At 35.8% G+C, this 144,179-nt stretch overlaps 2 protein-coding genes across 5 annotated transcripts; one reads left to right on the top strand and one right to left on the bottom strand.

Moving 5' to 3' along the window:
• The first annotated feature begins 31,561 nt into the window (after positions 1 to 31,561).
• Positions 31,562 to 101,519, top strand: Mct1 (Monocarboxylate transporter 1). 3 transcript variants are annotated; one of them, XM_073977543.1, is made up of 12 exons: positions 31,562 to 31,676; positions 32,096 to 32,330; positions 84,117 to 84,579; positions 95,403 to 95,471; positions 95,534 to 95,584; positions 95,700 to 95,803; positions 95,869 to 96,321; positions 96,387 to 96,566; positions 96,641 to 96,757; positions 100,243 to 100,278; positions 100,370 to 100,862; positions 100,938 to 101,519. In XM_073977543.1, the coding sequence occupies exons 3-12, from the start codon at positions 84,423 to 84,425 to the stop codon at positions 101,096 to 101,098; spliced, it is 1,821 nt and encodes a 606-aa protein (XP_073833644.1). In that variant the 5' UTR covers positions 31,562 to 31,676; positions 32,096 to 32,330; positions 84,117 to 84,422; the 3' UTR covers positions 101,099 to 101,519. The 3 variants fall into 3 exon arrangements, with proteins under 3 accessions (XP_073833644.1, XP_073833642.1, XP_073833643.1); XM_073977542.1 differs by having other exon boundaries at positions 31,575 to 31,805; XM_073977541.1 differs by having other exon boundaries at positions 31,562 to 32,330.
• A 12,626-nt stretch (positions 101,520 to 114,145) lies between these two features.
• FarO (Fatty acyl-CoA reductase in oenocytes) lies at positions 114,146 to 132,972 on the bottom strand. 2 transcript variants are annotated; one of them, XM_073977538.1, is made up of 9 exons: positions 132,738 to 132,970; positions 128,639 to 128,777; positions 120,810 to 120,937; positions 120,343 to 120,743; positions 120,172 to 120,281; positions 119,577 to 119,962; positions 114,740 to 114,930; positions 114,462 to 114,608; positions 114,146 to 114,387 (listed from the first exon to the last, which is right to left on the bottom strand). In XM_073977538.1, the coding sequence occupies exons 2-9, from the start codon at positions 128,697 to 128,699 to the stop codon at positions 114,252 to 114,254; spliced, it is 1,560 nt and encodes a 519-aa protein (XP_073833639.1). In that variant the 5' UTR covers positions 128,700 to 128,777; positions 132,738 to 132,970; the 3' UTR covers positions 114,146 to 114,251. The 2 variants fall into 2 exon arrangements, with proteins under 2 accessions (XP_073833639.1, XP_073833641.1); XM_073977540.1 differs by lacking the exon at positions 128,639 to 128,777 and having other exon boundaries at positions 114,154 to 114,387; positions 132,738 to 132,972.
• Positions 132,973 to 144,179: the final 11,207 nt, after the last annotated feature.

The raw sequence follows: 144,179 nt of genomic DNA, 5'->3' as shown, positions 1-144,179 counted from the left end.
ATGAGTTTTACATTGAAATTTACGCTCCCTTGCTCTCAGTAAGCGCCCACTGCTGCATGTGTTTTTTTTTTTGGCTTTTGGGTTTGTATTTGTTTACACCAAACAAATATTTGTTTGCACCAAACATATAATTTGTTTGCACCCAAACATATATTTGTTTGCAGGACCCAAACATATGTTTGTTTGCAGGACCCAAACATATCTTATGTTTGCGACTGATTTCTAACAAATATATGTTTGCTGCAAAATATTTTTGGGACATATGTTAGATATGCCTTTTTTCCTCCGTGTAGAATAACTAGTTATTCTATGGTCACTGGAAGTTGAAAAATAAGCTATAAGCTAAAAAAATATTTTCTATTTTTAGAACAGTTGAGGTGGAATGTGTTTCCAATTTTAACACACTTCATATTTTTATTTTATTTCGCTCCTTGCTGGATTTGAACACACGAACTTCTGCTTTGTAGCCGAACACACTACACACTATGCCAGCCGTACGAACGTTAAGGGTTATTTAAACGCTTACATGTGCACCACCAACTGTTCTTTGTGATGCTAAAAAAATACCTGGCCGACGGTGAGCCTTGAACATACAACCCTAGGATTTGTAGGATTTGTTTACATTACATAATGACTAACGGATCCGAATTTTTGCACGGCACTGACCCCTCTAAAATTGACGACCTCCGCAAACGCTTTAAGGACCATGATCTGCGAATCTGCACCTGGAATGTTCGCACTCTTAATAGGGAAGATTCAGTTTACACAATGGCAGATGTATTTGAAAAGTAGTACAAGGTCGATATAACTCACATACAGAAAACACGTTGGATTGGAAAAGGCGTCACTAAAACACCTAAAGGTGACGCACTGTATTATAGCTGCCATGACACAAAGCATGAGTTTGGTTGCGGATTTGTAGTTGGTCGGAAGCTAAACAACTGTTCTCCAAGTTCACTCCATTGAATAAAAGACTTGCAATGCAATACAGATAAAAGTTAAATTCTTCAACATTAGCTTTGTTTGCGCTCATACTCTAACATAAGACAAGGACGAACAGAACAGAGATATACTCGTATTTTACGTTCGCTTAGAAGAAACATATGACCGTTGTTCTGCCAATGATATTAAAATTATTTTAGGCGGTTTTAATTCCAAAATTGGAAAGGAAAATATCTTTAGTTCAACAGTCAGGAAATTCAGTTTCCACAGTGAGACATCTAACAATGGAACAAGGCTAATAGATATTTGTCTGACAATCCTTGAAAAATAATTTTTAAAAAATCCACGATTATTGGTCTGACAATCCTTGAAAAATAATTTTTAAAAAATCCACGATTATTGGTCTGACAATCCTTGAAAAATAATTTTTAAAAAATCCACGATTATTGGTCTGACAATCCTTGAAAAATAATTTTTAAAAAATCCACGATTATTGGTCTGACAATCCTTGAAAAATAATTTTTAAAAAATCCACGATTATTGGTCTGACAATCCTTGAAAAATAATTTTTAAAAAATCCACGATTATTGGTCTGACAATCCTTGAAAAATAATTTTTAAAAAATCCACGATTATTGGTCTGACAATCCTTGAAAAATAATTTTTAAAAAATCCACGATTATTGGTCTGACAATCCTTGAAAAATAATTTTTAAAAAATCCACGATTATTGGTCTGACAATCCTTGAAAAATAATTTTAAAAAAATCCACGATTATTGGTCTGACAATCCTTGAAAAATAATTTTTAAAAAATCCACGATTATTGGTCTGACAATCCTTGAAAAATAATTTTTAAAAAATCCACGATTATTGGTCTGACAATCCTTGAAAAATAATTTTTAAAAAATCCACGATTATAGGTCTGACAATCCTTGAAAAATAATTTTTAAAAAATCCACGATTATTGGTCTGACAATCCTTGAAAAATAATTTTTAAAAAATCCACGATTATAGGTCTGACAATCCTTGAAAAATAATTTTTAAAAAATCCACGATTATTGGTCTGACAATCCTTGAAAAATAATTTTTAAAAAATCCACGATTATTGGTCTGACAATCCTTGAAAAATAATTTTTAAAAAATCCACGATTATTGGTCTGACAATCCTTGAAAAATAATTTTAAAAAAATCCACGATTATTGGTCTGACAATCCTTGAAAAATAATTTTAAAAAAATCCACGATTATTGGTCTGACAATCCTTGAAAAATAATTTTTAAAAAATCCACGATTATTGGTCTGACAATCCTTGAAAAATAATTTTTAAAAAATCCACGATTATTGGTCTGACAATCCTTGAAAAATAATTTTTAAAAAATCCACGATTATTGGTCTGACAATCCTTGAAAAATAATTTTTAAAAAATCCACGATTATTGGTCTGACAATCCTTGAAAAATAATTTTTAAAAAATCCACGATTATTGGTCTGACAATCCTTGAAAAATAATTTTTAAAAATCCACGATTATTGGTCTGACAATCCTTGAAAAATAATTTTTAAAAAATCCACGATTATTGGTCTGACAATCCTTGAAAAATAATTTTTAAAAAATCCACGATTATAGGTCTGACAATCCTTGAAAAATAATTTTAAAAAAATCCACGATTATTGGTCTGACAATCCTTGAAAAATAATTTTTAAAAAATCCACGATTATTGGTCTGACAATCCTTGAAAAATAATTTTTAAAAAATCCACGATTATTGGTCTGACAATCCTTGAAAAATAATTTTTAAAAAATCCACGATTATTGGTCTGACAATCCTTGAAAAATAATTTTTAAAAAATCCACGATTATTGGTCTGACAATCCTTGAAAAATAATTTTTAAAAAATCCACGATTATTGGTCTGACAATCCTTGAAAAATAATTTTTAAAAAATCCACGATTATTGGTCTGACAATCCTTGAAAAATAATTTTTAAAAAATCCACGATTATTGGTCTGACAATCCTTGAAAAATAATTTTTAAAAAATCCACGATTATTGGTCTGACAATCCTTGAAAAATAATTTTTAAAAAATCCACGATTATAGGTCTGACAATCCTTGAAAAATAATTTTTAAAAAATCCACGATTATTGGTCTGACAATCCTTGAAAAATAATTTTTAAAAAATCCACGATTATTGGTCTGACAATCCTTGAAAAATAATTTTTAAAAAATCCACGATTATTGGTCTGACAATCCTTGAAAAATAATTTTTAAAAAATCCACGATTATTGGTCTGACAATCCTTGAAAAATAATTTTTAAAAAATCCACGATTATTGGTCTGACAATCCTTGAAAAATAATTTTTAAAAAATCCACGATTATTGGTCTGACAATCCTTGAAAAATAATTTTTAAAAAATCCACGATTATAGGTCTGACAATCCTTGAAAAATAATTTTTAAAAAATCCACGATTATTGGTCTGACAATCCTTGAAAAATAATTTTTAAAAAATCCACGATTATTGGTCTGACAATCCTTGAAAAATAATTTTTAAAAAATCCACGATTATTGGTCTGACAATCCTTGAAAAATAATTTTTAAAAAATCCACGATTATTGGTCTGACAATCCTTGAAAAATAATTTTTAAAAAATCCACGATTATTGGTCTGACAATCCTTGAAAAATAATTTTTAAAAAATCCACGATTATTGGTCTGACAATCCTTGAAAAATAATTTTTAAAAAATCCACGATTATTGGTCTGACAATCCTTGAAAAATAATTTTTAAAAAATCCACGATTATTGGTCTGACAATCCTTGAAAAATAATTTTTAAAAAATCCACGATTATTGGTCTGACAATCCTTGAAAAATAATTTTTAAAAAATCCACGATTATAGGTCTGACAATCCTTGAAAAATAATTTTTAAAAAATCCACGATTATTGGTCTGACAATCCTTGAAAAATAATTTTTAAAAAATCCACGATTATAGGTCTGACAATCCTTGAAAAATAATTTTTAAAAAATCCACGATTATTGGTCTGACAATCCTTGAAAAATAATTTTTAAAAAATCCACGATTATTGGTCTGACAATCCTTGAAAAATAATTTTTAAAAAATCCACGATTATTGGTCTGACAATCCTTGAAAAATAATTTTTAAAAAATCCACGATTATTGGTCTGACAATCCTTGAAAAATAATTTTTAAAAAATCCACGATTATTGGTCTGACAATCCTTGAAAAAATATTTTCAAAAAATCCTATTAGTCTGACAGTCCTTGAAAAATAATCTTTAAAAATCCACGATTATTGGTCTGACAATTCTTGAAAAAAAAACTTAAAATTCACGATAAGTGGTCCGCCAATCTTTGAAAAATAATTTTTAAAAATTCTACGATTATTAGCCGTACAATTCTTGAAAAATTATTTTTAAAAAATCTACGATTATTGGTCTGACAATCCTTGAAAAATAATTATTAAAAATCCACGATTATTTGTCTGGCAATCCTTAAAAAATATTTTCAAAAAATCCACGATTATTAGTCTGATAGTCCTTAAAAAATAATCTTTAAAAATCCACGATTATTCATTCGTCTGACAAATCTTGAAAAAAAAAAAAATTAAAATTCAATTAAAAATTATTTTTCAAGGATTGTCAGACCAATAATCGCAGATTTTTTAAAAATTATTTAAAAAAAAATATATATTTTTAAAATTGTGGGCATTGGTACATTCGTAACAGAAAGATAATAATGATTGACATAAGTTCAGAATATTTCATGGAGAGTATCAAAACATTCGGCCCGGCCGAAATTAACGCTTTTTATACCCTCATCATTTATGCTAACGGGGGTTTATATAACCTTTCATACGGGCAAAATGTGCCTCATCGAAATAATGGTTTTAGACGCCAAGTATGTCTGGACGAAATCCGTTTCAGACAATTTGGATTTAACGATTTTTAACTCTTGAAGGGAGTAACCGATTTTACCCATACTTTGCAATTTGTGAAATTTTTACTATACTTAGGTAAGGTTCCAATATGGACTCAATCGGTCCACACCTTCGGGTACCTCCCACACAAAATTTCGGAAGAGTTGAGTTTAGGACCAGTTCTCGAATCGCTTTGCTTTTTGTTGTAACAACTTGTATTCACCGCCCCCATACGACGGTACAAGTTTCATTTGGGGGCAAGTTCGTACTTCCTGAGAAAATAGCCTGAAAGGTGCAAAAAAAAAACCCCTACGACACTGTCTTTAGTGATTGGAGCGCAAGGATTTGCCGATTTGGTCCAAAATTTGCCCTTCGTAGTATTTTGTCCAAGCTTAGTTTAAGTTCGAAGATGGGTTATATCGGTCCACTCCCTCCGGTACCTTCCCCACAAAAGTTCGGAAATTTTGTGTGCCCTATAACTCTTGAAGGGAGTGACCGATTTGGTCCATACTTTGCACATCGTGAAATTTCTACAAGAATTAGGTGAGGTTCCAATATGGACTCAATCGGTCCACCCACATAAAATTTCGGAACAGTTCGGTTTAGGACCTGTTCTCGAATCGCTTTGATTTTTGTTGTAGCAACTTGTATTCACCGCCCCCCATACGACGGTACAAGTTTCATCTGGGGCAATTCCACACTTCCTGAGAAAATAGTCCAAAAGGCACCATGTGTAGTGGCTGGAGTGCACAATAACTCTTGAACGGATCAACCGAATCGGTCCAAAAGTAGGACTTCCCTTTGGTTTTTGTTGTAACAACTTGTATACGACGGTATATGTTTTTTCAGGGGTAAGTCCTTAATTCTTGAGATAATGGCTCCAAAAAAGCCTGCCGGCACCAACTAAACTGGGTAGTACGTGGCATTTAGTCTTCGTTGGGGTTATACTACTTTCCACTTGAAATCTATTGGTATAGGTCCACGTCTTTGTGGCCTCAATATTCCGCTTTCATAAACGAAACGAAACTCATTGTTCCTAATTCCTTCAATACATTTCGTGGTGGAGGATATAAAAAATTCGGCCTGGCCGTACTTAACTTCTTTCTTACTTGCTTTCCTTTAATATCAATAAATACATAACCATAACTACTGCACAATAACAACCAACTACTACAAACATAGCTGTAACGGACAAATCAAATTATGCAAAATAACATTTGTAAAAAATATTGAAAATGACAGTTGATATGCAAAATATGTCACATTTGATATTAATTGTGTGCGCATTGAATTTATAGCCATGGATTGATTGAGAGAATCGAATAATGCAGGAGACGAGGAAGTTGTATTGCTTGTGCATAACACGTGCAGTGGTGGGTGGTAGAAGAGATAGCTGTATGCTCTTGCAATGTTAAATGTTGTTCAAGTTGAAGAAGAATTGTGTTGCCTCATTTTATTCCACTCAATGGAAAATTTATGTAAATTGTTATGACATTGGTTATGTTCTGTTAGCCAAGTTTTACTAAGAAATCGTTTATATTGACGTTTGTTTAAGGAATCAGTTGTTATTACAGTGCATTGAGATGATGGCTGAATCAATTTTAATTCTCTATTTCGTTTATGGTTGAAAAGATTTTTACGGAAGTATTATAACAGACTAAAGACAAATGCTTTTAGCGAACAAAGTATACACTTAGGCTATAATACCTAATATAAAGGGTGAAACCGCATGGAAACCCAATGTTCCTCGACTAGATTCGCTAATCACATTCCTCCATTTGACTAATCCCATTAAAATTATTTTTATTGTCTCCAGTTGACAAATGTAAATATGTTATGATTAAAACTGCATTCTATTTGTTTACTTAGTTTCATAAAAAAACTACACGATTCTAAAAATATTAAAAACAAAATATGAAGAAGGAAAAGTGATAAGAAAAATATCATTATGACTTATTTAGAAATATAATATTCCCGTCATTGTAAATGCAAGTGAACAAAGTACAAATTTATGGAAGCGACAGAGGAGGAGATAAATTTATTAGCATACACTTTACAAACAAAGAAAGAAAGTTAGTCCGGGCAATGGGAACGTGATAGTCTCCACCACTCACAGTGTTTATGCATGCCATGCACTACACAGTGATGATAAACGTCTTCATAAATCTAAAGGAAATGCATTTTATTTGTTCTACACCAACACCATCCACCCTCTTGCCTCAATGCCGACAATGAAGATGCTGCTGCTGAGGATGATGAAGATGTCAATGTGGCCGTAACTTTATGGTAAACTATATGTATTTTATCCACCTTTTAATGTTTCTTTTCAATAGCTTTGGCCACAATAATGACATTGGGGTTATGAGGTTTCTTTGTTCTTAAAGTTTTCAAGGTATTGTATATGAACTTGAAGAAAAGAAAGAAAGAAACATGTATTTAATTTGCAAACAAATAAACGTGGCTTGTCTAAATTCATTGTTGTTTTTTGAGGGATATAAAAAAGTATATTGTAGGATTTATGAAGCTTCTTCACATTCACTTAAATAAGGAAGAAAATGCTGTATGTAGTATGGCCAAGACGGATCCACCGTCATTCAAAAGATTGAAACCAGGAACGCAACAGACAGGTACCGTTCAATCCCACGACTTCCGGTTCAATGCACCGGTTTGACTCGGGGGAATCTTCGACCTGGGGCCGTCACCTCAACAATTATGTGTTTGTGTTCGTTATTGTTGTTGTAGCAGTGTTTATTATTGTATGTTTGTGTGTTCGTTCTTCTGCTCAATCTGGGTCTATCTCCAGTTCCATGAAAGTGGTTGTTTCGATGGGATTAAGCCACAGATCCACTGGAGTTAGATGAGTAGGTTTCGCAGGGCAGTTGAATAGGTGCAATCTATCAACAAGGTTTCTTTTCTGCAGCCAAGTGCTAGCGATTTGAGGACCTTGTTCTTACTTCTCAGTTTGTCGCAGATAGATGTGGCATGCACGCACGACTTGAACGTAGTGTCAAATGTGGCCCCTAGAATTTTGGGGCAGTTTGTGGTCGGAATTCTGCTACCATCGACCACGACATTCAACTCTCTTCCAAACTGAGCAGTCCATGTGATGAACAGAGTGGCCGTAGATTTAGTGGCCTCGCGTGGGAAAAGGTGGTAAGATCGATTAAATAGGAGTTCAGTCTCTCAAGGATGTTACCAAGGAAGGTACCTGACGCCAGTATCGTTCAATCATCTGCATACGTTACAATCTCGATGCCGTCTGGAGGTGGCGGAATACAGGAGAGCTAGAGGTTAAACAGTTCCGGTGATATCACCCCACCTTGGGGAACTCACTGTTTCACTCTACGGGATTTGGAGTCGTTGTTCCTGAATTCCATGTATGACTGACGTCCACACATATAATTGACTATCCAACGTTTCAACCTTGGCCGGAGGGTTGTCTGCTCAATGTCCTCAAAGCGTGTCGAGTGCCTGACAGTATAAAAGGTTTTTGAAAAGTCAAGTGCCACCATCACTGTTCTGTCACACGGCGGTCTCTGGCTGAGTCTTGGACTGATATGTAGAGATGGCGTGCAGCGCTGTTGTGGTGCTGTGCTGCTCACGGAAACCATGTTGCTGATCGGCAACTGGATAGCTATTTCTGACGCTGGGGAGGGCCAATACCTGAAGGGTATGACGACAAGAGCGAAATCGGCTTGTACGATTCACTTTTGCTGGCATCCTTGCCTGGCTTCAGTAGAGTGACCACCCTGTCCATTTTCCAGACTTCGGGAACAATAATGGTGGCTAGCGACATGTTGAGAACTTTAGTGAGATACTCCACACCCGGCTCATTCAGCTGTTTCAACATTACCATGGAAATTCCGTCAGGGCCCAACGTTTTGGATGATTTAGCGTTCCTGATGGCATTCGCAACATCACCCATTGTAATCTGTGGTGGTTCATCCTCGGCAGGAAGAGATTTAATGCGACGTAACACTCTTCTCTTCGCCCTGTCACTCTCGGGGTGCTCGACAAACTATCGATTGAAGTAACTTGCACACCTCTTCGGGTCAGTCAACGTAACGTCGCCAAACGTGACTGACGTCCTGTCATCCCTCCTTCCGGGGTTCGAGAGTGACTTAACCGTTGTCCACAATTTACTTATACCGGCTCCAATGTTGCAGCTCTTCAGATGATTCAACCGCCTGTTCTCCTTTTGTTCGCCGACCAGCATGTTAGCTTCCAGTGTCAGCTCCCTGACTCTGGGGTCGTCGGGGTTGGTTCGACGAAGCTCATCACGCTAATTTGCTAATCCCGTCGCCTCTGCTGGGAAATTTGGTCTGGGTATTCGACCAGCAGGTATATGGCGAGCGGCTGCAGTATTGATGATGTCTCGGAACGTCCTTCCCGCTACCCGAACATCAGAAGGATTAGGCTATTCTCTGAAGGGGTGATTGATAAACTCTCTGAAACTCGGCCAATCAGCTTTCCCATGATTGAAGAATGTGCGGCGTTCAGAGGTGATGAAATCGGGTCGTCTGCTGATGAAGACAATTATGGGGAGATGGTCTTATCCAAGGGAAATGACGCGTTGCCAGGTGACGAACTGTGACACGCTCCTCTAATTCTGGTAGGGGAGGACTGACTGAGCAAAACGTACATCTATCAATCTGCTCATCCAGCGCTGTACCCCTCTGGTCGTTTCCGAGGACCGAATGCCACAACTCATGATGCCCATTAAAGTCCCCCAAGATCAGACGGATATGATTTTCCAAGAGCGAGCTAATGTTAGGCTCGTAACCTGAGATACAGCTATTTATCGGCGGGATATATACGTTCAGAAACTTTACCTCGGCAGTTCCACACCCGACTGCTACCCCAATACATTACATGTACGGGTCATTACAGCCAGAGTATAGCGAGATAGGTCTGTATTGAACAGACTAGTGCAATAGAAAAGCTAATACGCAACCTCCACTTCTGATGCGATCTTTCCTTATCACGTTGTAACCATCACAACGCTGTAAGCTGCAGTTGTTGTTGAGCTTGGTATCTTGACCTTGATATTTTTCCAACTCATGATGTCCACTATTTCTTCGGTCTTACCTCGGAGTCCCTTGCAATTAAATTACACAAAGGATGCATTTTCTGGGATTGGAACAACAACGGCTGGTGTTCAATGCTGCCTGTGCGGTTGATGTTGAGGGACTACGTAATCAGACGACGACTTACTGGGGGCAGTGTTCACGCAACATGCAACAGCATAGTCCCTGTCGTAGTCCCTCACGTGGACAAGTCCAGAGCAACCCCTTACATGCACCCACTTCTGGCATCTATTGCATCTCACCGAAGGTTGGATGAGCACAAATATATTGGTCCTGGGTCCCGGCACGGACCAAAAGAATCCGGAGCAGGCATTCTAGAATATGCTCCTCCCAACACAGAAAAACGAAAGAAATACAAACATATGTACACTGAAGTGGCAGCCGCTAACCGGAACACTGATGTTGTATGGTTCCGGGTCAATCTGGTACGAGAGAACTCGCTGCCATGATATTGGTTTGTATTCAGTAGCTGTGCGCCATTAGTTCGTTTTTAGAGGGCCATAACCGTCTGGTGCTAGGGGACTTCAATGACCATAAAGAACATTACTATTCCATCCTAGGTAATGACCTGAGGGATACAGCGTTGGCAGGGCAAATTCATAGCTCCACGTATTGCATGGCGAATGAAGACGCTCCTACGATGTTAATATAAGATTGCCACAGCTCGCCAGATAATACCATTGTGGCACCAGGTCTGGTAAATAACGTATCCTAGCAACTCGTCATTTCCTCTCCGCTGAGACCATCTTCCACAACCATCGTCTCCGTAAATAGACCACACGACTTCATAACCTCTGAATGCCGTACTTTTCTAAACCATGGAAAAATCGATTATCAAGGGTTCAGAGAGTTTACCAAACCCGCTTCAGAAAGCTGTCCATCCTCTAGATCCTCGGTTAGCTGAGATAACTTTCCGGGACATCATCACTGCAGCAGCCGATTTGTCGCATAACAAATATCTGGTCAATGGTGAATTTGCCAGGAATAAAGTTGCAGTGATATGGATCAATCATTTCATTGACCATATGTATTAGTCTTTCTTTATAGATAATATACTGTGCTCTTGAACCAACTTTAAATGAAAGGATCTTACACCTGGGAAGTGTTTTGCTGATTCTGAAACTACTATGTTCATAGATGAGAAAAATCAGAAAACAATAAAATCGCCGTAGCGCTTTTTAAATAAATCGCGACAAAGTTCTCATTATTAGGTTTTGAACATTTTGCTTGCAAACCGCAAGCCCTATCAAAATGGAACTAGAGAAAGTGTTGTAGCAGTGAAAATTCTCTACAAGATTGTCCATTGTGATATTCTTCTTAAAAAACATGTCATGACTGCAATTTCACAAATTAAACTTACATTTCTCAAAAATGGTACAACCTAGGAAAAATTGCGAAAGTCAATCTTGTACAGAATTTCCACAGTTATAAGATTTTTTCTATTTCCATTTCGATAGGACTTACCGTTTTCAAGCAAATCGTGTAACCCTAAAAAAACACTAAAAATGTGACCTGAACTTCTATATCTCAAAAATGGTAAAACCTAGGATCAAATTATAGCGGTCACTCCTCTAGAGATTTTCCACAGCTACAATATTTTCTTTAGCCCCATTACGAGAGGACTTGCGACTTCCAAGCAAAATCGCGAAAACCAAAATAAACGTAAAAATTAGACTTTTGACCTATTTTCCAGGTGTAGGCGGTTTTTATTTAAGGTTAATTAAGGCGCACCGTATACGACATTGTTTTATAATGATATGATACAGTCATTTCATTGTCCAATTTTAACTTCTATATGTCAGAAATGGTAAAACCTATTAATTATGTTGTTCTTTTTTCCTCAGTCTTTTAAATGCAATCGTTGAGTAAAGACGGTAAAGTGAGTGAATAAATCATACATATCTATATTTGAAATATGGATGTGGGTACCTATTTATTACATTATATAATCATTTGATTCCAGATGCCGATTTCCCGCTGATGATTTCAACTTTGAGGAAAATGTGATTTATTTCACAACTAAGGAGAAGCGTTCAACGATGTTTCTATATATTTTTTTCCTTTTAAAAGCGTGACTTTTTATAAGTTATTACATTCAGTTTGTTTTCTTAAAGTCTGTTTTGTATTTCTTTGGAATTTTTTATGTACCTATGTGTATGTTGTGCTTTTGCTTTTTTTTCTATGCCTTTTAATAAATTTATAAATGTGTGTATATTTTAGAGATAACCAGTGAGCGCTTGCTGAGAATTGACATTTACGCTCCCTTGTTCCCAGAAATCGCCCACTGGTGCATGTGTTTGTTCTTTTTTTTTTGCTTTTGGGTGTGTATTTGTTTGCCACCAAACATATATTTGTCTGCAGGACCCAAACATATGTTATGTTTGGGGCTAATTGAAAACAAATATATGTTTGCTGCAAAATATGTTTGGGACATATGTAAGAGAGGCGTTTTTTCTGCGTGTAGTGGTTGAAAAATGTATCCCTAAAAATAGTATACAAAGGTCCACATTTTGGTATAACCCCCAAATATGGATCCGTCTCATTTGCTGGAAAATTTGGTCTAATTTTGAGTATGTCCCGGAAAGTTCTCTTAGCAAAAGAGGGTCTGAGAGAAAAGGCTGCTCTCCCAAGACGTGATTGGTAAATTCTCTGAAACCTTGTCAATCAGCTTTCCAAGGTTTCAGTATGTCCCGGAAAGTTCTCTTATCAAAAGAGGGTCTGAGAGAAAAGGCAGCTCTCCCAAGACGTGATTGGTAAATTCTCTGAAACGTTGTCAATCAGCTTTTACATTTTAATTTTACCGATTTTTGTCGATAACTCAAAAAAAAATAGATAGAGAATCACACTACTGATGCCACGATGTTGATTTCTGTCGAGCTGTGGCAATCTCCTCTTATCCTCGTAAGATCGTCTTTATTCACCGTGCAAAACGTGGATCTATAAATTTGCTTGGCCAGCGCTGTATCTTAGGACGTAATGCCAAAGCTCATGATGGGTATTATATATATTATAGTAAAATTTTATGACAAATAATTTTGTGGAATATTTTGATCTGATACAATCACATTTTAAAGGAGTTTTTAAACTTTTTGGAAAAAAGGGGCCAAAAAGACCCCTTTAGTGACTCACATGAGGTTTCATTTTTTTTTTTCATTAAACCATAAAGAAAAAGACACTTTATACCTAAAATGCAAACATTCTAAGGAATCTGATGTCGAATATTTCAAAACCTGCCCCGCCTATTTAGGTTACTTCCCGACGTAAACTTTCAAAACGCCGATACACGTGTCTTATTTTTAAACGGTTTTATTTAACTCAGCCTGTTTGTTTTATTCTTGGGTCAAATTTAGTACATCAAATTTCACCCTCTTCCTGTCAACCGATTAACCTGAAATTTTGTATACACTTTGGACTTTGGGGGCAATACAATTATGTTTATTCATTATCACTATAAATTCAATATGGCGGCCGCTACAAAATGGCGGATAACGTAGGTTTTATCAATTCCATCAATATGGGTATCAAATGAAAGTGCTCGACCAGTAGAATACAATGTACTATATAAAATTAAAATCCAAGATGGCGGCCCCTACAAAATGGCGAATAACTTACAGCGAATCACATTAAAAGTATCCACATCAATTTCTTTTATTAAAACTGCTATTGCGAAGAGATAATTAATAATGCCGACTTCATTCTTTTTTCTTTGCATTATTTTTATATGTCTTGACCTAAATCTTATAAAATAAAATTAACGAAATTCTGATGAATTTAGATAATAAATTAAAAATTGTTAATATCATCGATTTTTATCTCACAGTGAAAATATCCACTCCAAAAGTAAAAATTGTAAACATCACCGATTTTATCTCACAGTGAAAAGTATCCACTCTAAAAGTTTTATGAAACCATAAGGATTTCTTAGCGATTTAGCATTCGGTATGACATCCTTTGTTATCCTATACAGCTTTTAGACATTTTGTCAAATATTATATAAATATAAGTTAAACGGTTTTATGTTAAACATGCATTGCAATGTTTAAGATAAATGTACTAAAAACCAAAAAATAAAAATAGGTAAAAAACTTTTTAAGTTAAACGGTTTTATGTTAAACAAAAATTGCAATATTTAACATGAATGTACTAAAAACCAAACAATAATAAAATAGATACAGTCGTGGGAATTATAAACATATGCACAGACTAGACTAAAATAAAACCGTGGGGCACATAAATTGTCTACAAATTATCGACCCACGTGCCCCACGGTTTTATTTTAGTCTAGTCTGTGCATATTTTTATAATTCCCACGACTGTATCTATTTTATTATTGTTTGGTTTTTAGTACATTCATGTTAAATATTGCAATTTTTGTTTAACATAAAACCGTTTAACTTAAAAAGTTTTTTACCTATTTTTTTCGGTCCTCTTTCATAATCTGGCCGAATTATCTTGTAATTATTTTTTGTGTTGTACAGTGTTATTGTCCTCTAAAAGCGAATACAACGATGGGCGCAGCTATTCATAGGCGGTATGTACACATTAAGCATCACTACCTCTCTTTACTGCTACCCCATACATTCTATGTATGGGTCACTACAGTCAAGCTGAAGCGAGATAGGTCAGTCCGAGACAGACTGGAAGGGAAGTCCTTCTCCTTCGCGATGCGATACTTCCGAAAAGCACTGCAACCATCTCAAAGTTGCAAGCTTCAGGTGGCTGTGATCTTTGTTTCCTGGGTCGCGGCGACTGTGATGTTTTTTCGATTGATAATGTCCACAATTTCGCTAAGCTTATTGCGGAGACCAGTGCAATTGAATTGCAGATATTATTCATTTCCGGGCCGCTGAACAACAACATGTGGTGTTAGAAGCTGCGTTTATTGTTGTTGAAGAGACAGCGTGTGCGTCTCGCATTCGGACGACGACGACGAAGAGTCAGACGACCATGTTGGAGACACATTGGGATATGTTCTGGCGGATATACCTATTGCAGTAATCATGGATGCGGTTAAGGTCAATACATCCTCGGAAGTGCACCCATTCTACAGTTGATGCGCCCAGCGACAAAAATCAGAAAATTCATGTCACCATTTTACAATATAAAAATGCAAATCGCTTCCAAACTTGTACCGTTTTTCGAAATTCGACTTATTTTTGCCATTTTCGCTGTCCTTAAGGAGAAAAAGGCTTGCAAACATGACTACGTTTGGAGAAAAAAAATAATTTTAAAATGAGAACAAATGGTTTCATTATAAGCTAGTTTCTGAAACAAAGGGCTATTATTCACGCCTTAACTTAAATTGAATGATTTAGTAAATCTCCTAAGCTTCGTTTTCCTACTTATAACAATTCCTCTAATTTGCAAGGGTTACCAAATATTTTAGTTATAATATTGGTCAAAATGAAAATATTTAATATAGATTTATGGATTTCATTGCAGTTTTAGTTACTTTCCAAGCATATGCAATAATCGTCACTAGTACCAAAATAAAGCCAAGGGTCTGTCGATTTCAAAACTGTTTCGAATTTTTCAAAACTGTTTTCGACATTTGCGGTTTTAGCAGTTATGGCCAAAATTTAGCCCGGTTTTTATGTGCTGAATATATATTTTTTGGAATATTTTTAAGTAATTTTATTATCCTTTTTTACATTTATGTTTGTTTGTGCTATTAGTGATTTATTTTATTATGGTAACTTGAAGCCGAACTGAAAACTCATGAAAGAACAAGTAAAAAAGTATCAGTAGGCTTGACCGACAGAGATATACCCTCAGCCTGTGTATACTGAAACAATTTTTTCCCAAAAAACGTATGTATTTAGAGGTTTGTAAAAATGTTGGGCGTATGAATCGACAAAAATGTTGATTAGGATTAAAGGTCAAAAGTTTTGCGGAGGAAATACTTGAAGGAATGGATCGACATTGACCATTATGGAAATGGATCTCCAGTCACTACATATGGTGCCATAGGGGGTTTTTACACCCTTCGGGCTGTCTGCTCAAGAAGTGTGGATTTGCCCCTGAAAAAACTGTTTACCATCGTAATTGAGGCAGCGAATGCAAGTTGCTTCATCAAAAATCAAAGTGATTCCATAGCAGGTCTTAAGGTGAACTTATCCGAAATGTTGTTTGGGAGGTACTGGATGAAGTGGACAAATATAGTCCATATTGGAACCTGATCTATATCTGGTAGATATATTAGGACCAATTCGACCATTCCCTTCAAAAGTTACCGTACGAACACTTTTGAAATTTTGTGGGGGAGGTACCTGAAGGAGTGGACCGATTGGCTTATCTTCGAACTTAAACTATGTTTGACCAAATATTACTAAGGCCAAATGTTGGACCGAATTGGCAGATCCGTTCGAGAGTTATCTTGCGCTCCAACCACTTCAGACGGTGTCATAGGGGTTTTGTGCCACTTTCAGGCTATTTTCTCAGGAAGTACAGGAAGTATAGAAGTATAGACTTGATGAAACTTGTACTGTCGTATGGGGGGCAGTGAATACAAGTTGCTAAAACAAAGATCAAAGCGATTCGAGAGCAGGTCCTAAACTGAACTTATCCGAAATTTTGTGTGGGAGGTACCCGAAGGAGTGGACCGATTGAGTCCATATTGGAACCTCATCTAAGTCTGGTAGACATTTCACTAGTTGTAAACTATGGACCAAATCGGTTACTTCCTTCAAGAGTTATCGTACGTACAAATTTTTCGAACATTTTCGAACTTTTGTGGGGGAGGTACCGAAGGAGTGGACCAATATAACCCATCTTCGAACTTAAACTAAGTTTGGGCAAAAATTTTGGATCGAATCGATTGATCCGTTCGAGAGTTATCGTGCGCTCCAGCCAGACAGACGGACGGACATTGCTCAATCGACTCCAAATTGTCTGAAACACATTTCGTCCAAACATACTTGGGGTCTAAAACCATTATTTCGACGAGGCACATTTTACCCGTATGAAAGTGTATATGAGGAAAAGTCAAAATTTTTTAGTTTCCATGAAGCCAAGGTTTGCACTATTATAATACGCGAAATATTGTAGTTTACCAGTAACTATGACTATTGCTGGATTAATTTAGATGTTTCTGTACAAAGCTTAAAAATTTAGCAAAAAAATTTAATTTACGTGGTAGTTACGACCGCGTAAGGGAAAAAACATATGTAAAAACACGTTGAAGCTAAACAGGTTTTTTACATTGCTATTCGATTTCTGATTAAACCATTCAAATGACGGACATCTGTCCAAAGTAAAAGTAGGAGAATACAAAATGAAGATTACACTTCTAATGTATCACTTTCCAAAATTTCCACTGCATTCACCTTTTATGGATGCTGACATTTTGAAGCCGGATTTCAGGTGTTTTTTGTATTTTTTATGTAACTGAAACGCGCATTCGGATATTTCGAAAAACCAATTATAGGATTAAAGAACACGCGATAATCTGATATGTATGTATATTGAGTATGTAGCCCACACAGCAGCAGAGTAATCTACTGCCAAAGGCCAAAATTTAGTGCGATATTTTTTCTAAAAAAAACTATTTTTTGGATACAGTATTTACAATATAGTTTTGAGTGTGCTGGTACCCTGCGATATTTTAGTTTTTCGACGATCCGTATCATATGAATCACAGATCGGAAAAATCCATCTACTAGAACGGCGGAAATGGCTACTGCAAAAATTGAAAAAAATTTGCGAAAAATGTTTTCCAAAATATCGCTGACTAATTCGCGTTTTATGTGGATCGTTTCCATTTCAATGAAGAAAGTGAATCATCACTCGCGTTTGTGCGAAAAATCCAAAAAATACTGTTAGCGTGTTTTCGAGAAGTGATTAGAATAAAAAATGTGATTTATTGCGTGAAATTTAACTAAAATAGAAGAAAAACTCCGACCTTTTTTTCTTACATTTGTTCAACTAACTCACAAAATAAATTTTAATAAATATTTTCTCTTACAAAAATTTTATAAATTTCCTCAATATATTTTTTGTTTCTTGCTATAATATGCAAACCGCTAAACGGATTTGTATAGTTTTGGTTTCATTTGAATCTTCGCGATGTTTAGATTACGTACGTATTTATACCCTCAGCCTTTAGGCTAAAGAGGGTATTTACACTTTGATACGACCAAAAATGTGCCTCATCGAAATAATGGTTTTAGACCCCAAGCATGTTTGTACGATATCCGTTTCAGACAATTTTGAGTAGATCTAGCAATGTCCGTCCGTCTGTCCGTCTGTCTGGCTGGCTGGTGCGCACGATAACTCTCGAACGGATCAATCGATAACTCTTGTAGGGAATAACCGATTTGGTCCATACTTTGCACATCGTGTAATTTCTACCAAACTTAGACGAGGTTCCAATATGGACTCAATCGGTCCACTCCTTCGGGTACCTCCCACACAAAATTTCGGAAAAGTTCGGTTTAGGACCTGGTCTCGAATCTCTTTGATTTTTGTTTACGCAAGTTGTATTCGCTGTCCTTTATACGACGCTGTAAGTTTCATTAAAGGCAAGTCCATACTTCCTGAGAAAATAGCCTGAAAGTTACAAAAAACCCTATGACACCGTGTGTAGTGGTTGGAGCGCAAGATAACTCTCGAACGGATCTGCCGATTCGGTCCAAAATTTGGCTTTCGTAATATTTTGTCCAAACTTAGTTCAAGTTCAAAGATGGATTATATCGGTCCACTCCTTCCGGTACCTCCCCCACAAAAGTTCGAAAATGTTCGGAAAATTTGTGCGCACCATTACTCTTGAAGGAAGTAGCCGATTTTATCCATAATTTGCACATCGTAAAATTTCTACCAGACTTAGATGAGGTTCCAATATGGACTCAATCGGAAAACTCCTTCGAGTACCTCCCACACAAAATTTCGGAAAAGTTCAATTTAGGACCTGCTCTCGAATCGCCTTGGTTTTTGTTGTAGCATCTTGTATTCACTGTCCCCTATACGAAGGTACAAGTTTCCTCAGGGGCAAGTCCATACTTCCTGAAAAAATAGCCTGAAAGTTGAAAAACAAGCCCTATGACACAATGTTCATGGGTGGAAGCGCAAGATAATTCTCGAACGGAAATTCCGATTCCGGCCAAAATTTGACCTTCGTAATATTGTTTCCAAACTTAGTTTAAGTTCGTAGATAAGCCATATCGGTCCACTTCTTCAGGTACCTACCCCACAAAAGTTCAAAAATATTCGGAAAAATTGTGCGCACGATAACTCTTGATGGGAGTGACCGATTTGTTCCATACTTTACACATTCTCATAATATCTACCAGATATAGATAAGATTCCAATATGGACTATATTTGTCCACTCGATCCCGTACCTCCCACACAAAATTTTGGATAAGTTCCCTTTAAGACCTGCTCTCGAATCACTTTGATTTTTGTTGAAGCAACTTACATTCACTGCCACAATTACGATGGTAAAAGTTGTTTCAGGGGCATGTCCATACTTCGTGAGAAAACAGCCCGAAGGGTGTAAAAACCCCCTATGGCACCACCATGGTCCATTCCTTTAAGTACCTTTTCCGCAATATTTTTGAACTTAATCCTAATCAACATTTTTGTCTGTTCATACGACCAAAATTTTGAAACCCCCTAAATACATAAGTTTTTTGTGAAAAAAGTGTTTTAATTTGCACAGGCTGAGGGTATATCTCTGTCGGCAAAGTCGACTGATACTTTTTAACTTGTTTTTATATATTTTTCAGATGCATAAACATTTTGAATTTTATTAGAACAAGTTGTAAACTACCAATTGTTTTCAATGCTTTCCTAATTTCCGCGAAAATTTACAACTTTTTCACTAAAGTTATGGGACCTCAGTAAACATATAGTATGTAGGGAGCCCCTAATTAAGAGAGTTTCTCAATATAATGATTAGACTCTTTTAAAGATTTTTTTCTTTTTATTAGAATTGAAACCGCCATAACTTTTGCGCGCAACACCCAAAATTAGTATCTCGAACAGATTTAAGAATGGGATTTTTTCCCAATCTATGTACCAAAAATCTCTCATGTAGCTTAAAAAAAATAAATTTTTTTTTATGGAAAACTAAAAAATTTTGCCTTTTCTTCATATACCCTCGTTAGCATAAATGTTGAGGGTATAAAAATGTCAAACTTTGCAATGGACAACACGCAGTGTTGCCTAGGACAGAAAGTTATCGAGCAACCCTCGTCTTCTCCTTTCCAATTTTGATATTAAAATCGCCTAGAATAATTGATCGGACTTAAATTGCATAAAAAACTAATTCGTGTCAAATATTCACGCACATTTATTTATGTTCAATAAAATCGGAGTAATAAATTCGGTGCATAAGTTTCTCTTGCGTCGTAATCAATTATCGTGATGGTAGATTTATAATTCATTAACAAAACTGAGTTTAAGTGTCAAGAGTAATTAAATAATTTAGATTAAATTATTGCACATATTTATTTATATTCAATAATACCGGAATAATAAATTTGGTTAATATGTCTCGCTTGCGTGGTAATCATTGACCGCTTTCATAATCAAAAGTGATTTATTATCGATTACAGTTTGTAAATAAGATTTTATTTTGTAGTTGGCAGTGGTCCTAACCATTTTAAATGAATGAATGAATTGAAAAAGACGAGATTTCAAATTAAGTCTAAACTACGACAAAATATTATACGCTAATTTTAATCACCCTGTATTGCAGATAGAGACACTATCAGTAAACTTGACATTTCACCAAAAAAACGAAAATCGACCACCAGCAGAGTATTTTGAAAATATTCCGCCAATTCAAGTCTATCAAATCAATGATAACAATATACATATTGTATGTATATGTAGAACAAGAACATACATACATATACATAAATATGTATGTATGAATACCCTGTATGCTCATATCTACGGACGTACGTCAGTTGATGAACTATGATGAACCTATATTTGAGTACAATCATTGATACTAAATATAAACAATAAACCATACCAAAGTCATGAAATATGACAGATATGTAAGAGAGGAATATTATGTGGTATGTATGTATGTAGTTCATCGCTGATACCATTCATAAATAAAAGATACATTGAACTATAGACATGTTTAACCCATTAAAACACCCGAACTGAAACAATATTGTTTAAAAATCCACGCTTAATTGTCGTCTGTTGGTGGAGGGAAAAATATTGTTTAAAAATCCACGCTTAATTGTCGTCTGTTGGTGGAGGGAAAAATATTGTTTAAAAATCCACGCTTAATTGTCGTCTGTTGGTGGAGGGAAAAATATTGTTTAAAAATCCACGCTTAACGATCGCCTGCTGGTGGAGGAAAAAAATTGTTTAAAAATCCACGCTTAATGATCGCCTGCTGGTGGAGGAAAAAAAAATGTTTAAAAATCCACGCTTAATTGTAGCCTGTTGATGGAGGGAAAAATATTGTTTAAAAATCCACGCTTAATGATCGCCTGCTGGTGGAGGAAAAAAAAATGTTTAAAAATCCACGCTTAATTGTAGCCTGTTGATGGAGGGAAAAATATTGTTTAAAAATCCACGCTTAATGATCGCCTGCTGGTGGAGGGAAAAATATTGTTTAAAAATCCACGCTTAATTGTCGTCTGTTGGTGGAGGGAAAAATATTGTTTAAAAATCCACGCTTAATTGTCGTCTGTTGGTGGAGGGAAAAATATTGTTTAAAAATCCACGCTTAACGATCGCCTGCTGGTGGAGGAAAAAAATTGTTTAAAAATCCACGCTTAATGATCGCCTGCTGGTGGAGGAAAAAATTGTTTAAAAATCCACGCTTAATTGTCGTCTGTTGGTGGAGGGAAAAATATTGTTTAAAAATCCACGCTTAATTGTCGTCTGTTGGTGGAGGGAAAAATATTGTTTAAAAATCCACGCTTAATTGTCGTCTGTTGGTGGAGGGAAAAATATTGTTTAAAAATCCATGCTTAATTGTCGTCTGTTGGTGGAGGGAAAAATATTGTTTAAAAATCCACGCTTAATTGTCGTCTGTTGGTGGAGGGAAAAATATTGTTTAAAAATCCACGCTTAATTGTCGTCTGTTGGTGGAGGGAAAAATATTGTTTAAAAATCCACGCTTAATTGTCGTCTGTTGGTGGAGGGAAAAATATTGTTTAAAAATCCACGCTTAATTGTCGTCTGTTGGTGGAGGGAAAAATATTGTTTAAAAATCCACGCTTAATTGTCGTCTGTTGGTGGAGGGAAAAATATTGTTTAAAAATCCACGCTTAATTGTCGTCTGTTGGTGGAGGGAAAAATATTGTTTAAAAATCCACGCTTAATTGTCGTCTGTTGGTGGAGGGAAAAATATTGTTTAAAAATCCACGCTTAATTGTCGTCTGTTGGTGGAGGGAAAAATATTGTTTAAAAATCCACGCTTAATTGTCGTCTGTTGGTGGAGGGAAAAATATTGTTTAAAAATCCACGCTTAATTGTCGTCTGTTGGTGGAGGGAAAAATATTGTTTAAAAATCCACGCTTAATTGTCGTCTGTTGGTGGAGGGAAAAATATTGTTTAAAAATCCACGCTTAATTGTCGTCTGTTGGTGGAGGGAAAAATATTGTTTAAAAATCCACGCTTAATTGTCGTCTGTTGGTGGAGGGAAAAATATTGTTTAAAAATCCACGCTTAATTGTCGTCTGTTGGTGGAGGGAAAAATATTGTTTAAAAATCCACGCTTAATTGTCGTCTGTTGGTGGAGGGAAAAATATTGTTTAAAAATCCACGCTTAATTGTCGTCTGTTGGTGGAGGGAAAAATATTGTTTAAAAATCCACGCTTAATTGTCGTCTGTTGGTGGAGGGAAAAATATTGTTTAAAAATCCACGCTTAATTGTCGTCTGTTGGTGGAGGGAAAAATATTGTTTAAAAATCCACGCTTAATTGTCGTCTGTTGGTGGAGGGAAAAATATTGTTTAAAAATCCACGCTTAATTGTCGTCTGTTGGTGGAGGGAAAAATATTGTTTAAAAATCCACGCTTAATTGTCGTCTGTTGGTGGAGGGAAAAATATTGTTTAAAAATCCACGCTTAATTGTCGTCTGTTGGTGGAGGGAAAAATATTGTTTAAAAATCCACGCTTAATTGTCGTCTGTTGGTGAAGGGAAAAATATTGTTTAAAAATCCACGCTTAATTGTCGTCTGTTGGTGGAGGGAAAAATATTGTTTAAAAATCCACGCTTAATTGTCGTCTGTTGGTGGAGGGAAAAATATTGTTTAAAAATCCACGCTTAATTGTCGTCTGTTGGTGGAGGGAAAAATATTGTTTAAAAATCCACGCTTAATTGTCGTCTGTTGGTGGAGGGAAAAATATTGTTTAAAAATCCACGCTTAATTGTCGTCTGTTGGTGGAGGGAAAAATATTGTTTAAAAATCCACGCTTAATTGTCGTCTGTTGGTGGAGGGAAAAATATTGTTTAAAAATCCACGCTTAATTGTCGTCTGTTGGTGGAGGGAAAAATATTGTTTAAAAATCCACGCTTAATTGTCGTCTGTTGGTGGAGGGAAAAATATTGTTTAAAAATCCACGCTTAATTGTCGTCTGTTGTTGGAGGGAAAAATATTGTTTAAAAATCCACGCTTAATTGTCGTCTGTTGGTGGAGGGAAAAATATTGTTTAAAAATCCACGCTTAATGTTCGCCTGTTGGTGGAGGAAAAAAAAATATTGTTTAAAAATCCACGCTTAATGGTCGTCTGTTGGTGGAGGGGAAAATACTGTTTAAAAATCCAAGTTTAATTGTCTGTTGGTAGATGGAAAAATATTGTTTAAAAATCTATGCTCAATGGTCTGTTGGGGGATGGGGAAAGTATTCTTTAACAGCTACAATTTATTTCCAGAAATATCTTAAGCAAATAACAAAGAACGTTCCTACACCGCTGCTCAAAATTTACCTGAGGGTTAATACGAAGTTAGTAAATATCCCCACATTATCGATTTAACACCTCAAAGCGCCTCCAACAGCAACAACAACAAACGTCAGCAACATTTATTTGTTTTCATGCGATAAACCATTTATTTATCATTTTTTCTTACTTTGGCCCCGATAATAACAAAGTAAACCCAGGCAGTTGTTGTATAGAGTGCAAACAATGGATGCATCTTACAGCTGATCCGATACAACCAAATCAACAACAACAAAGGGGAATAAACAAAACTAAATGTCAAAAACAACAACAATAAAAGTGTTGTTAATAACTATTGACTGCATTGAGGAAAAAAACTAAAAATTATATTTCATTTACATGCATTTCTGTCAACAACAAAAATAATGAAAAAAAAACATTAACTAAACAACAAAATATCGAGAGCACCGCGCCGTAAAGTATCTGAGAAATATCCAAAGAAATTAAATTCAAAATACAAAGTAAGAAGTCGTAGTGAGTGAATGTTGAATGAAGAGCTAATGTTTCCAAGCAAGTGCATACCGTGTGTGTGCCGGTGCTCTGTATTCCGAACTGATAAGAAAATTTTGCTTTTGTTTAATTCGACGGAGAATTTTCAAGAGGAGTCGAATACGATTTGTTTGGAAGAGCTCTTATCATATTAGATGGGTCGAATAGAGAATGCGAGAGGGAGAGTTTGCAGTGGTCTGGTCATAGTCGTGAACATATGACTTAACAGTTGCGTTCATATATATAGTAACTGATTCATATTAAGGTAAGTCATGAATGAGTCGATGACAAAAATGACAAGCAAATGGTATATTTTGCGTGCTCATACAGGGATGTTTTGCCATCATTAGATTCTCCAATATCAGTCTTATTTGTATGTATCCATATATGATACGAACACCTAAAAGATCATATGACCAATGCTCTGAACTGACATTAGTAATATTCTAGACGATGATAATGCCGAGCTAAATATTTTATTTCTACAGTGATCATAACGTCGTCCGATTTCCTGTATTTAATGCACAAATACGCTATGTCTGTAAAATTTCGATGAAATTTGGATGTGTGGTGGAATATGATCTAAAAATAAGTTTGCTAATTGGAAAAGATTTGGTTTTGTTTGCAAGTGAAGTTGTTTGAGTTTAGGTAGTGCCAAAGAAATTCTTAATCAGAGTGTTTCTTTGGACAAGTAATAAATTCCCCATCGATCCCATGTGTGCAAAAAAGTTATTCGGGCCAAAGGTTTTTTTACCTTATTCAGTTTTTCGGATTTTGTTCAAAAACGGTAAGACTGCAGACAAAAATTAAAAAAAAAACAAGTAAAAAAGTATCAGTCAGCTTTGCCGACAGAGATATACCCTCAGCCTATGTGAATTGAAAGTTTCATCTACGGACAGATCGAATGTATTTAGGCTCTTTCAGAATTTTGAACATTTGAACTTACAGATAAAAATGTGGATTAGGATTAAAGTTGTACATGAAGGAATGGACCGACATAGTCCATTATGAAAGTTGATCCTATTTTGGGAGTCATATCTTTTCGACAGATATCGCAAGGAAGGATGAACTTGTCCACGCAAAGCATAATATCGCTGTAAAAAGAACCACAACCAAAAGCGTCGGTATATATTTCCAAAGGATCTTCGAACCTAACCTGCACTTAAACAAAAATGTTGAAGTTTTGCGGGGAGGTACCTTAAGGAGAGGACCAATATGGACCATTTTAGAAGTTAAACTAAGTATGGACAAAACATTAGAAAATGCAATGTTTGGACCAATTTGGTTACCCTGTTCAAGAAAGTGTATGGTGCATACCATTTTAGTGACTTTTCTAAATTTTGGGGAAGTTTGACCGGTATTGCCCATCTTCGAACTGAAAATAAGTTTGGACAAAATATGACGACGGCCAAATTTCGGACCAAATCCGGTGACCAGATCGAGTGCTATAGCGCGCTCCAGCAACTACACATGGTACCATAGGGATTTTTACAACTTTTGGGCTATTTTCTCAGAAAGTATTTACTTGCCTGAAAAAACTTGTAAAAGGGGGCCAGTGAATGTAAGTTGCTTCAACAAAAATCAAAGTGATTCGGGAACAGGTTTTAAAGTGAACTTATCCGAAATGTTGTGTGGGAAGTACCCGAAGGAGTGGACCGATTGAGTCCATCTTGAAACCCCATCTAAATATGGTAGAAAATTCACGATGTACAAAGTATGGACTAAATCGGTTATCATGCGCACAAATTTTCCCAAAATTTTTTTAAATTTTGAGGGGAGGTACCCGAAGTTTTTGACAAAATATTACTAAGTTTTGACAAAGTATTACGAAAGCCAAATTTTGGACTAACGCGGGTCATCCGTTCGAGAGTTTTCGTGCGCACCAGCCAGACAGACGGCCAGACGGACGGGCATTGCTAAATCGACTCCAAATTGTCTGAAACGGATTTCCTCCGAACATACTTGGGGTCTAAAACCATTATTTCTATGAGGCACATTTTGCCCGTATGAAAGTGTATAGACCCTCGTTAGCATAAATGCTGAGGATATAATTAATCTAGCATAGAATAACTATACTACAGACTCTCCGATTTTGATGGATTTTTTTTTTTAATTGTTCTCTTCAAGGGAACATATACTTTCTTGGGAAGGCAGAGCCGAATAATTAGTTTCGATTCCTGTCCACAATTTCAGCTGCAAACATTTTTTCGACCACGGATTTTCCAAATCTAATATAAACAAGTAAAAAAGCGGTAAGATCGGCCGGGCCGAACTTTTTATACCCTCCACCATGAAATACTCTGATCGGTCGGTACCCTTATATGAGGGCTACAATAAAACGTGAACATATGTCCATAATTTTTGCTGGAGAAGTTTCTTGATCACTGGGAACCCTTAAAGATAAATTATAGCTAATTCAGTCGGCAAATGTAGCTAAAATTGTAGCTTGAAATTGGTCGGTACCGTTATATGGGGGCTATACCAAAACGTGGACCTATATTGGCAATTTTTAGTGAAGAAGTTTTCTGATCATTGGGAACCTCAAATGTCAAATTTCAGCTAATTCGGTCAGAAAATTTAGCTAAAAGCATCAACATACTTTAAATCGGGATGTAATATTGTACGTAGGTTATACCAAAACGTGGACCTATCTTGGCAATTTTTAGTAAAGAAGCTTTGTGGTCATTGGGAACCTCAAATGTTAAATTTCAGCTAATTCGGTAAAAGTGGATCTATATGGCAACTATACCAAAATGTGGACCTATATCACAATTTTTGGTGCAAAAAAAATTGGAGCCAATTTGGGAGAAAAATCCTCAAAATACCTTAAATAGGATGGTATCGTTATATGGGAACTATACCAAAACCTGGACCTATATAGCACATCTTCGAACATAACCTGCCTATGGAACAAAAACACTCGGGTGCAAAAGTTTAGCGTTCTATGTCAATTATTGCGTACGCTAGGGTGATTACAACAGACGGGCATGACTAGATCGTCTTAGAATTTAATCCTGATCAAGAATATATATCCTTTACAGGATCGCAAATAATTAGTTCGATGTATAAAAAACAGAAAAACAAGCTTAATATGCCCTTCCTACTAAATACTCAAAATACCGAAAATCTGGAGATACCGTTATATGGAAACTATACCTATGTTTACAATTTTCGGTTTAGAAGTTTCGTGACTGCAGAGAACCTTAAATGTCAAAAATGTTTCCAAACCCCTTAAAGTACCGAAATCGCGGGGTACCGTTATACGGGACCTATACCAAAACATGGACCTATGTAAATTGACAACTTTTGGTGGAGAAGTGTTGTGACGAATAGGAGCTTCAAATTTCAAATTACAACAAGTTCGGTCAAGAATAAATTCTAAAATTCTCAAAATACCGAAAATCGGGAGTTACGCTTAGATGGGGCTAATACCAAAAAGTGGAACTATATTGAAAAATTTTAGTGAGGTTTTTGCGGACGGTTTCGTTAAACAATGTAGCTAAATCCCTCAAAATACCGAAAATTGTGAGGTACCCGGCATTGTCGACAGAGATGTACCCTCAGCCGGTGTCATAACAAAAAGAAGAAAACCCAGTATGGGTTGTTTCTAAGAATTATTGCTGTTGCAGTGAGTATTATCCCACATAAAGTCTAAAAATTATCCGCCATCAGGTCTGAACCTGATCATATACATATGTTGAACTTTTGTGGAGGGAGGACCGACATAGTCCATCTTCCAATTTAACTTAATTTGGGAAGAACTATTAAATTGAAAACTCCCTTTGAGAGCCATTGTTGGTGTCCGTAGGGCTTTTACAGCTTTAGGTTAGTTATCTTAGTCAGTATGGACCTACTCCCATAAAAATTATACTGACATAATATGATGTAAAATATGCTGTAAAATTTTCGTAAAATTTAGAAATTTATTGTTAGAGGTACCCGAAGGAGTCGACAGGTATAGCCTATATTCCAACATGATTTAAGTGTGAAAGAAATATTACAATGCGCTAAGGTTGGACCAATGTCAATCTCGATTTTCGATAGTTATCGTACGCATCAGCCACTTTACTTAATTATTGTGTTAATCATCTGGAATCATGGACTTGCCCACACAGAACATAGTTTTGTTATGAATTGGACCATCGATCGATATTGATTTTTAAAAAAAAAAAATCTATATTATCGATAGTGCCATCGATTTTTTTCCAGCTCTACCATAGAGTCTCTGCTGGAACATAAATGAGCTGCTACATTGCATCGATTGCACAGACGACATCTGTTTGTTGGCACATTGTTTTGAGTAATATCGAGAAAAAACTACACGCCCTCTCAAATAATGCAAACAATGTGGAACTAAAAATTCTTCTTCTTCTTAATTTGCAGATTCGGTATTCGGATCATACAACAACTTATAAATATATTGTAGTATTGTATGATTTTCATGGGATATTTCTTCAGTGGTTTCTCGTTCTTTTTATAGGGTTTAGAGTTTTCTGACTCCGTATTCAGCCGCTCCACTGGAGTAAGGAAAAACTAAAATAATGAGAAACTTACAACAAAGAGGGTGGATCCCATGAAGATATAACGGACCGTATTAATAAAGCCCACAATGCCTTTCAATTTGGCGCTCAAACAACATCTCAACCAGTACGAAGCTCATAATCTTCAACTCCTTCCAAACTTCCACAAATTCTGCACTTATTCTGGCCAAATCTAGCTACTTATACTACCTATGGCTATGGATTGACCATATATTGAGAAGACCATCCAGCGATATAGCCAGACAAGCTCCCAGAAAGCCTGGTAAGCCTATAAACCCATGGATTCGTATGGTTAAAAGCGAATGAATCTCGTAACATCACATGGAACCAAATAAAGGTCTTTGCAGATGACCAACCAAGACATTGAGAGTTTGTTGTTTGAAAATTGTCGGACGGAGTTATAAAACATAAAAAGAAATAATTTGAAATATATATCAGCACTAGCTTGATTTATTAGATATTGCATGCATATTAAAGAAATTAAAAAAATTGTATATGCGAACTATATGTGATTGATTATTTTACGACAACAAACGAAATCTATCAGGTTGTTGTCTTTGTTGATGCAGAGTCAATGTGCGAGACGATACGACGGAGGGGAGAAAAAACAAAAACAATAGAAGCAAAACGAACCACAACATCTTGATAGGCAAAGCACAAAAACTTGAAAAGAGAATCTCGAGAGAGTCTAAAAACCATAGAGCAAATAATAGGGAAAGTAGGGGAAACTAGAAAATTTAGAAAATCATTCATACTTTTGAAAAAATACAAATTTGAGCATGAAAGCAAAAATTTGTCCATTCGCTTTAAAAGAGGTGAGTTCAATTTATGGACAAAAAAATATGAACGGATTTAATAAAAAATTCATAATTTTGTTTTTTTTTGTGTATTGGTCACAACACTTCACCACTAAAATTGTCAGTACAGGGCACCCAATCCATTGAAGACGGCTGGACGACAGCCCTTTGCGATCATCGACGACATTTTCACACAAATGTCGCAAAACTCGTGCACGATAAGTTGAGCGACAAGGTAAGTGAAGTTGTCTTCATGGACGATAGAATGAACATTAACTTGTACCAAGGCACATTGCAAGATATTTTCGTTCAGAATGTCACACATCGCACATGGAAGAGTGACAAATTTTGTGACACTGCCTTGTTTAAGACAATTTTGAAGTTTTTCGTTGATGAAGTGGTCATCGCAGATTCAATTTCCTACTGTGCAGGTATCGGCACCAATACAAATGAAGTCTGTGCGGTCACACGCATACGACATCGAGAGCGTAAATTTCGCTCTCTCCACAAACATCGTGGGGGTAATGCATTGCTAAAATTAAAAATAATTGAAAAAAGCGACGGCACAACCTTCTTCATTGACTTCTGAGTGAAGACTAAATGGTGGTTGTTTTGTTGTTACTCTCATCAAGGGCACGTGTGCCCCTTTTTCCGCATGCTGGTATAGTGCCTTGTTTTAGTATATATTTGTTCAACAAACATTCCAGAAGGGATAAGGGAGACTTCTCTCATATCAATGAGTGCACCCCGATTCATATTAGCTCAATGATATGTGACCTACAGTTTATCGCCTAAAACATCACTTGTAGAGAAGTTTTACATGGCTAAATACTCAGGAAATGTCGACAACAGAACCGCCCAGTTTTGGTATAGGCTCCATACCTACCTCCGGATTTTCGGTATTTTGGGGGTTTTGACAATATTTTTTGACGCAACTACCCGAAATTTCGCCATTTAGGTTCTCTGCAGTCACGAACCTTCCCAACCAAAAATTGTAAACATAGGTCCATGATTCGGGATAGGCCCCATATAACGATACCTCCCGAATTGCGGTATTTTTAGGGTTTCAGCTACATTGTTAGACGAAACTACCCGTAATTTGGCATTAGAGGTTCTCTGTTAAGAATATTTTATGGTGGACGGAATAAAAAGTTCGGCTCGGCCGACTATTTTCTCGTTTCTTATTATTTTCCATTATAATTTTAATTTTATCTTAAATTTATAATACACATTGTATATCCATATGGGTATTTAAAACATGCACGATGTGCTATTGTCTTGAGCACACATGTGGTTGGCTGTCTGAATTCAACATACAATGTTATCAAAATTATGAGTACTGTAATTCGACATGAGCATTTATGTGTAAATAATAATTATTATTATCAGCAAAAATTGTCTTCGATGGAAAAGTGGTTTTGAGGTATGCATTGCCTGGCGAGGAGGGTAAGGAGGTAAATATTTTGATTTCACTAGCAATGCGATTGTTGTTGGTTGTGAGTTTTCAGATAGGCAACATTGTCGTTGTTACATTTCGATAAATCGTTGTAGCTAGAAGATCGTGATAATTTAAAGAGAAGGATTTATCGATCGATAGCCATAAAAGTCATGAGACAATGAAGTAAATCTTTATATCATCAAATAACAACAACAAGTGTGTGAGAGAGAGTGGGTTTTTGATTCACGTGAATATTTGTAAAAGTGTTGGTGTGCTGGTAATGCGTGAGTGATTGGTCTCCTGGTCTCATCATCATCATCACCTCGCTCTCACTGAAACAAATCAGAAAATTCACACTCACACAACGAAAAGAGTACACAAAGAAAAAATACAATTAAAAATAAAGAATAATTCCTTTTTTCATCGATACAAAATATTGCCCAGTGTTCAGTTCTTAATCGGCGTCTAATCGCGCTGCACATGACAAATTATAAAATATTTTATAATTTTATTTTTTTTATTTTTAAAAATAACAAAGTAAATGAGAAAAAGTCGTGCTTAAAGTGCTTTAGTTTTTTTTTCTCAAAGCGCGAAAAACAAATCAAATAGTAAATAAAGTGTACAATAATATTACATTATCAATACAAATAACCTACTTAAAGTGTGGTGGGTCATTGATTTGAAATCATTGTTGTCTTCAACATTGTCTAAAGTGTTAATTTGTTAAATCGTTTCAAGTGTTAAATATTAAGAAATATTTCAAAGAAACCCAAAATTCGATTTATAACATGTACCCGTGTTTATACGAAATTTCTATAGTGGGAAATTAAAACAACAAATCGTGTGCAAGTGAATGTATAAAACAACATTTTGTGCCAACAACTTAGTTGCTAATTAGCATTCATTAAAAAAAAGTAATTGATGAAAAATTTAATGTGTTTTTTTATAATACTTAGATTTGAAGTGTTATTCTGTCAATAACGAATAGCAAATAAAATATAAATTTTTATAACAATAATCAATAAAATTAATAAAACAAAAACTTCTAATTAACACAATAACAACAACTAGAAGAAAATAATCAAAACAAAAACCAAGGGCATTTCATCAAGTAACACAACAAAAACAACAACTTTAGGAATATATTTGATTTCCTATCTATTACCACTGTTGTTCTGTTTTTTATTAAAGGTACGTTGGGTTACAAAAAAGTGCAAGATTATTTTTATTATTGTAATTTGTAAGTGTATGGTAATATGTTTAAGTCTAAAAAAATTGTATTAAATTTCATTTTATGCACTTAGCTTGCATATATCTATGTGTTTTTGCTGTTTTCATTTAAAACCGAAATTTATGAGGGTAATAAATATATTATTTTTTATGTATGTATATGGGAACATCTACCTTCAACTCAATCGGATTCCATATAATTGTTTTTCATTTATTAACTTTTTTGTATATTGAGACTTCCAATGATAATGAACGACCCACCCTCAACTACAAATTAGTTTTTTTATAAATTTTAAATATGTACATATATTATCAAGTTCTGTAACATGAAATATATATTATCGATATAGTTAATAATTACTGCGATATTTTATTTTTTTATTGCTGAGGTCTGTAAAATAATATACATAATTTGAAACACGTAACTAGGCGTTGGGTTATACTAATAATAATAAACAAAATAATAAATTTATTAGTGGAGAAAGTTTGGCATTGTTCGGCAAGGGGTAATGCAAACTAGTCTTGGCGAACAATGCCAAACATTTTCCACTAATAAATCAGAATCAAAGTATCTATCGGGTTTGTTCACAGAGATACACCCTCAGCCTATGTGAATTGCAACTTTCATATACGGACAGATAGAATGGATTTATGGTCTTTTCAGAATTTTGTGCCGCCTTTTGGACATTTGAACTTGCCGACAAAAATGTGGATTAGGATTAAAGTTAAAAAGTGTTGCGGAGGAGTTACTTGAAGGAATGAACTGACATAGTCCATTAAGAAGTGGATCTTATTTTGGGAGTCTAATATTTTTTCGATAGATATCGCGCCCACTAGTCACTTCAGTGCCTCATCGTATAACTTTTGGACCAGTATGCCAGGAAGCATGGATTTGTCCACAGAAAACATAATATTGCTGTAAACAGGACCATAACGAACAGCATCGGTATACATTTCCAAAGGATCTTCGAACAAGCCCTAAACTGCACTCAGACACAAATGTTCAATTGGTGGGAAGTACCGAAAGTTGGGGACCGGCACTGCCCATTTATTAACTGAAACTAAGTTTGGACCAAATCGATTGAACAGTTCGAGAGTTATCGTGCTCTCCAGACAGTACATATGGCGTCTTATGGTTTTTTACACCTTTTGTCTGTTTTCTCAAGAAGTGTGGACTTGCTCCTGAAAAATCTTTTACCGTCGTAATTGAGACAGCGAATGCAAGTTGCTTCAACAAAAATGTGTGGGACTTCGGTGGATTCCTAATTTTTCAATGTACCTATTAGGTCTAAATAGCTCAACTCGAAAGAGAATTAATTCAAATATCACTCTAAAAAAAATGACCTTCGCCTTAATAAGGCAAAACAAAAAAATGATTTCAGCATGAGCCAGGCTGGGATTCGAACCTGGGACCCCAACAACCAAGTGACACGGTTGCAGGCGTCTTAGCGTTATAAGCCACCATCAACTTGTCATTCCGATGACAAATATTGATGATCAAAATCTTCTGATACAGAAGAACAAATAAAATAAAGGTGGAAAAAAGCTGCCTTAGTATTTGTAATAAAGCATTGAAAAATAGGGTTACCAGCCAAGTCGGACTATAGGAAAGGTTTGGAATTAAATGACTAACATTAAAATAAATAAATAATTCGAATATACAAATTTCGAATGATTTGTGATATAAATGCTAGTCTCCAAGCTTAGCCTTCGTCCACCCACTAAAAAACACCATTCAATATGCCTGATGATCGGTCTAACCACCCGTGAAACGTAGCATAGTGGTTGAATGTGTGGGACTTCGGTGGATTCCTAATTTTTCAATGTACCTATTAGGTCTAAATAGCTCAACTCGAAAGAGAATTAATTCAAATATCACTCTAAAAAAAAATGACCTTCGCCTTAATAAGGCAAAACAAAAAAAAAAAAAAAAAAAAAAAAAAAATTCAAAGTGATTCGAGAGCATGCCTTAAGGTAAATTTATTCGAAATTTTGTGTGGGAGGTATGCGAAGGAGTAGACAAATATAGTCAATATTCGAATATGATATATATCTAGTAGATATATTAGGATATATTAGGATATGGTCTATCTGCGAACGGCTGAGCCGTTCGAGAGTTATCGTGCGATACAGCCACTACACATGGTGCTATAGAGGGTTTTTAAAACTTTAGGGCTATTTTCTCAAGAAGAATGGACTGAAAAACTTCTACCTTCTTAATGAAGGCAGCGAATACAAGGTGCTAAACAAAAATCAAAGCGATTCGAGTGCAAGTGTTAAACTTAATAATTCCGAAAGGAATTGGGAAGTATCCGAAGCAGTAGACCCACCAAGCCCATATTCGAACCTGATCTGTGTCTTCAAGAGTTATCGTGGGCACAATTTTTCCGAACATTTTTTTAACTTTTGTGTGGGAGGTACCCTATGGAATGGTCTGATATAATCCATCTTTGAACTTAAACTAAGTTTGGACAAAATATTAAGAACGCCAATCGGTTGATCCGTTCGAGGGTTATCGTTCCATCCAGCAAGTCAGACAGACGGACGGACATTACTATGTTGACTTCAAATTGTCTGAAAGGGATATAGTCCACCCTAAACAAAAGACCTATCTTTCCAAAATTTCAGCGTCCTATTTCAATTTTTGTGGGTGCTACAATGATAACCACAGGCGGACCAAAAAGTTTAAACACAGAAAATTGCATAACTCATCTATTTTTCAACATATTTCATTAATTTCTCCGTTATTTTGGTCAAAATAAATAATAATACTGTTTGGTATCTTCTGAGCAGCATAGAGCACGAGGAACTTATTCGTTCAAACTCGTTATAAAACAACAAAAAAACGAAGTGTTCCAAAGGAACCGACCGTTTTTTTTCTCGTCCATGTACCCAACCACCACAGAATTTTTGCATTAGAACGCTTGAATATTTTTCTGTTCAACTTTTGTAGCAGACATTTTCCGAAAAATATACTGTCTCAAGGCCAAAACTGCCTGAAGGAGCGTTCCAATGCTTTTTCGATGTTCTATAGAGCTCTTCATTATTTTCTTAGCTACAATTTTTGTCTTAGTGTTGGAACGAAAAAACTATTGGCATAAGCTATTAATTTTTAAGTTATTTATTCTGATAGAACACAATATGTGGGTTAGGCCGGGGCGATTTGTATGGAAGGAAAAAAGTGATAGTGGGCGCCTGGAGTTTCTGATTCTTGGAATTGTACTGTGCAAAAAAGTCCATTAGACCATATATATGGCTACGGTGAAAATCGAGCTCCCGGAATTTGACTTGAAATTTTTTTCAAGAATATTTTGGCCAAACCATATCTCAGAAACTTGACCTATCCTGAAAATTTCCTTTTGCCTTCTTAGTACACTCACCAAGGGCTTTCATCTCCAAAAAAAAAATTTCCACCCACTGACTTTGAGTCAAATTTTGTAGCACCGTGTAATTTATCGATATTTTCCGAAAAATGTGCACATTATCGGGGCCATAACTGCTTGCAGGAGCGTTCCAATGCTTTTGCTATGTACTAGAGATTTCTTAATTTTTGTCTTGGCTACAATTTTTGTCTTTGTGTTGGATCGAAAATCTCAGTGGTTTGGCTGTTACATATATGCCAAAATATCCAAAAACCCTTGAAAAAAAACTTGAAGTCAAAATCCGGGGGCTCGATTTTCACCGTAGACATATGGTTTTTTGCTCAGTACAATCCCAATAATCAGAAAATCCAGGCGGCCGTGGTGGTGTTCAAATCGCCCCACCCTAATGTGGGTAGTCGTTGATATTAAATATGCAATTTACCCCCAAAAATTGAATTCGAAAAATGCAATTGAGTGAAACGACTGTTCATACATGCATATGTGTTGTGACCACTAAGAACATAAAATGTCAAATTTCAGGTAGTTCCGATAAAATATGTAGCTAAAATCCTCGAAATCTGGATGCACCGTTATATGGGGGCTATACCAAAACATGGGCTTATGTTGACAATTTTTAGTAGAGAGGTGTTGTGGGCACTGGGAACCTAAAATGTCAAATGTAGCAAAAATCCCGAAAATCGGGATGGATCGTTATATAAGGGTCTATACCAAGAAAATGTAGCTAAACCCCTCAAAATAACGAAAATCGGGAGGTATCGTTATATATGGACTATACCTAAACATGTATCTATATTAAAATTTTTTAGTAAAGTGGTGTTGTGACTATTGTAGACCTATACCGTTATATGGAGGCTATACCAAAACATACACCGATATAGTCTATCTTCGAACTTTACTTGCGTATGGAACAAATACACTCGGGTGGAAAAATATAGCGCATTAGCTCAATTATTGTGTACGCTAGAGTGATTACAACAGAAGGACAGACGGACATGGCTAGATCCACACAGATACCCTCCATGATATGGTAGAAGGTATAAAAATAAACACAAATTTTAAACAAAATATTAAATTTTAAAAATATTGTAAATATTGTCATCACCGATTTAAAACTTATATACATATATTGAATTTGATAGGAAAGAAATTGACCTTCTTGCGACGAAATATGTTTCCCAATGTGTCTTCAAGCATTTGAAAGCTCTTGGATAGTCATTCAAAACAGCAAATGACCAGTCCATGAGAAAAAAATAGTGAACAGACATCAGAATTAACGCAAGAAGAGTGTACCTGCGTGCATTGCAGATGTTTGGGATTGGCTTAAACTTTTAAAAAGGGATCTGACAAGAGAAACTTCATGTCATCTCTGCAGCCTCCTGTTTCCTTAATCACAGTTTTACCATTTCTGAAGGCATCTTTCGATTAAGCATAGTTGCTCATCACGTTCTGCACAAAGAAGTACTCTATGTTTGGTGATTTAGTCGACCCTGGAACTCCTCTTCCAGCACATGGATGCTGAACTTGTGGTGTAAGCTATTAAGGTATTAATGTGTGTTGTATCGACAACAACATGTTGAACACATCTTACACATTCTCGCGGTTATAGGCTAACAAAGGTTTAAGGCTTTGATGTCAAAAGGGGGTCCCTTTGTCAGAACTATATCTTCCAAACCGTTAGGAAATTTGAATTAATTTCAGAGGCAAAGTTATAGCATATCTCAAAAGAAACAAACATTGTGAATACAAAAATTCTATCTAGCTTCATCTTTTAGGTCATAATCGTCAAGATGTAATTTGTTTTTACATATTTTATCGGATTTTGATCTACAGATATCAAAACGATCAAATATGAAGCAAACAACCAACTACAAAAATGTACCTTAGATCTCAATAGAACATACCAACTCTGTATAAACTCCGATCCACAGATGGTTTAGTATCATTAGTATTCATTATTCAAGACAACAACCAACAACAATAATGTAGCAAAGATATCAACATCTGTGAATGGATCTTAATCCATTTCGTTTCAAGAACATTTTTTTATTTATTTTTTTAAGAAAAAATACTTTTTTATGGTAATTAGAAAAAATTTCCAATTTTTCGTTTTCTCGGAAAATGGAGTTCGAAATTGCTAACACTGGTGTTTACACTATATGTGTAGAAGTAAAAAAAATAATTTATTTGCTGTTTTATTGATTTATTTTAGCATTTTTTAATGAAGCAATTGAGCAAAAGCTATATACCCTACATCACAACACCTGTCCCAAAGTTTTCACGTTTGGAGCGGCTTCGATGTCCTCGAACTTTTCTTCTTTCAAATGCATTTTTGTTTTGTATTTTACAACAACAATGAGGATTTTCCCATTTAGTTGTGCTTTCATGACAAACGCTTAGCGCTGCCTTTGAAAGTTATGAGTTTGGCTCTGAACGCTAACACGCCGTGGCAACAATTTTTTCCTGTGTTTTTCAAGGAAGTGGGTTCAAACCCCAGCCTGGCTCAGCTGACTTTTTGTCATGAAAGCACAACTAAATGGGAAAATCCTCATTGTTGTTGTAAAATACAAAACAAAAATGCATTTGAAAGAAGAAAAGTTCGAGGACATCGAAGCCGCTCCACATCCGATATGTCTGAAGAGTCTTTACCGAAGACGAAACATGCATGTCACATAGTGGTGGGTGTGTGGGTTCGAATCGTCGGCTTTCCTTTTTCACTTGCATAATAGATCATAAAGCTCGATTAAAAAATTAAAAAATTAATCTTAAAAAAATGATATTCGCCTAAAAAGGCAAAAATTTTCAAAAAATTTTGGTTTTTTTTATCCGCTGAATTGGTTGGATTTTATGTTATTTTGGAGATTGTTTTGTTTCCCCAAGCCTATTATAACATCATAAGATAATCGCGACCTTTGTTCATGTCATTTTGTGTTAACAGCATAAAGCAATTCTTACCGTATACCCCCTCCAGAGGGGAAAGGGGGGAGAATGTTACGCTCGTGGTTTCTTAAAACACTCTTCGCAGCAGCACATAGCTGTAACCGGCGAATTGGCTTGATTTTTACACTCTAAATATTTTTTGCCATTTTCTCCATACAAGTGGATCCACTGTGCATTGTCGACAATCTACTGATTGAAAGGTTTGCAGAAGAGAAGAAGAAAAGCTGAGGTATTTGTCATTAAAATAAATATTTAAAAATATTAAAATTGGGGTATTGTAAAGCGCTATTACTCTGATTAACTCTGATATTTTACCATCAATGACAACACATTTGGAAACAATTTAAAACTCATATGGTCCAATTTCACTATCGGGCTGTCCCCTTGTGTTCAGCAGAAACAGAGATATCCGCATTGGAAATAAAATCCCACAAATTGGAAATTGGTATATCTGAGCGTCTTTTTCTATATCTCTAATATTTGACCACTTTTGCTATTGACCACTCTAGTATTTGACCAACCTACTTTGCCTCAATGTAAAGGTGATATTTTAATCTTCCATTGACAGTGAGGAAAGGGTTTACTTTTGGAATACCCAAATACTAGAAGCGAATACATTCACATAAGAATAAAACATTATATTTTTTCCCACAAGTTTTTTGTGCATTCCGACACCTGAATATTATCCGACCACCTTCAAATTACCACACATTATCGCTCAAAATTTAGGGACGATCAGATCAAAATTGCAACCTGTAGCCTGATAACAAAAAAAAAAAAAAAAAAAAAAAAAAAAGCATGGAAAAATGGAATGCGTTACCGACTATTGCGATGTTTCCATTGTTTGACCACCAACGTCAACATAATTTGAATGTGTCAGTACTGGTCCACGTTTTGGATTTCCCCCCTCAGAACAGTACAGCCCCATTTTCGGAAGATATGATCCTGACAAAATTATGCATTTTGACATCAAAGGATCAAACATTTGGATGTCAATAACAGCGAAAGTTGATGAGATGGGGAAAAACCGCTAGACACGTGTCTTCTCTTTTTTGGTCTTCTATCACACTGCGGTGTCAGAATATGATTAATAAAACATGACTCAAAAAATTACACACAGTGATACAAAAATAAACAAAATAATGTCCAACCAAAAACAAAGAAAACATTTAGCCAATGCATTCACATCGATTGATGGGAAAGGTCAAGGCCAAATTTTGTAATTTCAACAACCACATATCATCATAGTTCAACAAATTGTTTGTTTATGTAAATAGTTTGTTTAACAAATTTGGTTTTCTTTCCATTTATTACTTCATAATTTAAAATTCTTCCATTGTTTAATTCTTGCACTGACAAACATAATCTTGTTTTTAATATAATCTCTCTTGGGACCAATGAACCCATATGGAAATTTTATACATTATTGTTAACTTTAGCCCACCATATGCTCTAATTAATGAGAACTGATGTAAGAATAGCGAATCTTTCAATAATGTGGTGGAAATTTATTGAATTATTTAAAATGTGTTTTGTAAATGAATTTTGATCTTATACATGGCGAAATTGATTAGTTGATAATAATTAATCTCAAAACATGTGGATGTTCTGCTTATGCAGATTATTCAGGAAATTACTGTAAGATGTTAAATAAAAATTAATTGTTAGCTCATCTTAAATGTACACAGGGTAAAAAGGGGAAGCTTTAAAAAATCACCACCATTTGTTACATAATCGCTTGTTGACTTATGTGCCCAAGTGGCACAGTGCAGTGTATATAGCATAAGTATATTACTTTGAATAATTCCTCCCAAACAAAGATGCATTGAAAGGATTACCTTGAAAACTTGGTTTGATTGAAAATCAACCATTGTTCATTGTTTAATATCGATTTTGGAAATGTTGTATGTCGACAAACATTGTCTTTGTGTGTGTGTGTTTTTTTTTTTAATTATAATAAATGTAATACGTTAACACACTATTCTCTTTGTGTCTTGTATAAATTATAAAGAAATCAAAGACAAAGAATTGGGAATATAAATTGTTAAACGGATGATTCAATTTGAATTAAAAAAATAAATCGTAAAAAAACCAAAATATGTCATTTGTCTGAGGCCAATGAATAGGTGTTTCCTGACCATGGCAAAATGCATGCCGAATGTACGAACATTCATATATGTATATGTACATGTACAATGTACATGTGGAAATGGAATGGAAAATTTCATAATAATGTACATATGTATATACTTTGTACCAAAATACAAATACATTATGGACTATTTTATGCGTTTTATTGTGCAACCTCTGTAAATCTTTTAAGTAATTAAAAATTTACCTATATATCAAAAGATTCCAATTAAACACGATTTTCTGATCAGTTTATTAGTCTGTTAATAATTTTAAGTTTCATTAATAAAGAAAATCCACTATAATCCTCTAGAAAATGACTAATGTATTGTTATTTGTTTTCAATGTCTCCATAATGTCACGATTGTGGTTACATATCACTGACGACATAATGCTGTAGCTTTCTAACTTCTTTGTTGCATTTTGTTCTTTGTTGTTGGTTTTTGTTTTCGCTGTTATGAATCGTATAGAAGGAAGATATTATGACTCAAATTATTATTATTTACATACATATAAATAAAATATTGAATTACAAACCTTTGGCTATCAATTTTTGTTTTGATTTGAAACGAGGCCATTGACCCATAACATTGTTGTGTGACGATATTAAATTTTCAAAACAATACTTAAAAGCGGAACAACAAATTGTCGGTAGACAAATTAATTTATTTAACACTTTGAATGAATCGTAACATCTGTAAAATGTTGCTAATTTTTGCTGATTAATATGTATACATACTGACATTACAAGTTTTTTTTTTATTTTCAACTTGAATGTTATGGTGTTTAGAAGTTTGTTTTTCATTAAAAAACGGGAAATAATTATTATGTTGGTGGTACGTCCGGTATATATTGGTATGTTTCTTCTAATACTGTTTGATGAAATCGTCTATGGCAAGTAAACAATCTGTATAAAAACGCCGAAATAACCTTTTAAGACCCAATCATGTGTCTATATTTTCGATCAGCTTCTTCTTCTTCTTTATTTGCATATCCGTTGTCCGGATGTTAAGCGATCATACATTTTGTTACATTCTTATTGGAAATATTTATTTTATGTGGAAAGCGATAGTTGTCTGTTTTTAGCTGCTGTAAGAAGACTGAGTTCATCACGGTATCCGGTCCAGTCTTGAATATTTTTTTAGCCAGGACAGTTCTCTTCGACCTCTACAACGTCTTCCTTCAACTTGGGATTTGAGAATTATCTGCAGTATCTTATATTTATTGTTCCTCATCAAGTGTCCCAAATAAGACATTTTTCGGGTTTTGATGGTTTTCATTAACTGTCGTTGTTCATTCATTCTTCTTAAGACTTCGGTATTTGACACTCGATCGGTCCATGGAATTTTGAGCATACGTCGGTATGTCCACATTTCAAAAGCTTCCAGTTTCTTCTCGTCTGCTGACTTTACAGTCCATGTTTCAGCACCGTATAATAGAACTGACCATACATAGCATTTGATAGACCGTTTTTTAAGTTCAATATTGATGTCGTGGCTGTTTAGTACTTTTCTATACTTGAGAAACGCTTCTCTCGCCATTTCTATCCGACATCTTATTTCTTTAGAAGACTCTCATTGCTCATTTAGTTGCACTCCCAAGTATTTATATGATTTTACTCTCTCTATTTCTGATTCACTGATTTTTAGTGAGGAGTCGTAAACATTGTTACTTTTACTAATGATCATAAATTTTGTCTTATTGAGATTAATATATAATCCGTACGAATTACTTGTTTCGTTGAGAGAATTAAGGAGATTTTAGAGGCCACCTAAAGAGCTCGCTACTATCATGGTGTCATCAGCGTAGCGTATATTGTTAATGAATTGCCCATGTATTTTTATTCCAATCCTCTTTCCTTCTACACACTCTCGAAAAATCTGTTCCGCATATACATATATTAAATAATAATGGTGAGAGTATACACCCCTGTCGAACACCTTTGGATACTGTTATTTCATCTGATGTTTCACCGGATACTTACTTCTACTGATGCTGTCTGGTTCCAGTAAAGATTTTTTATGCATCTTAGTTCTTTGGGTTCAATACCTATTGATGTTAGAATTTCAACCAGTTTGTCGTGTCGAACTGTGTTAAATGCCTTTTCGTAGTCTACGAAACACATAAATATGTATTTTTGGACATCGCGACACTTCTGGATGAGCACTTGAACACCAAGCAGTGCTTCCCGGGTTCCCATTCCCTCCTTAAATCCAAATTGGGGTTCTCCCAATGCTGCTTCGCATTTAGTGTATATTCTTTTGTGAATTATACGTAGAAAAATTTTTAAGGCGTGACTCATTAGACTAATTATTCTATAATCGTTGCAATTTCTGGCGTTCGTTGAGCAATTCAGTGGGAATTTCGTCTGGTCCAACAGCTTTTCTGTCCTTCATGGTTTTTTTTTTGCATAGACGACTTCTTCTTTGGTAATAGGATTTTCGCTTTCAATGGGATTTTCATTGCGATTATAGTCTGATCTGTTCTGATCTGTAAATAATTTTGATATGTATTCCTTCTTCGACTTCTTCTTTGGTAATAGGATTTTCGCTTTCAATGGCATTTTCATTGCGATTATAGTCTGATCTGTTCTGATCTGTAAATAATTTTGATATGTATTCCTTCCATACTTGCTTTTGTTTTGAGATTTCAAAATCGGGTTGGTTGTTGTCGTCAAAGAGTATATTTGGCTGTTTCCTTCTGTATATTCCGTCTGTTTCTTTCAGCTTTTTGTGCAAATAAAAGTCGTCGTGGAGTGTTTGCAGGGCTTCAATTTCTTTACATTTATGTTTGATTTGTTCATTTTTAGCGATACGCGTTGCGATTCTTATTTCTTTATTGACTTCCCAATATCTTTCAAAGTTTACGTTTTTGAATTTTTTCCTTTCTAATCGAAGTTCTCTGATCTCAGTCATCCACTCTTCATATTTTGGTGCTGGATCCTTTTTTAAAGTATTTCTCATAGTATTTTTGATAATATCCTTAACATCATTCCATACAGTTTCTATACCATCTTGCTGGATTATTTTGAGGTCGGAGTTAATAGAATCCGCAAGTGCTCGTCTAATTATGGGATTGCTTAATTTATTGATATCGGGTTTCGGTACATTCTTTTTACGTTTAATTGTTGCCAGTTTTGTCCGAACATTTGCCATAAGAAGGTTGTGATCTGATGGTATATCCGCTCCAGGATATGTAGAGCATTTTGTTATCCAGGAGCTAAAACGTCTGTTAATCAGAATATTATCTATTTGATTACGAACCACATTATTTATATGGTCCCGTGGGGATTTCCATGTATATAATCTTCTTGGATGGAGTTGAAATAGTGTATTTGATATTATAAAGTTGTGTTCTTGGCAGAACTGTACAAGTCGATCTCCCCTTTCATTTCTCTCCCCCAATCCATGCTTTCCTGTGACGCCAGTTACATGTTCATTGCCAACTTTGGCATTGAAATCACTCTGTATGATGGTTAATTCGTGGGCTTTTGTCATTTTCAAAAGTTTTCCTATTTCGTCGTAAAATTTTTCAACTTCATCTGAACTTCCATCACATGTGAGCGCATAGACTTGAATTATATTCATGTTTATTGGTGTTCCTTTTATTTTTACCAACATTGTTCTTTCAGACATTGGGACATATCCAGCTTCGCAATTAGCTATATGACTCTTCATTATAATATCCACGCCTTTTCTATGTACACCGTTTAGGTTTCCGGAGTGGTATACTCTTGTGTTTTCAAATCTAAAATCACCAGAGTCTGTCCACCAAGTTTCGCTGACTCCAAGTATGTCCATGTTTAATCTATTCATTTCACATACGGCATTGTTGAGTTTTCCAGTTTCATATAGGCTTCTTACATTCCATCTTCCAATATTTAGTTTTTGTTTTGTTTTACCTCCGGAGATTCTTAGCACCCTCATTTCGCCGGAGACTGAGGGCCATTCATTCTGCGATGTGTTATTCATTTGTATGATTTTCAAGGAAAATTACTTCAGTGGTTTCCCGTTTCCTTTTGAAGGGTTTAAAGTTTAATTCAGCCGCTCCAATGGAGTACAGACGCCGCACAGTGTTGCCGCTTCCATACAAAGGTGGACAAAAATAGAAGGAGTTGACCTAGGTTGACGAATTTTTGCACAAGTACTTATAAGGACATAGGAATGAAAAATTTCAACTTTGGTCCATATCGGTACAGATTTGGATATAGCCCCCATATATATCTTTTCCCGATTTTGCTATAACTCGGTCAATTTTGATCGAATAGCCTTCAAATTTTATATGTGATATTTTCTTATGCCCCCGGGTAGTTTCACCGAACAGGGGCCTGAGGAACACCCCATGTTAAATTTGAAGGCTACTCATGAAAAATTGAGCGAATTATAGCAAAATCGGGAAAGATATATATGGGAGCTATATTCAAATCTGAACCGATTTTTACGAAAATCGGTGAGTCTATTCAGGGGCCTAAGGAAATATCACACATAAAATTTGAAGGCTATTCGATTAAAACTGACCGAGTTATAGCAAAATCGGGGAATGATATACATATATGGGGGCTATATCCAAATCTGAACCGATTTTTGTGTACCTCCCCGACAAATGTTCAAAAATTGTCGCAAAACTTGTGCGCACCATAACTCTCGAAGGGAGTAACCGAATTGAACCAAACTTTGCATATGGTAATACTACCTCTAGGCATACATCAGGTTCGAATATAGATTATATCGGTCAACTCCTTCAGGTAAGTGCAGTTTAGTGACTCCTCACGAATCGTTATGAATATGTTATGTAACAGGATGTTCATGCGGCCCCCGTTACGTCATTGTAATTTTTTTCCAGGGCAAGTCCATAGTTCCCGAGATAATGGCGCATAACCTCAAAAAAAAAAAACCCAGCACTATGTCGCGAGTTCAAGTAAACTGTGGGCAAATATAAGAGGAGTTGGCGTTGTCAGATGAATTTTGGTATAAATACTTATAGTTCACTGACAATGTCGAGAGCAAAAAATTGGGAAGGTCGGTCCACGTTTTGGGATAGTCCCCATGCAACGGTACTTCTTAATGTTTCGGTATTTTGAATATTTTTTTAGCTAAACTTATCAACCTTATCACTTTACGAAGCACTTTTCTGATAAAAATTATGTACATAGGTCCACGTTTTGATATAGACCCCATATAACGGTACCTCCCGATTTTCGGAATTTTGAAGATTTTACATATGTTTCACGCCCAATGAACCAAAAAACTTTTCTGATAAAAATTATGTACATAGGTCCACGTTTTGATATAGCTCCAATAGAACGGTATCGCCGGATTTTCGGTATTTTCAAGGTTTTAGCCACATTAAACAACCAATGTAGCTGATATGTGGTATTTGGCTGGCTGGTGCTCACCATAACTCTCGAACGGATGAACCGATTCGGTCCAAAATTTGGCTTTCGTAATATTTTGTCCAAACTTAGTTTAAGTTTGAAGATGGGTTTTATCGGCCCCCTCCTTCCGGTACCTCCTCCACAAAAGTTCGAAAATGTTCAGAACATGTGTGCGCACGATAACTCCTGAGGGGAGTAACCGATTTCGTCCATACTTTGCACATCGTGAAATTTCTACCAGATTTAGATGAGGTTCTAATATGGACTCAATCTGTCCACTCCTTCGGGTACCTCCTACACAAAATTTGGGAAAAGTTCCTTTTAGGACCTGCTCTCGAATCGCTTTGCTTTTTGTTGTAACAACTTGTATTCACCGCCTCCCATACGACGGTACAAGTTTCGTCAGGGGCAAGTCCATACTTCCTGAAAAAAGCCTGAAAGTTGAAAAACAAACCCTATGGCACCATGTTTATGAATGGAAGCGCAAGATAATTCTCGAACGGAAATGCCGGTTCCGGCCAAAATTTGGCCTTCGTAATATTTTGTCCAAACTTAGTTTAAGTTCGAACATAAGCCATATCGGTCCAATCCTTCAGGTACCTCCCCCACAAAAGTTAAAAAATGTTCGCAAAAATTGTGCGCACGATAACTCTTGAAGGGAAGGACCGATTTGGTTCATACTTTACGCATCCTAATATATCTACCAGATATAGATCAGGTTTGAATATGGACTATATTTGTCCATTCCTTCGGGTACCTCCCACACAAAATTTCGGATAAGTTCACATTAAGACCTGCTCTTGACTAACTTTGATTTCTGTTGAAGCAACTTGCAGTCGCTATCTCAATTACAACGGTATTTTTTTTTAGTGGTAAGTCCATACTTCTTGGGAAAACAGCCCGAAAGTTGTAAAAAACCCCAATAGCACCAAATGTAATAGCTGGAGAGCACAATAACTCTCGAACTGATAAACCGATTTGGTCCAAAATTTGTCCTTCGTCATATTTTGTCCAAACTAAAATGACCCATATCGGTCCTCTCCTACCTACCTACAAAAGTTCAACATCTGTGTCTAAGTGCAGTTTAGGGTCTTTTCGGAGATCCTTTGGAAATTTATACCGATGATGTTTTTGGGGTCCTGTTTTCAGCCATATTATGTTTTCCGTGGACATGTCCATGCTTCTAGCTTACTGGTCCAACAGGTGTACGATAACCCACTAAAATGACTATTGGACGTGATATCTATCGAAAATTTATGATTTTCGGTATTTTGAGATTTCCAGCGGTCAAAAAACTATATATAACCGTATCTCCCGATTTTAGATATATTGATGATCTTAGATATAATTGATTTAATTCTCCAATTTGGCTTATCTTCATATTACCCTCTTTTACAGATAGTAATGTATAAAAAAGAAGTGACAAGCATTGCAAAATTTGCTGATGATTTCATCCCGGCGAAGTGAATTTTAAATTGGCATTTTCAGCTTTTTGATTTGATGATTTTTGGTGGAAAATCGAGCTCCTTCGACTCGGCCATATAGTGTGCGTTCACTAAACCCTGTTATGATTAAAATGTTTTCTTACTCCTTATGAAATTAAATTTCTTTAACACATGTCCATCCCCTTTGTACACAGGGAATGTCAAACAGTTGTCATTTGTGAATTGGGAGCTGTCTAACCATGAACTTATCGCCTTTATAACATTGTTTTCTGTGTTCTAATTTCTTTCAATTTGGTAGGAATAATTATTATTTTATTTTTTTTTTTTTTTTTTGATTTTAATACGCATCGGTAAACAGTTTGTATCTAAAAATATTCTTTGTATGCAAAAGAATAGACTATTATTATGTCGCCTTACGACATTTGTATTTGTTTATATTATTCTTTGGTGTTGTTTTTTTTTTGTTATTTTGTATTATTGTTATTGTTTTGATATAAACAACAAAATTAAACCAACACCAAATCGTGTGACGGAGGCTTCCGTATGTGTGACAACAAAATGTAAATGCAAATATAAACAAATTTGCAAATATAAACAAATAGTATATAGTTTAACACGCGTAGAACAAAAACAAGTAATGTGTAAATTTTGCCAAAACGTCATCATGATTTTTAATTAATTTTATTTTTGATGGTGGAAATATTGAACTATATTTTTTCCAAAATTATGTGAAAACCATGGGGGTTTGATTAAAAATAAAAATAAATGATTGAAATAATGTTTTCTTTAGTGCTAGTACCTCCTACTAGTTCGTCAGAGACTGAATAGTTCTCATAGTGTGCTGCTGTTATCTATCATCACTGTATCCGAATGCAAATAGTATCCAAATTGGCGGCTATCAACAGGTATTTGTGTATATATGTGCTTCTCAATAAACGTGTGCGTTTATTTTTGTTTTGCCGGCTGGCCAAAATAAAACAATTCAAGAAGAATGAAATGAAATAAAAAAGAATCGAAACGAAAAAAGAGTTCATTGGCAGCATTGCGCTGTGATACGTTTTCTAGAGCAAGTTCAATGTCGTTGATATGTGATAACAAATACAAATTAAGGTGAATCAGCTGTTATTTTCACTTATAATAGGAATGTTTTTTTACCTATTATGAAAGAATTTTTATAAGTTATTGATTAAGTATTTAAAGCGGGATATTGCTGATAAAGTGTTGAACGTTTAATAACCACACCAATATCTTGAGTGCAATTAAATTCTTAGTGGCAAGGGTAAGGTCTGCGGGGATTGTTAGTTGCATTTGCAACCTTGACAAAATTAATTATGCGAAAAACAATTTTAATCATAATGATATGATAGGGTTTGGAAATGGAATAGTGCAAATGGACTTTGTCTTACTCAACTTAAATCGAACTGCATTTTTATATGCTCCACCATAATATTTATTTATTTTTTTTCCTGCACCACAAGATCAAGATCTTATAAATCAAGGATTAAAACTATTAAGAAATACATCCAATGGAGAATATAACTAACTTTGTCATTCCGTTTGTAATAAACCGAAATATTGGTCGGAGGCCCTACAAAATTTAAATATTCTTGATCAGCATAAAATTCTAAGTCGATATAACCATGGCCATTTGTCCGCCCATCCGTCGGTCGGTTGAAATCAAGATACAGCTCGCAATTTTAAAATAGAGCTTATAATTTGGCATAGAAGTTTGTATTACTCCTGGGATGTTTGCTATTATTATATATCAATCCACTTTTTTGATATAGTTCCATAGAACGTTAGCTCCCGATTTTCAATATTTTGAATGTTGTGGTTTAATATCCAAAGGAAATAATTGAAATTTGTCATTTAGTATTCGTTGGTGGTATAAAACTTTCGACCTGAAAATGGCCCCATAGAAGGGTATCTCCCGATTTTCGATATTTTGAAGGTCGTGCCATCAGTATCTGAATGCAATGGCTGAATTTTGGTAGTTAGTCCCTGCTGGGGGTATGGAAATTTGTGCCAGATCTTTGTCTGTATATGTCCATGTTTTCATATAGCCCCCATAGAACGGTACCTCTGGATTTTCGGTATTTTGAATGTTTTAGCCGACCGAAATAGCTGACATTTGGTATTTAGTCTTCGTTGGGGTATACAACTATTGACCTGAAATTTGGCGGAATAGGTCCACGTCTTTATATAACCCCCACAGAACGGGGCATACCGCTTACAGAAATTTGTCGGCGTAGGTTCATGTTTTTATATAGCCCCCATAAAGGTTAAAGGTTGTGAAGGTTATGGCATCAATATCCAACCGAAATAGCTGACATTTGGTATTTAGTCTTCCTTGGGGTATAAAACTCTTGACCCGAAATTTGTCGCTATATGTCCACGTCTTTATATAACCCCAATAGAGCGGGGCATACCACTTAGCGAAATTTGTCCGTGTATGTTTATTTTTTATATAGCCCCCATAAAGGTTAAAGGCTGTGAAGGTTATGGCATCAATATTCAACCGAAATGGCTGACATTTGGTATTTAGTTTTTGTTGGGGTTATGAAACCTTGCGCCAGAAATTTGTCGGTATCAGTGATGTCAGATAAGTTTGGTCGAAAATCGGGAGCCAAAATCGGCAAATAGTATTTCAAATCGTCAAAATTATTACTATATAAGTTAAAAAATAAAATGTTAAGTAAAGAAAACAATTACCAATTCGTAAAACAAAATGGTTTTGTGACAAATGACCACCTACGAACCACTGTTTTTTTTAACGGTTTTCACTATAGGTCGAGAAAGACTGTACCGATCATCATATATCACATCAACGCTCACTTGCCGCTTCTGGGATGTTTGTGGAACAATTATTCTATTTTATTAAGTACATATTATTTACCCAATTTTTAAATAAAGACTGACTTTGACAGTCCACCAATTTTTAAAAATTAACATTTTTAAATTCCGTTGTGGCGTCAATTCTGGCCCAATACGAATTGAGGCGGCTGCAACGTCCGTATCTTAACTGAGCTAAAACCACTCGTGTTTGCCAAGTACGGCACTCACACTGTATCTTCGTACTTCTTGCGCAACCATGTTGGTGTGAATGCGATTTAAGCCTGCCTGATAGGCTCGTTGATCGGGCGGTTCTCTTTTATACTTTGGACCTCTCTCTCTAAATCATGAAGATCTCTCCTGACGTGCCTCGGTAGAAGAAGCCTGTCCTTTAAATCGTGACAGGGATGCTCACTACGATATCACCCAAGCAGTTACTGCATCGACAACATCTTATTGTGTTGACGCACCGGTAAAATCTTCGTCTCCTCATGAAGATGGTCCACTGGTGTCATGAGGAGGCACCCTGTTGCAGTCCTCAGGACAGCATTGTGGCAGGTTTGAATCTTCTTCCACTGCGTAGTGCTAACCTTTGCAGACCACGCTGGCGCCGCATAGCTTACCACAGACCGGCCTATTGCATTGTAGGTGGTCAACAAGGTTTCCTTGTCAGCTACCCAAGTGCTACCGGCCAGCGACTTGAACACCTTGTTCCTACATTTGATCTTATTGCAAATAGCTGTGGCATTCGCGGACGACTTAAACATGCTATCGAACGTTACACCCAGTATTTTGGGGTAGTTAGTGGTCGGAATCAGTGCACCATAGACCAATATGTTCAGTGGTGAACAGTGTGGCAGTGGATTTAGCGGCGGATATTTTCATATTCCTCAGATGGAAGAACTGCACTAGGTCAGCTATGTGGACATTTAACCTATCACATATGTCATCGATGATAGGACCCGACGCCAAGATCGTACAATCATCCGCATACATCATGATCTCTATACCATCTGGAGGGTGTGGAATTTCAGAAAGGTAGAGGTTAAGCAATTCCGGAGATATCACCCCTCCTTGGGGAACTCCCTGTTTCACGCTACGGGGTTTGGACTTCTTGTTTCTGAATTCCACAAACGACTGGCGACCGCACATATAGTTGATTACCCAAAGTTTCAAACATGGCTGGAGATTAGTCTTCCCTATATCCTCGAACAGCTTGGCATGGTTGACGGTATCGCAAGCCTTCGATAGGTCAAGAGCCACCATGACTGTTCGGTCGCACGACCTTTTCTGGTTCAGTCCTCTACTGATATGTGTGGATATGGCGTCTAATGCTGTTGTAGTATCGGGTGTTTTTTTACAGGTTTGTTTTTCGAATAGAGATAAAACTGGCATTTTGTGGTCAAATCTGGCAACTCTAATGTCATTTATGTTCAGTTTGGTTTGCCATTTCATCATGAACAGGTCGAGAAAAGAACAACGCTTGCAAATCGTGCAAATTTATTTCGAAAATAATGGTTCAGTTCGCGAAGTTTACCGCAAGCTCCGTCCATTTTATGGTCGACATAATCGTCCATCGGAGCAATTAATTCGGTTAACCATAGATCGTTTTCGCACTACGTTTACTCTATATGATAATACGCATCCGCAGAGACGTCGAACAGTGCGCACCGAAGAAACAATTGCCGCTGTTGAGCAAAGTGTTGAAGAGGACCCGAATGAATCGATTCGCCACCGTGCACAGCAATTGGAGCTTTGTCCATCAACTTTATGGAAGATTTTGCGCAAAGATCTTGGCTTGCGACCTTACAAGATCCAGCTTGTGCAAGAATTAAAGCCGCGCACGTCACAATCGATTTATTGAAGGAAACATTCGATGAGCGCATAATTTCGCGGAATGGACCTGTCAATTGGCCACCAAGATCGTGTGATTTGACACCATTGGATTATTTTCTTTGGGGATATGTGAAGTCGCTCGTCTACGCCAACAAACCAGAAACGTTATGGGAATTGGAAGCCAACATTCGTGGCGTTATTGCCGACATACGGCCCCATATGCTCGAAAAAGTGGTTGAAAATTGGACCTCTAGAATTGGCTTTATTCGAGCCAGACGCGGCGGCCACATGCCCGAAATCATATTTAAACATTAATGGTATAAAATTTTCCTTCCAATAAAGTCAAAATGATGGACATTAAAACGATTTTCTTGTGTTTTATTTCAATTCGAAGTTCTATACCACTAAAAAAACACCCGATACTATGCTCTTTCCGAAATCCATGTTGATGTTGGGCAACTGGAAAACACCTTCTCATAGTGGGGAGGAGTAGTGCCACTAGGATCTTTACTACTGGTGACAGTAGCGAAATCGGCCTGTACGATTCACCTCTGCTGGCATCCTGGCCAGGCTTCAGTAACGTGACCACCCTGTCAACTTTCCAGGCTTCTGGTGTAATATGGCAGGTGGCTAACGATAGGTTGAGGACACACCTATCACTGGGTGCTCTATGAACTGCCGGTTAAAATAACACGCGCACCTCTTTGGGTCAGTTACTGTCACGCCGTTGAATGTAACTGCTGTTCTGTCATGCGTTGTCCACAATTTACTTTATCCTGCATAAATGTTGTATTGCTTCAAGTGATCTAGCCACTTTTTCTGCTTATGTTCGCCTACTAACCTGTTGACTTCAAGAGTAAGCTCTCTAACTCTTGGGTCTTCAGGGTTCGTACGACGAAGCTCATCACGCTCATTTGCTAGTCTAGTCGCCTCTGCTGGGTAATTTGGTATTATTTCGGGTATTCGACCAGCAGATATGTATTGAGCGGCTGTGGCAGTGATGATGTCACGGAAAGTTTTCTCAGCTACCCGAGGATCATGGGGAGTGGGCAATTCTCTGAAGCGGTGATTGGTAAAGTCCCTGAACCCTTGCCAATCAGCTTTCCCATGGTTCAGGAAAGTACGGCGTTCCGACGTTATGAAATCGGGTGGTCTGTTTACGGAGACAATCCCACGGCGGCCGGTTCTATGTACCGGATTGACTCGGAGGAATCTTCGACCAGGGGCCGTCGCCTCAACAATTATGTGTTTGTGTAACGTGGCGTTTTGTCTTCATTGGTGGTATGTAACTTTCCACCTGAAATTTGTCGGTATAGATCCACGCCTTTATGTAAACTCATAGAACGATACCCCCGACTTTCGGTATGTTGAAGGTTGTCACCAATATCCCACCGAAATGACTGACATTTCGTAGTTAATCTTCGATAGGACTAAAGAAATTTCAATCAGAAATTAGTCGGTATAGATAGAACGGTATTTTGAGGCTTATGGCCAGTATAGGTCCATGTTTTGGTATAGGCACATATAAGGGTACATCCCGATTTAAAATTTTGTGAAGATTTTAGTAAAATTTTTCTGCCGAATTGCTGTTATTTTCTATTTCGTGTTCCCAGAAGATGGAAAATTTACTTGCAGAAAATTGTCCATGTACATATATACGGCTTTTAGTCTATCCCTTATTAAGCGATTTTTGTAAATTTTTATGTATTTTGAGCCTTTTTTGGTATTGTGTGTTGGCAGAGAATACAAAAGTTCGAGGCTTTTTTGGTATTGTGTATTGGCAGAGGATACAAAAGTTCAATGCGAAACATTGTAAATATTGGACCGTGTTTTGGAAAGAACAACGATGACGTCCCATGTGAGCTCTTTTAAAGGGTATTTGCTAAATTTTTCTTCTTAACTCAATGGTTAGAAAACGTCAACGTAAAAATGTATCAATATATTCAAGATATTCTGCTCCTCCAAGGACTAAGCCTTAATGTGTTCATAAACGAAAGGAAAGTGGAGTAGTTTTTTTGACCACCTTAAAGCAAAAATGAAACAAATTTAATGCAATTTTGGAAGAGACATTTGATAAAAAAAACTTTGCCAATAAATAAATTAAAAAAAATAAGGTTCATTGTTTTATTTATAATTGCACTAAAACCTAAAAAATAATATTTCGCTTAGCCTCAAAAAAATAATCCTCTTCATGATGGAATCTCTCAAATAAAACGCCGGTATAAAGGAATAAATTGTATTGACAAATTTAACAAGTAAAAAAGTGTCAGTCGGCTTTGCGGACAGATATATACCCTCAGCCAATGTGAAGTGAAACTTTCACCTACGAACATATCGAATGTATTTAAGGTCTCTTCAGAATTTTGTGGCCCTTTGTGGACATTTGAACTTGCCGACAAAAATCTGGATTAGAAATTAACTGCACTAAGACACAAATGTTGAACTTTTTGGGTGAGGTACCCTTAGGGAGGACCGATATGGGCCATTTTAGAAGTTGAACAAAATTTTGAAAAAAAAATATAAGGAGATCCAAAGTTTGGACCAAATTGGTTGCGCCATTCAAGTGATACCGTTGTAGCACTTTAGTGGCATTTTTTTAAATATTGGGGAGAAGTACCGAAAGTTGTGGACCGGTATTGCCCCCTGAAACTAAGTTTGGATATAATATGACGAAGATCCAATTTTGGACCAAATCGGTTGAACAGTTCGAGAGTAATCGTGCTTTCCGACCGCCACATATAATGACATAGAGGTTTTTTACACCTTTCGGACTGTTTTCCCAAGAAATATGGACTTGCCCCTGAAAAAACTTTTGCCGTCGTAATGGAGGTAGCGAATCCAAATCGCTTCAACAAAAATCAAAGTGATTCAAGAGCAGGTCTTAAAGTGAACTTATCCGAAATTTTGTGTGAGAGGTACCAGAAGTAGTAGACAAATATAGTCCATATTCGAACCTGATCTATATCAGGAAGATATATTCGGATGTACAAAGTATGGATTACATCGGTCACTCCCTTCAAGAGTTATCGTGCGCACAATTTTTCCGAGCATTTTTGAACTTTTGTGGAGGAGGTACCTGAAGGAGCGGACCGATATGGCATATCTTCGAATTTAAACTATGTTTGGACAAAAAATTACGAAGGCCAAATGTTGGACCGAATCGGCAGATCCCTTCGAGAATTATCTTGCGCTCCAACCACTACACACGGTGTCATAGGGGCTCTTTGCATCTTTCAGGCCATTTTCTCAGGAAGTATGGACCTGCCCCTGATGAAATTTGTACCGTCGTATGGAGGGCAGTGAATACAAGTTGTTGCAACAAAAATCGAAGCGATTCGAGAGCAGGTCCTATTCTGAACTTATTCGAAATTTTGTGTGGGAGGTACCCGAAGGCGTGGACCGATTGAATCCTTATTGGAACCTCATCTAAGTCTTGTAGAAATTTCACGATGTGCAAAGTATAGACCACATCGGTTACTCCCTTCAAGAGTTATCGTGCGCACAAATTTTCCGAACATTTTCGAACTTTTATGGTGGAGGTGCCGAAAGGAGTGGACCGATATAACCCATCTTCGAACTTAAACTAAGTTTGGACAAAATATTACGAAAGCCAAATTTTGGACCCAATCGGCTCATCCGTTCGAGAGTTATCGTGCGCACCAGCCAGCCAGACAGACGGACATTGCAAAATCGACTCCAAATTGTCTGAAACACATTTCGTCCAAACATACTTGGGGTCAAAAACCATTATATACCCTCGTTAGCATACATGCTGAGGGTATAAAAACGATTTTTGTGAAAAAGTGTCCGGTTTCACTTAAGAATCCTTATATGTTTCATGGCATTACAAATGATTAGTTCGGTGAGTTACAACAAAACAACATATTTACGCATAAAAAGAACCGATGACAACTACAAAGATACTAACAACATCATACATGGTCACATTATGAGAAATCCAAAATACAAACTTTATCATTTCCCATCTCACATTGTTCATAGTTTAGGCATATTAGAATGGATAAAAGACATCTGAATTATCTTTTCACTCTTCCGACCAGTAATTAAATTATATTGCTTAAAAGAATATGCCGCGCCGGAATAGACATGCGAATGCCTAATTAAATGAATAATGATGCTTTTAAGTGAGCAGTGAAATGTGACTACAAAAATAATATTAGATAAATGTGTTGAATAGATACAAACATTTTCCTCAGCCAGTTTACAGTCACATATAATCAAAACCCCATAAAATCTAAGAAGGGGTGATTTGGATATATCCCAGCAAAAAGAGCGATGACTGTAGATAAATAATGTTTACAATATCAACGCTTATTGACCTGTTGGGCATTAAAAAATAATGTTTACATTTATTAGTATTAGTCGTTGAAAAAAATACTGCGTAAAATAATTAAACACTCCACTATTTCATTGAATTGAGGTAGACGTTTTTCATTGCCCATTGCGATTATGCTTGCCAATTTTCATATCAGTAACTAACCTTCTAATCCTCTATAATATGAAAAGACCCATATACTCAACTAATTGTTGCCATTTTTATTGATAAAAAAAACATTGTTATCTCCTTGTCCCACATAAATAGAACTTGTCCGTTAAAAACTGTTATTATTATCTAATTTTAATTTTAAATAAAATGTTGATAACTATGCATATCGTAGTAGTGAGTGAGGTAGTTTCATTGTTCTCGAATCATTATCGATATCAGCAATTTTCAATCAATAAAACAAAACCAGTTTTTGTTCACTCATATTCTTGACATTCCATCAAAAGAAATGATTTAATCTGGGAATAACAATATATTTATTGTCTTATCTAAATTAAAATGTGAAGAAGTGCTGAAAGGAGAGTAAGATTAATAACAAGTGTTGGGAATATCTGAAAGATGTACTCACAATTTTATCTCTAAAATAGAAAACGAAAATAAATGGAAACTCACTTGCACTTGTATAAGTGTCATGTGACATACATCTATGGAAATTTACCTATGTTCAAGTGCTTGTTGCAGTATCGAGAAATATGTGTCAGTGAACCTTCTAATCGTTACTTTAGAATTATAGACTCAGTAGGGAATAACTAGTTGAAGTGTAAGTGAAAATGTCAGTGATTATTATAACAATGCTTGAGTTCATAAATGCAACACTGCGCCATATTTTACGTTGTCTTCTAATGATAAATTCTTTATGTTTTCGGTAGATAACTCATTAATATTATTTTCAAAGTTACATATGTACATTATTTTTTTTTTGTTGATTTCATAGCTTCTATATTTTTTTCATTTGAATCAAAAACCTTATATATGAAATTTTATTGACAAAATTTATTATTTTTTTGTCAAAATCTGATCTGATTTTCAATATTTTTGTAGAAATCGTGTTTAAATCCGCCTTTCGTCCAACACAAATTACTATGGAAACAATGATCGCTTGGCACGGGTTAACGTTAACCGACCGCCATAAAATTTCATATATAAGGTATTTGTACTAAATGGAAATAAATCTAGCGGGTATAAAATCGAAAAAAAAATTGTTTTTTTTTGGGTCACTCCAATGTACATGTATAACTGTGAAAATAATAATAATGAGTTATCTACCAATAACATACAGCATTTATCATTAGAAGACAATGGAAAATATGGCGCAGTGTTGCATTTATGAACTCAGTCATTGTTTTTTTGGGTCACCCTAATGTACATATATTTATATAAATAAAAATCAAATGTCGTTCGTTGGTGATGGCATAAGTTGAGAACGGCTGGATCGATTTGGTCATAGGTTTTTATTTACGTTCGACCACGCCCACTTTTAGGCCTACTTTTTAATTTTTAATTTCCAATTTTTAATTTTAATTTGTTTAATTAAACTACTGAACTGATTTTACTGAAATTGTCATAGAATTTAAAGGGATAGCGCCCGCTGAAAATAGGCTACAAATTTTGTTGAATTTCGGAAGGGGCGGGGTACATCCCCAATACCCTACTTCTTTAAAAATACTATATTTATATAAATAAAAATCAAGTGTCGTTCAAATCTAAAGGGATGACAAGTGGTGAAAACAGTTCAAATATTTGGTTGAATTTCGGATGGGGCGGGGAACCTCCCCTAGGCCATTTTTTTAAAAAACGCTATTTTTTGCAAAACTTACGAACGTATCAGAAAATATTAGAAAATAAATTTGCTAGGCAACGATGGTTGAAACTCCGACCTTAGGTACTTATTTAGGACCTAAAGATCCGACCACGCCCACTTTTTGGGGCCTAAAGACCCTAAAGACACTTTTTTAATATATTTTATCTCTGAAACTACTGAGCCGATTTTCCTAAACATTTCAGAGAATATATGATCCTGGTGAAACTGAGCTGCATATTTTGTTGAATTTCGGAGGGGGTGGGGTTACTTCCTTTAGGCCCTATTTTGTTAAAGAGCCTTTTTCTGAAAAAGCTTACGAACCTATCAGAAAATATTAAAACAAGTAAAAAAGTATCAGTCAGCTTTGCTGACAGAGATATACCCTCAGCCTGTGTATATTGAAACGTATGTATTTAGGGGGTTTTAAAAATTTTGGATGTATGAACCGACAAAATGTTGATTAGGACTAAAGATCAAAAGTTTTGCGGAGGAGATAATTAAAGGAATGGATCGACATTGACCATTATGGAAGTGGATCTCCAGCCATTACATATCGTGCCATAGGGGGTTTTTACAACTTTCGGGTTTTTTTCAAGAAGTATGGACTTGCCCTTGAAAAAACTTTTACCATCGTAAGTGAGGCAGCGAATGCAAGTTGCTCCAACAAAAATCAAAGTTATTCGATTGCAGGTTTTAAAGTGAACTTATTCGAAATTTTGTGTGGGAGGTACCGGATGGAGTGGACAAATATAGTCCATATTTGAACCTGATCGATATCTGGTAGATATACTAGGATGTATAAATTATGGACCAATTCGGCCACTCCCTTCAAGAGTTACCGTACGAACAATTTTTCCGAACATGTTTCAAATTTTGTTGGGGAGGTACCTGAAGGAGTGGACTGATATTGCTTATCTTCGAACTTAAACAATGTTTGGACAAAATATTACAAAGGCCAAATTTTGGACTGAATCGGCAGATCCGTTCGAGAGTTATCTTGCACTCCAACCACCTCACACGGTGTGGCAGGCGTTTTTTGCAACTTTCAGGCTATTTTCTCAGGAAGTGTGAACTTGCCCCTGATGAAACTTGTACATTCGTATGGGAGCAGTGAATACAAGTTGCTAAAACAAAAACCAAAGCGATTCGAGAGCAGGTCCTAAACTGAACTTATCCTAAATTTTGTGTGGGAGGTACCCGAAGGAGTGGACCGATTGAGTCCATATTGGAAACTCATCTAAGTCTGGTAGACATTTGACGATTCGCAAAGTATGGACCGAATCGGTTACTCCCTTCCAGAGTTATCGTACGTACAAATTTTCCGAATATTTTCGAACTTTTGTGGGGGAGGTACCGGAAGGAGTGGACCGATATAACCCATCTTCGAACTTAAACTAAGTTTGGACAAAATATTACGAAAGCCAAATTTTGGATCGAATCGATTGATCCGTTCGAGACTTATCGTGCGCTCCAGCCAGCCAGACGGACGGACATTGCTTAATCGACTCCAAATTGTTTGATACACATTTCGTTCAAACATACTTGGGGTCTAAAACCATTATTTCGATGAGGCACATTTTGCGCGTATGAAAGTGTATATACCCTCGTTAGCATAAATGCTGAGGGTATAAAAATAATTTTGCGAGGCAGCGGATGGTGGTTGAATCTACGACCTTAGGTGGTTATTTAGGGCCTAAAGACCCAACTACGCTCACTTTTTTGTTATATCTCTGAGACTACTGATCCGATTTTCCTGAAAATTTCAGAGAATGTACAGGGATGACCCTTGGTGAAAATAGGAAATATATTTTGTTGGATTTCGGATGGGCCGGGTTACCTCCGCTAAGCCCTATTTCTTAAAAACGCTATTTTTGTAAATCTTGCGAACGTATCGTTTTGAAAATAATTTGCAATGATGGTTGAGTCTCACACACTTGACACTTATTTGTGGCCTGTTATATCTCAAAAACTTCTGATCGTTGAATTTCGGAGGAGCCCTATTTTTAAATGCGTTATATATGTAAAATTTATGTTTTCGTTTCCTCTACCCTGGGTACACATTTTAGCCAGAAGACCCGACCACTCCTACTTTCTTAAATATGTTAAAAATCAATGGGTATACCAGATGTTATGCATAACGAAGAATTGGTCTTATTGGATTATTGATTATTTAGATTAGAAGGCAATATATCGATAGTTATAACTTCATCAGGTATAGAAGGTGCAAGGGCGACACAGTCGGCCCTTAAGTTGTCACTGAACATTCATTTTAATAAAGGGCAATATTAAACAACAGTTGTCATCTGAACGAATGTACGATGACATATAAAATTTCCGTAGAAGCTTTATATTGATTCGTTAAGAATTTAAGAAGCTATTCACGTTTAGATTTCAGACAAACACTTCCACTTATACTATTCCATCAGTTCTTTGGCGGTATGTTAAAATTGCATATCGACACCAACATTTCTGAAGATTTGTTATATATAGTCACTTGCAGATCTCGACTAATTAGCAATGTAATAAAAATATAACTAACTTAAGGAATAGTAACACAAAACTGTTTCAAGGGCCAGCAACGCTGACTTGGTCGGCTAGTAACTAAATATTTGCTCTGTTCCAGAAACTGCAAGAAGCTACTATTTTTTACTTCAATAAAATTTTTTTCCTTTATGTTATCGGGAAAAATAGTAGAAATTAGTAGAATCTTGAAGTACTGGAATAGACCAATTATTTATAATATCGGCAATAGTCTTTCTATTGTATAGCTTCGCCTTTCAAGATTATGACATCATGAATACTGATCCATTCTTGGATATTAAGACACATACACTTAGCGAGAAAGAGTTGATTACAGCGTACTTTGTAATACAACAGGAAGAATTAAATCATTGTTTTTGTAATTTTTTAATATTTCGGTTTTGCTTCGTCATGATAATAGACACATTTCCGTTTTGTTATTTTTATTGGTGTATGTTTGGCCCACTTTTTTATTATTATATACAAAAATACGTATCTTCTTATTTGTACGCACAATATATATTGTGATCATAAATGTACATACATATACACGAGATAGATTAGTAACGTTATAAACTATCATTATCAATAGTCACAAAAAATTGTCTAGGGGGTGTGTCGTTAGATAGAGATTGTTTTGTTTTGTCGCAAGTGAAATGAAATTCTTTTCGCAAAAATGTATGTATTAAGGGGGTTTTCAAAATGTTATGGCACTTGCCTTTCGCTGCACTTTTGGGAACAATTTTGAAATTAGAACTTGATGTAGAAGCTTGGGAGAGCAAAGTTTGGACCAGTACGTTGGTACGCATTAGCCTGCGAAAGGGGTGGGCAGGGCTAAATCGAATTTAGATTGTCGAGACAAGGATTTTGTCCAATATACTTGAGACCCAAATCCATTATTTAAATTACTCACCTTTTTTAATTGTTGTTGTTGTTGCCGTTGTTTTGGCATCATTCCATGTAAGGTTATTTTGTTTTAGTTATCGGGTAATTGTTCGCCGCCAGGTGAACCAGGAATCCCAAGCTTAAAATATTCCATGCATGTGTAAAATCGATTCGAGAATACGGCAGTGAAACTACCGATTTTTGGTATTTTGAGAATTTTACCTAAATTTTTTGATTTAGCGCGAAAAGAAAATTTTAAATTTTTTGAAAATAGAATATGAAAGATTTGCGACATATCCCATATACCCTCGTTAGCAAAATGCTAAGGGTATAACAAGTAAAAAGTCGTTAAGTTCGGCCGGGCCGAACTTGTTATACCCTCCACCATAAAATAGTCTTAATTAAAATGGAATAATTAGGGTAATTTCACAATTATAGGTGGAAAACCTTTTCGACAATTAAAACAGTTCTATTTGTTGTTGAGCTTTAGGCCATAGTGTGTATTTTATTTTCGACAATGGATAGACCCCTACTGCCTCCCACTATTGCTTAAATTACACTGTAAACACAAATGTTGGGGCAGAGATAATTCCTTTTGGAGATGAAAGCCCTTGGTGTGTGTATATTAAAAACCCCGAAGGATAGATGCGTCGTGAGTAGAACTTCCGCATTATGGCGTGATGAAGTTTTTGCAAGAGGCCCCGTAAGCCATCATGAATTAGCCTTATATCTTTGTTTGTTGTTTTCGTAGAGCACTTAAGCAACAGTGAACAAAGATAAAACGCTAATTCCTGATGGCCCATAGGGTCTTTAACAAAAATTTTATCACTCCATAAAGCGGAAGTGCGACTCACGGTGGATCTGTCCTTCGGGGTTCATAATATACTCACTAAGACCTTTCTTCCCCAAGAGGAATTTTCCGTGCCCAGACTTTCACCTCCATTTTGTTGCACAGTGTTATCTAATCTAATTAAAAAAAATGTGTTCAGCTAGGTGAAAGGTACCACCTACGGGGCTATATCAAAGACTCAACCTATTTTTAAATTTTTTTTTGGCGGAAAAGTGTTATAGCTGCTGGGAACTTGAAGAGTCAAATTGATGGTAGTTTCATCAAAACAATGTAGACCCTCAAAAATGCACCCACGTTGACGAATTTTAGTGAAGAAATTTCGTGACCACTGAAAATTCCCGAAAATCGTGAGGTACAGTTATATGGGGGATATACCAAAACATGGACCTATATTGACGATTATTTTTGAATAGACAAAATTGTAGCTAAAATTCTCAAAATACTGATCATTACAGCTAAAATTCTCAAAATACCGAAAATCGGGAGATACCGTTATATGGGGGGCTATACCAAAACATGGATCTATGTTGACGATGTTTCGTTGGAGATGTTTTATGACCACTGAGAACTGCAAATGTCAAATTACAGCTATTTCGGTTAAAAACTGTAGCTAAAATTCTCAAAATACCGGAAATCGGGAGGTACCGTTATATGGGGGCTATACCAAAACATGGACCTATGTTGACGATGTTTCGTAGAGATATTTCATGACCACTGAGAACCTCAAATGGCAAATTACAGCTAGTTCGGTTAAATATTGTAACTAAAATGCTCAAAATACCGAATATCGGGAGGTACGGTTATAAGGGGGCCATACCAAAACATGGACCTATGTTGACGATGTTTGGTGGAGATATTTCATGACCACTGAGAACCTCAAACGGCAAATTACAGCTAGTTCGGTTAAAAATTGTAGCTAAAATTCTCAAAATACCGAAAATCGGGAGGTACCAATATATGGGGGCTATACCAAAACATGGACCTATGTTGACGATGTTTGGTGGAGATGTTTCATGACCACTGAGAACCTCAAATGTCAAATTGCAGATAGTTCGGTTAAAAATTGTGGCTAAAATTCTTAAAATACCGAAAATCGGGAGGTGCCGTTATATGGGGACTATACCAAAACATGGACCTATGCCCATATCCTTTGGGATATAAGTTTGTTGACCACTAGGAACCCCAAGTGCCAAATTATAGCTAATTCGGTCTGCAAATGTGGCGAAGAACGTCAAAATACCTCAAATCTGGAGGTACCGTTATATGGGGGCTATACCAAAGAGTGGACCGATATAGCCCATCTTCGAACTTGACCTGCTTATGGAAAGAAGACCCTCGGGTGCAAAATTTCAGCACTCTATCTCAATTATTGCGGACGCTAGAGTGATTACAACAGACGGACAGACGGACAGACAGACGGACATGGCTAAATCGTCTTAGAATTTTATCCTGATCAAGAATATATGTACTTTATAGGGTCGCAAATGATTAGTTCGATGTGTTACAAACGGAATGACAAACTTAATATACCCTCCATACTATGGTGGAGGGTATAAAAAGAGCGCGCTGACAAAACAAAATTAAAAACAGTGAAATAAGAGAAGAATATGTAATTTGTTTGTTTTTTATACCCTTCACCATAGAATGGTGGGTATATTAATTTTGTTTTTCCGTTCGTAACGCATCGAAGTAATAACAGTGAACCGAAATGTTGGGGGGTGGAAAATTCCTTTTGGGGGTGAATGCCCTTGATGAGTATATACAGAACCCCAAAGAGCAGATCCGCCGTGAGTCGAACTTTTGAGTTATGGCGTGATGAATTTTTCACTGGAGACCCTATAAGCCATCAGAAATTAGCGTTATATCTTTGTTCGCAGTTGTTTTAACTTATTTTTGATATGAGGATATTTTTCGTAGAACATTTCGACCTTCTAACTCGCTTCCTTCCATGTCCGCAATAAAAGTACCACAAGATGACATTTTTCAGCTTCGACATGTTTGCAAAAATGTCGCTCGGAAAATTTTAGGTAGGGCTCTCAGACAACTAATCGAATGCATTATTTTCATGGTCCTTTTTGCATTTACCCTGTTTCTCTTCAGAAAAAAAACTATGCTTTGTGTTTTTGTATATTCTGTATATTCCAACAACTAACAAAAAACCAATATGCAGAAAAACAAAATATAGTTTTTTTCTGAATAAAAACTAGGTAAATGCAAAAAGGACCATGAAAACGGGACAATATCGATTAGTTTTCAATGAGAGCCTTATCTAAAGTTTTCTGAACGACATTTTTGCAGAACATGTCGAGCTGAAAAATGTCATCTTGTGGTATTTTATTGCGGTTCTTGAACTAAAGGACGAAAAGGACATGGAAGGAAGCGAGTTAGAAGGTCGAAATTTTCTGCGAAAAAGATGCTCATTAGAAGACATGTCATATCAAAAATAAGTAAAAAAGGCGAACTAGATATAAAGAGTCTCCAGTGAAAAAATCTTCACGACATAACTCAAAAGTTCGACTCACGGCGGAAGTAGTTTTTGCTATATTAGGAATTAAATCCGACAATTTTAGTTAATACGGATTTTTGTGTTTTTTTTTAAAATTAATAAATTATGTTATCCGTTAATATTTAAAATTTAAAAGTAACGGTCGCTGCAAAAATGGTTCCTAAGTTCTCTTGGGATGTAATAAACTTGGCTACACTTTTGTTTGCATGTAAATGTCAATCATATGGTGTTTACATTTACCCAAACATGTATTACTAAGTTTATTCTTTTTCTGAAGCAAATTTTAAATTGAGTGGAGTGGGAAAAAATTGTATAAAAGTGTGTATCGATATTTTTTGCTTTTGTAAAAAGTGAGTACTTCAAATATATAAAGGTCCCAGCTGCAGAGGTTTGCAGACAAATATCATTTCTCTTTTTCAGCGACCACCTCACTGAGAGGATACCCCCTTTTTTAACAAATCGTTTTGCGGTGTTGGCTATAGCGCGAAAACGAATGAACCGATCATCATATATTTTTGTGGGCTTATTAAGTACCTAATAATCTTGCTGTAAAACGAGAGAATTTAAAAATATCAATTTTATATAATTGTACAGCGCAAATCAAAATTCGATTTTTTACAAAAAAATTTACCGTTTTTTTACCACTAATCGGTCAAAACAATCTTTTAAAGGAAATTTCACATATATAAACACAAGAGTTTGATATATTCAATATGCTCACAAACAATATGAAGACTAAACACCAAATTTCAGTCATATCGGGTGGATATTGAGGCCACAAAACCCAAAATACCGAAAATGAGGGTACACGGTTCTATGGGGGCTATAGGAAGACGAGGACCTATACCGACATATTTTTGGTGGAAGGTTAAAAGTCCCCCAACGGAGACTTAATACCAATTTTCAGCCATTTCGGTGTGATAATCAGGCTAAAACCTCCAAAATACCGAAAATCGGGAGGTACCGTCCTATGGGGGCTATATGAAGGCGTAGACCTATGCGGACAAATTTCAAGGTTAATGTATAATGCCCCCTACGAAGACTAAATACCAAATTTCAGCAATTTCGGTGTAATAATGAGGCTAAAATCTTCAAAATACCGATAATCGGGAGGTACCGTTGTATGGGGGCTATATCAAAACGTGGACCTAAGTCCACAATTCTCTGTTGGAATGTTTGATACCTCTGCCGAAGACTAACCACAAAATTTGGATACTTTCGGTTGGTCATTGTGTCTAAAACATTCAAACGTGGACCGACCAACCCAATTTTTTGTCCTGAAGATTGTAAGTCAATAATAGGTACGTGTACCAAAATTGATGCACCTACGACAACTCCTTCTATTTGTGGCCACAGTTAATATGAACTCGCGACATTGTGCGTCCTGGACGACCAAGAAGCACATGGCGAAGAACGATATTGCATGAAATGGAAAAGCAAAACACAAACTTTGAAATTTTAAAAAAAATATTTGTTACGATAACGTAAGATGGAAATCTCTTGTAGAAGCCCTATGTTCCCAAGCGGAATAAATAAAGGAATAAAAAAACATGACCTAAGAAGTTTTGTATTGGGAGAGTGAATTCTAGCGAAGTCCCACACACCCAAACAATATGCTACGATCGTTTCGCTGGTGGTTTAATTCAGCTCATCAGGCATATCGGATGTGAATGGCAAAGGCTGAGTTTGATTACTTCTATTTGTAAATTTGATATTGAGTCCGAATTTTTCGAAATTTTACTTAGTGATAATTAGCATTTATAATAGGTATTAGTACAACAAAATTGTTAGTGATCACCGTTTCCATCGTAAATATTTTTTATTTGTATTTTATTTCTGTCCGTATATGAAGTAGCGGGCACTTTGCTAGTATGTATTACAAAAATGTTCTTTTAATTTTCTAGGGGAAATACAAATTATATTTTTCAAGTGACCCTTTTTGTTTCAAGATTTAATACAAACCCTAGTTCTTTCTATACTGCTAAAATAGTGTTTGAATTTCTAGGCGATTTCTTCTTTAATTGCAAATAGACAAATGAAATTCTATACAAATTATCAAATTCATTTCAATGTGAAGGTCTATTGCTTAGAAATTATAAATTTTTGTTAAATATAGCAAATAATTAGATGCTGTATAAAAGGTTATCAAAATAAATATTTTTGAAAAAAAATATGTCAAATATGTTGTTCTATTTTTTTTCAGTGGCAACAAAATCAAAAAAATATTTTGAGATATCAAGTTTATATATTTTGTTATTACGTGACGAGAGTTTATTGAGTTTGTTTTTGGGACCAGAATGTGAATCACCTCGAAATTGTGGAGCTAGAGAATCACGATTAATTATAATAGAATTGAAAATCTATTAGATGATATTAAAATTAAAAGAAATAAAATGTTTAGTAGATTATATTCGTCCTCTGCATTCTATTAATTTGTTGATTCCTTTAAAACAATAAAAAAATTGTAAATTTTTCTTAAATTTGTCTTTTTTGTTAAATTTTTTGCATCTTTTTTTACTTTTTTTTTGTTCTTTTAGTGTTGTTATTTTTCGACCTTTTTCAAATTTATATAAACAAAGACTTTATTTGAGCATGAGGCCAGATTTTATTTTTAGTTATTTTCCAATATTTCTTGTTTTAATGAAATATTTAATTATTTAATTTTATTAAAAACAAAAAACTAAAATTTCCATATTTCGGAAAAATACGTCTTTACATTGTGTAATTTCGAAATAATATATAGTTGGATTAAAAATTTTATTTACAACATTTCTTTATTATATGAGTGCACCTGTTTATTATAACGCCAGACTTTCGTAATGTCACTTGGCAGATTGGCAAACAGAGATAAGGCGAAGGAGTGCACGCGATTTCAACAATAGTTTTGCCACAATCAGTTCTAATCTTTAAACGACGGACCGACTGTTACTAATCCAATGAATTATGGTTGACAACAACAGAGACTAAGTCCGATAAAATTTATGATTGTCGACATTGTATTTGACCCTGGCAACAATAGGGTGAGAGAGCTCGGCAAATAAGTCTCATTTTGTAATTGATTCGATTATTGCTGATTACTGTTGCACTTGAAATAAACGACATTGTTACGATCTTTTCTGTTCCATTATTAAATAATGTGTCTGCGATAAGGATTAACAGAAAAAAATATCACAACCACCTTATTTATGATCATTCAAGATAATGTTTAACTCTTGCCCCAGACCCTGACTGACTGTCGTGGACATACATTTTTACGTACATATATATCAATGTCCGAACCAGTTATGATTAGCAATTTATTGGAAATATTTAGATTTAACAGCACACCTTTTTATGATCCTTCTTATTTGTTTGTTTGTTTATTGAAGGTATTTCTTAAGTAGAGTTATTTATATTATAGAAAAAAAAAATATTCAGAGCGATGATATACTTTATTTTGAAGGACAGAATTTATTTCCCCTCGACCATTTTGACCATGTGCGATATTGAAACAATTTAGTTCTTCGTATTTCGTGAGTCGTAGCGTGTGGATTTTAATTGAAAAACGTGGACGGGATTTTGTTTTGCGGTACGGGTTAGTTAATTTGGAATTAAATCGAATTAAAAGCATTATGCTATTTTGAAAAAATGACAATTATAACATCATAAAAATTTTAATATTTTTATTGTGAATTTTAATCTTGCAAATAGATTGATTAATCAAATCAGTCTAATAAAAAAATCCTAAGGTGGAAGAACCTTATATGTCATTTGGTATTAAAAAATTAAAGCTTATTAAAAATATAAATTTAAATTATTGAAATTTGCATTTATTAAAAAAATATTAATTATAATTTTTTTGTTTTTGAAAAGTGGAAATTTAGCCTGCAAAATATAGAGAAAAAAATTGTTTTATGAATATTGACCTTGAAAATAGTTAAATAATCAATGTAATAACAAAAAGACAAACGTGCAAGGATAACTTCTATGAATTTTAAATAAATAAAACAAAAAATAATTTTATTAAGAATAAAAAATAATTTAATGAAAAATAATTTTATAAAAAAAATATTTAAAAAATGGTTTAAAAAATAGAAGTTAATCCATAAAAAGTGAATAACATATAATACATGTTTCAAACTCTTTGATGTTCAATAACATAAATATTTTAAATAAGTTGAGCGTCCTTTGAAAATAACATTAGAAACTAGTTTACAAGAGTTTTTTTTTCGGCCGGGCCCAACTTTTTATACCCTCCACCATGAAATATTCTGACCTATATGGATGGAATAATTAATTTTGAAAATTTCATGTAAATTTTTTTTTTTGCACTGGAAACCCCAAATGCCTAATTTAGCTAATTCAGTCAGCTAGAGAAGTTTTTAACCACTGAGAACCATCCCCGAAGGGACGAGGGAGACTTCTCTCACATCAATGAGTGTACCCCGATTCGTACTAGCTCAATGATATGGGTCCTACAGTTTATCGCCGAGACTGAACGGCGTGTCCTAAGACACCTCTTATAGAGAAATACTCTGAAAAGGTCCTCGACATTACTGAGGGGTGTTTTGTTGTTGCCTGATCGGGGAATCGAACTCACGACCTTTAGCGTGCAAGGCGGGAGTGCATACCATTGCATCACGGTGACACCATAAATGCAAAAGGAAAAAACTAAAAAACCTTAAATCGGTACTACGGTTTTATGGGGCCATACCAAAACAGTGACATATGTTAAAAAATTTTGTTGTTGTTCGTTTCGGTAAAAATTGTAGCGAAAGTTTTCAAAATACAGGAAATCGGAGGTACCTATACTAAAAATTTTTTGTGCAAAAGTTTATAATACATAATTGTTCCACAAACATCCCGGAAGGGACAAGGGGACTTCTCTAATATCAATGAGTGCACCCCGATTCATATTAGCTCAATGATATGGGACCTACTGTTTATCACCTAGTCCGAACGTCGTGTCTTTAAGCACAGCATGAAGAGAAGTTTTACTTGGCTAAAATACTTAGGAAATGTCGGCAAAATTACTGAGGGGTATTTTACCACCGTGGAAATTTTGAGGCCTTGGAATCAAATCGCTGACATTCTGGGTGCAATGAGAATGTGCATACCATTGCACAGCATGAAGAGAAGTTTTACTTGGCTAAAATACTTAGGAAATGTCGGCAAAATTACTGAGGGGTATTTTACCACCGTGGAAATTTTGAGGCCTTGGAATCAAATCGCTGACATTCTGGGTGCAATGAGGATGTGCATACCATTGCACCAGAGAGGCACCCGGAGAAGTTTTGTGATTGTAGCTTATTGTTGCTAAAATAATCAAAATACCGACAATCGAGAACTTCCATTATATTGGGGTTATACCAAAACATGGTTCCATGTAGAATTATAGCTATTTCGGTAAAAATGTAACTAAAATTCTCAAAATACCGAAAACAGGGACTTATGTTGACATTTTTTGATGGAGAAGTAACGTGTTATCAGGGTATCTGAAATATAAAAGACCTCTGATCTCTATAAAGACCTCTGGTCTCTATAAAGACCTCTGGTCTCTATAAAGACCTCTGGTCCCTATAAAGACCTCTGGTCTCTATAAAGACCTCTGGTCTCTATAAAGACCTCTGGTCTCCGTAAAGACCCCAGGACTCTATAAAGACCCCTGGTCTCTATAAATACCTCTGGTCTCTATAAAGACCTCTGGTCCATATAAAGACCCCTGGTATCTATAACGACCTCTGGTATCTATAAAGACCTCTGGTCTCTATAACGACCTCTGGTATCTATAAAGACCTCTGGTCTCTATAAAGACCTCTGGTCTCTATAAAGACCTCTGGTCCATATAAAGACCCCTGGTCTCTTTAAAGGCCCCTGGTCTCTATAAAGACCCCTGGTCTCTTTGAAGACCTCTGGTCTTTAAAGAGACTTCTGGTCTCTTTAAAGACCTCTGGTCTCTATAAAGACCTCTGGTCTATATAAAGACCTCTAGTCTCTAAAAATACCTATGATCTGGTCTTTATAAAGATCTCTGGTCTCTTTAATGATCTCTGGCCTCTAAAAAGACCTCCTGTGTCTATAAAGACCTCTGGTCTCTATAAAGACCCCTTGTCTCTATAAAGACCCCTGGTCTCTATAAAGACCTCTGTTCTCTATAAATACCTCTGGTCTCTATAAAGAAACCTTCTTCTTCTTTATTTGCTTATTCGATTTTCGAATATTAGCGATCATACAATTACATAGTTTCTATTTTCATTAAATGTTATTTATGATTTGACTAAAGAGTTCTCTATTTCGTGATGTGTTGATAAGGTGGTCTGCGTTATGATATCCGGTCCATTGCTGTATGTTCTTGAGCCAGGTTGTTTCTTTTCTACCTCTGGAATTTCTACCTTCTATATTTGCTAGGAGAATTAATTGGAGTTGTTTATATTTGGGATTCCTCATAATGTGTCCTAGGTATGCACTCTTTTGCTTTTTAATATGCGTTGTAAGTTCTCGGGTGCGGTTCATTCTTCTGAGAACCTCTTCGTTCGATATGTGAGCTGTCCAGGGTATTTTTAGTGTTCTTCTGTAAACCCATATCTCAAATGCCTCGAGTCTTTTAATGTCTACAGCTTTAATAGTCCAAATTTCAACTGCATATAGCAATACTGACCAAATATAATTTTTAACGAATCTTGTCTTCGTTTCAATGTTTATGTTATGGCTTGTTAACACTTTTTTATATTTGGAAAACGCGTCCTTTGCCATCTCTATTCTGCATTTAATTTCTTTGCTGTTGTCCCATTCCTCATTAATTAGAACGCCTAAGTATTTAAAACATTTTACTCTTTCAATAGTAGAGTTATGTATTTTTAATGATGTGTCCGTGTGCGAATTCTTTCTACTAATCACCATGAACTTAGTATTTTGGATATTAATTTTTAGCCCATATTTTTCGCTATATTCAGTGAGTCTGTTCATAAGACTTTGTAGTCCCGACATAGTATCAGCCAGAATAGTGGTGTCGTCGGCGTATCGGATGTTGTTCATATATTTATTTCTGATTTTTATACCTTCTTGAATATTTAAAAATGCTTCTTGAAATATTTTTTCAGAGTATATATTGAATAGTAGTGGAGATAAGACACATCCTTGTCGAACTCCTTTGGATATCATTATTTCTTCTGTTGTATCTCCGTTGACATCAATTTGGGCAGTTTGATGCCAGTATAAACTTTTTATGCATCTTATTTCTTTGTCTTCTATTCCAATAGACTTGATTATTTCGATCAGCTTATCGTGTTGTACCGTGTCAAAGGCTTTTTCGTAGTCGATGAAGCATATGAATACGTCCTTCTGAACTTCCCGACATTTTTGTATAAGAACTTGGATACAAAACAAAGCTTCTCGTGTGCCTTTTCCTTTCTTAAACCCGAATTGTGTATCTCCCATTGATTTCTCGCATTTTTCATATATCCTATTATGAATTATTTTAAGGAATATCTTTAATGTATGACTCATAAGGCTTATGAGTCTATAGTCACTGCATCGTTTGGCATGGCTCTTCTTCGGTATTGCTATAAATGTGGACTTCAGCCAGTCTTGTGGAAATTGTCCTGTGTCATATATATGGTTGAAAAGTTTGGTAAATAGTTGTAGATTGTTTCCATCAATGAGTTTTAATATTTCTGAAGGTATCTCGTCAGGCCCAGTTGCTTTTTTGTCCCTCAAAGATTTAATGGCCCATTCTACTTCAGAATCCGTTATGCTCGTTCCAGACAATATTTGCGTGGATTGATTTTCGTAGCATGATCTTTTATCATCTGTAAAGAGCTTTTGTATATAGTCTTTCCAAATTATTTTTTTCTCGCTAATTTCAGTCACTATTTCATTGCTCTCATTGTATAGTACAGCAGAAGTTGTTTTACGATATACACCAGCAGCTTCCTTTAATTTCTTGTGTAGGTTGTAATCATCGTGTAGGTTTCTCAATCTTTCTATTTCTTCGCACTGATTATTCAAATAAGCGGTTTTTGCAGCTCGTATGGCTGTTTGAATTTCTCTGTTGAGCTCCCAATACAGTTCGTAATTTGAATTTTTGTATTTTCGGCGTTCATCGATAAGGTGTAGAATTTCATCCGTCATCCAGTCCTTATCCTTTGGTTTTGTGTAGTTTCCCAGATCATGTTGAGATATGGTGTTTATGGTAGTTTTAACTCTTTCCCATATATTTTCAACCTCATCAGCATTAATTGTGTTCAGTTGCAAATTTAAGTTATGCGTTATATTACTTTTAATGAGGGGATTTGCAAGTTTTCCAATATCAAGTTTTTTACGATGTGTTTTTTTGGATTTAGATATAATCTTTGTGCACATATTTGCCATAAGAAGATTATGATCAGAAGGAACATCTGCTCCTGGGTATGTCGAGGCCTTCGTTATAGACGTAAAGTGGCGCGTATCTATGAGAATGAAATCAATTTGGTTTCTAATTGTGTTTCCTGTTCTATCTTGTGGCGATTTCCACGTGTACAGTCGTCTGGGGGGTAGGCAGAAATATGTGTTTGCTACTTTCATTCGGTGTTCTTGGCAGAATTCTATTAGACTGTCACCTCTTTCATTTCTATTTCCCAATCCATACTGTCCACTTGTTCCTGGGACAGCGATGCTTCCTACCTTCGCGTTGAAGTCTCCCTGAACAATCGTTATTTCATGTGGTTTTGAGAAACCTGGTCTCTATAAATACCTCTGGTCTCTATAAAGAAACCTGGTCTCTATAAATACCTCTGGTCTCTATAAAGACCTCTGGTCTCTATAAAGACCTCTAGTCTCTAAAACTACCTATGAACTGGTCTTTACAAAGATCTCTGGTCTCTTTAATGATCTCTGGTCTCTAAAAAGGCCTCCTGTGTCTATAAAGACCTGTGGTCTCTATGAAGACCTCTGGTCTCTATAAAGACCTCTGGTCTCTATAAAGACCCCTTGTCTCTATAAAGACCCCTGGCCTCTATAAAGACCTCTGTTCTCTATAAATACCTCTGGTCTCTATAAAGAAACCTGGTCTCTATAAAGAACTCTGGTCTCTATAAAGACCTTTGGTCTCTATAAAGACATCTGATCTCTATAAAGACCTCTGGTCTCTATAAAGACCCCTGGTATCTATAAAGACCTCTGGACTCTATAAAGACCTCTGGTCTCTATAAACACCCCTGTTCTCTATAAAGACCTCTGGTCTCTATAAAGACCTCTGGTCTATATAAAGACCTCTGGTCTCTATAAAGACCTCTGGTCTCTATAAAGACCATTGGTCTCTATAAAAACCTCTGGTCTCTATAAAGACCTCTGGTCTCTATAAAGACCTCTGGTCTCTATAAAGACATCTGGTCTCTATAAAAACCTCTGGTCTCTATAAAGACCTCTGGTCTCCCAAAAGACCTCTGGTCTCTATAAAGACCTCTGGTCTCTATAAAGACCTCTGGTCTCTATAAAGACCTCTGGTCTCTATAAAGAACTCTGGTCTCTATAAAGACCTCTGGTCTCTATAAAGACCACTGTCTCTATAAAGACCTCTGGTCTCTATAAAGAACTCTGGTCTCTATAAAGACCTCTGTTCTCTATAAAGAACCCTGGTCTCTATAAAGACCTCTGGTCTCTATAAAGACCTCTGGTCTCTATAAAGACCTCTGGTCTCTATAACGAACTCTGGTCTCTATAACGAACTCTGGTCTCTATAAAGACCTCTGGTCTCTATAACGAACTCTGGTCTCTATAAAGACCTCTGGTCTCTATAAAAACCTCTGGTCTCTATAAAGACCTCTGGTCTCTATAAAGACCTCTGGTCTCTATAAAGACCTCTGGTCTCTATAACGACCTCTGGTCTCTATAAAGACCTCTGGTCTCTATAAAGACCTCTGGTCTCTATAAAGACCTCTGGTCTCTATAAAGACCTCTGGTCTCTATAAAGACCTCTGGTCTCTATAAAGACCTCTGGTCTCTATAAAGACCTCTGGTCTCTATAAGGACCTCTGGTCTCTATAAAGACCTCTGGTCTCTATAAAGACCTCTGGTCTCTATAAAGACCCCTGGTCCCTATAAAGACCTCTGGTCTCTATAAAGACCTCTGGTCTCTATAAAAACCTCTGGTCTCTATAAAGACCTCTGGTCTCTATAAAAACCTCTGGTCTCTATAAAGACCTCTGGTCTCTATAAAGACCCCTGGTCTCTATAAAGACCTCTGGTCTCTATAAAGACCACTGGTCTCTATAAGGACCTCTGGTCTCTATAAAGACCTCTGGTCTCTATAAAGACCTCTGGTCTCTATAAAGACCTCTGGTCTCTATAAAGACGTCTGGTCTCTATAAAGACCTCTGGTCTCTATAAAGACCTCTGGTCTCTATAAGGACCTCTGGTCTCTATAAAGACCTCTGGTCTCTATAAAGACCTCTGGTCTCTATAAAGACCTCTGGTCTCTATAAAGACCTCTGGTCTCTATAAAGACCTCTGGTCTCTATAAAGACCTCTGGTCTCTATAAAGACCTCTGGTCTCTATAAAGACCTCTGGTCTCTATAAAGACACCTGGTCTCTATAAAGACCTCTGGTCTCTATAAAGACCTCTGGTCTCTATAAGGACCTCTGGTCTCTATAAGGACCTCTGGTCTCTATAAAGACCTCTGGTCTCTATAAAGACCTCTGGTCTCTATAAGGACCTCTGGTCTCTATAAAGACCTCTGGTCTCTATAAAGACCTCTGGTCTCTATAAGGACCTCTGGTCTCTATAAAGACTTTTGGTCTCTATAAAGACCTCTGGTCTCTATAAAGACCTCTGGTCTCTCTAAAGACCTCTGGTCTCTATAAAGATCTCTGGTGTCTATAAAGACTTTTGGTCTCTATAAAGACCTCTGGTCTTCAAAAATTCCTCTGATCTGGTCTCTAAAAAGACTCTTATGTGTATAAAGACCACTCATCCCTATAAAGACCCCAGATCTCTATAAAGACCTCTAGTATCCATAAAGACCTCTGATCTCTATAAAGACCCCGCCTCTCTAGAAAGACCTCTGGTACTATAAATACCTCAGGTCTCTATAAAGGCCTCAGGTCTCTATAAAGACCTCAGGACTCTATAAAGGACTCAGGTATCTAGTAAGGCCTCAGGTCTCTATAAAGACCTCTGGTATCAAAAAAAAAAAAAGACCTCTGGTCTCTTTAAAGACCTCTGGTCTCTATAAATACCTTAACAGTATTCCTTAAATTGTTCATATCGTTGAGCGTGATGATACTAGAATTCGATCTAGCCATATCCGTCTGTCTGGTTGGTGCGTGCGATAACTCTCGAACGGATCAAACGATCCTAACCAACTTTTGTACTTCGTAATATTTTGCGCAGACTTGGTTTAAGTTCCAAGATGGGCCATATCGGTCAACTCCTTCGACTACTTTCCCTACAAAATGATTTCGACAAGTCTGTGATATTAAAGTTAAATGTTGAAAAGATAGGACGATGTTTATATAAAATAATAGAATCATACAAACTCCTGGACTAGGAGGTTTGGGATTGATTTCTTCATGTATTTTTTGATATTTTTTACTCGTTTTTAATTATTCCGTATTAATTTCTATCCATTTGTGAAAGTCGTGTCCAGTGACAAATTTCCATTGTTTTCAAGCATCCTAGGTCGTATGAGTTCTGACACTACGTATACGTCACAATAAACACTCAGTTTTTAATTGTTTAACTTATTGCAGTATTTTGTATATTTTTCTAAGTAATTAAACAATAAAAATAAACAATAATAACTATGCCCCACATAAAGTTCAGAAATCCGCCTCATCATCATTCTTAATATGAATGAAAAAAAAAACAAAAACATATGAATTGAAATCTTTGCGACTTCTTTGTGATGCGTAAAAAGAGATCGGCCGACCAAGCCGACAGCATGGTACAACATAGAATAACAAAAACAAGCAAAATGATAATAACAAATTTTATTTATTAATAAACACTCATATTTAAAATGTGATAAGAACTCGTTGCTGCCAGAGGCAGAGAGCCCTCTTTCATTGAATACCCCATTTTCCCCCTTTCCACACAAAAAGAATACACAATTTGCCCAATCGGTATTACAGAGAGAACATCAAAACTGCTTTACTCTTGTTTGTGAAATTGGAAATTCTGATTTTGACAGTTAAATGAGTTTTATTTCAATCGACATTTGCCCTTTTCCAACCCGGTATAGGCAGAAACCAATGCAAACTGGCAGCACGCTGACAGACGGACAGACAACAGCTGTTCAGCGTGTGAACTGTGAATTGACATCAATTTGGGAAAGTTGCTGTTGGTTATTTTTTTTGTTCATGCGAACCGGATTTATTTGGTGAAAAAATATTTAACACCGTTTTGGATGGCCTTGTGGCCTTGCGGTGGGAATTTCTTAAAGATGACAATTTTATTGGAAAAAAATTAAAATTAAGATTTATTATTTTACCAAAGAGAGAAATATAACAAACTGCAATGAAATCAATGAGCGATTCTATTTTATTCACTCAGAACTTATCAGTTTGCAAAAAATTGTCATTTTAAACTTGACCTTCTACCACCATTCATAATTGCCGAAATTCACAACATAAGACCAATGAACTTCTCTCCACGTCATTCAAATATCATTTGATTGCTTCGTGTCTCTTATTCTTTAGTGGACTTAGAAAAACGCAAATTGAAATGTTTGTCCAGCGACTTTTATTGTTATCAACACTCAACGTTGTGATTGTTGTGCATAATAAAACGCTCAGATTGCAGTTCATCAGAATGTCACAACAAATGATGAATGAATTGACTTTGAAGTGTCGCCGTGCAGCATTCATTTTGGTTGGTATCATTTCCGAGCAAGTCGGTATCTTTTGTGTAAAAAATTAAGAGGCGTTTTTTTGGTATGAATCATATGGCGTCGTTCATTCATGTATTTACAGTTGAATGAGATTACAATGGAGAATTCGAATATAAACAAAAATGTACTTTAGACGGGGTATCAATTGTGTTATACTACATATGCGCAGGATACTTAGGCATCTGCAATAAAATTAAACTGTATCCAATGTTTTGTAAGTAAGACAGACGTTGTTTTTGTATCGATTATCGAGTAATGGATCAACGCTTACAACATATTGTGGCCTACAGCCTTTAGCAGTTCTGCTAATAATTCAAAGACTTCTGTTCCTCACGGCTTTCTACTATTTTTATGTTCCCACAGCGTCTCCCAAGAGACAAGGGTGACTCTTCTTATATCCATGAGGGCACGCCGATGCATATTGACTCAATGATACGGGTCTTACTTTTTATCGCCGAGTTCGAATGGCGAGTTTTACGGCACCACTTGTAGATACGTTTTTCATGGCGGAAATACTCAGGAAATGTAAACCAACATTACGCTGAGAGGATTTTCCACAGGCGAAAAAGTTGATGATCTGGTCAGAGATTGAACCACAGACTTGAGTGCTCACCACTGCCTTGACCTTATCCTGGATAGGGATACATAATCGAAAGCAACAATCGACTTTAAAACTATTCGATTTTCATCGTTAGCAACATTTACAAAAGTCTATAAAAAATCGATTTTTAATTCTTTTCAAAAAGAATTCGGATTGGGCTAGATGGAGTAAGTCCAAAAGGTGTTCTATAAAAAATTTTTGGTGTGGGGATAGGTACTGAAAAGCCATAATCGATATTTCTAAAACTAAAAATTGTGTGGTACTGTCATATGGGGGCTATACCAAAACATGGATCTACATTGACAAATTTCAGCGGAGAGGTATTGTGACCGCAAGGAACCTCAAACGACAAATTACGACTGGTTCGGTTAAAAATTCTATCTAAAATCCTCAAAATAACGAAAATCGGAAGGCACCGTTACATGCGAGCTATACCAAACAAGTAAGAAAATCTATAGTCAGACGGAGCCGACCATGGGATACCCTATACCACTATCCCTGGACAATCGCTCTCCACGGAACTTCTTTTCAATGATTGTGAAAATTTAATTATCAAATATCAGAGATGTAATGTATAATACTTATGACCAAAACCAAAAAGTTATCTAGCATGACAAAGACATTTTTGTAGCAGGAAAGGAAAATTTAGTTCACACAAACTAAAATGTAATGAAACCCACTTATGTAGTACTACTACCTCCGTTGTTTAACCGCTACGTTATTGACATTTTTACCAATTTCACACAAAAGTTTCAGTCCATTTAACCCGCTAAGTATGTATTATAAACTCAAACTTTGTTTAAAATTTTCGGGTTTATTATTTTGACCTACAGGCCGCTACAAAATTGGTTAAAATTTTGTTTTGGTCCATTTCATCCCCTTAACATTTCACGATCGTCGCCAAAAACTAATCATTTCTATTCTGGCCCGAACCCAACCTCTTTAAACAATTGGTTACAATCGGTTCATAATTGCGGCCTTAAGCTTGTTTACAATTTTTAATGGACGGACACACAAACACTTTATTGCAATTTACATCAGAGGAAAGGTCAGTAGCTTTTTTTGTCGTATGTAGGCTACTTTGCGAAGGAACTAAAATATCGACCAAAAATAAAATTTTTATATTTTTCATACAAAATAAATGGTCCATTTCACCCGCTAAAGAATATCAGATCATCATTCAAAATTGTAGGCATCTTTTTCGACCTATACTCTTACCCGGTGCAAAATTTCGTGACTATTGATGTATAATTGCGACTTCTAGCGAGTTTATTATTACACTACAAACAAATAACGGAATATACTAGGCTGTAACTCTGTTATCTATCATGCACACCAACATAATTGGCATCAATTAAAGGTCAAGCGTTCCACTTTCAAGTATATCTCACTTGTCTGTAATGTCACTTCCAGGAATTAAGATATAAGCTGTATATTAAAATTTTTTACAATTTTCACACAAAAGTTTTGGTCCATTTAACCCTCTAAATATTATCCGATCGCCATCTCAAATTGCAAGCTTCTCCTTTGTGATATACTCTTACCTTATTTACGGATAATAGTCCGATTACGCGTTGATCGGACTATTATTGAGACCTACAGAGCCGCTATAAAATTGGATAAATATTATGTTTTTGGTCCATTTCACCCGCTAAATATTTCACGATCATCACCAATAAGAATAGGGATCTATTCTGATCTGAACCCGACCACCATACAAAATTTCCTGACGATCGGTCCATAATTGCGGCCTGGAGCGTGTTTACAATTTATAATGGACAGACGGACGGACGGACGGAAGGACGGACGGACACACATCTCAAAATCGCCTTATCTCGTCGAGATATGAAGATTGGTATACCACATTGGGGGTCTCCGACGAATATTTCGCGGTGTTACATGAATTTTTTCCAAAACAAACTTATAATACCCTTTTCCACATTGTGGTATAGGGTATAAAAATTTAACTATGTTGACAATTTTATGTAGAGAAGTTTTGTGACCACTGGGAACCTCAAATGGCAAATTACCGCTAGTTCGGTCAAAAAATGTTGCAAAAATGCGTAAAATACCGAAAATCGGGAGGTATCGTTATATAGGGCGTATACCAAAATATGGACCTATGTTGACATTTTTTTTGTGGAGATGTTTTGGGACTGTTGGGACCATCAAATGTGAAATTACGGGTAGTTCTGTCCAAAGATGTAGCTAAAATCCGCAAAATATCAAAAAAATCGGGAGGTACCGTTATAAGGGGGCTATACCAAAACAGAGTCTTACGATGATAATTTTTGGTGGAGATGTTTTGTGACCGTTGGTAACCTTACATGTTAAATTACAGTTAGTTCGGTGCACAAAATGTAGCTAACTTTCTCAAAATATTGAATATCGGAGGTACCGTTATATGGGGGCTATACCAAAATATGGACCTATGTTGACGTTTCTTGGAGGTGTTTTGTGATCATTGAGAACCTCAAATGTGAAATTAGGGGTAGTTCTGTCCACAGATGTGCTAAAATCCGCAAAAATACTGAAAATCGGGAGGTACCGTTATATGGGGGCTATACAACAACAGAGTCCTACGATGACAATTTTTGGTGGAGATGTTTAGTAACCGTTGGGAATCGTACGAGTACATGTTAAATTACAATTAGCTTGGTGCAAAAATGTGGCTAACATCCTCAAAATACCGAATATCGGGAGGTACCGTTATATGGGGACTACACCAAAATATTCGCCTACGATGACAGTTTTTGGTGGCGATATTTTGTGACAACTAGGAACCTCAAGTGTCAAATTACAGGTAGTTCGGTCCAAAAGTGTAACTAAAATCCGCAGAATTCCGGAAATCGGGAGGTACCGTTATATGGGGTCTATACCAAAATATGGACCTATGTTGACGGTTGTGGTGGAAAACTTTCGTGACCACTGAGAACCTTAAACGTCAAATTACAGCTGGTTCGGTCAAAAATTGTAGCTAAAATCCTCAAAATACCGAAAATCGGCAGCTACCGTTTTATGAGGGCTATACCAAAACATTTTGGTGGAGAACTTTCCTGACCGCTGAGAATTTCAAATGTCAAATTACAGCTATTTCGGTTAAAAATTGTAGCCCAAACCCTCAAAATACCGAAAATCGGGAGACGTCAAAGACTCGTAGGGTGGAACAGGGAGTTTACCAAGGTGAGGCATAAAGACGGTAATGCAGGAGATGTTTGTACGATCTTGGCGTCGGGCCATATCGTAACTAAAATATCTGACAATAAACGCCGATAAACTTGTGACAATAAGTTTATACACACCACTTGGACGGCTGAAATAAGGCTCCCATTGAACTACCCCAACATATTGGGTGTAGCGTTCGATAGCATCCCAGCAAAAATCCTCATTACAAACCTCCTTTCCCACCCATTATTTTAACAAGGGCATGTCGCGCGAACTATCTGGTTATTTTGTAACCACTGAACAAAGTAGATTGTAACCACGGAAATAAGTAGATACTGAGTAGATTCTGACTACTTATTTCAGTGGTTACAAAATAACCAGATATTTCGGGCGACATGCCCTTATTAAAATAATGTGTGGGGAAGGAGGTTTGTAATGAGGATTTTTGCTCTGATGTTTACATCGTCCGTGCAAACTACAGCCTTTTTGCGACAAGATCAGCTACTGGCGGCCGGCAGCAATTGGGGTGCTGACAAGAAAACTTGTTGACCTCTTATAGAGCAATAGACAGGACTGTGATAAACTATGCGGAACAATACCCAAAACTGCCAGAATGCCGTCCTGATGACTGCAGAAGAGTGCCTAATAATTAAACGGCAGAATTTTATGCAACCCCTTTTTTGGTCCGACTCATGTCAAATACCGAAAATCCGGAGGTAACGTTTTATGGGGACTTTAAGAAGGCCTGCACCATTTTAGATGGAAAATTGTTTACCCCCCAAGGAAGACTTAATACCAAATTTCAGCCATTTCGGAGGGATATTGAGGCCACAACCTTCAAAATACCGGAAATTGTGAGGTGCGGTTCTATAGGGGCTATATTAAAGTGTGGACCTGTGCCGATAAATGTCTCGTTGAACGTTGTATGCCCCCAGACTTAATATCAAATTTCAGCCATTTCGGTGGGATATTCAGATCACAAATCCTTGCATATGTTGTTGCATATGCTCATTTATGCAAATATGTAAAAATATACACGATATGCAAAATATGCAAAATTTTCTAATTTTGTGATAAAACGAGTTTCTGTCTACTTAGATTTTCTCTGCGACCATCGTAAGCATATATCGCTCATTTACTCAAAGAGTGGCATAACTCAAAAAATACCTTTTGTGAGTTAACAATTTCTATTTTTTCTACGACTTCTACTTTATCTTGTGTCAAAATTTCAAGTTGATATCTCTAAAACTCAACGAGTTACAGCTTATTTTCTAGGAATTTTGCATAAATCATCTAAAGTGTTTTTTTGAGGTTATGGAGCACTTCAAATCATGCTTGAACTTGTACAGAAATTTAGCACTGATATCTGGCTATCTCTTTACAAAAGAGGGTCCAAGTAGTTATTAGTTTTAATATAATAATCTTTTTAAGTTGGGAAGTCAAATTTCAGTCGGCAATTTAAAACGCGTTTTTCTCGGAATTAGATTTTTTCGAGAAGTGTAACTCTTTGAGTAAATGAGCGATATGTATTTGCATAGGATTCCGCTGTCTACTCATCATGACACAAGTGAACCATCACTATGAGGAGACGAAGATTATCCCCTCACATCACCACAACAATATGTTTTCGATTCGGTGTCGTTGCCGTTGGCATCCCTGCCACAATCTACAGTACAGGAGATATCTACATGATCCAGAGAGAGGGTTAAAGGTATAAACGAGGAACCCTACATCAATCAGCCGCTCAGGCAGGTTGGGATATGTATGGGACTTCGATAGATATCATTATTCAATGTAACTATTATATATTTGATGTTCTTACTGTCCACAATACTTCTCCCCCCATATAACGGTGCCTCCCGATTAAATGTATTTTGAAGATTTTATCTACGGATTTTTGCCGAACTACTTGTTATTTGACATTTGAGGTTCCGTGTGATCGTAAAAGTTCTCCACGAAAAATTGTCGGAATAGGCCCATGTTTTGGTATAACCCGCATATAACGAAAAACTTCTCCCCCTAAAATTTTGAACAGGAATGTTAGTTCAGATTTTTTTTAAATTATGAATTTTAATTTGGTTTAAGTTAGCGATTTGTTCGTAGAACAGTTAGGTCCACTACTTCTGTTATTTTGTACAGTCATTAGCTGATGTTAATTATTTGTCGGAGAAATTTATATTTTAATAAGTCTACGGATTTTACTATCTCCTTGAAATAAATGTTCCACTTATCCTCATATTGTATGCGAATATTGAAACTAATTTATCTAAATCTTAATTTCATCTTTTCAGATTTCTTTACAAAATCTTCTAAAGAAGAGTCCACAATAAAGACAAGTAACCGCAGATTATGAACCCACAATAAGACTACAAACAAGGCAAAAACCCCAATGGAATTGAAACGCTAAGAAACAAAAACTTAAAACAACCTGAAGACAAATTTGTGATATTATTTACCATATATTCCTATAAGTTACGCTACTAGTTGCAGTTTATACTACGTTTTTCATCTTCACCTGACTAACTACCTCAACAAAACATATCCGCTGAGACCTTTTCACATTTACGCAAAATAACAACCAACCAACATCTGTCAAAATGGTACATGGAGCTCCGACAAAGAAAAAATCCAATGGTGCAACAAACAACAACACACAATATGACATGGAATTGGAAGACACACAACAACCCATACCACCGGATGGTGGTTGGGGCTGGATGGTTGTGTTTGGTTCTTTCATGATACACATTATCAGTGAGTATTTTATTTATGTTTGTGTATTTTTATGACATTTTATATTATTTATTATTGCATTTCTAAGAAAAGTGCCAACAACAACTATTTTTAAATAGAAGGAAATGAAATCAAAAGTAAAAAGTGCAAATCAATAATCATCGCCTTCTTGTTCTTCTCTCATTTGAGGCATTTTATAATCAGCTAATCAACGATGCATAACTGTTTATATAAGAAACTATTTTTGTGAAGTGTGTCAATCAAAGTCTTGCTGATAGTATGGAAAGGGAAGGCAAGTCTTCATTACGTAGAACGTGTCTAGTCAATAGATTAACACGTGTAACGAAAGCATGTAAACATGTGTGTAATTAAAGAGGAAATTTAATAATTTGGAGCGTGGATTTCCCTAATTCATATTCATCTGTAATTAGTAGGCCAGCCAGATTGATAAGATATCAAAAAACAAATTTTATTTGTTTTAAATAATGTTATTTTGTAAACAAAACAATTAGTAGCCAGCCAGCCGATGTGTCCGATGTGTGGGAATGAGCAATGACCCATTTGTATATCTGTAAGTTGCATAGTTCGTATTTCTTTGAATTAGCTTTATGACTTATTCATTCATTGTTCTCCCTCCCTCCACAAATCAGCAATTACATTTTCTTTGTAAAATTCTACAAATCCATCAACACAAAGCTGCATTACAACTTTTTGTTAGACCCCATTTATCGCTTTTTTATTTGTTTTAATAATTCCGCATAAAACATGTTTGTTGGAGATTTATGCAGTTTTAAATGACTAATGTAAAACGATTAGAATTCTACTCGAATTACACAAGCCGGAAACTTTAATCGTAATGACACATGTATTGAGCAATTAATAACAATTTACAAAACTGGGATTAAAATTATTAACATATTTGAATATAAAATTAATTTGTCTATCAACCTATTATAGTGTGAAAATCTTTTCAAAATATGCAAAAATGAAGGAGAAATACAAATCATAAGGGATACATGCGGTAAAAATTATAAGAAATTAATTACCAGGTTCAAAACTAGATGTAAGCCAACATTTTAGAGTGCTTCGAGATCTTTGAAGGGGGTCCCCCAGCTGCTCGACAAAAGCAAATCTTCATAATATTTTTCAAAGGAAACTACGAAAATTTTTTGGTAGATAGATCGCAGCTGAAAGAGCATAAATTAATCTGCTTTCTGATTTTTAAACTATTGTTAAAGCGTTTTGCAATGCCAACTCTAGCTCGAAAACTAATAAACCCATTGTCGTATACTTTAGTGATCTTATCAAGGACATCCAAATCTAGTCCTTCATCGATCGATTTTGCAATATATTAGATTTTACGAAAATTGCAACCACAAAAATTCAAAGTTTCAATTTTTGGCTTAAAAATCGGACGTTCTTGGTCATAAAACGGGCAAACCAAATTTTAACAAGTAAAAAAGTATCAGGGGAGACGTAGGGGATGAGAGATACCAAGGAACGACCCTGAACGGCTTTAACGTGGCAAAGTCCAGGATTTATCTTGGTCCCTCTCTCATCTCAAGTGGACACTGAGCTCCCCGTGGTGTCACCTGAGGAGCTGCCTTTAACACACGTTTAAGGTAGTGAGCTAACATGTGCCTAGCTTTCACCCATAAGAACGTTAAAAATTTGAGTTGTGGGCGCCGGGTCAGTAACCCTCCCCTAGAAAAAGCAGCCTACTATGAAAAAATAAAAGAAAAGAAAAACAAATCCATCTAATGATCTGCGAATCTGCACATGGAATGTTCGTACACTTTATAGAGAAGGTGCAGTTTACGCATTGGCAGCTGTAGTTGACACAACTGCCATACAGGCCGACATTACTGCCATACAGGAAACAAGATGGATTGAGAAAGGCGTCACAACAACACCTAAAGGTGACGCACTGTATTATAGCTGCCATGACATAAAGCATGAGGTTGGTTGCGGATTTGTAGTTTGTCGGAGGTTAAAACACCTGGTCTCCAGCTTCACACCCGTGAATGAAAGACTCGCTGCAATTCGATTAAAAGCAAAATTCTTCAACATCAGGACGAACAGACCGAAGACATATTTTACGAGCGAAAGAAACAAGAAGAAACTTATGACCGTTGTCCTGCCCATGATATTAAAATTATACTAGGCGATTTTAATGCCAAAATTGGAAAGAAGAATATCTGTGGCCCAACAGTCGGGAAATTCAGTCTCCACAGTGAAACATCAGACAATGGTATGAGACTGATAGACTTCGCAGCTACAAGAAACATGGTAGTTAGCAGTACCAGACTTAATCATCTCGATATTCATAAGGGCACCTGGCTGTCGACAGATCAAAGAACAAGAAATCAAATTGATCACGTTGTGGTAGATGGAAGACAATCATCGAGCGTGTTGGATGTGCGCTCGTTCCGTGGAGCAAACATAGACTCGGACCACTACCTAGTTGCAGCAAAGGTACACACCCGGTTAAACGTAGCAAACAAAGTAAGAACAGACACAACACGGAAGTTGGACATCGGTAAGCTGCAATCACAACAGATAGGCAGAGCATATTCCACTCAACTGGCCCAATTGCTTAATCAAAGCACTCCTCGTCCCGATAACATATCAGGACAATGGCAAAACATTGCCCACTCCATGCAAACAGCCGCAAAAGCAGTACTTGGATACCAGAGACCTCCACCAAGGAATCCATGGTATAACCAGGAGTGTCGTGCTGCTACCGAAGAGAAAAATGTGGCATCTAGTACTACTTTACAACCCGTAGCAATGCGCAGCGCACGAGAAAGGTATCGGGAGAAAAGGAGGGAGGACTAACGTCGTTTCCGCAGGAAAAAGAAAGAGGTGGAATAGCGGGAGTGTGAAAAAAAAAACGAAATGTACATGAGCCAGAATGAAGTCCTATAAATTCTACCAAAGAGTAAAGCATCAAACTGATGGCTTTGGTACAGGCACCTCCTCCTGTAGAGACCGGCAAGGTAATTTGGTAACTGATACAGATAGTGTGCTCAGGATATGGAAAGAGCATTTGTCAAACCTGTTGGTATCCAGCGAAGACGACGAAGATATCTCAGATCCAATGCCAGAAGATGGTATTGAATGTATACCGCCCAGCCAAGGTGAGGTAATAAACAGGCTGAAGAATAATAAGGCAGCAAGAGCCGATGGCTTATCAGCCGAGCTGTTCAAAACCGGAGGCGACACGCCGATAAGGTGTACCCGACGATTGGAACCTGAGTATCCTGTGCCCCGTCCATAAGAAAGAGATAAGACTGTATGCGATAACTATAGGGGCATAAGTCTACTCCCGATTGCCTACAAGATCGTGTCAGGGATATTGTGCGAACGACTAAAGCCTATGGTCAACGAGATAATTGGGACATACCAATGTGGCTTTAGACCAGGCAAGTCCACCATTGACCAGATATTTACCCTGCGACAAATCCTGGAGAAGACCCAAGAGATGCAGATCGACACCTACCACCTTTTTGTCGATTATAAAGCAGCCTTCGACAGCCCACTACGTCCAGAGGTATTCCAGGCCATGTCTAAATTTGGTATCCCCGCAAAGCTCATTCGGCTTTCTAAAATGACTTTAACTGACACGAGATCCTCAGTTAAAAAAGGAAATAACCTCTGCGAAGAAGAGGTTTCAGACCAATAGCCACATGTTACTTGCTTATGCTGATGATATAGACATCATGGGACGATCAGTAAAAGAAGTAACCCAGCAAAATGTTCGATGCCAAAGATACCATTCAATCATGGGTGCAAGTGATCTGGCATGTCATCTTTTTAGCATCTTCATCGATGAATTTGGATCCAAATAAATAATTAATCTTATATATTTAGAAAAAATTTTATAAATAAAAACACAAAATTCATCTCTATTGGATCGATGAAATGGGTTCAGATGCTGATGGAAAGATCGGATCTTTCATGATTTCCTTTGCATGGGTTCAAATGCTAATGAAAAGATCGGATCTTTCACGACTTTGTTTGAACCAATGCAAAGGATGTCCTAAAATCACGTCATCGTATGGAACTCCTTCCTTCAAATTTTACTGGGAACCGATACCTTTATGAAGGTCGAAGGAGAATCTGTTAAAGTGGGTCTGGCGGTAAACGGCGGGAAGACCAAGTTGATGGTGTCGACGCGCAATGCGTCCTAGAGATCGGGCCAACTGTTGAAGTTGGTTCCTATAATTTTGAGGTAGTAAAAGACTTTGTCTACCTCGGCACCGCCGTAAACACAACTAACGACATCAGTTGCGAAATAATATTGGCCAACAGATGCTAAGTAAGCACTTCAAAAACAAAGCCACAACTCATCATACAAAAATAAAACATTACAAAACACTGGTACTACCCGTGTTGATGTATGGTTCCGAAGCCTGGGTACTTGCGCAAGCAGATAAGGCAGTGCTCGGCGTGTTTGAGAGAAAAATTCTTCGAAAGATCTACGGACGAGCTGTATCTGCTATACAACGACATCAATATAGTTAAACGTATCGAGATGCAGCGATTGCGTTGGCTAGGCCATGTAATAGGAATGAGCGATGATGAACCCGCAAAAAAGGCGTATAAATTCGAGCCACATGGCGGTACACGCAGAATTGGCAGGCCAAAGAATAGATGGCGCAAACAAGTGGAGGATGAGATGACAAGGCACGGTATTCCAAAAAGCGAAGCACGAAACAGAGAGAATTGGAGATCTTTTCTTAGTTCGGTCTATAGAACAAATGTTCTGTAATGGGCCAGCGAAGTAAGTAAGTAAGTTTGTTGATCAATGTGAACCCTAAATGTCAAATTACAGCTAATTTAGGTCAAAAATTTAGATAACAAATGCCAACAAATGCCATACCTGGAATCGCGGTACAGGTTTATGGGAGCTACACCAAAGCGTGGACCTATGTCTAAAATTTTCGGTGGATAAGTTTTTTTTTGACTACTTTTAACCCTAAATTTCAAAATACATCAAATTTCTTCAGATAATGTAGATAAAATCTTATAACTTCCTGAAATCGGGTAGTAGCGTTATATGGGACATTTGTTCAAAAAATTTAATGGAACTACTAACTACCACTAACCGAACCCGAAATGCCATATTAGAGCTAATTCAGTCTGAAAGTGTGGCTAAAACGTCAAAATATCTGAAATCGGGTAGTACCATTATATGGGGGCTATACCAGAATGTGGACCTATGTATGTCCATAATTTTTTGGTGGAAAAGCGTTTTTACTTCTAGGAACCCCAAATGCCAATAAGCACTAAAACATTTACTACAAATATCTCCGCATCCTACCCCTCCCCTAAATTCCGGGCAATATATTAATCCAAAACCGTGGTTCGTCCGGTAGCACTTAACTATGCCTCTCCGCATTCGTCATTACCATTGTAACAATTCTTAAAAAAGTCAATGGCCGGGTTTGCGAATAAATTTAATGAAAGACAATTATGCGTCACCATTTGCGGGTTTGCATATTTTTGATATTGGAGAAGAACATAAATCACTCACTTACCCACTATCAATAAGTACATAATTACTATTCGGCCATATGAATCATAATTTATGATGTTAATTTGCGCTGAACTTGTTTTCCAATTATCGCTGTGCGTCTATGTTTCGTGCTTTTCATGTCTTGTGATTATCAAAAAATGTTTTTTTCGATTTCATATTCAATTGATGACGACGATCAGAAAGTTCAAAATTTAGCATAATACTTTGGGACATAAAACATACATATGTGCTGTTCATATTGAAAATGTTTGAAGGGAAGGTACACGCAGAGAAAAATATTTTTCGCTTTTTTTGGAACAACAGTATCAATTTGTGTTCCAACAATTTATTTGTTTTGTTCAAGCATTGTAATTTTAATCCAAAAGATACCATATTTTGCTCCAAACATGAAAAAACAAAAACCACTTTCGAAATTTCGCAATATTGTAAAAATCTTTAACAATACACATGGTAGGAACTATCATAATGTAGAATTTTTATAAAAACTATTGTCAGCTTAGAAAACCTGTTACGGAAATTTTTGATGTGATTGTATATAATTCTAATATACAATTTCTACATAACTTTGATATAAATGCCACGTACATATAATATTACGAGTACTGTATCTAAAAAGACAGCAAAGTGAATGAAGAAACATAACTACTTCATTGCACTCATCCAAGCACCCACCCCAACATAAGGAATAAAAAAACCATAAGAAATATGAAAAGAAAACACAAATTACAACAAGGCAGGTTTCCTCCCAAAAACACTTCTCAGATTGTGCCCGGTATAACTCAGCTATATATACTGAGAGAAGAGAATAAAATTGTAGAAGAAAAGAGAATAATATAGTCCAGTTGACAAAAACTATTATTTGGATATGACAAAAACAATTGTTGTAATTGACAAAAACAATTGTTGTATTTAACAAAACGATTGTTGGATTCACAATACTACATAAGGGATCTAACAATATATTTACAATACATATTTTGTTCTTCGAATATTGTTGGATCAATCATATTTTTTTCTCTGCGTGTACAGAGTATTTGCTGGAAAGGGCCAGGAGGCAGACATAGTCTGCGCCAATTAATTATCTTATCTTATTTACAAGTTTTTTTACACACATTTTATTTATTGCAAATAAAATATTATCTGTAAAATATGTTAAACAACCCTTCAATTTGAAGTTACTAGACAATTCCAGATAAGCCTCACATCAAGTGATTGTAGACAATAGTTTGTCATTTAATATGGACATATTGTTTTGTTAAATGTTTGAAAAGCATTGATTAATACAAATATTTATACTTTCACTTATTTCGAACCTTTTGGGTTGGCAACTAAAATGTTCTTTACCATAAAGAACATTTTGCTTTAACAATCTTTTGGTGACAGATTAAAATGTTAGTTTAAGCAAATAAACTTAATTACCTAAATACTCACCACAAACAATGCTCTACACCGTGGACTGACCGCGTCTATAAAGAATTGTGAGTTGGCTTATGTGGGTAGTTAAGCATATATAGCGTATCGTGCGCTCACAGTAGAGTTGTTAAATCTAGTGAACTAGTTCAGTACCATAGTTCATTTGCGATTGAGTTACTGTATGAAAACAAAGAGATAATATAACTCATTCGCAGTTCGTTCACATAAATGACCAATGTCCACTGAACTATATAGTGAACTAGGTCGTTCAAATGAACTAAATTTTAACAACTCCAGGTCACAGTCATGTAGGGCATGTGTTGGGTATCGTGCTGTCAATTCGGATCCAATAAAACCACTCGTATTTGTCTGGGCAGCTGGTGTTATCTTGCTTCGATGGATGCGGAGTGATCTTAAAATATTGCATTCACACTATATCAGAGATGGCCAGCAACAATAAATTTCCTATGCCCGCGGGCATAGGCAAAGCGATCGTACTCACACGTATAGAGTAAACATCGTGTTGTTTACATTTTGCAAATCAGTCGATGAGAAGAACGTTGGTTTTTTAGAGTAGTACTAATGTTGGTCGTTCGGATTTTTTATACTCACACAAGCGCAATGTATAATCTGTGTTTTTGGTCATCATTTCACTATATGCTTGAACCCTGCAAGCATTTCCAATCGCACATTACTGGCAATTCTTTCTGTTTAGTGCTTCGCTTTCTGGAATACCGCATCTTGCAATCTCTGGCCTGTCAATTCTGCGTGCACCGCCATGTGGCTCGAACTTATACGCCTTTTTAACGGGTTCATCATCGCTCATTCCTATTATAAGGCCTAGCCAACGCAATCGCTGCATATCGATACGTTTAACTATATAGATGTCGTTGTATAGCAGGAGTTGGTTCAAACGACGTCGATATTCACCGTCAATTCAGATTGGTCCGTAGATCTTTCGAAGAATTGTTTTCTCAAACACGCCAAGCACTGCCTTATCTGCTTGCGCAAGTACCCAGGCTTCAGAATTATACATCAGCACGGGTAGTATCAGTGTTTTGTAAAGCGTTATTTTTGTTTGACGAGTTGTGGCTTTGTTTTTGAAGTGCTTACTTAAGCCAAAGTAGCATCTGATGGTCAATATAATTCTTCTTTTCATTTCACAAATGATGCCGTTTGTTGTGTTTACGGCGGTGCCGAGGTATACGAAATCTTTTACTACCTCAAAATTATAGAAACCTACTTCAACAGTTGGTCCGCCCTCAATGAACGCATCAACTTGGTTTTCTCGCCGTTTACCGCCAGACTCACTTTAGCAGATTCTCCTTCGACCTTCATAAAGGTATCGGTTACTTCTTTTACTGATCGTCCCATGATGTCTATATCATCAGCATAAGCAAGTAACATGTGACTATTGGTGTAGATTGTGCCACTTCTTTTGACGTTTGCCTCTCGTATAACCTTTTCCAGCAGGATGTTGAAAAGATCACACGAAAGGCTGTCTCCTTGCCTGAAATCTGTTTTGTTACAAAACTCTTCGGAGAGGTTCTTTCCTATTTTAACTGAAGATCTTTCGTCAGTTAGAGTCATTCTACAAAGCCGAACGAGCTTTGCGGGGATACCAAATTCAGACATTGCTTGGAATACCTTTGAACGTAGCGGGCTGTCGAAGGCTGCTTTATAATCGACAAAAAGGTGGTAGGTGTCGATCTGCATCTCTTGGGTCTTCTCCAGGATTTGTCGCAGGGTAAATATCTGGTCAATGGTGGACTTGGCAGGTCTAAAGCCGCATTGGTATGGTCCAATTACTATCTTGTAGGCGATAGGGAGAAGACTTATGCCACTATAGTTGGAGCATAAAGTCTTATCTCCTTTGGACGGGACACAGGATGCTCAGGTTCCAATCGTCGGGTACGCGTTCTTCCTGCCAGATGGAGCTAACTAGCTGATGCATACACCATAACAGCGTGTTGCCTCCGGTTTTAAACAGCTCGGCTGGTGGGCCATCAGCTCCTGCTGCCTTATTATTCTTCAACCGGTTTATTGCTGTCATTACCTCATCTTGGCCGGGTGGTATACATTCAATACCATTTTCTGGGGATTGGATCTGTGGCATATTCGTCGACTTCGCTACTATTGGATACCAACAGTTTGAAAAATGCTCTTTCCATATCCTTAGCACACTATCTGTATCAGTTACCAGATTACCTTGCTGGTCTCTACAGGAGGATGTGCCAGTTCCAAAGCCATCAGTTTGATGTTTCACTCTTTGGTAGAATTTTCGGACTGCATGCTGTCTTCTGTACATCTCGATTTGTTCACACTCCCGCTTTTCCATCTCTCCCTTTTTCCTGCGGAACAGAAGATTCTCCTCTCTCCTTTTCTCCCGATACCTCTCTCGTGCTCTACGCGTTGCTACTGATTGTAAAGTAGCCCTATATGCCGCATTTTTCACTTCGGTAGCAGCACGACACTCCTGGTCATACCACGGATTCCTTGGTGAAGGTCTCTAGTATCCAAGTATGGATTTTGCGGCTGTTTGCATGGAGTGGGCAATATTTTGCCATTGTGCTGATATGTTATTGGGACGAGGAGTGCTTTCATTAAGCAGTTGGGCCAGTTGAGTGGAATATGCTGTGGCTATCTGTTGTGTTTGCAGCTTACCGATGTCCAACTTCCGTGTTGTGTCTGTTCGCAATTTGATTGCTACATTTAGTACGTACCGTTGCTGCAACAAAGTAGTGGTTCTAATCTATGTTTGCACCTCGAAACGATTGTACATCCAGCGCGCTCGATGCATGTCTTCCATCTATCACAACGTGATCAATTTGATTTCTTGTTCTTTGATCTGGCGACAGACAGGTGCCCTTATGAATATCGAGATGCTTAAATCTGGTACTGCTAATCACTATGTTTTTTGCAGCTGCAAAGTCTATCAGCCTCATACCATTGTCAGATGTTTCACTGTGGAGACTGAATTTCCAGACTGTTGGGCCAAAGATATTCTCCTTTCCAACTTTGGCATTAAAATCGCCTAGTATAATTTTAATGTCATGGCAGGGCAACGGTCGTAAGTTTCTTCTAAGCGCTCGTAAAATACATATATCTTTGGTCTGTTCGTCCTTGTCTTCAGTGGGAGCATAAGCACAAATAAAGCTGATGTTGAAGAATTTTGCTTTTAATCGAATTGCAGCGAGTCTTTCATTCACAGGGGTGAAGCTGGAGACCAGATGTTTTAACCTGCGACCACCTACAAATCCGCAACCAAACTCATGCTTTGTGTCATGGCAAATATAATACAGTGATAGTATAAAACAGCAAGCGTGCTACCTCGTAGAGTTGTGCCAAAGGAACTATATGGAACTATCTAGTTCACTTCGCAGTTCCAATGGCCACCATTTTTTCTTTGAACAAACTGCGTATACTTACTATCACACGTTATATTTCATAATGTTACTCATACGCATTGGAACTAGTACGAGGAACTAGATTACCCAACTCTACTACCTTGGGGTAATTTGTGATTGAAATTTGAGCGCCATCAACCAACATGTTGAGCAAAGCTTCGCTTTAACTGCTCTTGTGTTTGGTAATGGGACAATGGATTAAAAAGCTGATATTCTCACATTCTATTGGGAAATTTGATTTTACTTCGCGTATTGGACCGACAGTAAACTCTCAGCACCCGAGAATTTGAAACAGCGATTGTTAAAATTTGTGAGTCCTTGCCAATCATGGACGGAATTTCAAAGGCCGCAATGAAAATAAATCAGTTTATTTTAGTTTAGTTTATTTTTTAAAGTGTTTTGTTTAACTTGTTTAAAAATTATTTATAGTTTTAATCGAGAATATTAATAACATTTACATATAATTCCTTTTTTTATTACAGCCGATGGTATGACATATTCCTTTGGTCTCTTCTACGATGAATTTCTGGTATATTTCAATGAGGGCAAAGGTAATTCCATTCAATAATGCTCATTACTTATTTTACTCACTCACTCTCACTCTCTCTCACAGGTTATACAGCGTGGATTGTTTCAATTATGGTTGGTGTGACATTTGCATCGGGTAAGTTATACGAACAATGGCTAGTGCTATAAATTCATTAATGAGTGTAAACTTAAAACATTTCACATATTAAAGCATACTCTTAGGCTGAAACTAATTATTGCAAACATTTTAGGTCCAATTTCATCGTCATTTGTTAATCGATATGGTTGTCGAGCTGTGACAATAGCAGGTGCCATCTTAACAGCAATTTGTATAATTATCAGTACATGGGCTCAGGTAAACGCAGTTGCATTCTTTTTTTTATTATTTGCATTAATATTTGTTTTCCTTCCCTCTCACAGAATGTTCTCACCCTGATTATTACAATTGGTTTTGGCACCGGTCTGGGTTTGGGTTTAATTTATTTACCCGCCATTGTTAGTGTCAGTACGTACTTCGAAGCAAGACGTTCCTTGGCCACTGGTATTGCAGTATGTGGTTCTGGTTTCGGTACCTTTGTGTTTGCACCTCTAATGGAAACGCTTTTGGGTACTTATGGTTGGCGTGGTGCTCTCTTGATTGTTGGTGGCATAGTATTAAATTGTATTATATTTGGTGCTATGTTCCGACCATTGGAACCACCAAAACCCTCGGAAGCGAAAAGAAAGAGCATTATTGACCAACATGCTACTCCAGCGGAATTGGAACCACTTAAGGCCAATATTAAACAAGCTGACCAGTACCTGCAGTTGCCAAAGAGCGAAACAAATGGTTTGTGTAGATCAAATAGTGTGGGTCAATCATACAAGAATAAGGTAAGCATGTGAAAGGTAGGCATTTTTTTAATTTATTCTAAAAATTCTTGCAATTTTATTTTCAGTTAAACGGCTCAAATGGCATTGTTAATCAAAAAATGGAAATTTCAGTGGTTTCCAAATGTACCAGTAATGAAGATGTTCTTAGGGCCTCATTAAGTCAACCTCATTTGGCTCAACTGAAGGAGCATCATCGTGAGAAGTCGGGAAGTGGTACCATGTACAGGCCAGATATTTTGTATCAGGTGAGAGAGATTTTGAGAATTTTGAAATGTTACTGTAAGAAATGAATTAACTAATCAACGAAATTCGTTTATAGGGATCCTTGATGAACATACCTGAATATGCCAGATCACGCCAAGATCTCTCCGGTTCAGGTGTCATACAACGTTATGGTTCAGTGAAACATTCTCAATTGGATTTGAATGAAGAAAAGGTAAGTGAAAGGGGGATTTCTTAGGGGTTAATGATATGTCGGCGTCATCACGGCTCCATTGTAGTTTTCATTGATGTACATTAAGAAAATTTGATGCATTGCCACCATCAGAACAATTGCTCCACTTATTAGAAATATTAATTTTTCATGATCTCCAAAAAGTTGCAGAATCGTGTGATAAATATTTTCAAAATATTCGATGAGAGACATTTTCCCCAATAAATTTTAATGAATTTTTTTGAAAATATAAAACAAATCAAAGGCAAGTGAAGTTTGTGGCAGTGTTCTACTACTGCTAAACCTAAATAAACACGGGACGGAAAAAATTTGCTCGTACCGGCAATTCTCAGGCAATTCATTTTATAAGGACCCAATCATTTGTCAGTCTGATGATCCCTTTCTGTATGTGTGACTGACAAGTGTGTAGCACGAACCATCAGTCAAGTCTAAAATCTTAAATTTTTCCACCAAAAATGAATGAATTCTACGTTTTTTGTGTTCCTACACCAACATTATTTTCTGTTTTTCAAAATTGAATATTGACAATTTGAAAATAAACACAATTCGCCTAGACTGATGGGGGTTCATTTTGAATTCAAAACAGTTTTGATTTTCATCAGTCTTGAAAAGGTCACACATACATTCTCAAATTTTCGAAAATTTACCCAGGGCGAGTGTGGTGAAAAAAGTAGAACACATGTATTCTTATGAGAACTACCGAAATACGTCTAGCGTATACTTTTTGTAAGTTGAAAAAGTTTAACCTTGACAGAACGTTATTGTTTGTATGTGTGTGTGTTTTGTATTTTAATAACAAAAGCCCAACAAAACATGAAATACAATTCATTGCAAAGGAAAATTATTTGTTTTACGAATGAAAACATTTAAGTATCGGTCGCGGATTTTGTGTTTTAAATGTGATTCGGGACTCAACGTATTTGGGTAATACGGACGCTCAGAGAGCGTTGTTTTGGTAGGTTGGTGAAATATTTGTGTACGTCCCGTCGTTATTTAGGTTTAGCAGTAATACCCGGCGCGACGTACAAAAATATTCACCTTGAAATAATACGCTCCGTCAATGTTGAACATTTTCAAATTTCGATAGGCGTGAATGCCATCATCGGAGTATATCCCCATCTATCGCAGCTGAAGAACGTCGACAAGCTACAACAGTTTTGGCTCAACCATATCCCACATATCGAAGCTGAAAAACGGTAGCTGCCTCTACAACCCAGAATAGTTTTGGCTCAACGACAACTACCGAACCGATTTTACGAAAATCGGTGAAACTACTCGTCGGCATAAGAAAATATCACAAATCAAATTTGAAGGCTATTCGATTAAAATTGACCGAGTTATAGCAAAATCGGGTATAGATATATATGAGGGCTACATTCAAATCTGAACCGATTTTTGTACAAATCGGTGTAGCTATTCAGGGGCCTAAGAATATAACACATACTAAATTTAAAGGATATCCGATCAAAATTGAACAAGTTGTAGCAAAATCGGGAAAATATATATATATATATATATATATATATATATATATATATATATATATATATATATATATATATATATATATGGGCTATATATAATCTGAACCGATATATCTCAGAAGGTTGCAGGGATGGGCAGAATGTTTTTACACAGAGATGTCCAATTAACGGAAATCAAGAGCCAAGGTGGCAATAGGTGGCAATCAAAAGATCTGCTGTACTAAATATTAAGAATTTTGATTTTTTATACCCTCAGCCTTTAGGCTAAAGAGGGTATTTACACTTTGATACGACAAAAAATGTGCCTCATCGAAATAATGGTTTTAGACCCCAAGTATGTTTGTACGATATCCGTTTCAGACAATTTCGAGTAGATCTAGCAATGTCCGTCCGTCTGTCTGTCTGTCTGGCTGGTGCGCACAATAACTCTCGAACGGATCAATCGATTCGGTTCAAATTTTGGGTATCGAAATATTTTGTCCAGATTCGATTTAAGTTCGAAGATGGGCCATATAGGTCCACTTCTTCAGGTATCTCCCCCACAAATGTTCAAAAATTGTCGCAAAACTTGTGCGCACGATAACTCTTGTAGGCAATAACCGATTTGGTCCATACTTTGCACATCGTGTAATTTCTACCAAACTTAGATGAGGTTCCAATATGGACTCAATCAGTCCACTCCTTCGGGTATCACCCACACAAAATTTCGGAAAAGTTCAGTTAAGGACCTAGTCTCGAATCGCTTTGATTTTTGTTTACGCAAGTTGTATTCGCTGTCCTCTATACGACGCTGTAAGTTTCATTAGGGGTAAGTCCATACTTCCTGAGAAAATAGCCTGAAAGTTACAAAAAACCCTATGACACCGTGTGTAGTGGTTGGAGCGCAAGATAACTGTTTGTCCAAACTTAGTTCAAGTTCAAAGATGGATTATATCGGTCCACTCCTTCCGGAACCTCCCCCACAAATGTTCGGAAAATTTGTGCGTACGATAACTCTTGAAGGGAGTAACCGATTTGGTCCATACTTTGCACATTATGAAATTTCTACCAGACTTAGATGAGGTTCCAATATGGACTCAATCGGTAAACTCCTTCGAGTACCTCCCACACAAAATTTCGGAAAAGTTCAGTTTAGGACCAGCTCTCGAATCGCCTTGGTTTTTGTTGTAACTACTTGTATTCACTGTCGCCTATACGAGGGTACAAGTTTCCTCAGGGGCAAGTCCATACTTCCTGAAAAAAATAGCCTGAAAATTGAAAAACAAACCCTATGACACCATGTTTATGGGTGGAAGCGCAAGATAATTCTCGAATGGAAATGCCGATTTGGCCTTCGTTATATTGTTTCCAAACTTACTTTAAGTTCGAAGATAACCCATATCGGTCCACTCCTTCAGCTACCAACCCCAAAAAAGTTCGGAAAAATTGTGCGCACGATAACTCTTGATGGGAGTGACCGATTTGGTCCATACTTTACACATTTTCATAATATCTACCAAATATAGGTCCACTCTATCCCGTACCTCCCACACAAAATTTTGGATAAATTCACTTTAAGGACTGCTAATCACTTTGATTTTTGTTGAAGCAACTTACATTCGCTGCCTCAATTACGATGGTAAAAGTTGTTTCAGGGGCAAGTCCATACTTCTTGAGAAAACAGCCCGAAGGGTGTAAAACCCCCCTATGACACCCCAATGGTCTATGTCGGTCCATTCCTTTAAGTACCTTTTCCGCAAAATTTTTAATCTTTAATCCTAATCAACATTTTTGTCGGTTCATACGACCAAAAACCCCCTTGAAACTCCCTTAATACAAAAGTTTTTTGTGAAAAAAGTGTTTCAATTTGCACAGGCTGAGGGTATACCTCTGCCGGCAAAGCCGACTAATACTTTTTTACTTGTTTTTATTTCTCTTGTCTCATTTTGTACTCTTAAAAACAAAACTCTTCTTAATCTCATTGTGTCTTTTCTTCTTTTTCAGGAATTGGCAAAATGTTGCGGCATTACCTGCTCCAAAGTATGAAAATTTGACACAAGACAAACAAAATAGAATTGGTATGAAAAAAAATAACTCTCCATATTCTTTCTTTCTTTCTTCTTCTTTTCAGGAGACCCGAGACACCCTTCGAGAAATGATGAATTTCGGTTTGATGACAGATGTAATCTTTGTAATTTTTGCCATATCGAATTTTTGCACCAGTATCGGTTTCAATATGCCCTATGTCTATATTGTGTCACAAGCCAAGGCTTTGCATTTGACCGGTGAACAGTCTTCCTATTTAATTTCAATTATTGGTGTGGCGAATACGATAGGCAGAATTATTTTGGGTTATATCTCTGATAAGCCATGGGTTAATCGTTTGGCAGTCTATAATGTGTGTCTGACAATATGCGGCATTGCAACGGCATTGTGTCCACTGTGTACCGGTTTCTATTCACTGGCATTTTATTGTTCGGTATTTGGTTTTACCATTGGTGCCTATGTCGGTTTGACGTCGGTGATTTTGGTTGATCTGTTGGGTTTGGAAAAATTGACAAATGCTTTTGGTATTTTGTTGCTGTTCCAGGGGGTGGCTTCACTCATTGGACCACCAATTGGAGGTGAGTAGATGGGTTCAAAATGTTATGACAATCTATTTTAACTTTTTATTTCTTCATTTTCTTCTTTGTCTTTAGGTTGGATGTATGATATTACGCTTTCCTATGCCCCAGCCTTTATATTGGCTGGCATTATGATTGCCATTAGTGGCCTAATGATGTTTGTGGTACCTCCCATTCAACGTAGACAGGCGAGAAAACAACAGGAATTAAATGCTCAAGAAATTGCTTTAAGTTAGAAAATGTTGTAATATAACAAATTAATATTATTGTTATTATTAATTAAATTAATTTAATTCACACAAACCTATTTTTGTGTAGGTACATACATAGCTATTAAAATTTAGTAGATTTTTGTATGAAAAGACTTTGAAATACAAACACACAAACAAAACTTCCTTAAATAATTACAAAGTATACACAAATACATACATACATATAAAACTGCTACAGGCATTATTTAGGGAATTAGTCATACAAATTGTTATCATTAAAAAAAAACTATATATAATAAATAAATTCTACAAATTTTTTGTTAGATATTAGTAAAACCACTATTGAAATAAATTCAAAAAATTGTTGATTATATAAGTTCTCTAAAAAAAGTATAAACATTATGTATACAATTTATTTTATTTATTTTAATTGAATATTCCAAAATGAAAACCAAACCAAAAACGCCAATTCCCTAAAAGTCAGTTATTATTATTATGAAAAAAAGTCAAGGACTTTTAGTTAGTAAATCAATTTTTTTACAAAATGTTTATAGTTTTAAGTATTTTTTTTTTGTTTTCTATTATAGTTATTATATATAATTATTTTATTCTATATATAAATTAAATATTGAATTTGTGTTTATGATTTCATTTATTTTTTTGTTTAAAAATATATTTTTTATTATGAAAAATTATAAAAACAAAATATTTCAGTGTTTTCATTATTTCTAAGCAGCTGCATCTCCTTTATAATAACGGAGTGTTGGTAAACATATTAAAATACAAGGTGGCGCAAAAGTAAACTTCCGATGTTTTTTGGCTGTAATTTAAAAAAAAAAGAATGAAAAACTTCTTCTTGTGTATTATTTGTATTTGGTTTTTTAATTTTTTTACATCAAGTCGAGAATATGATGTCAGATAAATGGCCGCCGCCACAGTTTATTGTCATTTTAGCCCTTTTTATGTCATTTTCCATCACTTTGGCCAAAACTTCCGGCGATAGGTCCTCACATTCTTGACGGATATTGTCTTTAAGAGCTGAAAGAGTCTGAGGCTTGTTGACATAAACCCGAGACTTCAAAAAGCCCCACAAAAAGAAGTCTGGAGCGAACGGCCAGGAAATCTGCGACGAAATTCACATTGTTTCAAAGTCACCGACCGATTATTGGTCAAATAAATAGTCACCAATATTCCGCGTTCTGGAACAGTGTAGCGTAACATTGTTTATTAACGTATATTTCGCATGTGTTTACTAAACAAATATCAAAACAGAACTGACATTAGGGGCCAATCGCAAAATTTATAGCATTTTCTGATAGGAGGATTACTTTTGTGCCACCTTGTATTAAAGACTTTCTGTTGATATTTATTTAAGAGCCATGTGACAACGCCAATCTAGAGATCTACCAAGCGTTAAGTTCGGCCAGGCCGAACTCGTTATAACCTCCACCACAAGTTGTATTGAAGTAAAACGGAATAATTAGTTCGTGTAAGAAGAAGACTTAATACTAAATTTCAGCAATTTCGGTAAAACAATGTGAGGCACCGTTCTATGCGTCTATGGGCTATTTCAAAACGTCGATCTATACCGACAAATTTCTGATGGAAAGTTTTTAGACTCAAAAAAGACTAAATACCAAATTTCCTATATGTCGGTAAGAGAATGTAGCTAAAACTTAAAAAATACCGAAAATCAAGAAGTACGCTTCTATGGGGATATAGGCAGGCGTGGACGTATACTGATATTACTCTTTTGGAATATTTTATAACTCTTGGAAGACTAAATAACGAATTTCAGCCATTTCGGTGGGATATTGACGTCACAATCTTCAGTATTACGAAAATCGGGAGGTACCGTTCTAAGGGGACTATATCGAAACGTGGACCTATACCGACGAATTTTATTCGGAAATGGGGCATTATGACAGCGTGGACCCGTGCAGACAAATTTCTGGCGAACAGTTTTATATCACATTGAATACTAAATACCAAATTTCAGCCATGTGGTGGAATATTGTGGCCACAACCTTCAAAATACGGAAAATCGGGAGGTACCTTTTCAATGGGGGCTATATGAAGGCGTGGACCTATACCGACAAATTTAAAGGGGAAGTTTTAGTACCCCCCACGAAGTCTAAATACCAAATTTCAGCCATTTCCGTGAAATATTGAGGCCACAACGTTCAAAATACCGAAAATCGGGAGGTACCGTTCTATGGGGGCTATATAAAGGCATGGACCGATACCGACAAATTTAAAGGGAAAGTTTTAGTACCCCCAACGAAGTATAAATACCAAATTTCAGCCATTTCGGTGTGATAATGAAGCTAAAACCTTCAAAATACCGAAACTCGGGAGGTACCGTTCTATGGGGGCTATATCAAAACGTGGACCGATATATCCCATTTTCAATACCAAATTGCGAGCTGTATCTTGATTTCAACAGACAGACGGACGGACGGACATGGTTAAATCGACATTGAAGTTTATGCTGATAGGGTCTCCGACGAATATTTCGATGTGTTACAAACGGAATGACAAATTTAATTATACCCTCCATATGGTGGAGGGTATAACAAGTAAGAACGTCGTTATGTTAGGCCAGGTCGAACTTTTTTATTCTACCCCACGAGTTGTATTGAAGTACTAAGCTCTTCCGCCGTGTGTACAATAGGGTTACGACTTTTTTACAACCTCGTATCACTGTATCATATTTTGATGAGATTAGATAACATCTTAATTATAAGGCGTTTCGATAAAGAAAGCTCGCGCGCAATGTTATTTGAAATATTTTCTACATGGGCTTTATTTGACAAACTTTTAAAGTCACTATAAGCAGATATATAACTGAAAAAAACTGATATAATTTTTTATACCCTACACCACAATGGAAAGGGTATTATAACAGCCAGTTTCTGTATGTCGTAAGAAGAATGTGTGCGAATGAAACACGCCCGAACTTTAGTTTTCGAAATAATTTTACCTTTGCTTTTGCTTCGTCGTATTTCTTTATTTCTGGAAGACATATTTTACCCACGTAAGTTATATTTGGAAGATGAACTCTTGACCTTTGACCTGATGCCAAATAAGTTGATGTATGTGGTCAGATAACAGAGTTACAGCCTAGTATATACAGTCTAAATCGCTTATAACGTCGTCGTTTATAACGTCATACCGATTATAACGACGAAATCCAAAAGTCCCGAATTTCTGCCCTTTATATTCTGCACAAAGAATGATCGCTTATAACGTCCTATATAGACTTATAACGTCAGATTTTTGTGAAAAATTTGAATTTTGCTATCGGTTATAGCTTAGAACCATACGAGGAAGATACATTTATCTCAATTTCTTATACCCTCCATCATAGTATGGAGGGTATATTAAGTTTGTTTTTCTGTTTGTAACACATCGAACTAAGCACTTACGAGTGACACATTTCAAAAAATCGATTTTCGAGAAAAATTCACTTTAAGTTGCAATTGAAATTTGAGTTCCGAACATAAAAAAATTAACTACTGGGACCATAACTACATGGACCAAAATAACTACTTGGACCATATTTTGCAAACAGATATCAGTGCAGAATTTCTGTGCAGGATCAAGCATGATTTGAAGTATTTTAGTGCTTAATAAACTCAAAACACTTTTGTGTTGAATTATGCGAAACTCGTAGTAAATCAACTGTAACTCGAAGAGTTTTAAAGATATCAGCATGAAAATTTTGCACAAGATAAAATAGAAGTCATGGGTGTCACCGTGGTGCAATGGTATGCACACCCGCCTTGCACACATAAGGTCGTGGGTTCGATTCCCCGGCCAGGCAACATCAAAACACTTTTCAACGGTGGCAAAATAACCCTCAGTAATGTTGGCGACATTTCCTGAGTATTTCAGCCATGTAAAACTTCTCTACAAAAGTGGTGTCTTATATACGCCGTTCGGAATCGGCGATAAACTGTAGGTCCCATGTCATTGAGCTAAATATGAATCGGGGTGTACTCATTGATATGAGAGAAGTCTCCCTTGTCCCTTATGGGATGTTTGTGGAACAATTATTATAAAATAGAAGTCATAGAAAAAATATAAATTGCTAACTCAGAAAACGCGTTTTTGAGTTATGCCACTCTTTGAGTAACCGAGTATCTTTTTTCCATAGACAGGTCAAGTTCGAAGATGGGCTATATCGACCTACGTTTCGATATAGCCCCCACATAACGGTATCTCCCGATTTTCGGTATTTTGGAGATTTTAGGTACAATTTTTGATCGAACTACCTGCAATTTAACATTTAATGTTACCAGTGGTCACAAAACATCTCCACCAAAAACCATCAACATAGGTCCACGTTATAGTATAGCCCCCATATAACGGTACCTCCCGACCTTCGGTATCTGGAGGATTTTAGCTACACTTTTTGACAGAACTAGCTGTAATTTGACAGTTGAGTTTCCTAGTGATCACAAAACATATCCATCAAAAACTGTCAACATAGCTCCATGTTTTGGTATAGCCCCCATATAACGGTACCTCCCGATTTTTGGTATTATAAGGAAATTGGCTACATTTTGGACCGAATTACCTGTTTTTTAACATTTGATGTTCCTAGTGGTCGCAAACCATCTCCACCAAAAATTGTCAACGTAGGTCCAAATTTTGGTATAGCGCCCATATAACGGTACCTCCGGATTTTTGATATTTTGAGGATTTTATCTAAATTTTTTGACCGAATTGCCTGTAATTTAACATTTGATGTTCCTAATGGCCACAAAACATCTGTACCAAAAACTGTTAACATAGGTTCAAATTGTGTGTATATGTATATGGCGAAAAACAAAAATTTTTTACAATCGATGAATCCGAGTTTCACCCTTTCAGAATTCGCGAACTGTTAACATATTCTATATAGTATGATATACATTCTTTAAACTGAAGTGTTTTAGGAGGAATCCCATAAGGTCGACCATTAAAATTAATTTACGTGGAAGCTGTGTTGGCATCAATGTAGAAAAATAGGTAAAAATGGGTTGAAGCCAACAAGTTTTTTTATGCTCCCTTCCGATTTTAGGCTTAACCTTACATTTTATAGACATATGCCCAAAGAAAGACTCAAAGAATACTTCATGGGCAATATGATACTAGTGTATCATTTTTCGATATATCCACTGCATCCACCTAAAATTGATGCTGATATTTTGAAGCCGGAACTTCGGGGTTTTTTGAATTGTTTTAATGATTCGAACGCGCAACAAGATAATATTCAAAACTCACATTAGGATTATAAAAGTCGTGATTCTACGTCGTTTAATGCATATCTCATGAGTGTGCTCCTTACAGCATCCTAGTAATTGGAGTCTAAAGGCCAATATTTGATGCGTGATTTTTTTTAAAAAACCTATTTTTTGCGTTTAAAATTTACAAGTGCCATTCAATTTCCTTTGTACCCCGCGTGAATTTAGTTTTTTTACGCGACGGATTTAATGAGACCTTCCGTGATTGAATCCATCCACTAAAACCGCGGATATAGATACCCTGAAAATAGGAAAAGCAGCAAAAAATTATTTCGACAAATCCTTTATACGCGATTATAATATTTGCGAAAACGCGTGTCATAAATTACAGAGATTCGCGTGTAATATGGGTTTTTCACCAAAAATAGAATGTGGAGGCACATCCGCGGTTCTTGAAGAATCTAATTAAAATTGGTATGTTTGGACGTATTTTTGATAGGCGCTGACGAAACCGGATGCGCATCAAAATCGTATGCACATTGCGCGACTTTGACCAACTTTAAGTTTTTTTGCAGTGTATGATGGAACTGGTGGCACACAATGGCCCCTGAGTGAAACATCGAAATATGCATAAATTATGACAGAGATTGATTCGCTGTATCCAAAAACGGATGCGCATCAACCGACTTTAACTAATTCGCGAATAACAGGCTTTTTAATTATAATATTAATTGAATGATTGTAATTTCAATATTACTCTTAATTTCCTACCCTTATAAGTTATCACAGTAATCAGTTAAACTCTCGCGATGGTAAACCATATGTTTTGATGAAGTTTTAACTGTATACATTCATTATTCTATGGGATTTTAGCAAAATAGTTGGAGAACTCCCAAATATTTTTTTCTAATTTTTAGAATCAAACCAAAAAAATATTTGCAACAATATTTTCCAACAATAAGTTTTTTTCTTTTGTTGTTGCTATAATATGCAATTTACGTACCCAATCTCTATAAATGTGGTATCATATTTTTCTACGCATTGTCTAGATTCCGCATATATTCTTTAATTTATTTTTTGAGGGTTTGTACTGATTCTGGGACAGGATAATTTGGATTTACTTCAAAATTTTTTTATTATTTGTTGACTTTCCGCGAAAATAATAATAAATTCAATAACTATTTAAACATCTACGAATAGATTAGGACTGCTGTTAACGATTTATGCATACATTTTCTCATAACAACAAAAAAGATATTTTTAAATATTTTTTCTTTATGTGAGAATAAAAACCGCTATAACTTTTGCGCGCATTGGCCAATTTCGTGAACGCGAGCAGATTTGAAACCGGATTTTTTTCCTTTACCTCTGTACCAAAAATCGTAGATGTGCTCGTAAAAAAAATTTTTAATTTTTTTCAAATGGAATTGTAAAGGAATTTTGTTATTCGCCATATAATGGTTAGGCCGGGGCGATTTGTATGGAAGGAAAAAATTGTTAGCGGGCGCCTGGAGTTTCTGATTCTTGGGATTGTACTAAGCAAAAAAGTCAACTAGACCATATGTCTACGGTGAAAATCGAGCCCTCGGATTTTGGCCACAAAACATCTGTACCAAAAACTGTTAACATAGGTTCAAATTTTGTGTATATGTATATAATGGTTAGGCCGGGGCGATTTGTATGGAAGGAAAAAATTGTTAGCGGGCGCCTAGAGTTTCTGATTCTTGGGATTGTACTGAAAAGTCAAGTAGACCATATGTCTACGGTGAAAATCGAGCCCCCGGATTTTTTCAAGGAGTTTTGGATATTTGTGCATATAACAACCAAACCACTGAGATTTTCGATCCAACACAAAGACAACAATTATAGCCATGACAATAGTTACGAACTCTCTAGTACATCGTAAACGCATTGGAATGCTCCTACAGGTAGTTATGGTCTCGAGAAGGTGCTCATTTTTCGGAAAATATCGATAAATGACATTTTCACCATAGGTCAAGTTTCCAAGATATCGCGTGATTAATGGTTTAATTTCGGCCCCTTAATTTGTGAGAAAATAGCTTTATATCTCTGTTAAGCGTTATTGTAGATTATATGTCTTCAGTCAAATCGAATGGTTAATCTTTTTGTGGAATATTTCATCCCTCTATCTCAATTCCTTCCATGCCCTTTTCGTCCTTTATTTTTTGATCCGTAGTAAAAGTACCACAAGACGAGATTTTACAGCATCCAAATATTCTGCAAAAATGTTGTTCAGAAGATTCTAGGTACGGTTCTCATTGATGACCAATCGATATTTCCCCATGAAGGTCTTTTTTTGACATTTACCCGGTTTTTGTTCAGTAAACTATGTTTTGTTTTTATGTATATCATTTCATCATTTGACCACATTATTAGCTTTCTAATGATCGATTACTTAAAACCGGGTTCCAAAATCGGTTTTTATATCAGAATATCCTGTTCAAAAATTTAGATAACCGGATCTATCCTACAGTAAAATTTGTTATTACCGTGTTCGTCATTACAAGATCTATTTATGGTAAGTATTTCAGAAGCACCACACACCAATAACGAATATACATAAAAACAAAACATAGTTTACTGAACAAAAACCGGGTAAATAAATGTCAAAAACGACTATGAAAACAGGGAAATATCGATTGGTTATCAATGAGAACCGTACCTAGAATCTTCTGAACAACATTTTTGCAGAATATTTGAATGCTGTAAAATCTCGTCTTGTGGTACTTTTACTACGGATCAAAAAACAAAGGACGAAAAGGACATGGAAGGAATTGATTTAGAGGGATGAAATATTCCACAAAAAGATTAACCATTCGATTTGACTGAAGACATGTAATCTACAATAACGCTTAACAGAGATATAAAGCTATTTTCTCACAAATTACGGGGCCGAAATTAAACCATTAATCACGCGATATCTTGGAAACTTGACCTATGATGAAAATTTCCTTTTGGGTTCTTAGTACACTAACTAAGGGCTTTCATCTCCACCAGGAATTTTCCAGCCACTGACTTTGAGTCCCATTTTGAGGCACAATGTCATTTATCAATATTTTCCGAAAAATGTGCACCTTCTCGAGGCCATAACTACCTGAAGGAGCATTCCAATGCTTTTACGATGTACTGGAGAGTTCTTAACTAATGGCTACAATTGATGTCATTGTGTTGCATCGAAAATCTCAGTGGTTTGGTTATTATATGCCAACAGATCCAAAAATCCTTAAAAAAAACTTCAAGTAAAAATCCGGGGGCTTGATTTTCACCGTAGACATATGGTCTAGTTGACTTTTTTGCTCAGTACAATGCCAAGAATCAGAAACTCCAGGCGCCCGTGATGGTGCTGAAATCGCCCCACTCTAATAATTGTACCTCCCGATTTTCGTATTCGTATTTCCCGATTTTAATATTTTAGCTACATTTTTTAAACGAATTACCTGTAAATTAACATTTGAAATTCCCAGTTGTCAAAAAACATCTGCAACAAAAATTGTCAACATATGTCCAAATTTTGGTATAGCCCCCATTTACATCAAAATCCATCAACATAAGTCCATGTTTTAGTATAGCCCCCATATAACGGTACCACCCGATTTTGGGTATTTTGAGCTACAATTTTTGACCGAACTACCTGTAATTTGACAGTTGAGTTTCATAGTGATCACGAAACATATCAACCAACAAGTAAAAAAGTATCAGTCGGCTTTGCCGACTGAGATATACCCTCAGCCTGTGTATATTGAAAAATTTTTTCCCAAAATACGTATGTATTTAGGGGGTTTTAAATATTTTGGGCGTTTGAACCGACAACAATTTTGATTAGGATTAAAGATAAAAAGTTTTGCGGAGGAGATACTATAAGGAATGGATCAACATTGACCGTTATAGAAGTGGATCTCCAGCCACAAAATATGGTGCCAAAGGCGGTTTTTACACTCTTCGGGCTGTTTGCTCAAGAAGTATGTACTTGCCCCTAAAAAACTTTTACCATCGTAATTAAGGCAGCGAATGCAAGTTGCTTCAACAAAAATTAAAGTGATTCGATAGCAGGTCTTAAAGTGAACATATCCGAAATTTTGTGTGGGAGGTACCGGATGGAGTGGACAAATATAGTCCATATTTGAACCAGATCTATATCTGGTAGATAGTATGAGAATGTGTAAAGTATGGACCAAATCGGTCACTCCCATCAAGAGTTATCGTGCGCACAATTTTTCCGAATATTTTTGAACTTTTGTGGGGTAGGTACCTGAAGGAGTGGACCGATATGGCTTATCTACGAACTTACACTAAGTTTAGAAATAATATTACGAAGGCCAAATTTTGGCCGGAATCGGAATTTCTGTTCGAGAATTATCTTGCGCTTCCACCCATAAACATGGTGTCATAGGGTTTGTTTTTCAACTTTCAGGCTATTTTTTCAGGAAGTATGGACTTGCCCCTGAGGAAACTTGTACCTTCGTATAGGGGACAGTGAATACAAGATGTTACAACAACAACCAAGGCGATTCGAGAGCAGGTCCTAAACTGAACTTTTCCGAAATTTTTGTGTAGGAGGTACTCGAAGGAGTTTACCGATTGAGTCCATATTGGAACCTCATCTAAGTCTGGTAGAAATTTCATAATGTGCAAAGTAATGACCAAGTCGGTAACATCCTTCAAGAGTTATCGTACGCACAAATTTTCCGAACATTTTCGAACTTTTGTGGGGGAGGTACCGGAAGGAGGGGACCGATATAATCCATCTTTGAACTTGAACTAAGTTTGGACAAAATATTACGAAAGCCAAATTTTGGACCGACTCGGCGGATCCGTTCGAGGGTTATCTTGGGCACACGGTGTCATAGGGTTTTTTGTAACTTTCAGGCTATTTCCTCAGGAAGTATGGACTTGCTCCTAATAGAACTTACAGCGTCGTATAGAGGACAGCGAATACAACTTGCGTAAACAAAAATCAAAGCGATTCGAGACCAGGTCCTAAACAGAACTTTTCCAAAATTTTGTGTGGGAGGTACCGGAAGGAGTGGACCGATTGAGTCCATATTGAAACCTTATCTAAGTTTGGTAGAAATTACACGATGTGCAAAGTATGGACCAAATCGGTTATTCCCTACAAGAGTTATCGTGCGCACAAGTTTTGCGACAATTTTTGAACATTTGTGGGGGAGGTACCTGAAGGAGTGGACCTATATGGCCCATCTTCGAACTTAAATCGAATCGAAACGGACAAAATAATTCGATACCCAAAATTTGAACCGAATCGATTGATCCGTTCGAGAGTTATCGTGCGCACCAGCCAGACAGACGGACAGACAGACGGACGGACATTGCTAGATCTACTCAAAATTGTCTGAAACGCATATCGTACAAACATACACGGGGTCTAAAACCATTATTTCGATGAGGCACATTTTTGGTCGTATCAAAGTGTAAATACCCTCTTTAGCCTAAAGGCTGAGTGTATAAAAACTGTCAACATAGGTCCATGATTTGCTATAGTCCCCATGTAACGGTAGTTTGACATTTGACCAACATTTTTAACACAGATCCATGTTTTTGTATAGCTCTATTTAACGGCACCTTCCTATTTTAGGTATTTTGACAATATCAACTATATGTTTTCACAGAACTATCTGTAATTTTACGTTTGAGTTTCCCACAGAACTTCTCCACCAAAAATTATCAAATTTGGTCAATTTCTTGATATAGACCCATATAAATTTACTACCCGATTTTAGGTTTTTTTGAGGAGTATAGCTACATTTGTTAACCGAACTATCTGTGATTCGACATTTGAGATTCTCAGTGGTCACAAAACTTCTGCACCAAAAATTTCCAACATAGGTCCACACTTTGATATATCGATAACAACTAAAAGTCGGATAAAAAATGAAATAAATAATCTTTATTTTCATTGACACATTAAGGACCTCAATGTTCGATAAGACAAAGTCTTAACAAAATAAATAAGTAGTATTTTTATTAGAATTATACTGTACCTTTGTGATTAATAGCCCATTAAAATTTTTCAATATATTTTAAATAAAAGTTTTATTTACACTGTGTGTAATTTTTTTCATGATTTATTAACCATATTCTGACACCGAAGCGTGATAGAAGACCAAAAATAAGAAGATTCGTGTCCCGACGTTTTTCCCTATCACTTCAACTTTCGCGGTTATGGGCCCCAAAGACTTGAGGCCTTGATGTCAAAAGGGATCATTTTGTCAGGCACATATCGTCTAAGCCGCCAAGAATTTGGGTTTACTCGTAGAAGAAAAGTTGTAGCTCTCGTCTTAACGAATAATATGCATATGTGAACACATAAAATCCATTCAACTTCACCTTCAATGTCAAAATCGTCAAGGTCAAATTTCCCTTTTAGTTTTATTTCGGATGAAGAACAGTTCCTGGATTTTTTTATGTTCTAGAATGTTGTTTTCTGAAATCTTAGGTACATTTTTGTAGTTGACTGTATCCTGAATTTTTGGACGATATGTGCCTGACAAAATTATCCCTTTTGACATCAAGGCCTCAAGTCTTTGGGGGCCAATAACCGCGAAAGTTATTGGTCTTTTATCACGCTGCGATGTCAGAATATGGTTAATAAATCACGACTCAAAAAATTACACACAGTGTAATAAGGCAGCAGGAGCCGATGGCTTGCCAGCCGAGCGGTTCAAAACCGGAGGCGACACGCTGATAAGGTGTATGCATCAGTTAGTTAGCACCATCTGGCAGGAAGAACGCGTACCCGACGATTGGAACGTAAGCATCCTATGTCCCGTCCACAAGAAGGGATATAAGACTGGGTGCTCCAATTACAGGGGCATAAGTCTTTTCCTTATTGCCTACAAGATAGTGTCAGGGATATTGTGCGAACGACTAAAGCCCATGATCAACGAAATAATTGGACCTTACCAATGCGGCTTTAGACCTGGCAAGTGCACCATTGACCAGATATTTACCCTGCGGCAAATCCTGGAGAAGACCCAAGAGATGCAGATCGACACCTTCCATCTTTCGTCCATTACAAAGCAGCCTTCGACACCCCTATACGTTCAAAGGTGTTCCAAGCTATATCTGATTTTGGTATTCCGGCAAAGCTCATTCGGCTTTGTAGAATGACGTTAACTAAAGAGATTATTACCAAAAGAGATTTCAGACGGAGACGGCCTGTCGTGTGACAACTTCCTGCTGGAGACGGTCATACGAGACGCGAAGGTCAATAGAAGTGGAACAATGTACACGAACAGCCATATGTTAGTTGCTTATGCCGACGACATTGACATTCATGGGTCTATCGGTAAAGGAAGTAACTGACACCTTTGCAAAAGTCGAAATGGAATCTGCTAAAGTGGTTTTGGCGCTAAAAGGCGAGAAGACCAAGTTGATGGTGTCGACGACAAGGCAGTGCTTGGTGTGTTTGAGAGAAAAATTCTTCGAAAGATTTATGGACCAGTCTGCGTTGACGGTGAATATCAACATCAGTATAAATAAACGTATCGAGATGTAACGATTGCGTTGGCTAGGCCATATCATTAGAATGAGCGAAGATGAACCCGCTAAAAAGGCGTATAAATACGTGTCACATGGCGGTGCACGCAGAATTGGCAGACCTAAGCGTAGATGGAGCAAACAAGTGGATGAAGAGATGAAAAGGCGCGGTATTCCAGAAAGCGAAGCAGTAAACATAGAGAATTGGAGATTTTTTCTTAGTTCGGCTTATAGAACAAATGTTCTGTAATGGGCCAGCAAAGTAGGTAAGTGGAGGGTATAAAAATTGTTTTATTTAAAACTGAGGTTTAAAGATAAAACATTTACAACGAACCAATATTAAATCACTTTATTCCATAAATGAACACTAAAATTACATCAAATAAATTATAGAACAAATTAAATTTTAATAATTATTGCAACATTATTCACTCATAACTCTCTAAGACAGATTGATTGTTCGTCACGATACCCCAGTTCCACTGTGATATCCAGGGCAAGACTAAACAATTATATAACTTATAGGCCAAATATATTTGCAGAGCACGATACAGGGCAATTTTTCTGAAATTAAATAACGAGATACATATATAATTTGTTTCATACAGGTTATGTTCCTGTTTTTTTTTGCCACTTACATTTTGAGTATAATCTTGGCTCTTGGAATTGTTGCAGGATCCTCTTTTAGTAGAATTTCACGACATTTGTATATCAAATCGTAGGTAAGGCCAGCATCAACGAAATCATTTTTTGCAAATGGCAAAATGTCCAAATTGAAATCGGAACTGTAAAGGATAGATAAAAAGATGTTACCTCAATGCAATGACAATGCAAGAGATCTGCCAGAGACGGCTGGCTGGCTAGACATAATTCAGTATTTTCAAAAACAGTGTGTCAAAAACCACCTGTGACATACCCATGAAAATTCATATCAAATTCTTTGACATAACTAATACCACGGCAATCGAAATTGTTAAACATGAATGGTTTGACAACTTCCAAGGTTAAATAACACCTGCGTTGTATGCTCATCAATTGAGGTTTTTGACCGCAAAGTTTAAGAATGCCATCCATGATCAGGCACGGTAGAAGTTGTTTAAAGTAGATCTAAAAAGAAAAGAGAATCGATAATAAAAAACAATAATCGTCATTATCATTAAACGTGGATTTTTTAAAAATATTTTTCAAGTATTTTTTATAAATATTTTTTTCAAAGTGGTTTTATTACAAATATTTTTTTCAAAGTGGAGTTTTTATAAATGTTTTTCAAATACGTAGAATTTTAAAAATATGCCTGAAAGACGAAAATTTTTTAAAAATATTTTTTTTTTAAATGTGGACTTTTTAGAGATATTTTTTAAAGATGTGCATTTTTTAAAAATATGTTTTCAAAGACGTGAATTTTTAAAAATACTTTTTCAAAGGCATGGATTTTTAAAAGTATTTTCATAAAGACGTGGATTTTTAAAAGTATTTTTTCAAAAACGTGGAGTTTTGAAATTTGTTTTCATAGCCGTGGATTTTTGAAAATAGTTTTCATAGCCGAGGATTTTTAAAAATACGTTTTCAAAGACGTGGATTTTTTTAAAAATATTTGTTCAAAGACGTGCATCTTTTAAAAATATTTTGTCAAAGACGAGAAATTTTTAAAAATATTTTTCCCAAAACGTGTATTTTTTTTTTAATATTTTTTCAAAGACGTAGATTTTTATAAACATACTAGCGGACCCGGCGAACTTCGTCTCGCTATTAAGGAATAAAATTTCATACAAAAACTCAATTTTCGATTTTTCCAATTTTCCGACTTTTCCAGAGAGATTTTCCAAAACTTTCTTCCGTAAAGACCTTCTCCTCGAAAATACGAATAACTGACAAAAAATTTTACAGAAATCGGCCTAGCCGTTCTCATTTTATGAATTACTATACATTTTTTACACCATTTTTATATATATAGATTTTTTCAAAGACGAGGACTTTTAAAAATATTTGTTCAAAGACGTGGATTTTTAAAAAATATTTTTCCAAAGACGAGGACTTTTAAAAATATTTTTTTTAAAGACGTGGATTTTTTAAAAATATTTTTTCAAAGAAGTGAAGTTTTAAAAATATTTTTTCAAAGTCGTGGATTTTGTTAATATAAATATTTTTTCAAAGAAGTGGAGTTTTCACAATATTTTTCAAAGACGTGGATTTTGTTTATATAAATATTTGTTGAAAGACGTCGTGGATAGTCGTGGATTTTTAAAAATATTTTTATCAAAGGCGTGGATTTTTTACAATTTTTTTTTCAAAGAAGTCAATTTCTTAAAAATATTTTTTCAAAGTAGTGTTTTTTAAAAATATTTTTTCAAAGTAGTGTCTTTTAGAAATATGTTTTCAAAGGCGTGCATTTTTTAAAAATATTAATATTTATTAAAAATATTAAGATGTGATTTTTTAAAAAAAATTGTTTCAAAGACGCAAATTTTTTTAAAATACATTTTCAAACTCTTGGGTTTTTAAAAGTATTTTCATAAAGACTTGGATTTTTAAAAGTATTTTTTTCAAAACATGGATTTTTTAAAAATATTTTTTCAATGTCTGGCATTTTTAAAAATACTTTTTGGAAGACGTGGATTTTTTAGAATGACCTTTTCAAAGACGAGGATTTTTTAAAAATATTTCTTCAAAGACATGGATTTTTAAAAATATTTTTTTAAAGACGTGGATTTTATTAAAATAATTTTTAAAGACGTGGATTTTTTTAAAAAAAAATTTCAAAGACGTGCATTTAAAAAATATTTTTCAAAGACGTGGATTTTTAAAAATATTTTTTCAAAGACGTAGATTTTTTTTAAAAATATTTTTTCAGAGACGTAGATTTTGTTAAAAATATTTTTTTCAAAGACGTAGATTTTTTTAAAAATATTTTTTCTTAGAAGTGTAGTTTTAAAAAGTTTTTTTCAAAGACGTGGATTTTTAAAAATATTTTTTCAGATACATAGATTTTTTTTTAAATAATTTTTCAAAGAAGTGGAGCGTTAAAATTATTTTTTCAAAGACGTGGATTTTTTTAAAAATATATTTTTAAAGACGTAGATTTTTTTAAAATATTTGTTCAAAGAAGTGGAATATTAAAAAGTTTTTTTCAAAGACGTGGATTTTTAAAAATATTTTTTCAAAGACATTGATTTTTTAGAAATATTTTGACAAAGTCGTTGATTTTTAAAAATATTTTTTCAGTGACGTGGATTTTAAAAAAAGTTTTCATAGCCGTGGATTTTTAAAAATATGTCTTCAAAGTGGTTGATTTTTAAAAATATTTTTTTCAAAGACGTGGATTTTTAAAAATATTTTTCAGTGACGTGGATTTTTGAAAATAGTTTTCATTGCCGTGGATTTCTAAAAACGGAGTTTCAAAGACGTGGATTTTTTTAAATATTTTTTCAAATGCGTAGATTTTTTTAACATATTTTTTTCAAAGACGAGGACTTTTAAAAATATTTTTTCAAATGCGTAGATTTTTTAACATATTTTTTTCAAAGACGAGGACTTTTAAAAATATTTTTTCTAAGACGTGGATTTTTAAAAAAATATTTTTCCAAAGACGTAGATTTTGCTAAAGATATTTTTTCAAAGACGTAGATTTTTTAAAAATATTTTTTCAAAGACGTAGATTTTGTTAAAAATGTTTTTTCAAAGAAGTGGAGCTTTAAAAATATTTTTTCAATGACGTAGATTTTGTTAAAAATATATTTTTAAATACGTAGATTTTTTTTTAAATATTTTTTCAAAGAAGTGGAGCGTTAAAATTATTTTTTCAAAGACGTGGATTTTTTTAAAAATATATTTTTAAAGACGTAGATTTTTTTTTTAAATATTTGTTCAAAGAAGTGGAATATTAAAAAGTTTTTTTCAAAGACGTGGATTTTTAAAAATATTTTTTCAAAGACATTGATTTTTTAGAAATATTTTGACAAAGTCGTTGATTTTTAAAAATATTTTTTCAGTGACGTGGATTTTAAAAAAAGTTTTCATAGCCGTGGATTTTTAAAAATATGTCTTCAAAGTGGTTGATTTTTAAAAATATTTTTTTCAAAGACGTGGATTTTTAAAAATATTTTTCAGTGACGTGGATTTTTGAAAATAGTTTTCATTGCCGTGGATTTCTAAAAACGGAGTTTCAAAGACGTGGATTTTTTTAAATATTTTTTCAAATGCGTAGATTTTTTTAACATATTTTTTTCAAAGACGAGGACTTTTAAAAATATTTTTTCTAAGACGTGGATTTTTAAAAAAATATTTTTCCAAAGACGTAGATTTTGCTAAAGATATTTTTTCAAAGACGTAGATTTTTTAAAAATATTTTTTCAAAGACGTAGATTTTTTAAAAATATTTTTTCAAAGACGTAGATTTTGTTAAAAATGTTTTTTCAAAGAAGTGGAGCTTTAAAAATATTTTTTCAATGACGTAGATTTTTTTAAAAATATATTTTTAAAGACGTAGATTTTTTTTTAAAATATTTTTTCAAAGAAGTGGAATTTTAAAGAGATTTTTTCAAAGACGTGGATTTTTAAAAATATTTTTTGAAAGACATAGATTTTTTTTAGAAATATTTTGACAAAGTCGTTGTCAAACACGTGGATTTTTTAAAAATATTTGTTCAAAGACGTGCATCTTTTAAAAATATTTTGTCAAAGACGTGGAATTTTTAAAAATATTTTTTCCCAAGACGTGGATTTTTTTAAATATTTTTTCAAAGGCGTAGATTATTTTTAATATATTTTTTTCAAAGACGAGGACTTTTAAAAATATTTTTTCAGAAACGTGGATTTTTAAAAAAATATTTTTCCAAAAACGAGGATTTTAAAAATATTTTTTCAAAGACGTGGATTTGTTAAAAATAATTTTTAAAAGAAGTGGAGTTTTAAAAATATTTTTTCAAAGACGGGGATTTTGTTTCTATAAACATTATTTCAAAGACGTCGTAGATAGTCGTGGATTTTTTAGAAATATTTTTTCAAAGGCGTGGATTTTTTACAAATATTTTTTTCAAAGAAGTCAATTTTTTAAAAACATTTTTTTCAAAGTCGTGTAATTTTTTTAAAAACATGGATTTTTTAGAAATATTTTTTAAGATGTGGATGTTTAAAAAAATTAGCTTCAAAGACGCAAATGTTTTTAAAATACTTTTTCAAAGACTTAGATTTTTAAAATTTTTTTTTTCAAAAACATGGATTTTTTAAAAATATTTTGGCATTTTTGAAAATACTTTTTGGAAGACGTGGTTTTTTTAGAATGACTTTTTCATAGACGTGGATTTTTTAAAAATATTTCTTTAAAGACATGGATTTTTAAAAATATTTTTTTAAAGACGTGGATTTTTTTAAAATATTTTTTCAAAGACGTAGACTTTGTTAAAAATATTTTTTCAAAGACGTAGATTTTTTTAAAAATATTTTTTCAAACAAGTGGATATTTAAAAATATTTGTTCAAAGACGTGGATTTTTTAAAATATTTTGGAAGACGTGGATTTTTAAAAAATATTTTCTCAAAGTCGTGCATTTTTTAAAATATTTTTTTAAAGCCGTGAATTTTTTAAAGATATTTTTTAAAGACATGGATTTTTTAAAATTATTTTGTTAAAGTCGCGAATTTTTTAAAGATATATGTCAAAAGTCGTTGATTTTTTAAAAATATTTTTTCAAAGACGTGGATTTTTAAAAACATTTTTTTTAATATTTTTTCAAATATATCCATATATATCCTTACCATAAACATATAAACAAATCGATTACTTGTTAAAAATAGTCCTGGTATAAGGAAATTTTTTTCGAATGCCAAGTCTTTCAGAATGTCATACTTTTGCACACCCTCTTCAAATCGAGCTAATGTCATGTCATAGTGGGTACATGAAGACATATGGAAAACGGGTGTCTCAGCTGGTGGTCCATCGATGCTCTTATATCTTTCGGCTGTTTTTAATGTATAATAAATTAGGGTTTTTGTTACAAAGTCCTGTGGAGAGAGATCCAAGCGTTGATTCTTTGTTGTATATAATGTTTTTAGTAAACCGCAAGCCTCTAAAGCAAATAGACCGTTTATACCAATCAGGGAGGTAGGAAAACCGGGTTCAGGATCTTCAAGAGACTGTACAACTAGAAGGTAGAAAAGGAAAGGAAAATCTAAAACAACTTTTAAAATAAATTAGTTTACACAAGAATTTGGTAGACACACATTTTGTAAAAACATTGAAATCGACCCAACGTATTACAGAATTCCACCACAGATCTTTATGGTCCCACAATAGCTATTCTATACCTTTGATTTACATTTTATGGATATGTGGTTTATTCTATTATCTTACCAATTGAAGGCCTGTAAACGGCCACCGGCAATTTGTGTCTGAAATCGTTAACCAATGATTCAGCCAAATTTTTGGTGAAAGTATAAGTGTTGGGAAAACCAATAATTAATCTGAAAAAAACATCATGAACATCATTAAAAAAATGTACGTTCCTATTCTATTCACACTTACTTCCTTGTCAAGGTATCCAACATTTCATCTGACACATCGGTGCGCCGACATAAATCTAAACAAAATTTCCAATCCATGGGTGCCTTATAAACTTTCGGTTCAATATATTCCAAATAGGGATTACTGAAAAATGTTGAAACATGCATAAAAGCATCCAACTTTTTCAATGTTTCGGCTAATTTTAATGCTTCCCTGGTACCACCGACATTCAAGCGGACAGCATTGCGAAGGGTTTCATCAAATTTTATTGTCGCTGCACTATGAATTATAATCGAAACATTCGCCAATTGTTTAGTATCATCCGGTGCAATACCCAATTCTGGTTGCTCGACATCGCCGGGTATCATAACGACTTTTTCATCAAATTCATTGGGTTTTTCGGATCTTAAACGAGCAAAAATCTACATATTTATTTTAAGAAGATTAGTAAATTATTCTTGATATTTGTAGCCAAGAGTTATTTTTACCGGAGCCGCCTTAATTTTCTTCAAACGTTCAGCTAGCGTGAAATTTTTCTTGGGTCTTAACAATAAATAAATTTTCCCCACATTACAGGATCGCAGAAGTTTGTCGATCACCGCTTTGCCAACAGCACCTAAAAAGAACGAATACAATTTACTATTTTTTTTTTTTAAAGATTTTTTTAAAGGCGAAGTTTTTTAAAAATATTTTTCCACAGTCGTGGATTTTTTAAAAATATTTTTTTTTCAAAGACATTCTTGTTGAAGAACAAGAAACAAGGGAACTAATGAAGATCTGTGGGAGATCTGAAACTATAGTATTCCCTGCCTTACCCCTTGGTAAACATCGCCAATTTTTCGCACTAATAAATTGAAGTTGTTTTAAAAAAATATTAAAACAACGACTATGGGATTAATCTGACTATTTTGAAAAACAAAATAGAAGTCGTCATTCCAAACAAAAAACGCCAACCCTCCTAATAGACATGGATTTTTTAAAAATGTTTTTTTTCTAAGACGTGGATTTTTCAAGAATATTTCTTCAAAGACATGGATTTTTTAAAAAAAAAATTTTCGAAGACGTGGATTTTTTAAAAAAAAAAAAAAAAATTTCGAAGACGTGGATTTTTTAAAAATATTTTTTCAAAGACGTGGATTTCTTATTGATTTTTAAAAATATTTTTTCAAAGACGTGGATTTCTTATTGATTTTTAAAAATATTTTTTCAAAGACGTGGATTTCTTATTGATTTTTAAAAATATTTTTTTCTAAGACGTGGATTTTTAAAAATATTTTTTTTTCGAAGACGTGGAATTTTTAAAAATATTTTTTTTTTCGAAGACGTGGAATTTTTAAAAATTTTTTTTCTAAGACGTGGATTTTTAAAATAATATTCTTTTCGAAGGCTTGGATTTTTTAAAAATATTTTTTTCGAAGGCTTGGATTTTTTAAAAATATTTTTTTCGAAGGCGTGGATTTTTAAAAATTTTTTTTTCAAAAATTTGGATTTTTAAAAAAAAATTCTTCAAAGCCGTGGATCTTTCAAAAATACCTTTTCAAAGACCTGTATTTTTTAAAATATTTTTTTTCAAAGACGTAGATTTTTTAAATTATTTTTTTTTCAAAGATGTGGATTTTTTAAATTATTTTTTTTAAAGACGTGGATTTTTTAAAATATTTTTTTTCAAAGACGTGGATTTTTTAAATTATTTTTTTTTTCAAAGACGTAGATTTTTTAAACGTAAACGTGGATTCTTAGAAAAATATTTTTTTCGAAGACGTGGATTCTTAGAAAAATATTTTTTTCGAAGACGTGGATTTTTTAAAAATATTTTTTTTCGAAAACGTGGATTCTTAGAAAAATATTTTTTTCGAAGACGTGGATTTTTTAAAAATATTTTTTTTTCGAAGACGTGGATTTTTTAAAAATATTTTTTTTTCGAAGACGTGGATTCTTAGAAAAATATTTTTTTCAAAGACGTGGATTCTTAGAAAAATATTTTTTTCGAAGACGTGAATTTTTTAAAAATATTTTTTTTCGAAGGCGTGGATTTTTTAAAAGTTTGGATTTTTACAGTGTTTTACTTAAAAATATTTTTTTTCGAAGGCATGGATTTTTTAAAAATTTTTTAAAAAAAAATCTTCAAAGCCGTGGGTTTTTCAAAAATATTTTTTCAAAGACGTGGAGTTTTTAAAAAATTTTTTCAAAGACGTAGATTTTTTAAATTATTTTTCTTCAAAGTCGTGGATTTTTTAAATTATTTTTTTTTTCAAAGACGTAGATTTTTTAAATTATTTTTTTTAAAGACGTGGATTTTTTAATTTTTTTTTTATTTTTCAAAGGTGTATATTTTTTTAATTATCTTTTTCAAAGACGTGGATTTTCTAAATTATTTTTTTTCAAAGACGTAGATTTTTTAATTTTTTTTTTTTCAAAGACGAGGATTTTTTAAATATTTTTTTTTCAAAGACGTAGATTTTTTAATTTTTTTTTCAAAGACGAGGTTTTTTTAAATTATTTTTTTAAAAACGAGGATTTTTTAAATTATTTATTTTTTTGCAAAGACATGGACAATGTTTTTGCAAAGACGTGTATTCTTTAAAAATATTTTTTCAAAGACATGGATTTTTTAAAAACATTTCTCAATAAGGAAGATTTTATACCCTCAGCATTTATGCTAACGAGGGAATGAATATACACTTTCATACGGGCAAAATGTGGCTCACCGAAATAATGGTTTTAGACCCTAAGTATGTTTGGACGAAATGTGTTTCAGACAATTTGGAGTCGATTTAGCAATGTCCGTCCGTCTGTCTGTCTGGCTGGCTGGTGCGCACGATAACTCTCGAACGGATCAATCGATTCGGTTCAAATTTAGGGTATCGAAATATTTTGTCCAGATTTGATATAAGTTCGAAGATGGGCCATATCGGCCTACTCCTTCAGGTACCTCCCCCACAAAAGTTCAAAAATGGTCGGAAAATTTGTGCGCACTATAACTCTTGAAGGGAGTAACCGATTAGGTCCATACTTTGCACATCGTGAATTTTCTACCAGACTTATATGGGGTTCTAGTATGGACACACTCGGTCCACTCCTTGGATTACGTTTGTCCACTCCTTCGGGTACCTATCACACAAAATTACGGATAAGTTCAGTTTAAGACCTGCTCTCGAATCACTTTAATTTTTGTTGAAGCATATTGCATTCTCTGCCACAATTACGGCAGTAAAAGTTTTTGCAGGGGCAAGTCCATACTTCTTGAGAAAACAGCCCGAAAGGTGTAAAAGAACCCTATGGCACCATATGTAGTGGCTGATTTGGTCCAAAATTTGCCTTCCTGATACTTTGTCATACTTTCAGATCGAAGATAGGCAATACCGGCCCACAACTTTCGGTAGTTCTCTCGAATATTTAAAAAATTTCACTTAAATGGTATGGTATCTCTTGAACAAATTTGGTCCAAACTTTGGATCTCCTAATAGTTTAACTTCTAAAATGGAGGTACCTTAGGGAACCTCCTCCACAAAAGTTCAACATTTGTGTTTAAGTGCAGTTTAAGGTCTGTTAGAAGATCCTTTGGAAATGTATGCCGATGCTGTTCGTTGTTGCCCTGCTTAGAACGGTATTATGTTTTCCGTGGACAAGTCCATGCTTCCTGGCATACTGGTCCATAAGTTATACGATGACCCACTGAAATGACTAGTGGGCGATATATCCCAATATAAGATCCACTTCCATCGGTCCGTTCCTTTAAGTACCTCATCTGCAACACTTTTGAACTTTAATCCTAATCCAAATGTCCAAGATTGGCCACAAAATAATGAAATTACCATAAATACATACGATCTGACCGTAGATGAAAGTTTCAATTCACATAGGCTGAGGGTATATCTCTGTCGGCAAAATCGACAGATAATTTTTTAATTGTTTAAAAACATTTTTCAAAGACGTGGATTTTTTTAGAAACATTTCTTAAAGACTTTTGGATTTTTTAAAAATATGTCTCAAACACATGAATTTTTTTAAAAACATTTTCAAAGGCTTTAAATTTTAAAAAAAACATTTTTACAGACTTGAATTTTTTTAAAAACATTTTTCAAAGACGTGGATTTTTTTAAAAAGATTTGTCACAGAACTGGACATTTTTAAAAACATTTGTCAAAGACGAGGATTTTTTAAAACATTTTTCAAAGACTTGGATTTTTTTAAAAACATTTTTCAATAACGATGATTTTTTTTTTTTTAAATTTTTCAAAGACGTGGATTTCTTTAAAAAAATTTTTCAAAAACGTTTTTTAAAGATGTGGATTTTTAAAAATATTTATTCAAAGACGTGGATTTTTTAATATATTTTTTAAAGACATGGATTTTTTAATATATATTTGTAAAGACGTGGATTTTTTAAAAATTATTTTTCAATGACGTGGGGTTTTTCAAAATATTTTATTTTATAAAAAATATTTTTTCAAAGACGTGGATTTTTTTAAAAACATTTTTTAAAGACCTGGATTTTTTTAAATATTTATATCCTCAGCATTTATGCTAACGAGGGTATATATACTTTCATACGGCCAAAATGTGCCCCATCGAAATAATGGTTTTGGACGAAATGGGTTTCAGACAATTTGAAGTCGATTTAGCAATGTCCGTCCGTCTGTTTGTCTGGCTGGCTGGTGCGCACGATAACTCTCGAACGGATGAACCGATTTGTCCAAAATTTGACTTTTTGTCCAAACTTAGTTTAAGTTCAAAGATGTGTTATATCGGTCCACTCCTTCCGGTACCTACCCCACAAAAGTTCGAAAATGTTCGGAAAAAATGTGCGCACGATAACTCTTGAAAGGACGATATAGATCAGGTTTGAATATGGACTATATTTGCCCATTTCTTTGGGTACCTCCCACACAAAATTTCGGATAAAATCACTTTAAGACCTGCTCTTGACTTTGATTTCTGTTGAAGCAACTTGCAATCGCAGTCTCAATTACAACGGTAAAAGTTTTTTCAGTGGCAAGTCCATAATTCTTGGGAAAACAGTCCGAAAGTTGTAAAAAAACCTATGGCACCATATGTAGTAGTTGAAGAGCACAATAACTGTCGAACTGATAAACCGATTTTGTCCAAAATTTGGCCTTCGGCATATTTTGTCGAAACTTAGTTTAACTTCTAAAATGGCCCATATCTGTCCTCTCCTTAGGTTACCTCCCCCCAAAAGTTCAACATTTGTGTCCAAGTGCAGTTTAGGGTCTGTTCGGAGATCCTTTGGAAATTTATACCGATAATGTACAGCCACATTTTGTTTTCCGTGGATAAGTCCAAGCTTCCTGGCTACTGGTCCAACAGGTGTACGATAACCCACTGAAATGACTAGTGGGCGCGATACCTATCGAAAAGATATGACTCTCAAAATAAGATCCACTTCCGTAATGCACTATGTCGGTCCATTGCCTCCTCCGCAAAACTTTTGTACTTTAATCCTAATCCACATTTTTGTCGGCAAGTTCAAATATCCAAAAAGTGCCACAAAATTCTGAAAAGATCCTAAATACGTTCGATCTGTCTGTAGATGAAAGTTCCAATTCACATATGCTGAGGGTATATCTCTGTCGGCAAAGCCGACTGATACTTTTTACTTCTTTTTAAAGACGTGGACTGATCCGTTCGAGGGCTATATTTGTTCAATGTCGTGGTTTATTTAAAAATTGTTTCAATGACGTAGATTTTTTACACATTTTTTTAAAGACGTGAAATTTTTGCAAATATATTTTTTCAGAGACGTGGATTTTTTGGAAATATTTTGTTACTGCATTTTTTTAAAAACATTTTCAAAGACGTTGATTTTTTTAAAAGCATTTTTTTAAAGACGTGGATTTTTCTAAAAACATTTTTCATAGAAGTGGAATTTTTTAAAAACATTTTTCATGGACGTGGTATTTTTTAAAAACATCTTCCAAAGAAGTGGATTTTTTAAAAACATTTTTCATGGACGTGGATTTTTTAAAAACATTTTTCAAAGACGTGGATTTGTGTTAGACATTTTTCAAAGACGTGGCTTTTTTAAAACATTTTTCAAATACGTGGGTTTTTTTAAAACCTTTTTCAAAAACGTGATTTTTTAAAAAACATTTTTAAAGACGTGGATTTTTCTAAAAAAAACATTTTTCATAGACGTGGAATTTTTTAAAAACATTTTTCAAAGACATGGATTTTTTTAAAAACATTTTTAAAGACATGGATTTTTTAAAAACATTTTCAAAGAAGGGGGTTTTTTTAAAACATTTTTTAAAGACTTGGATTTGTTTTAACTTTTTTCAAAGACGTGGCTTTTTTTTAGAACAATTTTCAAATACGTAGGGTTTTTTAACAACACTTTTCAAAGACGTGGATTTTTTTTAAAACGCTTGTCAAAGGCGTGTATTTTTCTAAAATATTTTTCAAAGACGTGTATTTTTAAAAAAATATTTTTTTAAAGACGACGATTTTTTTTAAATATTTTTTCAAAGACTTGAATTTTTTTAAATATTTTTTCAAAGACGTGGATTTTTTAAATATTTTTTTATTATTATTTTTTCTTTTTGGCAGAAGTACCGAAACGAGTGGACTGACATGGCTCATCATCGATCTTAATATAAGTTTGAACAAAATACTGAAGGAGATAATTACCTTACGCTGTAAAAATCCTACGGCCACCAACTTACTATACCTCTTAAGGGTTCTCGAGTTTCTCTAATCTTTGCCGATCATTATAGTTCTTCCAAACTTACGTCCAATTCGAAGATGGACTAAATCGGTTGACATTTTCCGGTACCTCCCCCACTATAGTACAAATATTTAGGCTTAGGACCAGGTGCAGACGTGCTCGCGGGTTAATTTAAATCTTAATTTCATGGTTATTGTGGTTGCTTTTTTCATTATATCACAGGGTGAGGGTACATCTCTGTTGGTAAAGTCAACTAATTTTTTATACCTTCAGCCTTTAGGCTAAGGAGGGTATATACACTTTGATACGATGAAAATGTGCCTCATCGAAATAATGGTTTTAGACCCCAAGTATGTTTGGACGAAATGTGTTTCAGACAATTTGGAGTCGATCTAGCCATGTCCGTCCGTCTGTCTGTCTGTCTGTCCTGCTGGCTGGAGCGCACGATAACTCTCGAACGGATGAACCGATTCGGTTCAAATTTTGGCTTTCGTAATATTTTGCCCAAACTTAGTTTAAGTTCGAAGATGAGCTACATCGGCCCACCCCTTCCGGTACCTCCCCCACAAAAGTTCGAAAATGTTCGGAAAGTTTGTGCGCACGATAACTCTTGAAGGGAGTGACCGATTTGGTCCATACTGTATATAGTGTAAACTTTCTACCAGAGTAATATGAGGTTCCAATATGGCCTCAATAGGTCCACTCCTTCGGGTACCTCCCACACAAAATTTCGGAAAAATTCAGTTTAGGGCCATCTCTCGAATCGCTTTGATTTTTGTTTTAGCTACTTGTATTCACTGCCCTCCATACAATGGTACAAGTTTCATCAGGGGCAAGTCCATACTTCCTGAGGAAATAGCATGAAAGTTGTAAAAACCCCCTATGACACCGTGTAAGGTGGTTGGAGCGCACGATAACTCTCGAACGGATCTGCCGATTCGGTCCAAAATATGGTCTTAGTAATATTTTGTCCAAACATAGTTTAAGTTTGAAGATAAGCCATATCGGTCCACTCATTCAGGTACCTCCCCCACAAAAGTTCAAAAATGTTCGGAAAAAATTTTCGTACGGTAACTCTTGAAGGGAGTGGCCGAATTGGTCAATACTTTACACATCCTAATATATATACCAGATATAGATCAGGTTCAAATATGGACTATATTTGTCCACTCTATCCAGTACCTCCCATACAAAATTTCGGATAAGTTCACTTTAAGATCTGATATCGAATCACTTTGATTTTTGTTGAAGCAACTTACATTCGCTGCCTCAATTACGATGGTAAAAGTTGTTTCAGGGGCAAGTCCATACTTCTTGAGCAAACAGCCCGAAGAGTGTAAAAACCCCTTGTGGCACCATATGTTGCGGCTGGAGATCCACTTCCATAACGGTCAATGTCGATCCATTCCTTTTAGTATCTCCTCCGCAAAACTTTTGATCTTTAATCCTAATCAACATTTTCATCGGTTCAAACGCCCTAAATACTTACGTATTTTTGGAAAAAATTGTTTCAATATACACATGCTGAGGGTATATCTCTGTCGGCAAAGCCGACTGATACTTTTTTACTTGTTTTTTACTATTTCTAATACAACTCAGGAAAGCACAATCACGAAAAGTATGGTTACTTACCCGATCCTCCGGTAATAAATATCTCACGGCCTTCAAAAAAATCCACTATAACGTTTGACATTTTTTCCTTAAAGTGTTACAGTTTTTGTGTTTCTCGCGTTCGGTCCAATCAAATTGACGCTTACAAATGAACTGTTTGCTAAAATTTCGTAATATTGACAATGTAATGCCAAAAGCCTTTAATTTTGTAAATATTCGGGTACTTAACATAAAAGTGAGAAGGAATTGAGTGACGAATTGTTTTTAATATACATTGTTGCATTAAACATATCTTAGCATTTCCCTGCAAACATTTTCTAGCGCGTAAGGATAATTCGCGATTCACCAGGAAGAACAACTGTCTCCCTCTAGTCGTTTTATTGGGTCACCATATAATTTAGAGCTTTTAGACTACTATGTCAGGAGAATAGAATTGCCCACAAACAACATAATATTGCTCCATAGGGAGTAGCATCGGTATGAATTGCCGAAGGATCTTCGAACAGACCCTAAACTGCACACAAACAAAAATGTTGAACTTTTGTGGGTGACGTACCCTAAGGAGAAGACCGGTTTGAATAATTTTAGTTAATTTTTTTAACTTTTGTGGGGTAGGTACCCGAAGGAGTGAACCGATATTACCCATCTTCGAACTTAAACTAAGTTTGGACGAAGTATTAGGAAGGTCAAATCGACTGATCCGTTCGAGAGTTAATGTGTTCTCCTGGCACTACACTATTACCGTAGGCCGTCAAAATTCCGAAAATCGAGAGGTACGTTTATATGGGAGCTATATCTGAACGTGGACCTATATTGAACATATGGTGTTACCTCCGAAGTCAAAATACAAAATTACAGTCAACTAGGTTAGAAAATGTGGCTAAAATCGTCAAAATACCGAATATCGAGAGGTACGTTTGTATGGGACCTATATCTAAACATGGACTTATAATGAGCATTTATTGCAACAAGGTTTGTTGTTCCCTCAGAACTTACTTACTTAGCTGGCCCATTACAGAACATTTGCTCCATAAATAAGAAAAGATCTCCATTTCTCCGTTTGCGCCATCTATTCCTTATCCTGCCAATTCTGCGTGCACCGCCAAGCGGTCCGCATTTATACGCCTTTTTAGCGGTTTCATCATCGCTCATTCTTATGATGTGGCCTAGCCAACGCAATCGCTGCATCTCGATACGTTTAACAATATTGATGTCGTGGTATAGCAGATACAGCTCGTGGTTCAAGCGACGTCGATATTCACCGTCAACGCAGGTCGATCCGTAGATTTTTCGAAGAATTTTCCTCTCAAACACGCCAATCACTGCCTTATATGCTTGCGCAAGTACCCAGGCTTCGGAACCATACATCAGCCAAGGGTAGTATCAGTGTTTTGTAAAGCGTTATTTTGGTTTGACGAGTTGTGGGTTTGTTTTTAAAGTGCTTACTTAAGCCAACGTAGCATCTGTTGTTGTGTTTACGGCGGTGCCGAGGTATACGAAGTCTTTTACTACCTCAAAATTATAGGAACCAACTTCAACAGTTGGTTCGATCTCAATGGACGCATCGTCTATATCATCAGCATAATCAAGTAACATGTGGCTATTGGTGTAGATTGTGCCACTTCTTTTGACGTTTGCCTCTCGTATAACCTTTTCTAGCAGGATGTTGAAAAGATCACACGAAAGGTTGTCTCCTTGCCTGAAACATCTTTTGGTACAAAACTCTTCGGAGAGGTTCTTTCCTATTTTAACTGAAGATCTTGTGTCAGTTAGAGTCATTTTACAAAGCCGAATGAGCTTTGCGGGGATACCAAATTCAGACATTGCTTGAACGTAGCGGGCTGTCGAAGGCTCCTTTATAATCGACAAAAAGGTGATATGTGTCGATCTGCATCTCTTGGGTCTTCTCCAGGATTTGCCGCAAGGTAAATATCTGGTCAATGGTGGACTTGCCAGGCCTAAAGCCGCATTGGTATGGACCAATAATTTCGTTGACCATTGGCTTTAATCGTTCGAACAATATCCCTGACACTATCTTGTAGGCGATATGGAGAAGACTTATATCCCTATAGTTGGAGCATAAAGTCTTATCTCCTTTCTTATGGACGGGACACAGGATGCTCAGGTTCCAATCATCGGGTACGCGTTCTTCCTGCCAGATGGAGCTACCTAGCAGATGCATACACCTTATCAGCGTGTCGGCTCCGGTTTTAAACAGCTCGGCTGGTAGGCCATCGGCTCCTGCTGCCTTATTATTCTTCAGCTGTTTTATTGCTGTCTTTTTCTCATCTTGGCCGGGTGGTATACATTCAATACCATCTTCTGGGATTGGATCTGTGGTATCTTCGTCGACTTCGCTACTATTGGATACCAACAGTTTGGAAAAATGCTCTTTCCATATCCATAGCAAACTATCTGTATCAATTACCAGATTACCTTGCCAGGAAAATGTGCCAGTTCTAAAGCCATCAGTTTGATGTTTCACTTTTTGGTAGAATTTTCGGACTCCATTCTGTCTCGTGTACATCTCGATTTGTTAACACTCCCGCTTTTCCATCTCTCTCTTTTTCCTGCGGAAAATACGTTTCTCTTCTCTCCTTTTCTCCCGATACCTCTCTCGTGCGCTACGCGTTGCTGCTGATTGTAAAGTAGCCCTATATGCCGCATTTTTTCTTCGGTAGCAGCACGACACTCCTGGTCATACCATGGAATCCTTGGTGGAGGTTTATGGTATCCAAGTACTGATTTTGCGGCAGTTTGCATGGAGTGGGCAAGTTTTGCCATTGTCCTGATATGTTATCGGGACGAGGAGTGCTTTGATTAAGCAGTTGGGCCAGTTGAGTGGAATATACCGCGGCTATCTGTTGTGATTGCGGCTTACCGATGTCCAACTTCCGTGTTATGTCTATTCGCACTTTGTTTGCTACGTTTAATCTGGTACGTACCTTTGCTGCAACAAGGTAGTGGTCCTAGTCTATGTTTGAACCTCGGAACGATCGTACATCCAACACGCTTGATGCATGTCTTCCATCTATCACAACGTGATCAATTTGTTTTCTTGTTCGTTGATCCGGCGACAGACAGATGCCCTTATGAATATCGAGATGCTTAAATTTGGTACTGCTAACTACCATGTTTGTTGCAGCCGCAAAGTCTATCAGCCTCATACCATTGTCAGATGTTTCACTGTGGAGACTGAATTTCCCGACTGTTGGGCCAAAGATATTCTCCTTTCCAATTTTGGCTTTAAAATCGCATAGAATAATTTTTATGTCATGGGCAGGGCAACGGTCATAAGTTTCCTCTAAGAGCTCGTAAAATATATCCTTGATCTGTTCGTCCTTGTCTTCAGTCGGAGCATGAGCGCAAATAAAGCTGATGTTGAAGAATTTTGCCCTTAATCGAATTGCAGCGAGTCTTTCATTCACTGGGGTGAAGCTGGAGACCAGATGTTTTAACCTCCGACCAACTACAAATCCGCAACCAAACTCATGCTTTGTGCCATGGTAGCTATAATACAGTGCGTCACCTTTGGGTGTTTTTGTGACGCCTTTCTCGTTCCATCGTATTTCCTGTATGGCAGTAATGTGGTCCTTATACTTTTCAAGTACATCTGCCAATGCGTAAACTGCACCTTTTCTATAAAGATTGCGAACATTCCATGTGCAGATTCGCAGATCATGGTCTTTAAAACGTTTGGGGGGTCGTCAGCTTTTGAGGGATTTGTTTTTCTTTTCTTTCTTTTTTTCTTTGTAGGCTGTTTTTCTAGGGGAGGGTTACTAACCCGAAGCCCAATCCCAAGTTTTTAACGTTCTTATGGGTGAACGCGAGGCACATGTTAGCTCACTACCTTTAACGGGTGTTAAAGGCAGTTCCCCAGGTGCCACCACGGGGAGATCAGTGTCCACTTGAGATGAAAGAGGGACCAAGATAAATCCTGGGCTTTGCCATGTTAAAACCGGTCAGGACCGTTTTTTGGTATCTTCCAACCCCTACAGGGTAATCGGATCAAACCATCTTCCAATCAACTTCCAAATGTTTGCAGGGACTGCTTAATGCAGCAATATATAACAATGACACATTCATAGGTAAATGACATTTCAAATTTCAGTGTACTTACGCGTATTCCAGACAATCTATATGTTCAATATCCGTCATCAATGTATTCCAATTGCATTTGTTTTTCGTTTTTAAACTTTGTTCTTGGGTATTTTAAAATGGCTATTTTAAAATGAAAATAATTTATGCGTTCGCGTGCACAAAAATATGTAAAATTTGTTCAATTTATAAACGAAAACAAATTAAAAATTCCCAAAGTAGTAGATTTCTGCAGGTTCTAATGCAGACTAGAATGCAAGGCCTATATAAGGTCGGCCAACAAGCCAAGCTGTTTATTATGTTTGATGTCAAAAACATTATTGTGATTTAAAATACAAAAAAAAAAACTAAAATCACAATAATGTAATGTTGTTAACAATACTCTGAATGGCTGACCTTCTGTAGGCCTTGGTAGAATGTAACTCATCTATAATTCTTGAAAAAGGCTTGAGAACACTTGACATACATACTTTTTACAGATGTATCATTTATTTAGAGATTCGAAACTTTAGGTTTTGAGATAATTTGGCAAACAGAAATATTTACATTGCCTTTATATGTAGGGTAATTATTTCATTATTATCCCTTTCTTTGCACATCTTTGCCACCTTCTCGCCATTTGCCATAAACATGTCATGACAATTTTTAAAAATTTTACATTTGCAACAAAGAATTTTTTGGCCTATATTACCTTCTAGAATTAATTGGATTATGTCTAAATAAAACTAAATGTAAATATGCCCTCCATTATATTTTCGTTGATTATGTCGGTTTGTGTGGACATGATTTATTAGAATGGGCGTTTTTAATTAAGAAGACAACGACAAATACAAATTTTATTGTCTGCTCACAGTGGGAGATTTAGATTGATACGAAAATTTAAATATATTTCGTATTGGGTTGAATGATGGATAAACAAGTAAAGGCCTCGACACATAAGAAGCATGGCATTCTTGCTTAAGTCATATCTGGTTAATGACTAAAGACCAAGTTCGACCTAATTCAAATGTGATTCTGAAATCTTTTTATTAGGTCGAAATTGGTCTTTAGTCTTTTATCAAGTATGACTTCAGCAAGAATGCCATGCTTCTTATGTGTCGAGCTTTAAAAAATTATCAGTCGGCTTTGCCGACAAAGATATACCTGTATGAATTGAAACTTTCATCTATGGACAGATCGAATACCGGCTACACAACCTAAAAATTTTTCATAAACATTATGTATTTAGAGGTTTTCAGAACTTTGTGGCCCTTTCTGGGAGTATGAATTTGACGACAAAAATATGGGTTTGAATTAAAACACAATAGTACCGCAGATGAGGTACCAATTTGGAAGTGGATCATATTTTTATACCCTCCACCATAATATGGAGGGTATAATTAAATTTGTGATTCCGAAATATTCATCAGAGATCAGGGTATTCTTGATGAGGGTAAAATTCTAAGTCAATTTAACAATGTCCGGAAAATTTGTGCGCACGATAACTCTTGAAGAAGTAACCGACTTGGTCCATACTTTGCACATGGTGAAATTTCTACCAGACTTAGATGATGGACTCAATCGGTCCATTCCTTCGGGACCTCCCACACAAAATTTCGAAAATGTTCAGTTTAAGACCTGTTCACGAATCGCTTTGATTTTTGTAGCAGCAACTTGTATTCACGGCCCCCCATATAACGGTATAAGTTTCATCAGGGGCAAATCCATACTTCCTGAGAAAATAGCCTGAAAACTACAAAAAAGCCCTATGACACAGTGTGTAGTGGTTGGAACGCAAGATAACTCTCGAACGGATCTGCCGATTCGGTCGACAATTTGGTGTTCCTAATATTTTGTGCAAACTTAGTTTAAGTTCGAAGATAAACCATATCGGTCCTCTCCTTAGGGTACCTTCCCCACAAAAGCTCAAAAATGTTCGGAAAAAAGTGTGCGCACGATAACTCTTCATGGGAGTGACTGATTTGGTCCATTCTTTACACATCCTAAAATATCTACCAGATATAGATCAGGTCCGAATATGGACTATTATATTTGTCCACTCCTTTGGGTATCTCCCACACAAAATTTTGGATAAATTCACTTTAAGACCTGCTCTCGAATCACTTTGATTTTTGTTGAAGCAACTTGCATTCGATGCTTCAATTACGGCAGTAAAAGTTTTTTCAGGGGCAAGTCCATACTTCTTGAGAAAACATCCCGAAAGTTGTAAAAAACCCCTATGGCACCATATGTAGTGGCTGGTGGGCTCGAACCGAATACTGAGTTCGTCCACACTTTGGATATTGGTATATTTCTTCGAATAGTAGATGAATTGGGGGCCACCGTGGTGCAATGGTTAGCACGTCCGCCTTGCACTCAGAAGGTCTGCGGTTCAAATCCCAGGCCAAGCAACATCAAATTTTCAACGGTGGCAAAATTCCCCTCAGTAATGCTGGCGAAATTTCCTGAGTATTTAAGCCACGAAAAACTTCTCTACAAGTGGTGTCGTAAGACACGCCGTTCGGACACGGCAATAAAAAGTAGGTCGCATATAATTGAGCCAATATGAATCGGCATGCACTCATTGATATGAGAGAAGTCTCCCTTGTCCCTTCGGGGATGTTGTGGGAACATATGTATGTATGTATTAGATGAAATTCGAAGGTGGTGCTTATAGGACCACTCCTTCCAGTACCTCCCCCACAAAAGTTCAAAAAATATTTGCTAATATGATACGCGGGACTTCTCATAGACGTATCAACCGATTTGGTCCAAACTTTGGATCTCTAAATATTGCCGAATTTGGGCCATATATGCCCAATCCTTGCCTTGCCCTATCTATCAATATCTCCGCAAATTTTTGAGCTTTAATACTATCCATACTTTTGTCGGTACATACGGCCAAAATTTTGAAGACCCAGCTTTGGGAAAAAATCCACAATCCACACAGGCTGAGGGTATATCTCTGTCAGCAAAGCCGACTGATACTTCTTTACTTGTTAATATAGAGCCTTGTAGTTTGGTATGGAAGTTTCAATTACTCCTAGGATGTTTGGTATTGCAAACGGGCTATATCGGTCCACGTTTTGATATAAACCCCATAGAAAGCTACCGCCCGATTTTCGATATTTTGAAGGTTTTAGCTTCATTACCACACCGAAATGGCTGAAATTTGGTATTTAGTCTTCGTTGGGGTTATGAAACTTCCCCCCGAATCTGTCGGAATAGGTCCACGCCTTCATATAGCCCCCATAGAACGGTTCCTTCTGATCTACGGTATTTTGAAGGTTGTGGCCTCAATATTGCACCGAAATGGCTCAAATTCGATGGTATAGATCCACATCCATATGAAATTTGATGGTATAGATCCACACCTTCATATAGCCCCCATAGAACGGTACCGATTTTCAGTATTTTGAAGGTTGTGGCCTCAATATTCCTCCAAAATGGCTGAAATTTGGTATTTAGTCTTCATTGGTGGTATAAAACTTTTCTCTAGAAATTGGTCGGTACAGATCCACGCCTTAATATGGACTCCATAGAATGGTACCTCCCGATTTTCGGTATTTTGAGCAATATGCCCACAATAATCCATCGAAATGGTTGAAATTTGGTATTTAGTCATCGTTGGGGGCACAAAACTTTCCACCTAAAATATGTATGTATAGGTCCACGCCTTCAAATTGCCCCCAAAGAACCGTACCTCCCGATTTTCGGTATTTTGAAGGTTGTAGCTAGAGCAACCCACTGAAATGGCTGAAATTTGGTAATTAGTCTCTGTTGGAGGTAGAAGCTTTTCTGAGTAAAATCCGTCGGTATAGGTCCACGTTTCGATACAGCCCCCATAGAACAGTACCTCCCGATTTTCGCAGTTCTAAAGGTTGTGACGTCAATATCCCACCGAAAAACTGAAATTCCAGTCTTCCATGGGGTTATAAAATAATCCAGAAGATAATTATCACCAAAGGTCCGCGTTTTTCTATATCCCCCATAGATTCGTACCTCTTGATTTTCGGTATTTTGAATGTTTTACTGAAATACCGGAAATTTGGTATTTACTCTTTTTTGAGTCCAAAAACTTTTCGCCAGAAATTTGTCGGTATAGATCGACGTTTTGATATAGCCCCCCCAAGGAAAAGTACCTCCCGAATTTAGGAATTTTGAAGGTTAGCCACATTGTTTTTTTTCGAACTTGCTGAAACTAATTGTTCCATTTTACTTTAATACACATTGTGGTGGAGGGTATAGCAAGTTCGGCCGGGCCGAACTTAACGCCGTTCTTACTTGTTGGGAGTCATTTCTTTTCGACATATCGATGATATTGCGCCCACCAGTCATTTCGGTTGGCCACCGTATAATTTAGAGCTTTTGGATAAGCCATCAGTATAAATGGACTTGAGCACGAAAAACATAATATCATAATTTCCAAAGGATCTTCCAAAAAAATCCTAAATTGCACTTAAACCAAAATGTTGGACTCTTGTGGCAGAGGTACCATAAGGAGAAGACCGATATGAACCATTTTCGAAGTCAAATAAATTTGGACAAAATATTACGAAGGCCAAATTTTGAACCGAATCGGCTGATCTGCTCGGGAGTTATCGTGCGCTCTAGCCACTACACATGGTACCAAAAGGGGGTTTTTACAAAAATTGCACCGTTGTAATAGAGATCGTGAAAACAACCTTCTGCAGACATATTTCAAGTAAATCTGATTGGACCAGAATCTCCTGCTAGAGTTAGCTTGCGGATTTTCCATTTTAGTTCGGGTTGTTTGGAGCTTTTAGGACATTATCTCAGGAAGTATGGATTTGTGCCTGGAAACAATTGTACCGTTGTAAAGAGGGCTGCAAGGCAACCTGTTGAAGGAATTTCAAAACGATCCTAGAAAATCTATTAAATGTCACTTTTTCCGAATGTTGTGTGGGAGTTACCCGAAAGAGTGGATCAATATAGTACATATTTAAAGCTGATGTATATCTGGAGGGAATAATATGATGTGCCAAATTAGGACCAAATCGACTGTTCCCTTCGATAGTTATCGTTCACACCATTTTACAGAAAATTTTGAATTTTTGCGGGGGATGTACCCACAGGAGTGGACCGATGTGGCCCATCTTCAAACTTAAACTATATTTGGGCAAAATATTACGAAGTGCAAAATTTGGTAAGAACTGGTTTATTCATTCGAGAGTTATTGTGCGCACCAGCCAGACAAACGGACAGACATACGGACGAACATGGCTAAATTGACTACAAATTGTCTGAAACGGATTTCATCCAAACATACTGGGGTCTAAACCCGTTACTTCGATGAGATACATTTTTGATCGTATCAAAATGTATATACCTTAAATAGCCTAAAGGCTGAGGGTATAATTATGAATAACAGTTTGAACTTACAATCATCACAAATATAGTTTAACAACCTTTGTTACGAGTATGTTTGAAAATACTGAGTACTGAAGTTTTAGGGCCTGTTTATGTATGTCGATAAGAAAACGAATGCGGAAGAAAAACTACCAAATTTGAGTGTGTATTTCAAATTAGTTTTTTGTTTTGAAGCAAAAGCAAATGAAATAATATTTCAAAAACTAAAGTTTGGGTGTCCTTCATGCGCACACATTTTCGTTTCGAAATACATAAACTGGGGGTTAATATTGATTATCTAATTTTGTGTCTCGAATAATTTTGTGTTTCCCGAATAATACAGTCCAGAAATTTGCACTTGAGAGACCTCTAAAGTACCACTACTCTCATCTATTGTCAGCAGCTTTGGTCTTCACCCTCTCCGCTATTTATTCCTTGACCCTTAAATATTGACTATAAAATAGTTTTTAGTGTTTAAAAATAAAGTTATTCTCTTAAATTATTCAAACTAACTTTGAAACTATGTGGAATTTTCCATTGTTAATGTTATAAGTGGTGCAGCAATTCTTTGCTTTCCTTCTTATTTTAATAACGAATTGATGACGGAAATACCTTAATTTATCATTTGCAAAATAAACGACAACAGCTTCTATAGCCATCGGGAGACATGAAAAGAAATGCGGCACACACTACATAACATGGCATTATTACATGAGACAAATGTTTCTCAATTGACACCGTTTCAGCTGAGTTGTAATGTGCGATTATTTTCTAGTTCAGTATTGAATGAGTTACATTTGTACCCTAAGGCACATTGGGCTACTGATTATTTAATCTTTTCTATTCTCAGCCTTTAGGCTGATTTTTATACCCTTAGCTTTAAGATAATGAGGGTAGGTTGGAGCCGATTTAGCCATGTCCATCTGTCTGTCTGGCTGGCTGGCGAGCAAGATAACTCTCGAGCTTATCAACCGATTTGGTTCAAATGTTGGGCAACGTAATATTTTGTCCAAACTTTGTTAAATATGGGACATAGGCCATATCGGTTCACTCCTTCGGATACCTACCCCACAAAATGTTCAACATTTTATGTAAAATGGAGTATATCGGTATACTCCTTCGGGTGCCTCCCACACATAATTCGGAAAAAGTAAAGTTTAGGAGCTCCTCTCGGATCGTTTTAAATCTTTTTTCAGCAGGATGTCTTTGCACCCCTTTTTACAACGGTACATTTGTTTGCGGGCGCAAGTCCATATTTCCAGAGAAAATGGCCTAAAAGCTCTAAGAAACCCGGGCGACACCAACTAAAATGACAAATCCGCAAGATAACTCTCGCAGAAAGTTTCTGATTGGTCCAAAAATCAAAATCTTACCCGATTACTTGTTTAGTCACGGACATGAACTGGTAAAATTTTCTCTTCGATTGGACAATAAATGTGGCCTTTAGAGCAATTTCGTGAAAATTCACCTTTGACCCGATACAAATTACTATGGAAATTTTGAGGCCCCAGTTGCACTTGTTAACAAACTTTGGGAATCTTAAAATCTAACAAAACTAAACACTTTAGGGGGCTGCCGCATCGATTTTTTAAAACTACAATTTGATACTACCAAAAATGTGCCTTATCGAAATAACGGTTTTAGACCACAGTATGTTTGGACGAAATTCGTTTCAGACAATTTGTAGCCGATAGCTCTCGTCGGATAAACCGATTAGAACAAAATTATCGGTCCACTCGTCCGGGTACCTCCCCCATAAAAATTCAAAATTGTCTGTAAAATGGTGTGGTCCAAACTTGGCACATCATATTATTCCCTCCAGATATATATCGGGATTGAATATGGATTATATTGAACCACTCTTTCTGGTACCTTCCACACAAAGTTCGGAAAAAGTAATGTTTAGGGAAAGTTTTGGGAAAAGTACAGTTTGATAACTGTTCTCGAATTTATTTGAAATTTTTGGCAGAAGGTTGTTTTCATGGTCCCCATTACAACGGCACAATTCTTTTTTCAGAGTAAGTCCATACTTATTTAGATAATGGCCCAAATTTAGTTTAACGTAATTTAGTATTTTCGATTTGGCATAGACCCACATTACGGTACTTACAGATTCCGCATATTTTCAAGCAAACTCGTGATACAAAATTAACATAGGAATTTGATTTATATTGAAATCTCCGTCAGCACAGCTGACGATATATCTCAGGGTCTATCTACGTCAGCACAGCTGTGTGATACTTTATTACTTGTTGAAGATATTCTCATTAGTGTTGCGACTGACGCCTTTTGGGAGTTCTTAAGGGCAGATCCTGCTCTTGCTAGTTCGTCTGATTTTTCGTTACCAACAAGTCCCTTATGACCTGGGATCCATGTAAGATCTGCACTAATAAGACACGCTAACTTAGCAAGTTCTTCTTTACATTCTTTCGGCAGCTTTGGTTTGATAGTATTTTTGTGTTTTGATTTTAATGCTAGCGGGCAGTTTGACTATAGACAAAAATTCATATTGATTCGGTGTTCAAGGGTTAATACCCAAAATACGCTATATCCGTCCAATTTTGATGAAATTTGGAACTTGTATCAGAATATGGACTATAAATAAATGTGTCAAATTATATTGAAATCAGTTAAGATTTTGATATACAGTCAGAGTCAAAAGAAAGTTTACACCTCACAAAAAATTGTTAATAGCATAATTACACCGGTATAATAATATAATAAATATAAAACACAAATACATATTTTTAAGTGTTTAGTGGTGAATTCAAATACAGAAAATATTAGACCTTGTACGAGGTTAATTATGAAATTGATCAAATAACCCACAATTTTAAGAGTCAGAAGAAAGTTTACACTCTTGCAAAAAGTAAAATATTTTGTTTATTTCTTTCTTTTGATCACATTCGACTGTCAAAATAATAAATCCACCAGTATTTTGGTGAAATCCGGTGATATTCCCCCAATTGGACCCGTATTACAGCTTTCGGGTAATTTTGGCATAAAATGGGGACTATATAAAGGGGGGATCTGATATTTGGGCAGGGATATGAAGGTTTCGCCCATATTTTTGAATTAAATAGTGCTATATTTTACTCCCATGCATCTATAATTACTGATTGTAGTCTCTAGACCTCAAATCCATTGAGTACTTACAAAAAAAAAAAATCGAAAGAGTGGTAAATAAAGCCCCATTTTGTGCCAAAATTACCCGAAAACTATAATACGGGTCCAATTGGGGGAATATCACCGGATTTCACCAAAATACTGGTGGATTTATTATTTAGACAGTCAAATGTGCTCAAAATACAGTCCCTGGCATAATTATTTCGTCAAGTTTGAAAAAAATGGTGTGTTTGGTTTTATTAACGAATTAGTCTTCTACAAAAATATTAAAAATATTCTGGATAATCCTTTAATAGAGTACTTTTTTATTTATTTATTTTTATTTTGACAAAGTTCATTGTTACATTTATTTATTGTCTCAGGTTATTGACAACATCACTTAACAGTACAAAATTCAAATAATTATTATACCCTCAGCATTTATGCTAACGAAGGCAAAATGTGCCTCATCGAAATAATGGTTTTAGACCCCAAGTATGTTTGGACGAAATGTGTTTCAGAAAATTTGGAGTTGATTTAGGCATGTCCGTCCGTCTGTCTTTGACCCCGTGTGCCGATTCGGTCCAAAATTTGGTTTTCGTAATATTTTGTCCAAACTTAGTTTAAGTTCGAAGATGTGTTATATTGGTCCACTCCTTTCGGGTACCTCCCCCACAAACGTACGGAAATGTTCGGAAAATTTGTGCGCCCAGTAACCGACTTGGTCCATACTTTGCACATGGTGAAATTTCTATTAGACTTAGATGAGGTTCCAATATGGACTCAATCGGTCCACTCCTACGGGTACCTCCCACACTTTGATTCTTGTTGTATTATACGACGGTATAAGTTTCATCAGGGGCAAGTCCATACTTCCTGAGAAAACAGCCTGAAAGGTATGACACCGTGTGTAGTGGTTGGAGCCCGAGATGATTCTCGAACTGATCTGTCAAATCGATCCAAAATGTGGCCTTCGTAATATTTTGTGCAAACTTAGTTTAAGTTCGAAGAAAAGCCACATCGAGCTAGAGATGGGCGCGTGCCTAAAAAATTAGGCACGAACATGCACGAACACGGACCAAAATTTTTATGCACATTCACGCAAAAACACGGCGTTTTTCGAGAAGGCACGAACACGCACACTCACGCACGAAATTACAAAAAAGAGAAATCGATATAGGTGTACATTTATTTGTTCAAAAAAATATTCATATGGGGTTTTCTGAGTGAAATCGGACAATTTTTTAATATGAGATTTTTGATTTCCTTTGTTTTTTGCTCTGGTGATGCTGCTCATCAACACAACATTTCAGTATATTTTCTGATTTTTTTCGACCAACGGCTCCAGAGATATCGCGCCATGAAAAAGTCGAATTCTGTAAAAATTATATGCAAAGAAATAATCATAACTTCTTTAATATTGGTAAAATTTGAAAAAAAAAAATCCTTTTATGTATATTTTTGATTCGATTTTCTCGATTTAATATTTAAAATCAATTTTTAACAATAACCCATTCGATTTTCTTGAAATTTTTTTATATAAAACTACTATCAATTACAAAAATTTTAAATCCTATTTGGTAGTGGGATTCGAACGATTAATATTTTTTCTTAATTTTTTTAAATTTTGATTTTTCAAAATAGTCTGGCTTAATCCCTTTTGTTGTTTTAATATTTAAAACAACAAGTTTATTAGTGGAGAAGGTTTGGCATTGTTCGCCAAGGGGTAAGGCAAGGAAGACTAGTTTCGATCCACGCCACTGGATCTCATCAGTTCCCTTTGTTTCTTGTTTGTGGATATTCTCCACCGAAGTTATTTTTCAATAACTTCTTCAAGAAGGAACTTTTTATACCCAAACATCAATCGTCAGCTCGAAGTATAAACGTAAACAAAGAAAACCCTTCAATGAGAAGTTTTTCTTTGGTTACCTAACACAACTCCGACGAAAGTGTTTACGAAACAAAGCAAATAAACTTGTTGTTTTAAATATTAAAACAACAAATGGGATTAAGCCAGACTATTTTGAAAAATCAAAATTGTAACAGGTATCCCAATTAAATAAACGCCACCAATGTTCTATTTGCGAAACACTGGCACGGTTTTGTGTGTTGTTGGTATATAAGCTACCAAACAGCATTTGTTGAAAAATCAACGACACATACGAGTGGAAGAAGGTTTGCTTTGTTTCGTAAACACTTTCGTCGGAGTTGTGTTAGGTTACCAAAGAAAAACTTCTCATTGAAGGGTTTTCTTTGTTTACGTTTATACTTCGAGCTGACGATTGATGTTTGGGTATAAAAAGTTCCTTCTTGAAGAAGTTATTGAAAAATAACTTCGGTGGAGAATATCCACAAACAAGAAACAAAGGGAACTGATGAGATCCAGTGGCGTGGATCGAAACTAGTCTTCCTTGCCTTACCCCTTGGCGAACAATGCCAAACCTTCTCCACTAATAAACTTGTTGTTTTAAATATTAAAACAACAAAAGGGATTAAGCCAGACTATTTTGAAAAATCAAAATTGTAACAGGTATCCCAATTAAATAAACGCCACCAATGTTCTTTTTTAAATTTGTCAATATAATTTTTCCTTTATACACCTTTATACCAAAAAATTTAAAAAATATTTTTTTAACATTTGTTTTGTTGATTTATTTAGGAATTTATCTTAAACATCGTAGAAACAGAGTTATTTTTAGATTTTTAAAATGGATTAGCAATTATTGTACCAGCCGGACAATAAAGTAACTGAACTTATGATCAAATAACTACAACTCGGGGATTATATGACTGAGCATCCGAGCCAAATAATCCACCAAATATTAAAGGGATTTTTTGCCAGAAGATTATTATTTAGAGGATTTGAATATGAAATATACAATGTATAAACATATCGCGGGCAAAAAAACTTCATTCAATAATACCCACTTATGCTGGTACACCACTTTCGAAACCATTCTTAAAATCGCAAAATAAAGATGTTTTTACAATGTTTACGATATATTCTTAA

Source organism: Musca autumnalis, unplaced genomic scaffold, assembly GCF_047663935.1.
Source record: "Musca autumnalis isolate F117 unplaced genomic scaffold, ASM4766393v1 scaffold_3, whole genome shotgun sequence".
In the NCBI taxonomy this organism is placed as follows: Eukaryota; Metazoa; Arthropoda; class Insecta; order Diptera; family Muscidae; genus Musca; species Musca autumnalis.
Note: the sequence above shows the minus strand (reverse complement) of the source record. Positions and strands in the feature narration are given on the sequence as shown.

Bases quoted from the DNA above. Each gene is read 5' to 3' on its own strand.
- FarO (XM_073977538.1), bottom strand. From the start codon at position 128,699: ATGTCAAACGTTATAGTGGATTTTTTTGAAGGCCGTGAGATATTTATT. The intron at 120,938-128,638 runs GTAAGTAACCAT...CGTTCTTTTTAG, and splicing joins ATTTATTACCGGAGGATCGG to GTGCTGTTGGCAAAGCGGTG. The intron at 114,609-114,739 runs GTATGTCACAGG...TATCCTTTACAG, and splicing joins TTTGATATGAATTTTCATGG to TTCCGATTTCAATTTGGACA.
- Mct1 (XM_073977543.1), top strand. From the start codon at position 84,423: ATGGTACATGGAGCTCCGACAAAGAAAAAATCCAATGGTGCAACAAAC. The intron at 84,580-95,402 runs GTGAGTATTTTA...TTTTTATTACAG, and splicing joins TTTCATGATACACATTATCA to CCGATGGTATGACATATTCC. The intron at 100,863-100,937 runs GTGAGTAGATGG...CTTTGTCTTTAG, and splicing joins CATTGGACCACCAATTGGAG to GTTGGATGTATGATATTACG.